At 46.8% G+C, this 116,492-nt stretch overlaps 1 protein-coding gene across 1 annotated transcript; it reads right to left on the reverse strand.

Moving 5' to 3' along the window:
* Nucleotides 1-5,820: 5,820 nt before the first annotated feature.
* On the reverse strand, nt 5,821-89,288 carry LOC146202872 (uncharacterized). Its single transcript, XM_084588414.1, has 41 exons — nt 88,937-89,288; nt 63,659-63,715; nt 63,042-63,176; nt 61,042-61,086; nt 60,357-60,419; nt 59,747-59,827; nt 59,096-59,173; nt 58,890-58,952; nt 58,431-58,508; nt 57,871-57,981; nt 57,642-57,695; nt 57,125-57,187; nt 56,815-56,913; nt 56,618-56,671; nt 55,789-55,885; nt 55,597-55,719; nt 53,139-53,315; nt 52,247-52,456; nt 50,813-50,910; nt 49,817-50,026; nt 49,128-49,296; nt 48,417-48,524; nt 47,561-47,763; nt 47,034-47,187; nt 46,555-46,668; nt 45,559-45,729; nt 44,965-45,054; nt 43,405-43,566; nt 40,156-40,341; nt 39,491-39,624; nt 36,202-36,328; nt 34,032-34,211; nt 33,020-33,070; nt 25,869-26,057; nt 24,924-25,054; nt 22,995-23,139; nt 20,641-20,868; nt 18,628-18,840; nt 17,201-17,406; nt 7,498-7,584; nt 5,821-6,755 (listed from the first exon to the last, which is right to left on the reverse strand). The coding sequence occupies exons 1-41, from the start codon at nt 89,042-89,044 to the stop codon at nt 6,492-6,494; spliced, it is 5,316 nt and encodes a 1,771-aa protein (XP_084444540.1). The 5' UTR covers nt 89,045-89,288; the 3' UTR covers nt 5,821-6,491.
* Between the last annotated feature and the right edge of the window lie 27,204 nt (nt 89,289-116,492).

The following is a 116,492-nucleotide window of genomic DNA, read 5'->3' on the forward strand; positions in this document are numbered from 1 at the left end:
TATAGTAAAATGCACTTGGCCGCCGCGACGACTTCTATCATATGACATCGCCGCTCATGCATGAAAGTAAAGCTGTCTGCAAACATGGAAAAAAGGCACCGTGGTCCATTCAGAAAGTAAAGGAGAGTAAAAGTGCAGCAAGAAATAGGGAAGGAGAAGAAACAGGCAAACATTCAGAGCACTGTGCAGCATGAAGCATGAGGCAGCGGAGGCAAGAAGTGGAGGTGCAGCGTGTGCAGTCTTGCAGCACTCGACTGCCGCGCACATTTATCATTTATTGCCTTTTAAAAGACAGAAAAAGCAAAAAGTGACGCCGTGTTCATACAAGGCTTTGGTTTTCACATAAAATCAAACTTGTTTGTATTCATAGCCACATTGTCCTCATGCTTAAGAGTACTTCCACAAGATGTAAAAAATTCTTATAACTGAAAAAAATTGCACATAGAGATGATAACAGAGAGATTGAAGGTATTTTAGAGTTTTTTTTTTTTTTTTATTTTATTAAGCAATAAGAGATGTTCAGTAAGTGCCCATTTAACTACCAGACAGCATCTTTAGGACCATGTCATCACCAAGAACTGATATAGTAAAGACCCTGATGTAGTAAAGATTTTTGCTGATCCCAGTGACTTTACTATAAAGGGATTCTACTGTATTAGTAATATGTTCAACAAGTGCTTTCCATGATAGGTTGTTAGTAATGTATATGCCAAAGTACTTATAATCAGAGACAAAAGTTAAAGGAGAGTTATTGAGAAAACAGGCACATGAAGACTGGTTAAAAATATGTGTTACTCTCATCATTTTGCACTTACCAACATTTAGTTTCATAGACCAGATGTGACACCCAGTGGAGATGTTATCAAGATCGGACTGAAGAGCAAATACATCTCAGGGGTTAGATATTTGTCGATATAATTCACAATCATCCTCGTAAAGTCTTATTTGTGAGTCAGTGGAATTGGAAAAATCGTTAATATAAGTTAGGAAGAGCAGCAGAGTACCTAGTACGGAACCTTGAGGAATGCCAGATGTTACGAGACTTACGAATGAGTCAGTCGTTAATGGTGACGTACTGGGTACGACCCTACAAAAAGCATTCAATCCACTTCATAACATTAGCATTGAGATTAAGTTTGCTAAGCTTGAAAAGTAGAAGTTGATGTGAAACAGTATCCAATGCTTTCGCAAAATTATAAAAATGCAATTCACAAATGATAATGAATCCAAAATGGAGAACAAATCATTGGTAAACGCGAGAAGTTGCGTTTTGCAGGAATGGTGTTTTCGAAAGCCGAGCTGATTGGGTGTGAAGAAACAGTTTGATTGGAGATGAGAGATTAGGCTAGAATAGATTATGTGTTTAAGTAATTTGCACAGAACTGATGTCACTAAAATTGGTCTGACCAGATTTATGCACCGGAACCATCTTTCCCACCTTCCAGTCGTCCAGTTGCGTGGCACTCTGTAGAGACTGAAAAGACGTACGACAATAGAATAGATGAGTATGCGCAAAAATAGCAGGAAAGGTTGCTGGTGCAGCATGTAAGAATGATGATGAAAAGGTGTTATTAAGCACGATACAATACTGTATATCGGGCAGAAAAATCCCTTTATTATTATTCAAGTGAACATCATTGGGTTCGCACATGCTGATGAATTTCCAAAACTTGTGAGAGTTTGAAGAAAGCAAGGAAGGAAGGAAGGAAGGAAGGGTGGTGTGGAAATAATTGTGTTTAGCAAGAAAGAGAGCACTTTTATAGTCTGCTGCACTGGATTGGTAAGCTAACCTTGCTTTGTCAGTGTCCACTTTCTTACAATGACAAAACATTTGCTTTTTCTTATTCTTATTGTTTCTTATTGTTGTCATTTACCTCACACTTCTTTATAAATTGGGGGTAGGAAATGTCGCTGTAAACTGAAAAAAAGAAACTGATGAAAAGATGCCAAATTCAAATCTCTAAATTTCGTTTAACTAGAAAAATGACCTGGCCTTTGAGTAGGAGTTACTCAGTCGGAGGAAAAAATAGAGTACACAAGGCACAGACGTGGTGAAACAGTATTAGTCATGCAGACCATATAACGTCCTCAGAGGCAAATATATGGGTCATTTTTGGAAGGAGTGGTTTCATTTCAACTCAGTATTTCTTGCAACTTTTTTATTAATGAATTTTGTTCAGCATGCTTGCTCAATGCCAAAATTCCTTGTTTGAGGAAGTCAAACCCCTGTTACAGTATATCTGCCCCTGGTTGCCCTGCCCTCTCAATAAACCCAGTGCGACAATTTAAAGCTAATATTAAAACCCTGTTTTCAAAAGCAAACTTCAATTTTTGTTTCACAGCTTCTCATTTCACTTCCTCTGCTGTTTTTTCATTGGCGATGGCCTTTCTTTCTGTAAGCGCAACTCTAAATAATACTTTTGGGCTTAATTGCTGAAAAATCAAATGATAGTGCTGACAAAAAAGGGAGGTAAACTCTGTGACCTTCATTTGCAGAGGATTATCTTGATGATGGACTGACTTTTTATGGCGCAAGGGCATCTTGCACCAAGGAGCGCCAAACAACCACACAGAGGAGTATCATATCATATTGCATTAGACAATAAGTGGGGGCAGAGAAGAAAGTCTTGTCTGTGCCACTAGTGTATTGCCATAGAAAAAAAAAAAGGAAAAGGTAATTGACTTGAAAAAAACTGAACACTAATAAGAAAAACCTAAAAAATTCAGATCTGAAGGGAACACCGAAAAACAATCGCCAAATTAACATAAAGCAACTTCAACCTCTATTTATAAACTTATTCATATTAAAACTGCACGCATATGGTTGTTCTGTTTACTCTTTGGCATGGTCTGACTTGCCAGCCTTCAGTTTAGTGTACCAGCATTAGCATGTGCGGTGCTTGGCTACTAAACCAGAGGACTGGGGTGTGAGCTTGGCTGTGGCAGCTGCGTTTTGATGCAGGCCAAATCCAAAAGGCATGCATATGCTGGGCGATATCGGTTAAAGAATCTTAGAAAGTTTAAATTATTCTGGAGCCTTCCACTACGGCTGACCCTCATTGCCCATGTGCTACTCGGGATGTTAACCTGTGCTGCAGCTGTGGTGGCTCCATATTTGCCTTCCTAGCTTCATGGCATCCTACCTTTCTGGATTCATGTTTACACTGTTGTTACATTACCATTGAAACCTATGGTGCTGGTTCACCTGTCTTTGAAGGAATTTTTGGCACCATTTCATCACCAACCATCTGTTAAAAAAAAAAAAATTCCCTTAAGTTGTTTTGCTGAATGGCTAGAGCTGCAAGCTAAAAACTGTGAAGACGAAGTTATATTAGTGCAGTGTAGGCAAGTGTGTGGTCATAATTTATTTTGCATTGACTGGAGTTTTTGTGACATGAGTACTGTTGTGATAAAAAATAAGGTCCTTGCAAGTTCATGCCAGACTAAAGTGCCTTGGATAGTTAAAACTCTTTATTATGTTTAAAAAGGCTTTTTTAGAGCCGTGATGAGTCACCCTCCTAGTCCAGCAGTCCATTGGCCTTCAGCGCAGCTTCAGCTCTGTTCACTAGCCTTCGCTGGTCTTGTGGGTCATTGCTGCACAGAATGGCCTCCCATTGCTAAAGTGCCTTGATGCCAGCAGCATCGTTCAGTGCCGAAGGCAGTCATTCAGGAGGCAGTCAGGAGGCACTATTTTGGAGCATATATTTTGCACAAACCTACGGTATGTACAAAAATATAGATTTTCCCCTAAAATAAGACCTTAGTGCCTTTGCAGCATTATTATATGTCCCTTTGGCCCATAAAGCCAAAAATGCTGCCTTCCATGACAGCATGGCAGCACAAGATTGCGTCTGTGTCTCAGAATGGCACAGGTGTCGCCACTCTGACTAACAGCACTGAAACTGAGGCACATCACGCCTAACTACATTAATGTCGCACCTGATGGTAGCACTCTTACAGTGCACGTGTGTTCAGTGTAACATGTTGCAGGCTTATTTCCTAAATAAAGTGCATTGCACTGTTGATCGGTGGTACCTGTTTAAACTGCTACTGTCACTGCAAGGGAAGGATGCAGGGTGACTCATTGACAGCAGTTCTGTTATTTGATTTGCGCAGTTCCCCATACTAGCTTTGGACACTCAAATAATAAATATATAGTTGCACTTCCCAGCCCTACTTGTTCCTTGCCAGCCATGTAATGAAAGCAACCTAGGCAGTGACTTGGATATTGCCAGTCAACAGGGACACATTTTGAGTAAACTCATTTAACTTAAGCTTACCAGTATGTCGTATGGAACGCACATGCACTGTGCTGCTCTGCACTGGAAATGTGTTGGATGGCATGCCAATATACAGTCAAAACTCGATTTAACGAAACCCGATTTAACGAAAATCTCGATTTAACGAAGGTATCCTAATTCCCCCTCAGACACCCATAGGGTTCAATGCTTTGACTAACCCGAAATAACGAAACCGATTCCGTGATTTGTCCCGATTTAACGAACCTTTTTTCGAGGATACTGCCGGCCTCAAACTGAGGCCGGCAGTATCCTGTAAATAAAATAAAATAAAGGTGAAAAAGTGTTAATTTTTGGTCTATTTTGTAGACAGCACCCCAAAATTAGAATTTTAGTAAGAATTGTTGTTGTTTCTTTTCATACGCGCTAGCGGCGCCGGTCGTGGTGTTGGCGCTACCCACTCGAAAGTAGCGCGGGGGGTCATGACGATGACCATACGGACCCCCAAAGATTGCGCTAGTTGTATGATTACCAACTTTGGCGCCAATTTGTCATTAGCTGTGTGGCTTGCCGTCCCGTCGGCGGTATTTAGGGAAGATTGTTGCGCCGCTAGCCGAACCGTCCTTTGGGTCGGTGCTACCGGCGTGAATTCGTCACGCGCGAGTGCGACGAAAAGTGAAAATGGTACGTGCTAACCGTTACGACCGCGATAAGCTGGTACGGTTTATGCGGATGCAAAATGCATTATGTTCAATGGGTGCTCAGTCGGGGACTTGACTTTACTACTTTTAAAACGAAAGTACTGTTTAAGCGGGTACGTTTTAACGAGGTTTTACTGTAATCGAATGTACTGAATTATGTGCCCAAGAAATGCCTCATTCAATTTAACGAAGTTCTCGATTTAACGAAATAATTCACGGCTCCCCTCAACTTCGTTAAATCGAGTTTTAACTGTAGTGCTGCATGCACTCACTGGGCTGTCTTCTGCTACCAGTAGTGCATGAAGATAGCAAGTGCTAGTTATACGGCAAGATCTCTTGTAGTTTCCTTGTTTATGTGCAACCTGTATTTCTGCTCATGATCTGTGCATTTAAGAGTACATAGCTATGCCGTTTCAGCAATCATTTCAGTGCTGCTTGTAATGATTTCCTGTAATAAATTTTTTTCTATTGGTACAATGAAAGCATGCTATTTGCTCTCTACTTTGCATTGCTTGTGAGCCTTATCAAGTGGCCAGTAGGCAACCAGCAGTAACTATAAATGGTACTTTCTTTGAAGTGCTGCTTGCAAGTACTACTTAATAAGTACTAGTGCTCATAAGCAGTATACCTATCACTGCTTATAAGTAGTTTTAAGAATGCATTTTAATGCACCATAAATATAGCCTAACTTGTGTATCGATTGGGAATTACTCATCATTGAGAGAAACTGTGCAAGGTGTGGATTTTAGCACCAGTGTTCTGTAGACAGCTGAAATTCTTAATGCTGTCTTTTCGATTTTCTGCACTTAATTTGGGAAGCACCAAACACTGTAGATTTGGTCCTTTAATAAGAAATGCACTTACTTGAAGCATGAGATACATTATTTGCACAGGCACTTTGAAATATTTTATTAACAAATATGCGAAGTATAGCACAAGAATCAACAACAAAAAAGTCGTTTTGAAGAAAAAGTGGTGAATGATGTCTTGAAATCATCTACTGTTAACAGCAAATTGGCAGTGTTGACATTGTCAAAGATGCACACAAAGAAGGAAGAAAAAATGTCAGCAACTCTCTAATGCCATTCCTTGATTGCTGGCATGATTTCAGCATCGAGACTGATGGCCTGCTCTCTGCTGTTCATATGCTGGCTTATATTTATATACACATTGGCTTTCTTGCACTTTTTGTCACTTCTTTACGTAACTAGTGGTGCAGCAAAGTTACGATGTGACTAGCTTCAACTTCATCTGGTGAACAGGCTTTTGCTACAACACTTAGTTCGCATTAACATGTCTTGCTGTCAGCTTAATGCATGCACACTCAGTGGCAGTTTTTATGTGTACTATAAATGCAAAAAAAAAAGGAACACAAGCTACACGAGGCCTCTAGTCATAAGTCCAGGTGAAACACAAACACATTCAACAAAACAAGTGTGCTGTGTTCTTAAAGCAGTGGCCCTCAGTCTATGCTTCACCTCTTGGCTAGAAAAAAAAAAAAAAATGCTGGTGAACAAGGCAGTGAACGTAGGAAGAAAGTTAACTATCCTGCTCAAGGGACGAAAACCTGCCGCCTGCAAACTTTACAACGAGAGACTCGTGTTCTCAAGTCGCCTGCCTTAAGCGTCTGTGGGTCTGGTGGTCTGAACATATCGTGGCGTTCGATCGTTGCCAGCCAATAGCTGTAGGCTGTGGTGTAGTAGTTGCAGCGGCCGTGGCCGTGACACTCGATGAATGGGTTAGGTCGGAAATCTTCGAGACAGGAGCCTGGTGAAACCAACGGTTGACCACTGCCTTCTGCTCCCGAGTCGGTGTTCTGGAACATTATTGAAACAGGTTTTTACATGTTCTTTTAGTGAATCTTACAGTGTATTTTGTGCCTGTGACCAAAAGGTACCTGTGGTTAACCAAATATTTTAATTGCAGAGCAGAGTGTTAGTAGGAAAGGCATGTTTTGCGAGAAACGCCTCGTATTCTAATCTTCTGTAAAGTAGTAGCAGCCGAGTAGCTGCTTCATGTCCTAGACAAAGCTGCACTGAGCTTTGCAAACTTATCGAGAATATGCCATTAGGAATGCAATGGTGCACACTAGCAGATAGCCGTATTCAGTATGTGAATTGGCTACTGTGTAATACTATTTAACAGCTGCTTGCATTGCTACATTTACATCTAAAAGAAAATTGGTTTGAGTTGTGGTGCTTGTTACTGCATGATTATTAAGTTTTCATGTCCGCTGACACTTCAGCTACATGGGATACTTCTAGGGCAGCAAGGTGCCATCAACTGTAAACCAAATGCTTTTATGCGCATAAAATATTTCATAGCTTTGTTGAGTTTGATTTACTTTCATACAGGGCATCCTGCTCAGCTGAAGCTGATGGACCGCAGAAAAAAATATTACGGCCTTTTTGTTCCAAGTAATAGTGATTAACACTGAGGCATTTCTTTGTTTGCTAACTTTGTAGTAGCATCTTTTCTTTGGCATGCATTTCGTTTGGTGTTGAGCCATATGTAACACATAGCAGCAAGGAAATGCAAGCATTGGCATGCCTTCTTACCATAAAGAAGCTGTAGCCTGACCAGATGCCGTCCCAGCCCTCAGGGCACTCTGGTACTTCCAGAGTCTGGCTGTGTATGGCTATGACCTGCACATGAGACAGTCACAAAGCATAATATCAGCTTTCATGTTCAGGTTTTGTTATATTATGCCAAAAGTGTTAATTGGGGCCAATTGCACTGAAAGCCATTTGTACCTTCATGCTTTCACAGAGAAAAATCAACTTGTTCTCCACTTTGGTATTGTTTGTGTTGCTAATTCTTGTGATACAAAGTCAGTGGAGTAAAGCAACTGTTGCTTGCTTTTAATCACTTTGTGAAAACCACATTTTACAAGTAGTTCATAGTTTAGTGGGACATTCTAGTTAATCTATTTGGGCACCTTTTCAATCACTAAGTAAACATTGCAGGATGTAGCTGCTGTGGCCACTGACTGCAGTAATTCAAAATTTATAATTTTCTTGCAAAGAATGCTTTCCGAATTAGGTATCTATAACATATAAACATAGTACGTGTTACAGGCACTTACGTTTTGTATTGTACATTGTTTCCAATTTGCATGGTACATTCAGTGCTTGCCTGTGCAAGCACCTGTGCCTGTGCAGCTTTTTAATACTAGGAAGCATTTTGGTGGCCTGCAGTTCCCTGCACATAAACTGCAATGATTTATTGCAGTCTGCAATTGTAGAATTGCCTTGGTACATCCCAGCTGTACATACCATTAGTTAATTTATTTCACTCTGGAGTTCGCATTATGTGTACTGACATAACTTTGTCGAAATTGTATAGTATGCATATTGCTGGAGTGGGCAAAATGCATGTTTTGTCACTAATAGGCTTACACAGATTTTTTAGGCAATTTTGTTCTATAGTAACTTGTTGCCCTAATCAACAACAAAAAGGAAATGCTTTGAAACATGGTTGTTTTCTGGTGGTGATAAAATCAACAGTTGTGATGTACAAATGAATTCAAAAGTAACTAGAACATTTGATTGCTGTTGTATATGGCCTAAAGGAAACATGAAGGTGGAGTGTATTGGTATTGAAGAACAGCACTGACACAAAAATGCACACCATGGCCACCTAATCCCACAAAGCGACAAGACAGCTTAAATCTCATAACTAAGTTCTGTTTACTCCTATGCCAATAGTACCACTCGGCTGGATTCAAATCTAAACATTCGCATGTGTTGTTGAAATGTGTAGTGTGGCATTGATATGTAACTGGTTGATGAATATAATATACAATTTACATGAGTCGCTTGCATTGAAACATGAATCAGGCTAGTTGTGCAGTTTAGCTTAATGTTTGTGTTCTATCAAAAGGGGTGTTCATATATTTGATTCCAGCCTTGCAGGGCATGCTAGTTGCTGGCAGTCATATTGGACATTGTTCATAAACCTGATTCCAAAATAATAAAAAATGTTTATGGTTTGTTGTTTACATAAACATGTTTTGTGCTGTCAGCCTTTTAGCACTGATTGCTACCAGGATGTGTTGCAGTGGAAACTCGCTGTTAAGTTCCTTTATGCTGGGTTTGGCCGGCTGCATTGTTATAAGCTGTTCCCTCCCATACCAACCTGTGCTATGCAAACACGGCGTTTACGTCGCAGTTGTGCCAGCATTGCCGCGCATTATGTCACATATGTCGCCTCTCCTCGCACAGTAGTCACTTCTCCATGCCGACATTTTGACAACCTACTTATCATGTGCGGGACGCCAGTTGCCAAAATAACATGGGGTAAAGCACTGCTGTGCGAAGGAACGTTCGCGACGTAATTATGCGCGGGCACGTAAACGCTGCGTTTGCATGGGTTTCTTGGGAGGGGATGCCTTAGACGATATGGCAGCCGGCCGAACCCAGGACATGGTAACCGGGGTTGTACTACAACACGTCCTGGTAGCATTCCGAGTGCGCGCGCATCGACGCACCCGACTCCGGCGCCGACAGGAGCGCCGCTAACGCCGCTACAGCGTCGCCTCTGCTCCCAAACTCGCACGTTCACACGGGCGACGGAGAGTTGCCGAGAGTGATGCCACCGTTCCAGCCGTACGCAGCGCGACAGCAACAGCAAAGTACACAGGAGCGAAAATTGAAAAAAAAAAAAAATAAAATAATAATAATAATAATAAATAAAATAAATAAACTAGTCCGAGAAGAGACGCACAAACGAAAGGCAGATGGTGTGACTGTACATGACAGGTTGTTGTTGTTGTTGTGGCTGTAGGAAGGAAAAGAAAATGCACGGGCCTTCTACTGGCTCTGTAGCTGAACCACCTCCGCTGCCTCGTGCAGACAGAAGAGAAAATAGAGAAGAAAAGGAACAGGGAGAGAAAGACGCGCGCCGCAAAAGCCGTCGTTCACCACCGAAACGGTGGCGGGTGCAATGACAGCCCACAACAGACAAAAATTATGTGGCAGGCCAGCCCCCGCCGCAAGCGGCGGTGACCTACCTGTCCCAGCCCCATCTGGGGAGTACTACACATGGCAGGTTGCGGGATGCGACCTGGTTAAATCCGGCTTGCAGTACTTCCATGCAATAAAGAAAAAAAATCCGGGGCGTGGCGCAGTTGGTAAAGCGCTGGACTTGAAGCTGGCTGGGGATCAAGGGATGGAGGTTCGATGTGGGGCGCCCGCTGGTTGGCCAACGCAGATAGTGCTGTTTCAAACGATCGAGTGACGGCTTGGAGCTGCCCTCTGCATTTTTCATAGTACTGAGGTTTGGGCGGCTCGGCCGCTTTTGTAGCTTCAGTTAAAGGGCAACTCCGGTGGTTTTTTCATCATTTTGTGTTTTTGATTGAATTACATTTCTGGGCATGTCCTGACTCCAACACAAAAAGTCTTATTTCGAAATTCCAATTCGAAGTATATTTAAAAAGAAAAAACAGCAAATCGAAACCGAAACTGCTTTCACGGACTGAAACGACGTCCTAGTTGACGAAATGGTGATGTCACACTCAGTATTAGAAAAACACTCGTACGCGTGTTGGATTGTGGAAAAAGGTATGGAAATTATGACAGGGCACATAAAATGCCTGAAATAACCAAATACAAGCCTCAAAATTTTATGATCGCGCGGGGAGTGGCCAGAAACGTGGGTGTACTGTTTGTGACGTCACAAACGCAGCGTTGCCCGCAGAAATCGTTTCAAATGAAGCCACGAAAACTGCACATTTTAAAATAGTGTTGTGCGCGAATGAACTATCGCATGGCGCCCAAATTTGGTAGGATGCGTCTGGGCGGAGAGGACACCTACGTAAAATTTTTATCAGAATATTAAAATGTCGAAAAACCTCCGGAGATGCCCTTTAAGCCCCTTATGTGAAATTTCACAGCTTAATTCCAAACGTACGTAAACGGCTACCCCCTTTAGAAGACGCTAAGTCTTGCAGTTTTCTTTTCCGCGACTATAAAACAATGTCGATGGGCGCGCGTGTGTGCAAATAATTAACTCATGCGCAGGTAGGTACTCAATATATTTGCAACTCCGCATACGGTCAGTACTTTTGCACATTTTCATAATAATGAAGAAAGCAAATGCGCCATCCCTGCAGCGCGCCAGCTCAGAAGGATTCCCTGCGTCGCTTCGCATACCAGCTAGCCATCCCGCCAAACCACCGGACTTGAAAATGAACGAAAGCAACAAATTACGAACGCGATGAAAAAAGTAGCTGCGGCTTCCTTGCACCTGATAAAACGTATTTCGCCAAGGGGAGGAGGAGACCGAACGGAATTGGCAAGGCGTCTTGTAGAATCGGTGCTTCAGCCCAGGATACTATATATCATCATCATCATCATCATCAGCTCGACTATACCCGCTGCAGGGCGAAGGCCTCTCTCATATTTCTCCAATTAACCCGTCTCTGTGCTAGCTGCATCCACTTGAACCCTCCGCCCACCTAACTTTCTGCCGCCCCCTGCTACGCTTTCCTTCCCTTGGAATCCAGTTTGTTACCCTCAGCGACCATCGGTTATCCTCTCTTCGCACTACATGTCCTGCCCATGTCCATTTCTTCTTCTTAATTTCCATTAGAATGTCGGTAACTTGAGTTATTTCTCTCACCAAATCTCCACGCTTCCTATCTCTTAATGTTACCCCTACCATTTTTCGTTCCATAGCCCTCTGGGTTGTCCTCAACTTAAGTAGAACTCTCTTGGTTAGCCTCTACGTTTCAGCCCCATAGGTGAGTACAGGCAAGATGCAACTGTTGTATACTTTCCTCTTGAGCGATACCGGTAAGCTGCTAGTCATAATCTGCGAGTGCTTGCCAAATGCGCTCCATCCCAATCTTATTCTTCTTGTTATTTCCTTTTCGTGGTCCGGATCTGCGGTTACTACCTGTCCTAAGTAGACATATTCGCCTACTACTTCCAGTATTTCGCTACCTAATGTAAACTGCTGTTCCTTCCCGAGGCTGTTGAACATTACCTTAGTCTTCTGCATATTGATTTTCAAGCCTACCTTTCTACTTTTCCTGTCTAGGTCATGAATGATTATTTGCAGTTCATCCCCCGAGTTACTTAGCAAGGCAATGTCATCAGCAAATCGCAGATTACTGAGGTATTCTCCATCTACCCTTATCCCTAACTGCTCCCATTCCAAATCTCTGAATACTTCCTCTATGCAAGCTGTGAATAGTACTGGGGAGATCGTATCTCCTTGCCTAACACCTTTCTTTATGGAAATTTTGTTACTTTTTTTATGCAGAACTATGGTTGCTGTGCAGCCACTATATATATCTTCCAGTACTTTCACGTACGGCTCGTCTACCCCTGATTTCGCAATGCCTGCATCACCGCCGAGGTTTCTACTGAGTCAAATGCTTTTTCGTAATTAATGAATGCTATGTATAAGGGCTGGTTACATTCCGAGCATTTTTCTATCACCTGGTTGATGGTATGGATATGATCGATAGTAGAGTACCGTTTCCGAAAACCTGCTTTAGCCTTTGCTTGATTGCAGTCTAAGGTTGTCCTGATTCTATTAGCGATTACCTTAGTAAATACCTTATACGTAACAGACAGTAAGCTAATAAAGCAGTGACGAAGGACGAGGTCAAGAAAGCATTAGAAACTATGAAAAGGGGGAAATCAGATGGAGAGAATCAGATAACTATAGATTTGTTGAAGGACGGGGGGGATATCGTGCTAGAAAAACTGGCCACCCTGTATACGCAGTGCCTTACGTCATCGACGGTACCATGAGAAAGGAGACGCTAAGGACCTTAAAAATTACAGACCAATCAGCTTACTATATACCAAGCTCATTTCCAAAGACTCATGAGACGACAGTGGGCAGAATTAAAAACAATAAATAGGAACGCAATGCGTACAATCACTACTTTACCAAAACTTACCCCTACCCTGTTCTTCAGGAATATGCGCAGGTCAACACACTGACAGAACGATCATTGAACAACGAGAGTCAACAAGGAATATGAAACGAAAATATGTTACCCATGACATCCTTGACCAATGCGGTGACAAGGCAGACACCAACTATGGCTGAACCCCCTCCATGGGAGTCCACGACTACATTACGAAGAATAAAACGACTAAGCTACATAGTAAAGATAAGCCGGCGTCTCGCCCTCTGGTTAATGTACTCCAAGGAACCTTTATTGCATATACAGACGCGTCGATTATAGAATATAGCGGCAGAAATCGGACCCACTTCCAGACCCACTTGTGATGAGACTTTATGCAATCCGCGATGAAATAAAGGCCATAAATAAAACAGAGTCCCTAACAGATGCCCACATCTATACCGACTCCTTAGCTGCCATAAAGCAACTGAAAAGAGTGACAAAGACACTACGTGTAACACAGGAGATCCATGCACCTAATAAAGAAACAAAAATATGCTCCCAGATACATTGGGCACAAGCTAATGCTGAAGAACGCTGAGCAAAAAAAAAAAAAAAAAAAAAAGGTTGACAACCTTGCACATAAAATTCCAAACACTAATACACCACCCACCAAGCTACCTTTTGATGCCCGCTGCGTTGTTCCCATCCTATCATTCTCAGCTGAAAAGTACCCGTGCCCTCATCCCGCCGTGCACTTAACTAGACTCGAGGAGGTATTCCTTAGAAAGATAAGGGACGGGGGTGCCCTTACCCCGTCGGTCAAGTGTCGATAGGACTCCCAAGACATAGGACCGACCACCTGTTCGGAGTGTTTTACGCCGGCTGCAGAGGTTGATGTTCGCCACTTGCTATGGACTTGTGCAATCAAGGACACGGGTTCTTCAGGAAGTAGGACTGTCGGCGACGAGGGAGAAGGATTTTCCCAAGTGGCTAATGTATAACTCTAAAAGCAAAAGTATTCTCCAGTTTCTGGTAGAAAACGGTTTGCTTGACTTTCTATAGTATGCCTTATAGCAAGCTAGCGAAAAAAAAAAAAAAAAGAATCGGCGCTCGTGCACTTCACATTCCCGCGCATCGCGCCTTTGGCTGAGCAACATGAACTCCACGAGTGCGTGCATGTGACGCACTCGTGGGTGGAGTACCACCCACCAAGCTACCGTTGTCCCCATCCTATCGTTCTCTGCTGAAAAGTACACGTGCCCTCATCCCGCCGTGCACTTAACTAGACTGGAGGAGGCCCTTACCCCTTGCCGTATAGGTTACGTAACCCAGGTGTCACGTGATTGCGCACCCAAGGAAGGCCTGCAAAACTATTCTTCCTACTAATGGTAGTGATGGTGCCCTTGTCACGACGTGCGATGACATCTGTACACGTACGCGATCAGGTTCTGTTATGAACCCAGTTTGTCGACACCTACCAAATGATTCAGCAAGCTTACGGGAAGTCTGCTTTGTCATATTCTCATGTTTCAAGGTGGTTGAGAAGGCGTTTAAGGCGAGCCGGGAAGGCAATCGATGAATCCCGCGCATCAACAGCAAAATGTGTCTCGTGTTCTCAACTTTTTGGACATCGGCCGCCTATATGAGTGTGTAGATGATAGCAGAGACTCCTATTCCAAAATTCACCGTGCACGACATCGTAAGCGACAATTTGAACACGCGGGAAGTGTGCGCCAAGCTGGTCCCCAAATTGTTGACTGACGACCACAAGAAGAACTAAAATTGAACCTCATTTTTTGGAAAGTGGCGGTGAAGAAACATGGTTATTTGAGTATGATCCTGGCACGATGCGCCGAAGTTCCGAATTGCACACCTCAGAGTCCCCTCGCCCACATAATGCAAAAATGAGCCAGTTGAGAGTGAAAACAATGCAAATTGTCTTTTTTGATGCCAACGGTGCGGTTCACAAAGAATTCGTACCCCAAGGACAGGCAACCAACGATGTCTACTACATGAATGTGCTCGAGAGATTGAGAAAAAGCATCCTCCGAGCGCTAAAGAAGATTGCCGATACAACACTGCCAGCCACACTTTATGCGTACGGGAATAAAATTCTGGCCAAGCCCAACTTGGCGACGCTTTAGATAAGCCTAATTGCCATGAAACAATAGCTAAATGTTATTTATTTTCAAAGGGTCACCATCCTGATTGAACTACAATAAGCTGAATTAACTGTAGGGAGATAATAAATCACAGAAACTTCTTGATAAGTTGCGTCATTTGAAAACCGGTCATTTCACGCGGTGGATGGCGTGTTGCTGCTCTTTCGAGTGCAGCACACGTGAAAGTGATGGCAAAGAACTATTCAAAATACCATTCGCTACTCGAGATGGGGAACGGCGGACTTTGCCTGCATAGAATATTAGGCTGGGCTGACTTCATGCCACGATTGAGAAAAAGAAGTGCGGCCAATTTGCCTTTTTAATCAAATGCGAAGTAGGTGCGTAGCACTGGTTAGGCGCGGAGGTAAGTACAAGCTGCTTCACGACGCGGCGAGCGGCTCGGAGCCGAGGTCCAGGGAGTACCGCACATGCACATCTGCTGTCCTTGAAGGCTGAGGAGTGACTGATGCGAGGGGAGAGATGCTGAAGTTTAGGACGCGCGAGCGACACACGATCTGCTCCCTCCGGAGTACCACACGCTTGTGAAACGCTCGCCCAGTGACGGCCACCCCGTCCGCAACTTACTGCAGCTCTCACTGTCTTACTCCCTCACTTGATGCATCTATGCGACCCCTCCGCCCCCTCAGAGTAAAGTCGCGTGATGCGGGCGTCGCCACTTCCCCTTCCTCCTCTTCAAGTGCAAGGAGAGACGGATGGAGAGAAAGAGAGAGAGAGAGAGAGCGGTGGCTTCTGCTGTAGCTGTGCGGCCGCTCCGCCTCCTCAATGCCGCGCAACGCGCGCGTCGCCACCTTCTCTTTCCCCACTTCAAGTTCACGAAAGGAGAGAGAGTGAGCGGCTTCGGACAGACATCGGCGAAATTCGTGATTGCCGCTAGTAGTGCTACGCACTAATAATTAGCTATGATTTAGCTTGTGGTTACACCTGGAGTTACGCGAGAGCTATCTGCATGGCTAGGCTTAGGTTCGGCTTGAAAGTAGACATCGCTTTTGCACATAGTAGTTTGCTCTATGGTTTCAGCTTTATTATGCCAATGGGGCACTTTTGGCCACTAAAGTGTGATCACGCGATAGCATAAGCTACCAGCCAACATATAAAGCCCCGCTTTAGCAGAGCCCTATGAACATGCCTGCGTGGCCTAGGGATAAGATGAATGTAATAGTTTTGGCCGGATAATTGTGATGTCACCATCCCATATGAAAGGAGAGGCCCGAGTAGGCAGCTCCTGCCAAACGTAATGTCAGGAAACCCTTCCAGTTAGTGGTTGGCAGCTACCCCCTCCCACGACTTCTTCTTGCACGGCGAAATGGCGAGGTTGTGGCTGATGTAGCTCTCGCTACAAAAAAAAAAAAAATATAGAACTCGATGTTGTTCCATCGGCCTTCGTTCATCATAAGCAGCTGAAGCTGAGGAAGCCGCCTGCCAAGTGTGAAACAGGTTCCTCGCGTTTCGCTTCCATCGAAAGGCACGCCTGGCGGACTACTGTTGCCGAATTTCTGACAAAGGTGCCTGGCATTGCGCAATGTACTCTGACGTGTGGCAGACGATGGTGTGGAGCCTGGACAGAAGAGCACTTCATTGTGGCGGGAGCGGTCTGGATCGCGCTTTACCGGTATAGTCCACAACTCAGTAACAACTAGTCGATGATTCGCTTCCGCAGCCTAGTAAAATAGTTGAGGGCCGTTCTCTCAGTATGGCCTGCGGCCGGTGAGCGACTGATGCACAGAGGCGGAAGTTGTATATGAACCTATTCCTAGGTCGTGCGCGGCGTGGCACAATGTATGACAGCTAATAACGGAAGCATTGAAGTCCAATGCCTTATTGACATTCATTCGGGAGTTTTCGGGATATAATATAACGTGGACAGATTGCGGAAAACATGCGCGCTGAAAAGCTCAAGTGAAACCTGGTGCCAGTGCTTACTCCGGAGAGCGTCTGCTATAGCTGTGTCTCGCGTAGAGGAAGCCACGTGGCCACGGCAGCCGCGGTCGAAAAGCTGGAAGAGGAGTGGCGGCATAGAGTTATGAGTGGCGGCGCAGCAAGAGAAGTAGGTGGCGCTACATTTAGTTCACTGAGGAACTTTACGTCCGTCCACTGAAACTACATGGGAGGAGAAAATATTTACCAGACGTTCACGTTTTGTTTTTTGTTTTTGTGTGTGCGTGTGTGTGTGTGTGTGTTATAAACAAAACCGAGCTATTTCTACTAACATACCTGCGTGGTGGACTCGCAGACGCTGCATCGACTTATGTATTTCTGGATGTCTCTTCCAACTATAGGGGTCATGGCCATTGGCATTGGCTCTGGGGTACTGAGCCAGTAACTGTAGTCGTTTCTTGATGCAAAGTTGCAGACGTTGTTCAGGCTGCAGAACAGGAACGGCATCGTGCTGAACCTCCGCAAGCAGCTGCCGGCACTTCCTGGAAGTCGTAAATGTTGGATTAGAAGTCTTCAACGAGGATAACCTAGCGCTCAGAAGGAAAAAAAAAAAGAAGCTCGCAGGACGGTTATATCATTGCGTAACGCAATATTCAGCGAGAGCTGCCAAGGTATTTTCACTTCGCTGTGCACTGAGGTAAAGAATTTTTAGAGCACTCTTGGGGAATTTCCGCACAAACTCGTTCTTCGACTAGCGCTCCAGACTCTCCTCAGACGGCACGTCGCAGCAGGAACCGCAGATGAATCGTGTTACATTCATCCGCTCCCACCGTACTTTTCCTCCCCTCTCTACGGTATCCGATCTGGCGGTTCTTGCGGCAGCCACCCTCCGGTGACGAATTCCTCCGTTCTCTCCGGTTTCTCCGGTTGGCCACCCTTCGGTTAGGCGCTCATACGTTCTTGCTTTACCTTCTTTCTACAGTTACCCTCCTCTCTTTCTATGACAACCACCATCCGGGCGGTTCCCGTGACAACCCCTTCCCCGCTGCACATTCTTTCTCTCTCGCCATACCCTAATTTTTCCACTGTTACCATCCAGCAGGTGGTTCGGTGACAAACCCTTCGCGAAACGCAAAGGCATTCGTGTGCTGTGCGATGTCAGTGGACATGAAAGAAGCCCAATTGGCCAAAATCATTCCGCAACCCTCCACTACGGCTCCTCTTTCTTCTTTCAATCTCCTTACACCGCGGTTCAGGTGTCCACGGAGAAGTGTGACAGTTACTGCGCCTTTCCTTTCCTACAATCCAATTTGCACTTTGCCAACCTTCGGTAGCGCATTCTTATGCTCTCACCGTATCTTTCTCCTCCCACGGTAACCATCATCCCGTGGTAGCCGGTTACCAACTACTTACAATAGCGCGAAACGCAAAGAACAAGCCTGTAAAAAGCACGTGACGGTTCACCACAAAGACTGTTTTTAAATAAGCTAAGCAGTTTCAAGCAGCGATAAGGCGGCACTGTAAGCCAGAGGTAAAGTTCTCGGTGAACCTCCTAAAACACCATAAAACTTCGCCGATCCGGCTAATAGTTCATGCTAATGTTGCGCATTTCTACAATGTTCATAACAGCGGCTGAATTAAGTCACCTGCGCTCTGCAGCTTTCTTATAATTCGGACCTTCGCAAGTGGAAGTGCTTTCTACGGCCGTGCTTTCTACCAAAGTCCTGGCCCCAAGTACTATAACAATAACTACTGCAGCTCACCCAAGTCCTGGCCGTGGGCCTTCTCGTCACCAAGTATGTAAAGGAGAGAATAGCCAGACCAGAGGTTATGGGTGCCTCTGGGGCACTCTGGAATTCGCGATGTCTGGCTATGTCGAGTGAAGAAGTAGCCTCGGGACTTGGCGGGACCGCCTGGTGGACCACGATTTCCTGGTCGTCCAGGGGTTCCAGGCTGGCCAGGATATCCTGGCAACCCTGTTTGGAAGCCAACAGCAATGTTATTTTGTTTTATGTGCGAGACCATTATACAGCATGCCTGAGGCGAAGCGAAGAAAAGAAACGTTTCGAAACTTCGCGTCAGTATTGTACTCGCCTTTCAAAACGACAGCACTAAGAATATCCATCAGGAGTGCCGAAAAAGCTTATACGTAACAGCAGTTTTGAGCGCCAATGATATCCGCCTATTAGATTTGAAAAAAAAAAAAAAAAAAAAAAAAAACATCTTCAGAGTAACAGCAACAGTTGTCCACGCTTATTGGTAACTTAATTTTTTGGCAGGGACAGGCCCTTGGAAAAGTACGTACGAATTGAATAGTAGATACAGTTGGTTAGTACATACAGATGTATGTACTACAACGCACGGACAGGATACAAGAAAACGCGCGCGCACGCATTCATTTCTGTAGGCGCATATACAGGGCGTTTTAAGTAATTTGAGACGAGGATTTAAAAAATATGGAAAATCGCAGCTGGGTAACACCAACGATATGATGTTTGCCGTCAAGTGTAGATCGTAAACAAAAATTTTGCATTCCGCTTAAACAAGATGAATTATACAACATTTTTAATGATCAGATGCTTTTGGTAAGTTGGAAGGGGGAGTCAGAAACAACCAACGCAGTTATTTTTAAAACAATGTATACTTCCTCTGGCATCTGAAGAAAGCCAGCGAAATAGAGGAGAAAAAGCTACGTGACTGCGCTCATACGTGCTACTATACTGCAGCACTGCCAGCACTCCCAACCATGCTCTGAACGGAAGAAAGGTGTGCGCGGCCGAAATTCAGTTCGAGTGGATGCACAACAATACAAATACAGGAAACGGAGGCTGCCTTGAACTACACGACTGCACTGATTTCCCTACCCCGATCCTCCTTTCCTCGGCACCAAATTTGGAAGCTTTATGGCTGCCACCGACTGACGCTCACATCACTGAAATCGCATCCGTGGTTCATTGTGTACTCACTTTCGCGACGTCATTATTATAAATTATAATAGCACGTGTTCGTAGTTGGCACAGAACTTTAGATAATGTGAACGGATACCCAGAATAAACGGGAAACAATTTCGTAACTTGTCGAAAACACATTGTGCATGTAAGAAACTCCTAGAGGAAAGGCCAGATGCTTTGGAAGCTTGCCGATTCACTGAAGGTCAATGCAGATAACTTTGTTAAGGCGATGTCCCATTACCACGAAACCCGGCGTCCGGCACGGCCGATCGTACACAGTATCAAGAGGCCGCGCAGCGCGGGGGATGGATGAGGATATGAATGAATGTGTGCAGTTCTGCAATGGGAATCAATTGGAATGATAGAACATAGAACAAACTTGACTGTCCAAATCGAAATAGACCAATAGACACTAGATTAGATTCTTGAGTCTAATGTGCTATCCTATTGAGTCCATTTGGAATAATTTGGATCCAATGCCCAATTCGATACAATTAAGAATGACTGCCAATTAAGGAAACCTTAGTTAAATCACTCCACGTGTCAGTCGGCATTATCGCACTGCCCTATTGCGCCCTTATTGCGTCTTCCAACTCTTGCGTGCGCACATTTCTCCATAGTTCTCGCACCCTTTCGTCAAGTTTCGAACCGGGAAAATCGAGGAAAAGGCACTTTATCACCTACCGCCTGCCATTTTCGCCCAGCCTGTCTTCCGCCGTCCAGGCCTACAAAAGCCTCTCGAGTCCTGTGTTACCGTAAGCATCGCATAGATAGCAAGTGACTCTACACTCTACAGCTGAGCCATCGGGTGCTGGAAAGACGTGCCTTGGAATCCCTCATCGCCCGGGAGGCCTCTGGGCCCGGGAAAGCCTGGAGGTCCCGGGAACCCTGGAAGGCCATAGTCGCCGGACTCGCCACCGATGCCTGGGAAGCCTTGTTCGCCGGGTGGGCCAGGCAGGCCGTTGGTGCCCTGGTAACCGGGATCACCTTGGATACCGATAATGCTCGTCAGGTTGCTTGGGGGCCCGCCACTGCCTTTCTGTCCTTTGGCACCTGCAGGTGGGCATGTTTCGTCATTGCTCCACTTTCACAGATATCTTACAGAAGGCATCCACAGCACATTACACTGCGGTGTGCATAGTCGCCTTCGTACTGTAACAAAAGGTTTAGCGTGTAGCTTTTGCCGTTAAGCACATGCTGTAGGCCTTTCCTTTATAGCTTAACATGACACTTGTAGCAATGCACGTTTCTACAAGTACTTTGAATCAAATAACATTTTCTCCTCATGGTATACGATTGCTTTCAGCTGCCGTGTGGTCACCTAACCACGTTAAAGGCGCCCAGCAGTTTAACACGTGTCTCTTGCTACGCAAATTCATCGAACAAAGAAAACATACCTAATTTGTATTTCCGCCGTATCCGACACTTCGAAGAGTAGCATTTGGACCTACGTCGCTTATTAAGCCTAATTAAGCTAACATAAAGATACGTCTGATGTACAGTCTTTGTAAAAAGTATAAATCCCAGGAGCCACGACTCTGAGCCACATCGTGTGGCTGATAATGCATTCCCAGTGCTCCAAATCTCATGAGGATAACAACATTTTTATCCTACACTTTTTAATGGGAAGGATTTTCATGAATGCTAAAGAACCGCCACTATATGGCTTAGAGGGCCCTTGGCACTAAACTTTGCCTGCCTCCTCTCCACCATAGGTGAGACCTTGACGAGTAGCGTTTTATTACTTTATGGGCACACGATCTTTTTCTGGTATCACAGCAGTCACAGCTACCTTACTTGGACAATATTTATTTATTATTATTTTTTTTTTTACAAAATACTACAAGCCAGTGGCGTCGCTATGGTCACAGGCGCGGCGCGGCACCTCCTCCTCCTTCACCCGCCGTCCCCGCGTTTTAAGCACTGGATCGAAACTTCCTTTGTGCATGTTCTGTAGTGATCAGACTTGCCATTCCACTGAGCAAAATGCATTACGTGCCTTTCGACGTTTAGAAAGCGTGAGGTGGATGTGTGACTCGGCCGAGGAGCGAGAAAGACAAGAGATAAATGAAAAAGGCAAAAGACTGCCGGAGAGATCCTGCCAGCGGTCCTCGGTTGGGGAAGGAGAGTGAACAGCACATACACAAAAAGAGGCGATGCTGCGGTGTGGCCGCAGACGGGTGTCGTCTAATACGTTCCTGCGCAGGGGTTTCTGATGGGTATCGGGTTAATGCAGGTTTTTCCAGGGTACACGCACGTACACAGGCCCGGTCCAACGTTCAAATGACCTGGAGTCTCCGGCATAAACTAAGGCATGTGTTTTCAAGCACTCCTCACAACAGAATAATTAGTTCTACGAGAAGATCACACTTGCCAGTGAGTGTCTCAGCGGCACTAATGCGGGCCTTGTCGCATCTTTACACAACAATTAATTTCGCTCCCCGCCCATTACTGCCCAGCTGCACCCCTCTGAGCGCTGCACCTCGGACCGCACCCCCCTCGCGACGCCACTACTACAGGCCTGAAGCAATCAGGAGAGGCGTAGATGTCAAGTAGAAAATTACAGATTCACAGCAAACATCCCAAGGCACCAAAGCCGTTGCATTGGAAGCGGCATAGTGAAAACGCGGAACTTTTACAATTGTAAAGACAAGCCTTACATCAGTGCAAAGAAAAGCTCTATGTACAGGTAAACAACCTTAAAGTACAAACAGAATAATAAAAAAGCATGATTTGTAATTAAAAACTGAATGCAGTCATTAGGTAAGTTGTTAAAATCTTATTTAGTTCCAGGGAAAAAAAAAAGTAGTTCTGGGATGAACTTGTCCTTGTAAAGAAATATGTTAAAGGCAGCGAGTGAGTACGTAGGGTATGCAGTGAGTGGCGTTAGATATGCGAGTCCAGAGGTAGTTAACACTTACGATAATCGTAATATTGCAGCTTACGGACATATAATAACTACACAAATTTAGGCATAAACTTTACTCTTGAATGGAATAGATTTTGTGGGATATCATAGCTACAAACATATAATTGGCGCGACTTTGCTTGGAGCGTATAAAGAAATATATCACGCAATAACCGATATTTCAACGAGCGGAAACTTAAAATTGCGGAAGGAGGTAAACACATATAAGATGCAACTTTACTCAATGACATGCAATGCAACGAGAACTTGCCTCTTGGGCCGTCGCGACCGGGTTTTCCTGGCGGTCCGGGAAAGCCGTCTTCACCTCTCTCGCCTTTCAAACCCGGAAAGCCAGGTAGTCCCGAATCCCCTGGCGCTCCTTTCTCTCCCTTGCTGCCTCTTTGACCATCTTGACCCTTGTGCAGAGAAATGCGCGAATATCAGCATGCATTTATGCTGGGTAAACATTTTGTATTGAAGAGCCAAACTGATCCCATCTTCCTTTTTTGCCTGTAGAGTTGAAAACCTCTCAGTTGAAGCTCGAATCTACGGCTTGTCCGTATTGTGCATAGGTGTTCAGCGCTAGATGAAACGCGAAAAACCTCACCCACTGGTTTCCCTACACGTCCCCCGTACCCCCACTTCCTCACTTGGTCTTTTTTTTTTTTATGCATCCCCTTGATTCGTGACCTTTTTTTTTTTCTTTTTTACGCTGATGACTACCAAAAATGACTAGCGCTTCTCTACTTTTAATACTAACGGAACGCGCCATTTCGCGACAGGCTTCATTGAAAGTTGCACCGAAAGGATAACCAAGCGTTAACTGACATACTGTATTTACTCGATTCTAAGCACAGCCCTTTTTTTCACACTCGCAATGCCGACAGTGAAGGGGGAACTTAGATTCGAAAAATCTTAAATACCCCTCCCTTCTCCCCATCCCCCCGTATTGTCGCGGCGATATACCTTGGCAAGGCTGTCGAGAGAAATAACATTTTATTTGGCATACCAACTTGGCACCCATATTCGGCAAATGCGATTACATTTCGCTTGAACTCCAAGCCGCGGCAGCTATAGCTCTCTCCAAACTCATTGCAACTTGCGTTACGGCTGTCAAACAGCTGCCACCAAAATAAAGCAGAGCGCGCGCACGATGCCTGCGCAACCTGTCGAGCTCCGCCGAATGGCAGCCGACTCCAGGTCTGGGTGAAAACGCGCTGGTATAGCTATCGGGGTCGCTTTCGGTCTGCTTTTTGGTGCATCGGATCGCAGCAACATTAGAAGCCGGAGATCGCGCTGTGGGAACCGCGCTACCTCGGGACTCCGACGGCTCCGGTTCGACGACTGAGTGAGCAAGTGCGCTGGCAGACGTCTCTACGCGCTCTGCGCTCTTCCCCGAAATAAAAAAAAAATAAAAAAAAAGAAGCGGTGCTTAGAATCGCATGCAAACGCTTTTAATCTCGTTTTTTTTTTTTTTTATTGCGAGCAAAGCGAGGGTGCGTAGAACCGCGAAAATGAGGTATATCGGTAACATAAATTATTTTGTTAATGTTGATTCTTGCCGTCCACATGAGACCGAACTGGCGCACGAAGCGGAGGTTATCGTTCCGCTCGTTCCAGTTTCTAGTTGAACCGTAATCCGAATTGTTGGAAAGCTGAATTCACCGCCCTGCACCCACATGCAAGTCCTGAGGTGAGGCGAATATGTGCACACTTTCCAAAGTAAGAGGCGTTATCGTTGCTTTCTACAGTCCAGAAGAAATGCAGGAACAATTAAGCCAGCAAGCGCCCTCCTATAGACCCCACTCACTATTAGGTTTAGCAGGCGGCCATTGTGGTAACTCTGTTTTGCGGAGACGCCATAACGTTGGGCGGTTCGAAACTAAAAGCGTAAAAAAAAAAAATGCTTCCGGCGAGTCGGCGCCGGTCTACCAGCGTCCTCCCTGCTCTGCGCGCCGCTCATTTGTCGGATATTTGAGACGCCGTTTGGAACGCCGTCCAACCAGAGCTCTGATTTCACCGACGTCGTACCCTGATTTGCCGTAGGCCCTCTCTCTCTTTATTTCTCCCTCCCTCATGTTGCGTTGTGCGTGCCATGGTTGCCAGGAAAGCAGCAATGACGTCACGTGAATAAGCTTTATAGGCTCCTTGACCCCACAGCTGGCGGGAAATGATATGGGAGAAAATAACATCGGCCTACCCTGGATCCTGGTATACCCGGCGGTCCAGGAATGGTAGGCCCGGCAAGGCCAGGATCTCCTCGGATTCCCTTTGCCCCAGGGATGCCGGGATAGCCTGGTAGTCCCGGAGTGCCGTCAAGGCCGGGAGAACCTGTTCCCAGAACACGGAGAGAAGTTTGTTTCTTCCACTGACGCTTCGCCGGCTGCTTTTTTTTTTTTTTTTGTATGATAAAGCCTTTTTATTTATATACTCTCTCGCTATTTCGTGTTCGCCGGTGTCGTCTTATTTAATTCATTTTGGCTGCAGACATGCGCACTTGATAATGCCGGCTTGTCGCGCATATACACCTCCAGTGAAAACAGCCTCAAAAGCAGTACGGTTCAAGCCGTTTATCATATCACCCGACGGAAGAACCAAGACTCGTCTCCGTGAGTCACTAGTTTGAGAACTACGGACTAACACCTGCATTATCTGTGATGGCTGCAGGGAGCCGCAACGTTTGTTCGCATCTCAACCGACTACCGGCGAGCTTGTTTATTGAATCATCAATAAATAACTGTAGCTAATAAATGAATAATATTGTATAACTACGCCAAGTATTTACACTGTCTGTGGCAACTTATTTGAATGCGCCGGCTTACTGGCTCCATTTCTTAATATTTAACAAGATGGTGGTCCTCCGTGGTTACTGCTCGCCCGACCCTCGATTTTTGCTGTAACGAAGCTAAACAAGAAACAGTGAGCGAGTGAAAAACGTTCATTTTCTGATATGGCGGCGCTTATGGCAATCTTCTTTCAGATGAGGTTTAATTTGTTTGGAATGACGTATAGCTGTTTCCATTTTTTTTTCTTTTTTGTCATGGCACCAACATGCGTATATGCTACTTTCTAGTGACTTTGCTTTAATCTTGCCATTCGGGTAGCTGGCAGCTGCCCGATGCGGGTGAGGAGGCATAAGCGTTACCTGGTACACCACTGAATCCCGGGTCTCCCTGTTCGCCCTTGAAGCCAATGGGGGGCACGCCGGGGTAGCCGGGTGGTCCGTCGGGTCCAGGGATGCCCGGATCTCCCGCCTCACCCTTGAGTCCAGGGATGCCCGGAAAACCCGGCGGTCCGGGAGCACCTTCTTCACCTTTTGGTCCCGGGTAGATGTCTGCGAGCGAAAGCGAGGCGTGAAGCCGAGTATTAAAGGCATCCTCTGAGTTCGCCGGGGGTCGGCGAATGGCCTTGCATCCTTCACAAGGCCCCATTTGGTCTTGATCTCCTCAAGCCTCTGAGCGGGGATAAGGATATTTAGGAGCGGAGGCTCTACCTTCCGGGCTACAAACTAGGACTTAGTCGTTTTGGGCGGTGACCTAGCTAGCCCACGTGTAGCGCTGTAACACTATATAAAAAAACAAACAAAACAATAGAGCTGCCGGGTTCGGGCTCAGTAGGCGAGCGTCTTGGAAACTGAGTCACCACAGCGGGCGCTTAAGCCTGTTATAACCGAGTTTAAGCAGGATTAAACCTTCATAATTTTTGCTTTTCGGTTACTTCGACTAGCGCCGCGATATTCATCGACATTGTTTATTGTTCGTTTATCTACCGGTACTTATCTCCCTTATTGACTTGTTTTATTTGTGTGAAGGTAAAAACAAAATTTGCAGAAATCAATAAAGAAATAAAGTATCGTTTTCTGCGTTCTGCGCGCTGTGATGTTTGTCTAGTGGGATACAGCTTAAAGCGGCCTTGGAAAGATAATCATGGTGACGCTCTAATCCAACAGATTGGTAGAAGCGGTCTTCATGTGTTTTCTAGTTAAATTCTGCGTCGACCCTGTAATTTACAATTAATTTTTAAAGATTGATTTTCGCAACCGCTTTCAACCGACTGAGGTGACACGTCTCACCGCTAGCGTTCTGAACTGCTCCTGTCCCGTTGACGTAAAGTGAGCGCGCTCGATCTCTTATTGAGCGGGTGTCACGCGCTCCTTTCGAGCCACTTGCTGAAAGCGACACGCGAGCAGAGAGCAATTCGTAGGCCCGCCGCTACGTAATGTGCGCTCGCAAGCTTTGCTATGGGCCTGGTGCGCTGCAGCTTTGGCCGAACATGTGGCGCCGTCTGGGAGGCGCCGCTGTAAAAGGCGGCTGTCTGGATCCGCAACCGTGGGTAGCGCCGACGCTGTGTTCCGATTTCTATTTGGTTCCCCGTGAGAATAAAAAAATAAACGCCGACTGAAACAAGGGCCTGTACTTAGTCATTTCGAATCTCATATCGCACCCATTGCTTTTCGTTTCGGCTGCGCATTTCCCACTTTTCTTTTTTTTTGTACAGTACTTGACGCTAGGTTTCTTTCAAGCATGCACGAGCGATCGTTTGTTTGTATCGAGCGCGCAGCACGCGAAAAACACACACACACAAAAAACAGGTCTTTTTTTTTTTTTTTTTTTTTTTTTTTACTTCTGGACCCAACTCGAGCTCTAAAAGTTGCAACAACTACTAAAAGTTGTAACCAGCTCTGGCAGGTCTTCGGACACGGCCTGTGTTGTAGAGAGCGCGGAGCCTTCCTGCCCAAACGGGAGCTTTTTTTTTTTTTTTTTTTTCTAACGACTTCCTAATGATAGTTTCCAGCTGTTCTCGGCGCTCGCTTTTGGGCAGCCTAGCCTGACGTAGAAGACGTAGAAGACGTAGAAGCACGACATGTGTCATGGGGCTACAAGACAGATAGTTGTGGAAAGCGTCTTTGGGATTGGGTAACAAATAATAACTTTTCCTGTAGAAATTCGGGTTCGGCCACTTTTATAAGAAAACACAGTCAATCTGTGTTAGATTTAACTTTTACCTCTCCCAGTCTCTTCGTTAATAATTGGTCAACACTTGATTGTGGCACCTCTAGTGACCACATACCGATTGCGTTTGAGGTTAATCACCCTGTAACTCCAGCGACTTCTCAGTTGAGGTCATTTATCAACTATAATAACTTTCAGTCAACGTTACGCTCTAATCTTGAATCATTGACTAACACGGATGAAGAACAAAAATCAAAACGCTTATGCTCGGTGATTGAGGATTGCCGTAAGAAGTCTGAGATCTTGGTACGGAGCTCAAAGGTGAATACTTCAGCTGTTTGGTGGAATGCTGATTGTTCCCGAGATTACAGACGTAGAAAGGCGGCATGGAAAAAGCTTCTCCACAACCAGTGCCCGAAAAACTGGCAGGATTACAAGTTCATTGCAGCTACATTTAAACGTACAGTTGCAAAAGCGAAGGACGAGTATGATGCAAAGCATTTTGATTTCCTCTCTAAATCAGGCAATCGAACTGCACTTTTTGGTTTTTTACGCTCGCGGAAAAAGATTCCGCAAGCACAAAATCTACATTCCTTTATTTTGACTCCCCATGAAGCAATAGACACAATTGAAAAAATTGCCAAAGGACTGGAGAAACGTTTCTCGTCTGCACTACCTTCGGGCTCGATATCTGTAATGCCAATGGAACCTGTTAATTATGATCCTCAAATTTCCGTTTCTGAGCTTACTCCAATAGTTATGAGATTACCAGCCGCTGCTCCCGGTCCTGATAAAGTAACTTCAAAAATGTTAAAAATTCTTTTTGACGAGTCACCTCAGACGTTATTAGAGCTAGTAAATTATTCCATTAAACATGCTTGGATACACCCAGAATGGAAACTTGCCAAAATAATTCCTTTACTTAAGAATAAAGGCGGTGCCTTGTCTATTGATAATATAAGAGCAATTGCATTAACATCAAACATTGTAAAATTAATTGAAAGAGTCATACTTATACGTGTTTCGGAATTCATGAATAAAGAAAATATCCTCAGTCCTTGCCAAATTGGTTTCCGTCAAAAGTGTTCCATCTGGAATGCGCATGCTGATCTCGAGAGTCGAGTTCTTCTAGCGCGGCGCCAAAAAATGCACGCTGCCTTGATAACGCTAGATATAGCCAAGGCCTATGATAGCGTTGAGCATAGCATTCTATTGCAAAAATTAAAATCTCTTCAGTTTCCACATTATTTAGTAGCCTGGATATCCGAATTCCTCCAAAACCGAGAGTTTTACTGTGCATTAAATGGCGTCCATTCTGGCAGATATAAGCAAGCCAGGGGAGTGCCGCAAGGAGCAGTCCTTTCACCAGTCCTTTTCAATATACTACTCAGCTCAATACCTGTTAATCATGACGTTCGCACTTACGTATATGCTGATGATATTGCGTTTTTTGCAACTGCATCGGATATTCAATCCCTTTATCTCCACTTGCAAACGTACCTAAACTCTATTGAGAATTGGTTGTGTGGCTCGCGTCTCACATTAAATGTCAACAAAAGCGCAGTCCTCGTATTTAATATAAAAGATTCTGTAAGTCTGTCTGTAATGTATCAGCAACAAATAATACCACAGGTTAAATCATTAAAGTATTTAGGGGTCACTTATGATGATAATCTTTCATGGCAGCCCCACATTAACCATATTGCTACGAAAGGGGCTCGGGCCGTGGGCATGTTGCGCCGAATTAGTCGTCCCAGGTCTGGAATGCGGAGAGATGTCCTTTTAATGATTTATGTTATGTATGTGCGTCCAATTTTAGAGTTCGGTTCAGTCTTGTTTTCTGGATCAGCAGCTTATAAAATTCGACCGCTTGTTCTTTTGGAGCGAGAAGCGCTTCGTTTGTGTATGGGACTTCCAAAATTTGTTGCCAACAATGTGCTCTACCTTGAAGCCCGGATTCCACCCTTGATATATAGATTACAAATTCTAACCGTTCAGACGTACTTAAGGATATATGAATCAGAGTTTCACCGATCTATGTCTATTTTTTGCTGTCAACCGACCTCCTTTTTCGGTGTCCATTGGTCTAAATTTCACACCCCGCAGGTTGTTATGGTCAAAAATTTGCTGGACCCCTTAAATGTTTCCCTTCCTAGTATTCTACCCATACAATCCATCGGTTCATCTATTAAAATTGTCTTTGACGACATATTCCCGAATAATGCTAAAAACTTATCATCCGTTATTCTAAACGGATTATTAGAAGATCATTTAAGAAGTCTTTCTGCTAGTTTAGTTGTAGCTACTGACGCATCTCAAAGTAATGAAAAGGCGGGAGTGGGTATATATTGTCCACATTTAGACTGGTCTTTTTCTGTCCGGCTTCCGGACTTCACCCCAATTTTTGAGGCGGAGTTTCTGGCGGTGGTACTCGCTCTACGTAAATTAGACTCCTCTTTTTCTAAAGTGGCAGTAATTTCCGACTCTCTATCCTTGTGTTCATCTCTCTCTTCGTCGGTGGATTCTGCAATAGTAAAAACCTTTGTCTCCCTGATCCCAAAACATTTGAAAATTGTACATATGGTATGGGTACCAGGCCACAGCAATGTGGATTTAAATGAATATGCTGACAATTTAGCAAAAGAGTCCCTTAATGGCCCCGTATTATCTATCCTTCCGGCGACCGCGTACATCACCGCAGCGAGGTTTCGAAGAAACGTTCTATTAAATATGAAAAACGGACATCTTTTAAGATCTGAGGACTACCTGCATCTAAATTATTCTTGGAATAGAAAATTATGTCATTCACGGCAACTTGAGATTTCACTAACAAGGCTGCGATGCCGCATCCCACCTTTAAATTTCTATCTTCACAGATCTGGTTTAGCAATGTCTCCCGTCTGCGCATTTTGCGGTGAACAAGAAACATTAGATCACTTTTTATTGTTTTGCCGCCGCTTTACTACGCTGAGAAAACAGTTGATGGAAAGGCCATTGCAACAGCTTGGCCTTAGTTTAAGCAGCCCGACATTGTTATCATTTGGCGCCACCATCCTTGGGCACAGTCACAGGTCTATTTTTACCGCCATGCAAAATTTTTTACTGCACTCAAATCGTTTTCCTTGCTAAATATTTAAACATCACTTGTCCTACAAATATAGTGTCAATCTCCCGTGAGTGTTACCACTTTTCATATTATATTTCACTTATTTCCCATTTTGTTTCGTTTCCTCTACCCCTCAAATTATTATTAATATATATATATATATATATATATATATATATATATATATATATATATATATATATATATATATATATATATATATATATATATATATATATATATTTCTTTTTATGCAAGTATATTAAAAAAAAAATTCTTTGCTACCCAATTCTTGGCCGATCCCCCTCTGTGGGTATGTGCCATAAGTTATTTGGACAACAACAACAACAACAACATTGCAGGAGTGCGCGCTTTCTGACTTGACACACGTTCATGGCTCCCCGCAAAGAGAAAACGTCCTTTTAAACTAACAGCTCGATCTGCTGTTGTGTTTATAGGTGTCATAATAGTTATAAAAGAAAACCGTCGGGAGGCAATCGAAAATCAAGTTTTTTTTTGCGGTTTCCTTGGAAATTATACGAGAGCGATGTGTCGCATCATTAAGTTGGCACCCGGCCTTGCAGATGCAACTGGCATCCGTGATATTGCGTGGGTTTGCCAACAACTACATACAAAAAAATTCAATTACATATGTGGTGAAGAGACGCCGAAAGGGCCGAATAAAACGTACCTCCAAGCTGACGTCGTAGAAGGCGGTTTTCATTTCGTTAGCGCATTTTCTGAAGATATCCGAGGGCCCTTCTGCACCGTGAAGTTCCCCGCGCACTCCACGCACATGCTGGCTTCGTACAGTTTCTGACCGCGCACCAAGCAGTTATTCTTAAATTAAGTCTCAACATTCCCGATCACGCGAAATCCCCCGAACAGCACGCGCTGTGGAGCTTGCTCAGCCATGGCTGTTTTTCCGCGCACTGAACCGTCACCACTTACTTCGACGCATCGAGTAGAAAATAAAAATTACGGTAGAACTGCCGAGCGCCGAAAAAGCACGTGCACGCAAGGCCCGACGCCTTAGGGTACATCTCCATATACAGCCTGCTCGCCCCGACCTATGGAAAACGTGACTTTTTTTTTTTCTTTTCTTTTTTTTTTTTTTTTTTTTTTTTTTTTTTTAAGATCCTTTCTATTGACCAACGGAGCCCAGCTCTCGGCTGTCGCTTCTGGGGTGTCTAGCATGCCGTTTACACATACACTGCCACCGAGGGGAAAAGCCAGTGCTGCGCATTGCACACTGGCTTAGTTTTTGTTTTATTTATGTCTTTCCTTTCAAAGTGCCATATTGTACGGGTTCCGAATTCCTACTTCAAAGGAAAAAAAAAACCATAGAGCCGCCAGCAGACGCGCTCGCGCGCCGACGTTGCGCTGCGCCTAAAGCGCCGGCGGCCTTCTACCAGACGGCATGAATGGGTAGCGGCTTTCTTCGCTTTGCTTTTGGCTTATTTTTCAACACACACACATGGTACATGTGTCTGTTATGTACGCGTGTGACACGAGGCAGGAAATGACCGACAAAAGTTTTCTTCTCACAAGGTTTCTGCCGAGAAGAGTAGACTTCGCGTTCACTCCGCCGCCTCTCTCCGACGAGCAGACATACCACATATGGGTGCGCCGGCGGGAGGTGGCGCTACTTGTTCCGGAGCAGTGGCGCCTCCATACCAGCGCACTAGGCCCATAGCGTTGTTTCTGGCCGCTCGGTCTCGCTTTCTCTTTCGTATGGCCCCGAAATTCCTTACGCTTAAGCGGCGATGAGAATGACATTTTCGAAGCTCTAGAAACTGATATGGAAATTAGTCACAGAGGGCTACAAGCCTCTCGGTAAATAAGGAGCCTAACGCTAGTAGTTAAAAAGTTTACTATGCCATATTTCACAACCAGCTTGCTTGTTCGCATGCCTTCACTGTATTTCAATTAACTATACATCGCTGACAATGCTGTGCCGAAGAAAGCGCTCTTTCAACTCAAAAAGCCTATTTTTAAATATTGCTGATAGTCTCAGGTAAAAATTCAGTATTTAGCGCCTTTGCCTCACAAACAAAAACATAAGTGATGAAAAATTTTTCGCGCCCCGGGAGCGAGCGAAACGTGTCGTCGATGATGTTGCCGACGCTTGCTAATTCGCACAGACAAGTTCACCAAAGCAAACATGTTGCCAAAGGCTATATATATATATATATATATATATATATATATATATATATATATATTATTTTACTATACCGAAAGCGGGTGCCCCTTCAGGTCCAGGTGGTCCAGGGTTCCCAGGGTAGCCTGAAACCGGTTGAAAAAAAAAAAAAAAAACACGCACTTGTAAATGTGCACTCCTACCACATGCGCAGTCAAACAGCAGAAGAAGAAGCCGCTGGTAATGCGCGTTTGGCCAATCTTATGCGTGAATGGATAAGCTGCGCATACATGTACTTTCACCCTTTTTTTTTAATGGCATCCTTACATCCTGAATTCCATTTTAGGGGATCCCCTGATGTAAAATTATCGATGTGGAGGAAGTAAAAAATTTACTGCACAAACAAGTGCATTCGATTGGCGAACAAACGTCATTTGCTTTCCAGCAGCATGCATGTGTCAAGACACAGTGGTGTCGCAGCTCATAGAAAAAAACTTTAAGCGCAATTACAAAGGCACTGGAAGAACCACGCGATGCAAGCTTCCTCTAGGGGAAAACTATGAAGGAAAAGAATGTCTGTTTTTTTCGACGAAGAAACTTCAAGAAACGCAGAGAGGCTAACCAGAAGGATGCTCCGATTGGTTACCCTTCATTGGGGCAAAGGGAAGGGGGAATGTAACAACGTAGGCTGTCTTTACAGTTTTCCTCCGATTCTGTCTTTGCTTTGGGCCTTAAAAAACTGTCAGTGTCATATTTTGCCAGAAATGTGCTGGATGGAATATGTACGTGACAGAATTTCTACACGAACCGAAATTACAGGTAACCTAAGAAAAACCCCACAAGGCAACCATGTTCGAAATATGCTCAGAGCGTCCTTTTTATGTTCATTTATTCAGAAGAAGTATCTGGATCGTATAGCGCGGTTAACGCATTAACTTCCAACTGCACTGGCTGCAAGGTGGGGTGCGTCTTCCAGAAACGATAGACAAAACTGCAGTATACAATATAGACGGGATCTGACGCGGGTTATGTGTGTGCATATGGGAGGTGAATGAGTGAATGACATTCGTTTATTTCCAAAGATAAAATGGCCGACGTGAAACCCACCTTTGGGTCCAGGTCGCCCCGCGGATCCCGGTGGGCCGTCGTAACCAGAATCTCCGACTTGACCCTTCAGGCCTTTCAAGCCGGGGAAGCCGTCGTCCCCAGGAGCGCCGCGCGATCCGGGGAGTCCTGGCACACCTGGTTCTCCCTTGTCTCCCTTGCTGATTTCAAACGTCGAAAGACCTGCAGAGCGCGTCTTGTTTCAAGCCCGCGATGACACGCTCCAGCGCATTGTTATCCAGACAGGCGCTTTAACAATACAATGCTGAATTACATCGCTCCACTTCCTTTTTATGTTATTTTTCTTTTATGTGCATCACTCGCGTCTGTACTTACTAAGCTCTTTTTATAGTTTGTGCTTGCCGCTACGGTTGCTCACTCTCAACGGAGCGCAATGGGCGTTGGTGTACGCGGTATTCCAGTGTCGACCCGCTCTCAGTTCATCGCAACACACAGTGTTGGCTGTTTATTTTGCTTTAAATCGGTTTTTCTTGACTCACACGATAACTGATGCGTGTGTGGCAAAACTGAAGAAGGGGTTGTGAGGCGCGTCATAGCGGAAGCGGTTTGAATTAATTTTAGCCATACACACTTGGAGCTTTTTAACGCGCACCAAAGTATCAGAACACTGGCAAACACGCATTAAGCCTTCATCGATAAGCTGTCGTCATGGCCCCGGCCACGATGGAAACTAAAGATTGCATCGGTCTTTTAAATGAACTACAGTTAATGAAACAGATCAATGATTTGCCGCTCATAGGACACAATTTTGGCCACTTCCGTAGCGAAGCTCTGCCTTGAGGCTTACGTGTTGCTATCGTATTGGCGCGAAATGACGATGATTTGGCGGTTTTATTCGGTGAACCCCCCGTAATCACGTCACCCTTCAGATTTTAATTTGGCCCAATTTGCGTAGCAGGCACTGTCGGAAAATTTTTGTTCCCATAAAGCAAGCATTGCTATGCACAACTATGCCGGATTTGCTAACCAGCGACCTTAAGCTCTCAAAAGACGGCACCTCCAGAGCCTCCATCGTAGCGGGAGTAAAGTAAGGGAGAAATATTTCAGGTGGTGGGACGAGGCGACCTGCAGCAAGCTGCACTGGGCATATCCTTTCCAGTCTTGTCAAGCTAAGCGCCCTGTGTGGGGTGTCCAAGCTAACTTTAGCCAAGGTTTAAAAAATGAAAAATTTGAGGTAGGCCAGAGAAACCACTTGTATACTTGTTGACAGACATTTGGCGCACTAGAGAGAATTGTTTGTTTTCCAATTAACTAATTAGTAATTAAGATAATTTTTACAATTTACTAACTATTGCCTTTAGACAATAAATGGATTTGCAAAGTTAGACAGCACCTTCTAAAACCCCCACTTAACTCATTTTCTATAAAGAAAGCCTCACATGTATCGTGTTTCCAAACTCTGAAGAAAGCCCGCGAAATACAAAAAATATCACGTGACTGGCGCTTTCGTGCGCCACAATCTTGCTGCTCCCAACCTGGTTTTCAGTGAATGAAATCAGCTGAGGCCTTGGCTCCACGACCGCATCGCCGCGGCAGGCCGATATGTCTGCGATGGTTTCTTCGTCCGCTTCAGGCAGTCGGCGCACGGGACGGTGCAAGTCGCAGGGAGCTCACCGCACTGGCTCCAACCATCGCCAACGTATCAGCCCACCGCTGGGACAGGGTTGTTGAGTCAAGGCTGCAGCTAATTTCGTTCACTCAAACTACGATTGAGGGCGCCACAATGGCGGTGCACAAAGGCGCTAGTCACGCGATATTTTTTAAATTTTATTCCGCAGGCTTTCTTTAGAGCTTGGAATAACGATACACGTGAGGTTTTCCTTATCGGAAATAAATGGAACGAGGGTTTCAAGAGGCGCTCTCTAACTTTGTAAATCACATTTATTGTCCAAAGGCAATATTTCATAAATTAGAAAATTATCTTAATTACTAATTAGTTAATTGCAAAAAAATATTGCCTGTGGTGCGCCAGATGGCTGGTAGCTGTGTGCAAGTGGTTTTTCTGGCATATCTCAAATGTTTCATTTTTTAATCCTTGGCTAATGTTAGCTCGGAAGCTACATACAGCGCAGCATATACAGCATATACGCTTCCAGTCGGTGGCGCAGCCATGCCGTGAAGCCTAAGTGTTTTTCTTTAAGATGGCAAATACCGGGGTATCCAGGCTCTCCTGTCGGTCCCTTGAGTCCAGGCTTGCCGTCCGGACCCGGAGACCCTGGCAGTCCCGGTGGACCAGCAGGCCCAGCGGGGCCTGGGAGTCCGTCGAAACCCGGGTCGCCCTGCATAGCGGGATTAGCTTTAGTAACAAGGCTTGATAGTAACAGTGAACGGTGTGTGCACGAAAGGCAAATGCACTTTTGTGTCGCTGTCGAGAGTACAGCTGGTCGAAGTGCGCAAGTGGACATCAGACACGCATATAGACCCCTATCAGGTTTAGCGGGCGGCAACCCTGTATTGCAGCAGCGGCCATAACGTTGCGCGGTTCGAAATTAAAAGCGCAAAAAAAAAAAAAGTTGATTTGCATGGTTAATCAAATGAGAAGTAGGTGCGTGGCGCTGCTTACGCCGCAGCACCAGAGGGCCCGGCTTCATCCACAGCAACGCCAATCAAAAGCGCAGCGCAGCCACGTCCTGAGCTCTCTGCAGACCATCTGCAGTGGTTCTTATCATCGAGCGGCGCGGAGCTAGGCTTGGAGCCGAGGTCGAAGGAGCACCCGAGGAGCAACTGACGCTAGGGGAGAGATTCCGAATTTTGAGCTTTGAGCGTGTGCGAGCGACATGCCACCATTACGCGGACTCAGTCCGGAGTAACACGCGCTTGTATACAGCCATGGCCGGTCTAGAGGAAGAGCGCGCTTCTCTCTCGCTTTCCCTCGAGACCGGTCGTGGTACAGCATTGCCCAGTGACAACCGCAAGATACACGCTAATCTCTATTGGCTGCAGCTGTGAGGCCGTTCCGCATTCTCATTGGCTAAGACGCCGACGCGGCGCAACAGTTTCGATGCCAGGGCGCAGCCATCTTAGTTTGATGGTGGCGCCTCGTATGAGCCAAATTGGAAAAGTCCGCTGCGGCTCCTCTTGAAGCCATCTTGGGCTGTGCTGTGCGTGTTGATGCTGCGGTGCGGCAGTGTAAAAATGCTGTTTCGCGGTGCTCGTGAAAGCTATCCGACACCTTGGTGCTATTTGTGCTTTGTTTGAGGGCGCCAGCAAACCGTATACCATCCGTTTGACATGGCGGCAGCTATTGGAAACAGCACTAGCGGCCGGGGTGACTACGAAGGACTGCGCTCCACTTCCGCAGTGAGGATGTATCTGTTGGATCTTTCACGATACATTATTTTAAATTGTATTTTATAATCGCAATGATAACTTATACACACAAACACACAGCGAATAAACCGTACGGGCATCTACCGAACGCGGAATGCAGATACTACGAAAGATGCTTTCCAGTTATCGCCGCATTGATTTAACGTGAAGTGTGACTCGTTTCGATATACGATCGAGCTGTCCTGCTTCAACAATGTATACTTTCAAGCTAAACCACGGTTCAAGACCAGCACATAAAATAAGTAGTGTCTAAAGCACGACCTCCTCTATACGAGGTCGTGGTCTAAAGTACCATCCGCAACCGCGGATGGTAGACTTTACCGCGGCGCAACATCGTATACCCCCGTCCCGTACGTCGTAGCAGCATCGTTTGCACGACGTATTGTTGAGAAAAACGTCGAAAAACGTGCGTTCTCAGCTGCACCATGAACGAAGACGACAAATTCGCAGCACATACAGCAGCGCTTACAAAGCGGCGCCGCCCGCTGGCGCGGCGGACGGCGGCACTCTCGTCGAGCGCTACTCCCTAGTCGTTACTAGGCCTAAATTGTTTCGCATCGAAGGCACATCCGACGGCGCAATTTGTAATTGCTCAGCGCTAGAGTAAATGGTCTCTCTGATTGCCGATCCCATTGTATCAGTAAAAGAAAGATGTAAATTTTGGTGACGCATTAGCAGCGGATCCAGCGTGCAGACGATGAGCCACGCGCCGCACCATGCGGCAATGTGTTGCTAACTTATTCGTATTGCAATTATCAATAACATGGTATGGGTCAGAAATCCGCAAGAGAGATATTTTTTTTGCTTCGTCTTATTGTTTAAGTGAAGAACAGATTTTAGCACGCTCTTCTTGCGTAGGCGGAAGAGATCCACCGTATATCGTTGGTGCGGAGGGCTTGCGGGAGGCACGGCCTGCGCGGTTCGCGTGGTTACTGCGGCGGAGGAAGTGAAATGGGCATCATATTCGTGTGTTCGTCATTGGTAGTAAGTCTATCTGGCTTACATAAAACGTTCATGGGCTAATTAAATCAGAATAGACTGGAAAGCGGTGAAGCAGAAGCATATCACAGCCGGGCTGTCGAACTCGGGCTGTCGATGCATGCTTCCCGCACAAGCTCTCGGCAATCATCTTGCGATTTATTTGATTGTTTGTGCAGTCCACGATCACGCAATGCTGTTCCGATGGCATTACCACTAAAACGGGCGCTAATAAAGGTATTTAAGCCTCTCAAACGACAATATACCGAGGTGCAAGGCCGCTTTGCTAGGCATGAAGCGTGCGAATGCACAGCCCACTCGGTACTGGCAACAATGGGCCGGCGCAAGGAATCTGGTTAGAGAATATTTTCTTCCTCTCCTGCTTGCTCTCGGTACGTGGACACCGTCTCCTTCGCCTCAAGCTCATGGGGAAAAAAAGAGAGAGAGAGAAAGCAGGCATCGGACCGCCACCCGCCACCAGCGAAATCCGTGACTGCTGCCGGAAGTGCTACGCGCTAAAAATGGTTCCGATGCGTCTGCGGCGTTCCGCGGGCCGCTGTGAAAACCTTGTAATTCGACTCCTCCCGGCTGCACGCGGCTCGATTGTCCGGCACCCGAGACGCTTTATAACGTCGTCCAACCTTACAACCAGAGCTTTGATTTCCCCGGCGACGACAAAGGCCATATGGTCTCTTTCTTTCTTTCTCTCTCTGATGCTGCGTGCCATGGTTGCCAGTAGAGCCGCAATTACGTCACGTGATTAATCTTTATACCAAAAGCAAGCAGCGGATAATTTACAAGAGACCAAAGGTATGGCGTGAGAATTAAAACTGCTGTCCTCTGTGTTGATGCGAACACTTGGAATGCTGTAATGGTGCAGAATAGAGAGGACAAGAACACGTCATGTTGGGCAGTGTTGCATTGAAAGACTTTTTGAGGTGTCGGCTACATACGATGCTCCTATTCATCCACGTGCGGTGGCTATGCGACAGTCTCAAAAAGCAGCAATTTTGGCTGATAAGTGTTTTTCGCATACAAGCTTTAATAAATTGAATTCTACTTCTGTCTGTAGTGAGAGTGATGGAAGCGAAGGAAGTGCAATGTGACAGCACATCCTGAACCAGTGTGCTTACCTTCAGGCCAGGGAATCCTGGAAGCCCTGGAAATCCGTCGGGGCCGGGAAGACCAGGGAGACCCGGGAGACCGTTCGCTCCGTCAAGTCCTGCTACGCCTGGGAAGCCTGGATCACCTTCCCGTCCAACGGGCCCTGTGCAGGGAAGCACGTTGAGAGAGCGTCGCTTAGCGGCAATTCAACGCCGCAGAAGTGCTGTGAGAAGCAAGGGTAATATTTTGCACCAAGGAAGTTGTACCGAAGATATAACCAGACGGTGTTTTATTTGTTAAGCGTACTGTGGAAAGTGGCACTCTGAAACAGCACGAAGTGTGTGAGTTGGCTATCACGGAACTGCGCGCTTAAGAACCAGGGTCGAACACCAAAGGTAACTTCAAAGTATACGGAGGCTGCAGTCAGACATAGCAGAGAGTGTGATGATCCCGGCTGTCTTACTAATTAGCAGACAAGTCATCCAGTAAGGATGCTGGCGGTAAAAAGCCACATAAGTTCTGGACAAACGTAGTTGGTTCTGAATGCGCGTGGTAGCATCACTGATTCCAACTCGGTGGTTCGGATGTCCTATAACAGTATCCAGAGTTCTATAGCAAACCTTCGAATTTATAGCACCGCTTCAAGATCACAATATTAGCAAACATCCGGATTTGATTTTTGAGTAAAACTTACCTGGAGTTCCCGGGTTGCCCTGTTCGCCCTTGATGCCGGCCAGTCCAGGGAATCCATCGTATCCCCTGGGACCCGGTTCTCCCGGTGGCCCGTCTGGTGCTCCTAGAGCTCGACCAGGCTCTCCCCGCTCTCCCTTTGTTCCAGGGAGACCAGGGAAACCGGCAGGGCCCTTCGGTCCAACCGCACCTTGCGAAAGTCGAGCAAGCATCAATATATGCGAGACATCGGCCTTGATACGCAAAGAATAATAAGCTTCTTAACAACAATTCTTAGCAACAAGATTCTTAGCATGAATAACAACGAAGCAGTATGGTTTCATAAGTGAAATATTTTTGTCACATACAGTGCTGCAAGAAAAAGCTTATTCACCGGGAGAATCAGTATTCGGACATTTCCGCTAAACAAGTAAAGCTGAGTGTTAACTTGGCGAGAGTCGACTTCGTCGAAAATAAGCAGGTCCCTCTGCGGCTGGTCGAAGCATTTTGGTGACGCTCATTTTGGGATTCTGACATGTTGTTGGCCATCTCCTTGCCCGAGATATATAGTCAAACCTCGTCACAAGAAAACAATTTTGTAACAAAACAACTGATATAAAATATTTCACCGGAAGCTCTTATAGAATCCTCTAAATTTGAAATCGCGTTTATACGAAGCAAAAGGTTCCCACAAAAGAATATACCGTACCCCAAGCGAACCCCACTAGCCTTTGCGCGCTGAGCACATCGATTTTTAACGATAAAGACCCATTCGCCCAGTTATGGACATTCGATGTGACAAAATGAAATTACCAAGCCGAACCCGCAACTGTCCAGCGCCGCACAAAATGCGGGCAAATCTTCAGCCTCAAGCCGGGGCTCGCATGAAGATTCTGTACGAACGATTGGCAGGCTTCGCCGCGAGAAATATTTGACGCCGGCGCGTACACCTTCGCCGAAATTAGGGCAACTCAGGTTCACGGACCACTAAATGATATTGTGAGAAGCGATGCGCACGGCGGCAGCGCCTCTACACATTTACTTGTCGCTCAGGTGCTGCGAGTAGGTTCGTTCCTCTGTGTAGACGCGAGTGGCACCCGTTCAATCTGGTATAGTGATTCTCCGCCGCAAGGTATATACTCTCATGCGATGCAGCCATAAAATGGCGCTGTTGTCATCAGCGCGTGCTCGTTCATCATGCGGGGAAGCCATCAAAAACGGGTACTCGCTGCGGAATCGCCACCGCTCGCCTGTTTTGTAGCGAAAGCTTAGCATAGCTAGAAGCTGAGCTATACTCTGAAAAGTTTGCGAATTTCAATTTGGTGCCTCCAAAAGTCCGCTACTGCGCATGCGCCGTTACCATGGCAACCGGCTGCGCTGAACCGCGCCGGTCTCTTCCGTCGCCACCGGGATCTTGGCAAGGCCTGTGCACCTGAGCAGCCTACGTCACGACAGGCGGATGACGATAAAGTACCGGCAAATGAAGGTGCGAGCGCGAATTTGAGTCGAGTCACATGATCTCATCTCGCCCCTTTATCCAAGCCTGTGTGCGCAGAATAAGTGGCTGATACCTTATCGCTCATCGGATTGTGGTGACGTTCGCTGACGTTAGAGAAGGTGATGCAAAGGCCTTGTTAGAATCTCGGTGGTGTCGTCTCTTCGCGGCGTGCGCGCGTGATGTTACGCTTCGCAAGGCTCATCATCATCATCGTTATCATCACACTTGATCATCGCAATGTCGCAGGCCTAGCTGCGCTAAGCCACTGCAACTGCTGCCTACCGCACAGCTCAGAATACAAGATGCGGCGTGTACGCTCGCTATACTCTATACGGCGGCGCTAAGTCTCTGATCGGCAAAGTTAAGAGTCGCTGCTAAACTACAAGGAGAAGACCATCCAACGGTGCACCAAGAACAAGTCGAAGCTTAGCGAATGTATGAAGGTGAAGTTCGACTTCAATTTGTCATCGGATCTTCACGTTCAGTCTGAACGTCCCCTTGTTACCCATTGGAAAATCGCCATTGATCTTGTGTTCCGAAGAGGGACACTCACGTCTGTACTGCGTATTCGAAATTTAGGCGGCGGAAAACTACTTTACAGACCAGCTATCGGTCTCCGTGTTTATAAAGCGTAACATTGAATAAATATGTGCTCTACACACATCGAAAAACGCGACAGTGTCTCAATTGTTTAACCGGTGCAGCTAACATATCATATAACCGAGCCCAACCAAGCCAACCCATGCCTTTAGCTACGTATATCCTGGCCTAGCTGAGGAGCTAAGCCACTGCAAAATTTTTTTAACGAAGTTCGTATTCCCTCTTCAGCGGGTGAAAAATGGGGCTAAAAATTCGAAAAACGTCTTTACCTGTTGCATACAACAGTACTGCTGAAAAGAAACCCCAAAACCGACATCGAGTGCTTGCGTGGCCGAATATGGTTTAATTATAGCTGAGATGCCAACCTTACCAAGGAGCATCCGATTCTTCTGCGGCCAGCATAGGCTTCAACGCCTATAAAACGGGTCCTGCAGGAACACTGCCGTATAAGATAGCGAATGACATATTCCAAATACCTAGCCCCATTTTCTGGGTGCCGAAGCTGGCGCGGGTCACGGTAAAAGCGGCCTAGCAGTCGCGATTTCATAGGGAGTTCCCGTTTTTGATGGCTTCCCCGAAGGAGTACGCTGGCATATAACACATTTCAGGCAGACCAAACGCCAGACAGGTTGTCCCACCTATAGCAGTAGGTAAGTACGACCAAGCGTGGACTATGGAGCCAAGGTCGGCTACGGCTATCAAGAGAAATCATGAGTTCCCTCCGGTTTTGTTATAGCGAGGTTCAGTGAGGAAAAGCCTTTCCCATTTTCACAGCTTTAAGGTGGTAACCGCAGTAACCGTGTCAAAGGAGCCTGTTTTGGGGGTCTGATACCTACTCGTACTAAACTAAACTACTCGAACTTAAGTGGCCTGCATGTTTCTCGCGCAGTACAACCTTTACCGTTTAGGCTGACATAAAGCTTAAAGCGAAATAATGCGGGATGTTTTAACCATGTTTCAGGCACTGCGCCAGTCAGCGTTAAACTTACAGAAAGCACGTGAAAGTGTCCTAAAGGAAAGGGGGAATGTAAAATTACCCGGTTCCAGTGTCCCAAGTAAGGCTCGAACAATGTTTGACCTTTAAGCATAGTCTCTTTGACGGTACTCTATTTCGTCAGACGATCACTCTTTCTGCCCTCGTGATATATGTGCACACGAACGTGTACCAGTAGTTACCTTCGAGTCCTGGAAAGCCGTCGTCGCCTCGAATGCCTCGTTGAGCCCTGTCTCCCTTTTGGCCCGGAAGACCCGGAAAGCCGAGGTCTCCGCGTTCACCCGGTAGGCCTGGTCTTCCAGGAAGCCCCGGATATCCTGGCTGTCCATCGTCGCCTCGCTCTCCTGTGATGTGTCATGTTTAACATGTTCACAACAGTGCTCTAACAAAAACTGTCGCCAACGCGGACAAAAAACTCTAGCACAGATCCAAAATTTTGTCAAGGAACCGCACTATTTTAGCTACTGATATCGGCTACGGGCGACCCATAGGAGTAGAACGACAACATAGCATGATTAACGCCGTTAATAGAACGGTGACAATCAGTGAAACGAGTACTCTTCAATGTCAGTTCCGCCAGATATTAGCGTTCTGGTAGTTCGGACACTTGAGTAAAAAGATGTGAAAGTAATTTTTTTTTTTTTTTTTTTTTTGCTTACGTACTTCTATAAATGTTCCCAGTGCTTGCGCCACGAAACTACCGTAAAAACCAATACGAAGTTCCCAATTTTATCGTGTCTATTTCCGCCTCGTATCAATGCGGATCCGAACAAATTTCAGTCTAAATTCGCATTTCCGGTCTAGCTATTATTTAGCGCTATCAGCACCAGGATTCCATCGAGAGGAGACGCCATCTAGCGACCGGTGGCTTCAGTTGAATGTTTCGATGGTTTCGGTTTCTCCATTCCACGCTGACCCCGTGGCCCTCGCGACCACGACATGACCACGGCGCTCGAAACGCAGACACGACCGGAAGCAGGTCGATAGCACCTCGCACGATGTAGGAATGATGAAGGCAGCACTCGGCATTTTGAACAGATGTTTCAAGGACCCTACAGCCGAATCGCGGACGCTTGACTAGCATTCACAGGGTCGTGCTTTCGAGAAATACGGAGTAACGAACACTTCTAGAGGCATCGAAGAAGAGTTTCTACGGAAAGATATCTCGAGCAAGAGACTCTCGGCAGTCAATACACCGGACGATGGTGATTGCGAGAATCCGAAAACACGTCCGGGGCTCAAACGCCACGCGACTGCGAGCGGCGCTACGCGAACAGGCAGCTTCGCGGCCGCCCCGCGTCCGAGCTGGAAGCGGCCTGGTTTACAACGGGAAGCCCATATGGCTTGCGCAATTGCCGGGCAGAACGTTAGCTGCTCTTCTCACGGTGCATGAAAATCTAGCGTGTCGGCGCGAGAAGGGGAACACCGGCACATGAAGGTGCGTGGCACTATTTCTGACTCCTGGCACGAAGTGGCGTTGGACGCGAAAGCGCGGAGTGCGTCCGCCTTGCGGAGCAACCGCCAAATATAGTGCATATAAATGCTTTTGTTAATCTTTCTTCGCTCGCATTATACGCATATGATAACTGTTATTTTTTTTTTTTTTTTAGTTTTCGTTATCCTAAAATTACACCGCGTATTATGCGGGTCCGTACTAATAAGCGGGTTTTTACGGTAATTCGTTAGAATACGCATGTCACATAGCTTTTCACTTGCAGATAGAACTGGAGTTATTTACGCACCTTTAATTCCTTTAAGTCCAGGGTATCCTGACTCTCCGGGCAGTCCGTCCCAGCCAGGTGGCCCAAAGTCTCCAGCTTCTCCTTTCCTGCCTGCATTAAGAGTCGTTAATATTGCAAATGACTTCTACTACACATTATTAACAGCATTTTCTTTTTTCTGTTGACCATGTGGTTTTAGACTAAACGCTCACGTACTAGCGTGTGATCACGAAATGTCATCGGATATGAACACAATTAAATCGTGGGAAGACATGGATAACAGTGTAGCACATACCTCTCATTTATCAGAGATGACTTATGTGACTATTCAAAGTGATCTTAACTATACGCACTCAGACTAGCAAGCTACACCGAGGGCCGTCTTGCACCCATCAATATACCAAAGAAATTAAAATGACAGCTTATGCTCGTCCTCGTGACCCAGCCAAGGGGGTTTCTCTTGCGAAGGCCGTTATGCGCAGCGCGGTGTCATCATTCATCAATTCATATTTCTTTTACGCTTAACCAGCGATCCTGGTTTGCATCAGAGGCGCTTAGAAAGAGAAGGTTTAGGTCATGACTGTTACACTGGAAGAAGGAGACGCGCGCACGTACCTGGCGCCCCCGGGTAACCCTCAAGACCGGGCGTTCCGGGTTGTCCCCTAGGGCCGGGCAATCCGTCGCGGCCCCGTGGCCCAGCTGCGCCCGGTTCACCGATCTCGCCCTTTGCTCCGGGCAGACCTGGGAATCCGTCAGTGCCCGGAAGACCGGGAATGCCCCTCTCTCCTGCGCACGCCGCCAGTGGAAAGCCTCGTCTCACGTATACGTACTCGTACTCGTACGAAGCAGTGATGTGGGCGAGTGCATGTTGAGCTCGTTGGTTTGCTCAAGGAGGACCCTGAAATCAAACCTCTGAGCATTTTCTTCTTTCCTTCTAAACAAAATTGAAACGCCGCTTGAAGAAGTGTGCGCATTGCACTTGAGTGGGAGTCGACTAGCGTGCCTCTCGTAGAGCCTATACGTAAATACAGCACGAACAGGCGAAGAACGGTGGTGGGATGACCATATAGCTACAGCACGTAAAAGAAAAAAGAAAACGCGCTGGCAACACATATGTTGCTAGCCTTTGTGCTACAATAAGATGCTTGATGGTCAGTACGCGGAGCCATAGTGCACACGAAAACGGGCTCAGCAAAACAAACGTGGCAATGCATTGCGGGATAGCCCGTCCGTAGTGCTTTACACATAAAGCCTAAAAATACTCAATTCAGCCAGGCAATTCAGGCAGGCAGAAACGAGATAGTGATAAAACCAGATGGGCGTCACGTTTCCTCCGCATGTATGATGCTATTATATGCTGTAAATATTAATCATGTCATGAACTTCAGTTAATCGCTTTGATCCTAATTCACCCGGCGTAGTTTCTGCCAGTGCGATGAGACGTTTCTGTCAACCAGAGTGCGCCGCGATAAGGCGTGAAAAGAGGAATCACGACTTTCAATTCCAGCAACGCCAGAGCTTCCGGGAGGCATGAATTAACGGAGGTAGTTGCCTGAAGCCTTTAAATTGCAGAATAAGCGACAGCTTCGTGCGCACAGTCTCCTGCCTCACCCTTCAGGCCGTTGTAGCCAGGCGCCCCAGCAGGACCCTGCGTTCCGATGCCGGCATCACCGGGGTCTCCCTTCACTCCCTTCGGTCCGTCGTATCCAGTGTAGCCCGGTTCACCTGCGTGCACCGATCAAATTTAGTTGGGAGCTCCGGATTAATTTCACTGTGATTAAAAAAAATAATTGCTCCTTGTGCTGCGGTACAGCTAATTGCTGCGTCTTGACGTGCTTTTTATACGTTTACAAGCATGGAAAACAATGTTTTGGGTAGGTAAGGTTAAGCTGTGCCGCAGCCATATTTGTTACCGTCGTCAACTTGGATCAACCCGAAATTCGCACTTTAGGAGGTACCATATGCCATGATTTGATAGCCAGGCTTTTCGAAACATTTTCGAAGCGCCAGTTTGGTTAGAGCCTCGGTTAAGCCATTTACGTACAGACTGTGTTGAAACGCGCCAGCAGGCGGCTTATATAGGTACTCGCCTTTCTGTCCCTTGGTTCCAGCATATCCCGGCTGCCCTGCGGGACCGGGGACACCGGGGTATCCTGGCAGGCCTTGCTCGCCTTTTGGACCCAGGATTCCCGGAAGGCCTGGAGGTCCCGTGCCTTTGCCCGTGCCAGGGCGCCCTCGTGCTCCCTGCACGTGAGGCGAGCTTAGTACTCCGGGTACATTACTTCTACTGCTCCAGCACTTGACTGCTCCGTCTACCTTCGGGCACAAGTGCACGAAAATACACGAAGGGAAGGGTTGGCCATGAGCCGCGCGTATCGCATAACGTGCATGTACGTTTTGTACCCAAGAACCTCAGTCCCTGAAAACGAGTTTCCTGATCAAGGAGGAAGAAAAATGCAAGGCGATCGGCTTTATTCAGGATTACTGCCATGATCCTAAGGATTCAAGTTGCGTGACATGCCGATGTGACACGTGCAGAGGCACGTGCTCTCGCAGAATTAAGACGAACGAAATGAGAAGCAGCGGTGAAGCCCCGCGCGCTCAGTGATTAGCACACCTTAGGTCCAGGCCTTCCATCGTATCCACGCTCTCCGATCGGTCCGTGTGCACCCCTGCGGCCGGGGAGCCCTTGGTCTCCGCCAAGGCCCGGGTAGCCCTTAAGGCCTCCCGGACCCTGGAGAGAGTAGCCCGGTGTGCCGTGGGCGCCCTTGTCTCCCTGGCGCCCAGGAAGACCATCGTAGCCGGGCGTCCCTTTATCTCCTGCGAACAAACGTCCGCATCAAACATGCTGCGCCGGCTGTGCATTGTGTGCAGCACCATGCATTCATTGCTGGCAATACTGCGTGGCGCCGAACAATACACCACGGTGAAGTGCAAGGTCGTATAGGCGCTTCGTTTCATCAGTATGGCGGCCTGTGGGGCGAGTTGGTTCATGACTTCATGACTCATGAATTCCAGCGCAAAGAAGACAGCACAAGAAAGAAAAGGACACCGAATGTCATGTTCCTTTCTTTCTTGTGTTGTCTTCTTTGCGCCGAAATATTTTTTAAGCCATTTTATCAGTATTCAACCGAAGTTGTATTTTTCGAGTTCTTCAACGTGTTTAAGGGCCCCATGACGCAGAACCTCGTTCATGGCGGTTTGAGCAGCCTATGTGAGCCACCATTCGAGGAATTTATTGAAAAAGGAAACAGGCGAATGGAGGTGCTCCCTCGAGTACACTTCCGAGATATATGTGTGTTGCAAGATTCCTCTCTATTGCATAACAGTATACGTTGGAGTACATTCGTTGCTTGCTCAACAACTAAAAGAAGAGTTCTTACGGTGAGCTAAATGTTTGCTTGATGAGAGTAACCGAGTAGAAGCGTACGAGAGGATATATCGCGGCGAATCAGGCAAAGAAGGGTGCTTGCCTTTTGGTCCCTCTCTGCCTGGCGGGCCTGGAAGACCTGTTGGACCCTTTTCTCCAGTCAGCCTAAGCATAAGGTCGTCCGGAACGTTGTACGGGAGACCAGGGTCACCTGAAAGCAACACACCGTCTTCGTTATTTTCCGTTTTTAGCCTGAGATGAACAATAAACCAGTATAAAGTTTTGATGACCTCCTCGTGCTTGGTTTATACCAAGCAGGGAGTAGGTGCCAGACAGAATTGCTGCCGTTTCCAAATCTGACTGCTTTTATCGTATGTTCTCTAAATGTTCAATTGCTTCGATTGCATTATAGCTGCCTGAATATTTTTTGACTTCTTGCCTTTAATCAGTCTGTGCGTGCTTATATTAAATGCCTTCAGCTTCTCAACGAATCGTGCCCTTGTTACGTGATTCGGCCCTTAAGTAATTTCGGATGGATCTTTTTAAGGGATTGTTACGAAATCATACTGAGACTTTCATGCTTGTTGCCCGCTTTTGTCTATCCTCGTAATCAGAAGGTAAACCATGCGAAACGCTGTATAATAATTTTAACGTTGAGTCATGCATGGACGTGCATAGTATGCGCCAGGTGTCTCTTTGCTATCGTGTTCAGAAGATGCGCGCGTGCGAGTCCACATGAATGTCACGGCCGCGCAGGTACCAGAGCGTGGCTGGAGGGGCAGTGAGCACGCGCACAGGACACGCTACAACGCACCCATGTCGCCAGGTGGTCCGGTTGAGCCCGGTTCTCCGGGCTCGCCTTCCTCTCCGTCGTCGCCCTTCTCGCCGACGTAGTTGTCTCCGGCTTCTCCCTTTCGGCCAGCCAAGCCAGGGAAGCCTTCCGCGCCATCAGCGCCCGGGTAGCCTGGGTCTCCGACGTCACCCTGTGCACGTCAGCAAGCGATTGCTCATGCAGGGATTTCCAAGTAAATAATAACAATCGCGTGTTCTCTAGCTGAAATAAAAGCACATTATGAATTATGGGTATGTGCATTATACTAATAAGTGGCAGCGCGAATAGGCACGGACTAACATACACTAAGAGGACAGGCGTTGTCCTGTTGGTGTGTGTTCGTTCGTGTCTATTCGCGCACAAGCCGAATTCAAGGCTCTATGTGCATTATTACCCTTTGCATTATGCGCTCGTATGCAAAGGGGGAATATGGAATAAGAAGCTTATTACATCTTTAATGTCTTGATACTCCACCAGAGGGATTATAACCGAAGTCATGCTCAAGAAGATCTCACAGGTTTCAAAGCGTCTTCACATTTTGCTGCATGCGTGCAAGACTACGGAGGTCCCCCTGTCCACATGCGACTGCAGCAAATGACGCGGACCTTTTAGACACAGCAACGGTGGACAGGTGTCGCGGGCGTGTGGAAAGTCACCAGCGCCGCACTTACAGTATCCCCCTTGAGGCCCACGATGCCGGGTAGGCCGTCCGGTCCAGGGTTGCCTTCTCGACCGGCCAGGCCCCTTGGTCCATAGTCCCCGGGTTCGCCCTTCTCTCCCTTAATTGAGCCCGGTGGTAGTGGACCCGGCGGGAAGATGTAGTCTCCTGGGAAACCTTTCTCGCCCTTTTGGCCGTCAATACCCTGTTCGCCGTCTCGACCCTGCGACAAAAAAGCCACCAATGACTTATCCCTTTGCACGCCACGGCGTCTGCAGTTGTGCACGCGACTTTTCAAACTTTATTTGTAAACGCTTAGAGCAATTTTCCCGAGGTCGGGAAGGCCGGTTACATTTTGAGTACCTGGTGGACATAATGGTAAGGTCATTTCGGGTCTAAAAGTAAAGGATCGCATTGCAAACAAGATGGGACGTCGCGAAGTGATGCGCTTCTCGTACGAAGTGCTGTCGGGCGCTGTAACTTTGTTCTTGTCGCTCGGTGGAATGTTTTACTTAAGGACACTATGGCTAATTTTTCACTGCGTGAAGATCTCCAGATGATGAGAAAAATAATTAGCTGGGCATAAATACATACATATTTTTAAGAATGGAGTCGCTGAGCGTGATGCCGTCGCTGAAAAAGTTAACTTCGTCGTCATTAAATTCTCAAACGACGTTGCATTTCTCTTGCCCTGCCAAGTTTTATAATTAGTCGTATAATTATTGAGCTCTAGCACGTTGCGGAATGTCCGCCTTGTTGTACAACTCATCTGCGCTGACCACACCGATGTTTCTCTCACAATTTTCGAGAAAAAAAAAAAAAACACGTTAATAAAATCACCCTGTACACGTTATAGGAACGTAACAGCAACACATCAGTACACACGGGATTCTGTTGTACAGCCTCTCTAGTGCAGTCAGAGGCAGCTGCAGGAATGCACAGGAATTGGCAAAAGGCGGCATCAAACCATCACCGCCTGCCCGTTTTGAGCCTCGCTGCCTGCCCTTACCGGTAGCCCCGAAAGGCCGGGAATGCCCGGGTAGCCTCTGTCTCCTTTCACTCCCTGCGGACCCACGTTGCCGGGGAACCCCATCGAGCCGCCAGGGCCTGCGTAGAAAGATCAAGGTTTTTTATCACTACATTACAACTAGTCTAAAACTGCCAAGAAATAAGTGGCAGATTGTGCATCGGCTGCTTGTATCTGGAACAGACACAGAGAAGGTGTTATGTGTGTAGCGCTTAGCCCTCCCCCTAATATGAATACTGAAGTTTGTGCACATTCAGGTAATTTATATAGGAAGCCGTGTAGATGACTAAAGTGCGGCTGACTGACATCGAGTGGGTGCTGAGCATGTAGCAAGCCTTTCTGAGATTCAAATGAGAACAACACAAAGGTGCGCCTACGTCTTTACTGCTAACATAAGCTTTTAATTTAACCCAAATGGCTCACCAAGCTTTTTACGGCTTAAAACCTAGCACTCTTATTACGGACGTGACTCCCGTTTTTAGCGTGAGTCGTGCTCCATTGCAGCGCTCGCTCATCGTGGCCTACCAGATTATGTCCCAGAATTAAGGTAAAAAAAATTGCTTCGTAGATTCCCGGCTTTTGACGATAGCCTGGCCGGTCACGACGGAATTTGGCGCACTTGGATCAGAAAAGTGTGTGTGTTTATCTTTTATTGTAGCGGAGACGAAAACTGACGCTAGGAAAAAAAAAAAAAAAAAATATGACACTTTGTTGCACGCCTACGTCTGTTGGTCTTGCTACGGTAGAATCCTGTCCACAGCCATGAATGAAGAAAGCGCTGAGTTGCAAGCGAGGCACTTGGAGTCCGTACTCGCAATGACCGCGATAGTCGGTCCGGTAAACAGCAAGCCTGTATCTGTGCGTGTAGTTAACGCCACCCGCGCCTGAACACCATCTGGAAAAAGACCATGCAGCCTTTCCTATTTGATAAAAACAGACCTGCATGAGACCATTTTTTTTGTTACCGCAGTAATTGCTGCATGACACTGGTAGCTAACGGTTTAGAAACCACCCAGGTGGGTAAAATAGAAGGCGAGAAAGTGTATGAGTCGGAGTTTCGACCCACGGTATGCTTTAGCTAGAAATTAGCGTCAGCGGCAAGTAGAACCACCTGATTATAGCGAAGTTATCTTCATCGTTTCATTATGTGTAAGTACACAGCACTCGTGCTGTCATGCCCTAAACGAAGAAATCGTTTGTAAAGTAAGGCAATGAAACAGCCAAACGTGTTCTTATCTGGCGGAAAAAAAAAAAAGAACAACAATGAAACGAAAGCGAAAGGTGACAGCCTAGAAACGTAGTGAAGAGAAAACAGACAAAAGACGAAGAAAAACAAATTGTGACGTTTATAGAGTGAAGTAGCACCGAATCTTCGTTTTAGAGTGCCGGCGTACAAAGCAAGTGGCAGCTGCGTACCTTGTCGGCCGTCGTCGCCTGGCTCTCCGAGCTCGCCAGGTATCCCTGGCGGACAGTAGCCGCAATCGTCACCCCTGGGTCCCGGACGACCATCCTCGCCTGGCCTGCCAGGCCGGCCCGGAAGACCCGGTTCACCTTGCGGGCCGCGCAGGCCCGGGGGACCATCGGGCCCCTGTCTTGGCACGCCGCGCCCAGGAGTGCCCTTATCACCTGAAAGATTCACGTGCCACTCGTCATGGCCTCCTCGCTTGGTTAAAGGCCCATTGTTTGCTTTTTTTTTTTCACAAGTTTTGTGCGGTGACAAGGCAAAAAAAGGGATGAGCTGGTTCGCTATCTTGCTTGTGCGGTGCTGTTATAAGGGCAAAATGTTCACAAATAACGCGCAAGTCATTGTCTTTGTTGTCTATGACTGGTCCTGTCTTAAAGAGCGTTTAAGAGGGATATGTGCTGGTTTAATCCTTTTCCAAACACTCGGATTAACGTCACAAAACTTAGAGCCATATTTTGCAACGGCCATTTTCCAATTACCCATTTGCTCCCGCTGTCTCTTTGACACCACGACTATTGTTTCCAGCTGACCGTGGCATCAGAGGCAGTGTTGACCGTAAGCAGAGCGACAGAACACTGAACCCAGAAACAAACCGCTATTGTGGATCCAAACGTAATGGGTATATTCGGCATTCTGTTCACTGCTCAAAACGAGACGAGCAAGAAGATCTGGTTGGGATGAATAACCAACTTCCTACTGCACTGATAGCCTGCCCCGCTTGCTTCTCGAGCACTTTCTACTTTAACTTTCTACTTTGACATCATTTTTTTTTTATTTTCATATTTATAACACGCACGCGGTTCGGGTGCAGTGATCACTTATGGGGATAGCTTTCATTCTTGCCTGTGGGTCCGGGGTCTCCTCGAACGCCGGGAATGCCTGGCCGTCCATCTCTTCCGGGCCGTCCGTCTTCTCCCGGTGGTCCAATTACCGTCAGACCCGGTTGACCTTGCTCTCCCGGCGGACCTTGGGAGCCTGGGACTCCCGTGGGTCCTCGAAAGCCTGGTAGTCCCGGATGACCTGTGTGGATGTGCGCAATAGCGAGCAGACATTTAATGCCACAGTGGCATTGAGACATGCAGACATGAGTTCTCTTTTGTGTAGCTCCTTACACACTGACGGCCTTCAGTATTCGGCACTGCCGAGAACATCGGTATACTATACGCGTGAAATGAAGTGGAGGGGCACCTAGCACAGGAGCGAGGCCCAGCGCCATTCCTAACTCCCTGTGGGCGAACAGTATGTGGAAACAGGTGAGAGATATAGTGGCAAGCATTTTCAGTCTTCTTAATCTTGTTATCAGCAGAATGTGTATGCGACTGTGTCATGTTAAAGAGCACACCAAGCTACGATCAGAAAGATTTTTCGCCCGTTTTCAATCGCTTAAACATGGTAGAATATGCGTCAATGAATGTCCGTCGGTGGGTAAATTTTGTGAATTCCAGCAACCGATGCAATGAAGTTGTCTTAGCTATCGGATAAATGATTGCGCAGAAACAAGCACGAAAGACGTGCAGAATTCTTACGCGTAACGTTCCCACAGGGTCAAGCTGGCGGAAAGCTCGCTTGCCTTGATGCGTAGTCGTAAGCGAAACTCTAGATTTAACCTGTGCAATTTTAACGCGATAGCATTAAAGGCCCCATTTATCGAACATGCGGCGTTGGCGTTGTGAGCGAAAAGCCACGAGCATGACGCTGCCAGGCGGTAGCTGGCAGTTGATATGGCCGAGCACTGACAGGGTTGCCTGACGTTACGTTTTGCAGGAGTTGCAATTTGGGTCTTTCCTTAAATATATATGGGAGAGTGGTATCGACACGGTGCAGTCTTTGTCTTCACTCTGCGCTGGTCGCGAGCGCGTGCCCCCTCGAGGAGAAGAAACCCAAGTTCTCCCTTTGAGTCGGGCCCTGCCAGTTTCTCTGCCGCTCTGTGCACTGTGACTTCTGTGACCTCTGTGTCTCGCGATGACTTCTGACCACTTCACGCCGTGACATCTGGTGGAGGTGCTGGGTGTAGTAACCCATGCTCCGAACACCTCCAACCAGCCGAGACTACAGTCCTCAGGGATCTCCTACCATCGAGATTACGCCTACCCATCAGGGTAGCCGACGGCTTCGAGGTCTTGAGCCCGAATTCGCGCCTCTGCAAGTTTCCCGTACTGCGAGGTCGCCACCATCTTCTCCAGCACCACCTTCGGCGACAACACAACCGCCCATAATGATGCAGGTATGCCAGGAGCCTTGTATTCACGTTATCCCTAGGCCACGCAGGCACGTTCATACGGCTTGGTTAAGGCGGGGCTTCATATGTTGAGTGGTAGCCTATACGCTATCGCGTCACACCCTTAAAGGCGGAGCTTAAGTGTTCCCCATAATTTTATTAAAAAAAAAAAACAACGTCGTGTGAATTCGCTGAAAGGAAACGAGTACTTACTACACATGCACGACTGTCACAAGGTTCTTGTGTTTCGCTGGGTCAATTCTTAGTTTAAGCAATAACTACAGGGCTGGACGACGCAGACAAAATAACTAGAATAAGAGGCAGAACAGAGCGCTAAACTAATTAATATCAGTTCATTTTGACACATTTCCGCAAAAAAAAAAAAAGAAAATGCTCTTTAGCTGCAGAGAGTGTCAAAATGAAGCGTCATCCATTAGTTCAGCGCTAGTTGTGCTTCATTTCTTGTTGCTAAATGCTACGTACCTGCCCTCAAAGCGATTCATGAAACCACAGCTACTTGTTGTAGGGCCCATGTTGTGGCACTGCTGCGGTACAGATCGAACCGAAATAACCAATGATATTATGGTAACCTCACGCACTGTGTTGACAAATATGATGCTCCTATAGCTATAAAAAACATCATGCATACATAAGCAGGATTTTCCGCTGCGGGAATCTGAAAACCACATGCCCGCATCGACAGATACAAAGGCACACCTGCACCAAGGGCTGGTTTATTGGTCACGCCTACAGGGAGCAGCCGGCAGTCGCGATACCATTTGAAGTTTGAACCGTGCATTTTTTTGTCTTTTCCGTCGAAAAAAGAAGGGGAAGGGGTTCATAATGGTTTTCTATACGTAAAGTTTCTCTCGAGCGAGGGCGGCGTCCACCCTTCAACCATTTTTAAATACACCCCTGGCCTATACCAGAATTTGTACGCATTAACGGCATCAGTGATACGGCCCCGGGGATTGTTTTCGGGTTGTCACGTTTGGACATGTTCCGCCGTGACCAAGAAGTAAAACACGATCGAGGGTTGCGCAGACACTGTGAAATTAGCAAACCCAGCAACGATTCACTAACCGTCTTCTCCTGGCTCGCCCTTGATGGCAATACCACGAGGTCCTGTCGCTCCTTGTTCACCTGGGATGCCCGGCCCACCTTGCTGGCCTCGGTAGCCCATGGACCCGACGGCACCCTTTTCGCCTGCACGAAGTCAGCGGCCAAATGTACAGGAGTGATTCGCAGCTTTGATAAGCTCGTGCAGCTGCTTACCGTCGCGGCCAGGATATCCGATATCACCAGGTACACCCTGAGGACCTCTGGGACCAGGTATCGCCTCTCCGGTCTCAATTGTTGGTCCTGGCGGGCCCTGAATTAAGACATTTCGCGTTATAGCCGAACATTTTGCGGTCCTAATGCGCTGTGTGATTTTTTTTTTGTTGAACTTTAGATTCCTATTTCACAGCTTGAGCTAGAATTGTTTTGATAAATGAACACGATTACGTTTTGAATCGGGATTTGATCTGATTCAAGGCGCCCTTAAAAGCGAGAGAACGTTCAACTCGTTTACGAATAATGACAACGGCTCGATGAAAATCGCTCCATGGTCAGGGCGTTGATAGCACACGCGCCGTGTTTAAGTTTTTTACCTTTAGAACAAGACAAATTTTGCAGCCGTTTTGTTCACAATATGTTTGACGGTTGACATAATTGTTTTACATTAGAAACATTGCCCAACACTCGCACGCTGAATCGTCGGTGCTGTAACACACGACTGGCCAGACAAGAACGATTATTTGTTCTCCGAATCATGAATGGCACTGTAATTGGTTGCAAAAAACTTTTGCTATGACCTTTAAGAAAGCGATGAGCACGCCCTGGGCTGTAACGTAAGGGACACGCCTGCGGAGGTAAAAGAGCTGCGTTGATGTCGCAATTAGCTATTATTTCCATTATTCACGCCATCGCCTATACCACACAAATTTCCTGGCGTGTTGTAATCTCTTGCGATGTGAATCAAACCTGATGATATCGAAACAAGTGATAGTTAATGTATCCCAGTCCTGGCGTCTCGTGATTCCTGGCGAGGTTTCATACTCACCTGCGGTCCCTGCTGGCCCGGGTTTCCTATTCTTCCTGGTTCTCCGGATTCTCCCTGTTAAAGACAGCAAAGCGCCACTCTTGAATATTAGACGGCCTCTGCGCAATCTAATTACGTTTAGAGGTTACACTGAAACCTTGTATTCTCACTTCAATGGAGATAAAAAGTTGCGTTTCAAAGAAAAAGGTTCCACTAACCGTGTCGCCGGGAAAACCATCTTGGCCCGTAAATCCTGGCTCTCCCTTCTGGCCTTTCTCTCCTGATGGACCTTCGAGCCCTACCTTCCCCCTCTTGCCCTACGAGCGGAAAAGGGAGGCGGTGCATTACACTCCGAATCATGGTTAGTAACGCCACACGTTGTATCACACAATGAGGCTCAAGTTTTCTCTTATGAAGATGGCAAATTACCCCGCCAGAAGTCGCATAAGTTACACCTGAAACACGGGTTTGAGCGCTGTCTCTACTTGCTGGAGCTGAATGGCGATGGAGACAGATTTCCGCACTCACCCGTGGGCCTTCTTCGCCTTGGTCTCCTTTCTGTCCTTTGAGGCCGTCGGTGCCAGGCAAGCCCTGCAACATGCGCGCGCCTGCATTACACCCTGACCTTGGAGGCGGTGTTGCAGTCTCGATACTGCTTGCAAAACGTACCGTGAAACGTAAGAATGTACCATAGAATATTCTCTGTATACCAGCAATGTCTTGTTACGCTGACAAACTTACGACCGTCATTTACGTTTACTTGCAATTGATAAGTCTCATGTCAATGCAGATTACTGTTTTACATTAATTTTTTTTTTTCGATCCAACTGTTTATCAGCTCTAAACAAGGACTGCAAAAAAAAAAAAAACAAAAACAAAAAAAAGCATAGTATTCTTTCTACACTATCGCAGAGCAAGACATTTACGCCTTTAATAGTTGTGACAATTTCCAACTAGCTACTATAAATTACAACTGAAATCACTAACTTACAACCAGGGTAACCTAAACCGACAAAAAAGTCGCCAGCATGAGCGTAAAACTCACGATTTCACCGTCGACTCCGCGCGATCCCCGCTCGCCTACGCTGCCTACGTCGCCCTGTTAAAAAAAAAAAAAGGGGGGGGGGGAGGGGGGGGGGGAGTACACATAAGGTTGCAGTACAGTGTAAGGCTGGGTTGAAGGTACACATTAGACTAAACACACAAACCCCTCCCTACACAAACATACGCCTTGAACGCCCGAAAACTTGACCGAGAATTGTCGCTGCACTCACCTTTTCACCCATTGGTCCTCTTTCACCGGGAACATGTTCGAAGGGTGGCTTCCCTTCAAGGAAGTGCGAATCACCATGCGGACCTCTATCTCCATGGGGACCTGGTTCTCCCTATAAAAAGCGCCAGAGTTTTAAAATTAATAACAAGGCGGTTTGAAACTAGCAGAGTTCTTCCATAAAATATAGAAGGGAGAAATTTTAACATGCGCAGCAGATGCGTTACGTCACGACCCCTCTAGCAAAAGTTATGTAGTGATAGTATACGCTTTCTTGAAGCCCCCTCTACGCTATTGTGCGCACCATTGCGTACAAAGCACAATAGAAAAATATAACATAGGAGAGAAAGCCGCTTATCTATTTGCGTGCTTATTTAACCGTTTTTAGCACGGATTTTACTTCACCGGCTTTCCACAACAAAGTAGCAGAAGCTGTCAGGCAAAGCTAATAGCACTCGCTTTAGTTTTGCAATAACAAAAAAAAAAAGTTCGCTTAGCATTATTCCCACATAAAACCCTCCCCCGGTCACCGTAAGTAACATTGTTTTCTTCCGGCAGGCTCACCTTAGCTCCTTTGTCACCTTGTGCTCCGTCACCCTGGACACCTTTAGGACCAGGGCCTCCTTGTGGGCCCGGCCTTCCCTAAAAAGGTAATGAGACAAGAAGAAAAAAAAATCTTTTTGCCTTTCTCACCTGCGCATCCTACCCATTACAGTAAGTATGGAAGCGACAGTTTAGACTTTTGCCGCTGCAGAAATGAGGAGTGGCGTATTCTGCACGTGTGTTCAAGGGAACGAAGACGCTTCTATGGCATCGAATCAAAATAGTGATCTGTACCACAAATCTTTCTAATTAGATAAGCTCATTTATTTTGTTATGCAGATGCCATCTTTTGGAACATGAAAAACTTGCTGAACGCAAAGGATGAGGCAGTTTTTATTATTGTTGTTGCATAACTGCGGTTAACACTGCGTTGCGTTTACCGTGGAGTTTCAAGATACAAAAGACTGCAAGATAACTCACCATTGGTCCCGTGTCTCCCCTAATACCTTTTACTCCGTGAAAGCCGGGGAACCCTGGTGCACCCTGCAACAGATGGAAAGGGTATATATAAGGGGGTGCATTTGAATGGCCAATCCATACCAAATATAACGCTTTCTTAATTTTTTTTTTGAAAGGTTTCTACAGACAAAACACTTTGACTTGGTGGTGCTTCAAATTCACCTTACCGGGGAACCCGGCCTCCCGTCATCTCCTGGCTCTCCACGAACTCCCAGAGAGTTTATACCACCGTCTCCAGGCAGACCCTATAAATGGAGGGTTATACTGTCAATGAGGCGTCACAAAGCGTACACGCGCGGTTTTGATTACTGTGACAACCACTTTGCTTTCTGAGCAGTCAACCATGTACTGCGACTGTTGACGTGTCATAAAGAAATGACGTCGTTTTATGCTGTCGCCTATTTTGGAAATAAAACTTCAAATCTCACTACCGTTTCCAAAGAAAAACACCTCCTTGCTTAGCTGACAACCAAAAATAAAATGTGCCTCAAGAAAGCTATTATATACTGTACCATAGTGTATATATTTCTTTTATTTTTACCTACCCTTTTCTTTCTCCCTATCTCTCACCTCTTTGATTTCCTCTACCTTTTCCTCGCTATCCCTTTATTTCAGCTGCCCCAGTTCAGGTGCTTCAGATATCAGATAGCAGATACCGGGACTGGCAAACATCTTTTCTTTTGTATATACAATAAATAACCACTACCACCACTACCACCACCACCACCACCACTTTCTGCGATGCTGCAACATGGACTCTTCCAGAGGCCGGCAAACGGAGGAGGCCCGCGCAGCGCGCGGCCGGCATGAGAGCGTACCTTAGGTCCGAAGTCTCCGCGTGGTCCACGGGGTCCTCGTGGACCGTAAGAGCCGGCAGGACCTTCGGGTCCTAGTGCGCCCTGCGGCAAGAAGAGCATCAACGATTTCAACAAACTTTGCTTCTCTGTACCAACACAGCACTGAAAAGAGGAGCACGACAACTAACAGAAGTGTGGCCAAACAGCTCAAGTTAATCCTTCTGTTCGGTCATGCCAAAAAGAATTCAACACTGCCTTCATGAAAAATAGTATTATGCGGGATCATTCAATTCGGAATGTTTTGCAGTGATACGGGACGACAAAGAGGGAATATACGCAGGACAGCGCTACTCCTGTGTATGCGCCCCCGTGTCGTCCTGTTGCGCTGCAAAAGATCCTGAAAACATCTCGATGAATAATTTGAAAAAAAAAAAAAAAATCCAGCTTGAGATTCTTTATAAAGAAGCAGCTATACGAGTCGGAAAAGCTCGTTTTTATGTATTTGACGAAATCAAATGCTAAAGCTACACTCATTCTTCCGTACATTCAAGCCAGTTGTTTAGCGCTCTTTCTGTTTCTTGTTAATATCAAGGAGCTTTTGAAAACTTGTGCGGTCAGTTAGTAACATTACCTTGCTTCCATTACAGCCCGGTATTCCAGGATCTCCTGGCCAACCATCGAGACCTGGTTTTCCCTGTTCGAATAAGAAAGACAAAACAATCTCAGTGTAAATCTTATTAGGGCTGCGAAGATCACGAAACATGATAACAGTTGAAGGTTGTTTCTTTTTTTCTTCTCTCTTATCATTATTATTATTTTGCTTTGTTCGAACAAGGGTGGCAACTACAATTAATCTGGTAGAGTTCATGGGTCAGCTTCGTATTGATAGCGAAACAATTTGTTTGCCTTCAACATGTTATACCAGCATATGTTCTTTAATTTGCCTTTTGATAAAGATATTTCTCCTTTTAGAAACTGCTGATTTGTGCCTGCGTAACGCTTGAATTATGGTTAATAGAAGATCCGTAGATGAAAACTGATAGGCATAACTTTAGCGCTCACCAAATCTTTGCCTGATTAAGATGTCGATTTGCCAATTACAAATGCCCAGTTCCACGTGCAGAGACGATGTATTTCCTTAGCACGAGAAAATCTTCCATCCTAAATCGGCGAAGCTTACCATCAGCCTAACCATCTCACTTTACATGAACTCTTCATGAAACATATATAGTCTAACGCTCGTTGAAGCCAGTTTTCGGAAATTAGAGTAAAATATAAAAGATGTGAGCAAAACCATTTTCGCGCACTATACTCACAGGTGCTCCCGGCCTGCCAGGAAATCCAGTTGCACCTTCATCACCCTGCAAACGACGGAAAGAGAAAAAAAAAACAAAAAAAAAAACAATATACCGTTGGCAGCCAGCCAGTAGCACTTTGCGGCGAAAAAGGTGTGAACAAGTTTTGCCGCTCATTCTGACTTCGTGAAGCATGAAAATAACAAAAAAAAAAAACGCCCGTGTTTCTGCGAAATGGTTCTGAAGCAGCGTCTGGAATGCTAACGTTACAGTGAAAGCCTTATCCTGTTCGAACAGGCCTTATTTTATGACAGTTGGAGATCTTCACCTGCTTTCAGTGGCTCGGCGCCAGTTATTTATGCTTTGATTCTTCGTCCAGGACTTCGTTTTTCGCTTGTATATTAGCCTAAATGTGGCAGGCTCGTTTAAAGAACAACTGATCAAGTTGGGCCGATCACCCCATCCCCTTATCTTCCACAGATCGCTTGTTCGCACACGCTTCCTCTTGATTTAATACATACCGTAATAATGATGAAACTGAAGCATGTTTTGCAGACGGTGCAAAAATGCTGCTGAATAACGCACCGCAAAAATTCTGCTTGTTTTCGTTTTTTCCTTTTCTTTCAATCTCACATGTTTATCTTTTTTTTTTCTTTTTAACGGATGCATCAACGGGGCACAGTAAGTTGTCGCATTTCTGTGCTGTGTTGCTGCATTAGACTCAAATGTCTAAAATTAAATACAATTACGGTTGTCATTAATATGTCAGGATCTTACGAACGCCCATTTTTCTCGCGAGCGAGAAACGCACTGCGCAGCAAGGTGCTGCGAATGAGGAAAGGTGCCTTCACTGCAAGCAGCGTGTTTATGAGATGAAGCCCAATGTGTGGGCGGTAGCCGGCCGCTGGTTTCAGGCGACTTCTCTTTGGCCACAGCTATACACGCTGTACTCTCACCACTCTAATTTTACGTGCCCCTTTCATCCCGTGCTACACCCAAAAAATATGAAAAGGTAAAAAAAAAAAAAAAGGGGGGGGGGGGGGGGGGGGCATGGAGCCCGCATCACACTTTCGACGCGTCGGAAACGCGAGCACTTTCTCGTTTTACCAAAGCTAATTATCATGCTTCCGCTGTGCTAGCATAAAACCTAGGTGGCATGCGTGAAAGGGACAAATGGTATTGCAGACTGCTATTGCACAACGCTCACTCATTGTCTGCAATGTATATTAAATGAGTACAGTATAACTCAGGTAGTATCAGGCATGAGCGACGCTCGAGCCAGCGGTCTCCCTTTCCTCCAAGCAACCACCTCATTCCCATCTCTACGATGTAAGTACGGCTAATAGCGTACATAACCTCATACTGCCATATATCTAAAGCACCCTTAATTATGCCATTCGCGACTTTAGCGAAAAGCGGCAGGCAGGAATGCTTCAGTGGGTAACATAAAGTCCTCCCCCCCCCCCTCCCAACGCCCTCCTCCCCCCCTTCCTCTTGATGCTTTATTTTATTTTATTTTTTTATTTCGGGCATCTAATTTTGCGGCTCCCGATGACGCACAGGCGTATATCAAAATAGCACGTTAAAGAACCCGATATTTCCTGAGTCCTCCACTACGGCGTCTCTCATAGCCTGAGTGGCTTTGGGACGTTAAACCCCACAAACCAACCAACCAACCTACCGTATACATCAAAATACAAAGGTCCAATTTAGGGAAGCGCCCACTTACTTCATTTCAAACCTCTGGTGTTTTCTAAAAGAAAAAAGAAAGGGCGGAGGGGGAAGGAGGGAAGTCTTAGATACAACGAGAGGAGGCTATACTCGTCAGCCGACCTTTTTTCCGGCTTTCACAGCACTGTGCGTCATTCCTGTAATATATATTAATAGCGCTATATTAAAGACCGGCCGATCTCTGTGTCTCTAGTGTGTGTTCGGAGCGCACAGCGGACAGTGAGAAGCTCAGCCTGCAAGCCTATATATGCGAACAAGCGCTTGCGCCACTAGACTCGTTACATACGCACCCGAATTCCCTTGGGTCCGATGGCACCGGTGTCCCCTGTTTGGCCGCGTTCTCCCCTGCGTCCGGGCGGTCCCAAGGGGCCCAGCGGTCCCGGAGCGCCTTCTGTGCCTGGTGAGCCCGGAAGGCCCGGGTGACCCTACGCAATGCGAAAAAGGCGTTTGCACCACAGGGCTGCGAGAATGCGCTGTAATGGTTACGGTTCACCTCAGGCTACACACCACCAAACACCTGCAGCGAAAATGAGGAAAATAATGAGACACTACAACCTGTTGGAAATCTCGTTTTTATACGAACGATAGCTGGGTTAAAAAAAAAAGAAAGAAAAGAACGAGCCATCGAAAGCCTCTGAAAATAAAGCAAAATAAAAGAAAACGTGTTGCGACAAGCCTGTCTTTCAGCTTAGAACTGGTTTAAAAAACAGAGATTGGGCTTTTGCTACCGAGGTGATTTAAAGAATATAATTATGCTTGTGCCACGCACACGCACATGTAACATGCACACTTCGTATGCAAACAGACGGGTGCTATACAAGGTCCATTAAATATCGATCGAATGGGCTCGATATGTTGTCGATAGGCTCTCTGCAACAGTATGATTTGAAAGTGTGTTTCCACTCACCGTAGCTCCTTTTTCGCCTTTGCACAAACATGGCGGGATGGAGCATCCTTTGCATGCCTGCAAAAAGAATATATGAAGCGAAATTTCGTTTAATTAACACAAGCATGTTTAATGTGTGAGCCCAAAGTGCCACAAAGAGGAAAACGTTTTTCGAACTTGAAGACAGGGTTGCGCGAACTGGTTCATCTGCTTTAATTTTCGATTTAAAAATAAATGGCAATGCAAGCTGCGGATTTTCACAATTCACGAAACACAAAACGAAGTGCTTGCGGCGTCACTAGATAGCATCAAGGGTGTATCAAAATTTCATCACCGAGTTCTTGCGCTAACATCAGCGGGCTGAATGCATTTCAGAAATGTCACCTGGCGAAAATTTTCCAGCCGGATGCTGCCTGACTCGGCGGGACGCCCGCAGTTGTCCCTTCTAAATTCATGACAGTCACTTTTTCAACGTCTCTCTATTGGCGTATACCATCGCAGACAAATCAGACGTTCTAAAGCACATTATTTTTTCCGCCCCCTCAATTGACCGATCCCACTAGCCGGTTTCACGACGCTGCCGCTTTGCATGCTGGTACACGTAGTCATCCGGCCACCCGGAGTGCCTGCGCGCCACGATTTTTAGCTCGTGTGTATGCAAGAGTTCATTGGGAAAATTCACCTGTTATGTTCCTGGGTGTTATAGCATCGATCAGCACAAGGGAGAAATGACATGCTTTATGTATAATCCATAGCTTATAGAGCTCGTTGGGTGGGAAAGCTGTCGGCGTCTTTGTCGTCGTAGTAGTAGTTGTTGGCACCGCGTGTCGGAATAATTGGGGAATGCGTAAAAAACTTGTATCATGGTAATTTGTCTTTCTAGTTATTGATGATTGATTGATTGATTGACTGATTGATGTGTGATAAGCGATCTTGCAATTCATTGAATAATTGATGAATTAATGAACTAAATCTAAAAAGAAAAAGGGTGTTCAAAGCAGTGAAAATGCCCAGAATTAAAAGGCGATGCTTGATGTTAATTATGAAAATTTACAGTGTGCAATTTATCAGTTATTTAATTGAAACAACTGAAATAATGAAAATTTGCAAGGACGGGATTCAAAGATGTCAAAATGCTCAGAATGAAAAGACAATGCTTCAGACGCTAATCAGGAAAATTCCGAATGTAATTGATCAATTCATTAAAAAAGATTAATTAGAAAAATGTTTTAAAAATGTAAAATGTTCCCAATGCAAAGCCAATGCTTGATGAGGCTAATTAAATAAATTTAGTCTATAGTTGATCATTTTGACACCTTTGAATCCCCCTTTTTAAATTCATTTTATTTTTAAATATTTCAGTTTTTAATAGATAAATTACACATAAATTACTCCTAATTAGTATCAGCAAGCATTGCCTTGCCATTGTGTGCATTTTGACCCGTTTGAAATTTTTTTTTCAATTTTTCCTTTTTCTATTATTGCACTAATAATTGATCGATTACACACTCTGATTTTTCATAATTAGCATCATCAAGTACTAGCTATTCATTAGAGCGTCTTGACTCCTTTGAATCGTACTTTTTGAACTATTGTTCTTTTTTTATAATCAGCATCATCAAGTATTAGCTATCCATTAGAGCGTCTTGACTCCTTTGATCAGCACTTTTTGAAATATTGTTCTTTTTTTAAATTCCGTGCATATTTGATTACACTCGCCATCGCCAATCACACACCAATCAATCGCCAATCAATAGGACAACAATTTGCCATGATACGACTTTTTCAGCAGCCTTCGATTAGTTCCGACACGCGGTGGCGACTACGCCGTCTGATTTTCGACCGAATGACCGCTTAAAAGAATATAAGTACCCTTAGAACGTTTGCCTTGCATGTAACAGGCAGTGCAATTTTGTGAAATAATGATGTGACAAAATTTTTTCGGTGGTGAAGTATGAGAAATGTGCGGTGAGCTCGTGTGGAGTGCAGGTTGCAGCAGTGTAGGTTCATGTGCGCGCGCTGACCACACGACTGCAACTAACATGGCGGTGGTGCAACTTCAGAAAACTGGCGCATGCGCAGATCGGTTGGTGGGATCGGTCTAGTTTCTCAAATTCACAGCACCTAGTAGCCAGCGTTTTCACGTGTCTCTGCTTATCAGAATAACTGCATTCGCCACCAAACCCGAATCGAACGGATTCCGTATAACACCCCATATTATACCGCACAACAGCCAGTTTTCCCTTTGAAGCCTTTCTCGGTACCCTCCCTTTCATTGCGTGATAGTTCTAGACCGGCGTACTCGGACGCACTTAAGTAGCAGACACCTTCTTCACAAGCGTATTCATCGGGAATTGCGGAGTTTGCATGATTTCCTTTTTTTTTTTTTTTTGCGCATACCCCGGTTGCAAACTCAGTACCTAACCAGTTCTTCTACGTAACGCCGGTTATGCTTATTCGTATTTTTTTTTTCTTATACATGAAGTGTCCAGTTTTGTTTCGTTGCTGGAATGTTTTTCGTTTCTTTCTCTCTCCTTCTGCATCTCTAGCCTATTTCTGCTGCGAGCAGAATCACTTTCGAAAGCGACTCTGAGCCTTGCGGAGGGGTTGCGCAAGTTTGGCTCAGCCGGCCGACTAAGTCGCAGCGCAGACGAGGGATCCTTTCGGTGGTTCTCGGCGGAAGTGGCCCGCGCTCCGAGCCGAGCGCGGCGGCCGACGGTTCCGCCTGCAGCGCTCCATCTTCGCGTATCGAGAGGAGCGGCGGCAGCAGTCGCTAAAGGAGACCAAGGGAGGCGGCCCCCAAGAAGGAGTTCTTTCAAGGACAGTTATCTCGAATCGGAAAGGATGCCGAGAAGGGATGGTGGGGACGAGAGGGGAGATCATCTTTCTCGTGCGCCGCCCTGTGTGTAGCCGTCTTCCGGCCTCCTCCTCACACCCCAATTAAGCGCGCGTCCTTTTTCATTGCACGCAACTTGGCCCTCTCCCGCCCCTCCTACGCCCGTTTGTTTCTCTTCTGGTGCTCCACCCTAGACCCTCGCGCGAGTAATGAAACCGCGCTGCGCCATCTCTCGTTTCTCGGTTCGTTTCTGTCCCTTGTTCTCGGTGGTAACCTCTCAGCCCTCTGCCAGTCTCCTCGCCGCCGCCCTGCGTCTGCGCAACGTCGTCCGGAGACATCTTCAGTACAACGAATTTCTCGGGCCTTTTCCGCTCTCGCATTTACGGAGCGTACCAGCCGACCGGCGGAGGAGGCTGGAAGCAGACGCCCCCCCCCCCCCCCCCTCTTTTTCTTTCCTCGGGGCTGCTACGCGCGACGAACGAGTGCGGGCAGCGCGATGAAGAGTAAGTTGTAACCGCTAGGAGCTTGCGCAGCCACAAAAGAGAGGGAAAAAAAAAAAAAAAAAAAAGAAGTATGCGCCAACATTGAAGTTTCAATAAGGAGTTGCGATCCCTGCTTAGGCGGTGAACTTGTGCACCGTGCCTCCCGAAAAAGAAAACAGAGATATTACTCCTGCCGCGCGAGTGTACGTGTACCTGTGTGGATATGTTCAATGGCATTGCTCAAATCTATCAGAGTTTCTTTTAGATTCTTTCTTTGTATGTGTGTGTGCTCCCGGCCTTTTATTCCTTTTAAGTTCAAATTTGTTAGGCCCTGCTTTCACGGGTAACGGCTACTTCAAACGTTTGTGTTTTTTCGCGTAGCTAATGTGCAGGAATATTGGATGAGTAAACTGTTGACACACAAAACCGGGGGAGCATGTTTTCGTGCTTTGGCTGCCTGTCCTTTTGTTGCATGAGAATCAGTGCGAGTCGAGCTTCGCGCACTCAGTTCGGACACAAGCGTCGTTCGTGCCAGTACCCTTCGCGGTCGCAGGTGAATCACACCTGGCTAGCACGAGCCTCGGTTCGCTCAGACGGCGATGCGGAAGTGCCGCGCGCACCATACCGCGCCCCCCTTGCAGGCTCGTCGTCATCGCGACCGGGGCGAGGACGTGCGCGGCGCTGGAAGGGAGCCAGGCTGGCGGCCGCGCCTCGGGCCAGGAGCCGCTGTCACGAGCGACACCCCCGCGCGGTTGGCTTTGCGCGCGCGTGCGGATGGCTTGAGCCTGGGCCGTGTTGTTGGTACAACGAGTGGCGACGCCGCTTCCTTCCAGCGCACGTTGTCCTCGATTGTCGAGCATCGTGAAACGACGCGGCAAACACGCACTTGTTGCGGGAGGTCACCAACACAGGCGCGTCGCAAGGTCTCGGACGCAGCTGCTGCGGCGGCGTCTGATGTACTACCCTTTGTGCCTCCTCTTCCCGTCGGTCGAGTTGTTGGCCACCACTCGTTTGCCGCCTTCCGTCGCGCCTTTAGCGGGCGAGACGAAAGCCTTAGCCCGTGTTGCCGTGGTTACCGCGAGCGTTTCTTGCGGTCAAAATCTGTTTTGCTATGGCACCGGCCGCGCTGTAAACGTCGCGGGAAAACGGCGCAAAGTGTGGGCAGACCAGCGTCCTAAAATGGAAGTGCATATCCCATCGCGAGTGTAGAACCCTTTACTAGTGCACATCGCCGATGTATGATGACTTCTTCCAAGAGTAAACGCTGCAAGAATTGACTGATTCAGCTGGACTATTTTAACATGCAGAAAGTGCGCATTTTCAAATTCCTTTCGCGTCTCTGACCATTCATCTCCTTTTTTCTCGTGTTCTCGGCTAAATATGCCAAAAAATTAAAAAAAAAAAAGAAAGCTCTTGATCCCCGGACAACAGCTTAACAAGATCATAAAGAACGATCATTTGTCCCTGACTAGGTAGTTACTAGGCACAAGGGGTGCGATACCAGCACGCTGACAGCAAGCTAATGCCTTAATGTTCGAGGCGTTTTTTGCAATAATGACATCTGATATGATCGCGACGCCCTTCCGTGAGCCGAAAATGCCAACGGCAGCTGCGAGGACGGCGTCAGGTTCGTCGGCCTGATACCCAGGCAGGGCGTGAGCTTATTCGAGGCTTCTACCTGAGTCCGGAGCGAAACAGCAGCGGCATGATTTAAGCCCGAATTCACTAGGCACACCTAGGCACTCGCACTGGGCAAGTTTAGTAAGCGCAGCCAAACAGCCAGTTCGGACTGGGAGTCATTTCGTGCCTCGCATATGTTCCGTGGGGAAAAGCGTAAGAAGCAGGGCAAATAACAAAGCTATGCCACCGCTGCCCTCTACCCATGCGTCGCTGCGCTGATATGTCATCCTTCGTCGTCTGTAGCAGTGTTGCCTCATCCTTCAGACGCTTTCGCTGTCGTTTAGCTCCACATGCCTATACACCCAGACACACCCCCCCTTCACGAAGCCTCAACGCCTGCCACGAGACATACTGCTATAATGCTCTCAACGGCAGAAAAAATAATAATAATAAAAGCTGAATATTCTAACATCCCCATATCGGCGGGCTTAGTAGAGCCCAAGTTCTCATTGCAATACACTGAACCTCCTATTTGAAAACAAAAAACAAAAAATGGTGCTTAGCTTTAGTTTTCCTGCGTAAGATCTCTATCCTGGGGAGAGGTGTGTCCCCTCTCCATACATGTTCCCTTAAGAAGAAAAAATTTTTTCGATTTATGCGAGTCAAACCGATGTGTGCATGTCACCATGGCCACTTTAACTCTGCTTCTCTTTTTATCTGCGGCACGCTTGACTCCATTGGTCAACCGAAAGCTGAACTTTCAAGTACACAGATAACTTGCTTTGAGAGGATTCCCCTTTGGTGAAGGAGGAGACAAGGGAACAAGTGAGGGAGAAGGGGGCCAGCGGTCGCGGAGAGTGGAGTCGCTGCTGGTTTGTGTCTGCGGTAGTTCCAAACCAGCGACAGCGTGTGTCAGCTCTGCAGCGCATCTCGCCCGCAAAGCACAACCAAAAGTGCGAACTGTATCCGCAAATATGCTACGGCGACCCGTTTCATTAAGACGACCGCCGCCGCGGCGCCCGCGTTCTGTGGGTGGGCGTCGTCTCGCAAACGAGCTGGCCCACGTGCAACGCTGGCGGCCAGCACTGCTGCCGCCGCCGCGAACGCCAGCGGCCGTGGGAACGCCCCTGCCGAGATGCCTTCGTCTTCGGCCCTAGATGCGCGGCGCTGCGTCATCCTCCTCGGGCCGCACGATGCGCCCTCTCGCCCCTTCGCTCATTGCGACATGCAAGTGAGGAAAGCGACACTTTGCTGCTCCAACGAAGAGTGGCCTCGAAAGCTAACGCCGCTGCTTAGCTGGGCAAGAAAGCACGCGCAGGCCATGGCCTAACTGCGTCTTCGCTTGCAGTCCGGCCGAGATAAAACGGAGTGCGACTTGCAGAACACGCGCTGGAACGCTCACGCGATGTATCCGCTTGCTTGCTCTGCGACGCGCGCGATGCAATGCGGAGGCTTCGCTCGACACAAAACTGTCGCTGGGCGCGTTGTAGAGCCAGCGTCACTGTATTGCGAAAGGCCCACTCTGCCCATCTGCTCTCATTATATTCGGCGATGAATTTCGCCAGGAGGCAACGCCCGTTTGTTCCATGCTTTCCGTCGTCCAAATTCTGAATTCGAAAGCACTTGATTTATGGAGCATTCGTCGTGATTTGATCGATATTCCTGACATCAAAAGCGTACGTTGCTCAATTCCATGCCCAAATTTTAGCAATTTCTACAAGCCTGAATAATTAGCACTTTCTCTGCGGAACTGTGTAATTAACAAGGCATTGCAGAGTCAGTATAGATAGAGAGCTGAGGATAGATGCGGGAGCGAGATAACGAAATTGCAGAAGGTATTATTTTAGAATTCGAAACACTCTCTTGTAGAAATATACTATTCGTCGTCAAGTTATACGAGATCCAGTTTTGCCGGACTCCATGGCGAGTGTTTGCCGAACAGCACTAGCGTGTGGAAGCATATATACGAAAACATGTAAGTATATGACGTGCAGCACGAAGCAGTGAGCAACGCCAAAATTTTGATTGCCATATGAAGCCAGACAACAAAGTTAAGCCCCCCCGCCCCCCCCCCCCCTTTTTTTTTTTTTTTTTTTCAGATGTGAGCGCATACAAATGACACCTCTTGGAACCGACAGACAGTTCAATCATCAATAATTCGGGTCTGCACAAATGATAAGTGGTGAGCAACAATGCGAGTCAAGCCCTAGAGAGCACTTCTGCTCTTTTACAGCAATGTTGTTCGAAATTATTTTGTAAAATAGTGAGACCCTGTGCGCGTGTGTGTGCGTGGGGGGGAGGGGGTGAGAGACAGAAAGAGAGAGACAGATAGAGCAGGTAAATGTAGGGGCTCGTTATTAGATTCAAATTTGTCAAATGTTTAGATTCCAGGGTGTTTGCTTCTAAGCCTTGCAAGTAATCCTCTTATGCTACCAATGGCATCACGGATTCCAGAACTATAGGCCCTCGTTATGGTATTGATCAGACAAGTATAGGGAAACGAGGGCCCCGTTATGACGTACCTATATATGAACATAGTCAGTAGTGAATGGAACCAAGGAAAACATAGGGAAATGTTTTTCTTTTTTTTTTTAATAATTTGTGGTGCTGATAGGAAATTAGCACTGTAATAATTTTATACCTGAAAAGTGATTAATTAAAAAGTAGAAGAAAACATAACCGTATGCCGCTGGTGGGCTGCCCGAACGGCACCCATTCTCAATGAAACAGATGGCTACAAAACACAAGGCATAGCACAGCAATCTAGCAAACTTCGCTTTCGAACGGTTGCTCGGGTCGTACCAGAAGCCGCGCTCGAAGTTTTCTGCCTCTAGCCGCTACTGGAATGCTACTTGGAACTATACTGCAGCACCAGTACACGACCATGCCATGTAGCAGCAGAATCAATTCCGCTATTTCATGTTTATATTTTTAACGAAATGTTCCTAGTTCAGCCATCGTTCACCCCCGCATCACCACTGCACTGGCCACTCAAGGTTAGAAGCTAACCCTGGAGCTTGATTCTTCTGATAGTGTTTTGTGTCAACCATGCTCATCGGCCATGGCCAACAGCAGCTGGCCGGTGCTGGCCTAGCAGCTAACGCCCGGAGGTTGCAGCGACACCACTTCTGACTTTGTGGCCTTGACTGTGGCGCACATGGCTGCGACCCAGGGGCGCCCGCAACGTCGTTGCGGGACTAATCGGCGCTGCCCGATCGTCCGCATTATCAATGGCGCGTAACCTCTGGAAGGTCATTTGCGCCACGTGGGACGAGGACAGGTCTGAAGTCTTTATCGTAGTTGGTGTCAGGCAATCGGAAAACAAGGGCTTCCCTTTTCCTCGCCGCAAGAATGCCGCGCACTGGTGGCGGAAGCAGTACAGTGCACAGCCGCTGCGGAGCTCGCTCCCCTGCCGCGCCCCTTCCCGTGTCCGAACGAACAACGGCCTGGTTCTCAGCCGGGGAGCCGGAGGAGGTCCGCCGAGCAGCTCGCGCCACGCATTGGCTGTGGCGGCGCCTGCACTGCGGCCCGCTGATGCGCGAGGGTGCCTAACGAGCCTGCAACCTGATACCGGCGGGCAGACGACGCCGGAACCCTTTGATAACCGCGAATGTCAGTCAGCTGCGCTGTCATTGAGTGTTGTCTTTTTTCTTTTTTTCGCAGATCCGTCTGTGCATACGCGAGTCTGCTCTTTGTTTTTCTTGCTGCCTGGCACCGGAGACTTCCGTATTGCGATACCCGCTTGACAAAGATGCCCAGGCGACAAGGCGAAAAACGAGCGAGGGAAAATAAATGGCGGAGCAGCTGGATACTACGCACGCCCGCTGCTCGGACGTCGCTTGCGTAATCTGGCACGCTGTCGTGGTGCGCCTGGGTGGCCTTGCGCGCCATTGGTCCCCAACAGGATAAGGGTTGTTGACGCCGAGACCGAGCACGCATTGCCGAGCCCTGGTTTGATTTGGTGCGCGTGCAAGCTGGTCTGCGCCGTTACTGTGTGTCTACCGCCGACGGATGCAGATGCGTTTTTGCTTATCTAACACGCCCACGGGCTCTTCGAGCCGGGGCTGCGACGCAGCCACCGATAACGACGGTTACCGCTAACCGCCGACTCCGAAAGAGGCGCCTTTGAGGCCGGCAGCATCCTGCACACGAGCACTGCGCATTCCAAGGCCGTCGCCTGTGCTCCATCACTTGCATGCAAGGTTAGGCACCCTGTTTACAGCCGCTCCTAGGCCTCCCCCGAACGTCCATACTTAGGCAATCTCGTCCACTCATCGCATGGCTGGAAGCCATCGAGCGCCAACTCGCTTTACATGACATCAGCGTTTGGCAGTGGTGCCGGAGGGTGGGACAATGCGCCCGTGCCTTACGCACGGACGGGGCCGTAACCCGACACCCGGCAGCCATTCTGAAGAAGGCAAGCCTATCGGCCCGGCAAAGCTAAACAGTTTCCCGAAATACGCGCTTCCTCCTCCTCATCAGGCAAAAAAATTTTGCCTCGGTCAAACTGTTTATTGTACTCGCAGACTGGGCGTATATTTTCAACGGCAGCGCGGGGAAGGAGCCCGCCCTGCGTCGAACGAGCCTGTTTGTTCAGCAGCGTCTGGAGGCTCGCCCCCGCGGGCCGCGATGGATCGGGCCCGCGTGCTTTTCTCGTCCCGTTTCCGCTCCCTCGCCCCGGGGGCAAGGCGCTCCTCCGCGCTTCGGGAAGCGCTACGGCGAGGCGTTACCGTAGCGCCGTCGCGCAATCGCGCAGGGAAATACCATGTCCCTCTTAGACAACACGGAATCAGTGCTATCGTGATGGTTCGTTCGCGGTGGGACACGCACCATCGCCATCTCGGTCCTCCAGGCGCAAACTCTTTCCTTCCACAAGCGGCCCCTCTTTCTGGCAGCGTCGCCTTTTGAAAACACCGAGTCCTCGCCACACCTGAAGTTCCATTTTCGTCGCGGCAAATGCAGCAAATGTAGCCATGAAAACTATATCCACTGAGCCTCAGCTAACATAAGCCTAAGGTTTGAAAAGCAGGCCTCTTCGCGGTGTGAACGATGAGTGTGAAAATCAAACTGAGATAAGCATATGAGCACCACGCTGCTTCTGCGCTGCGCCCAAGCTAGCGCTGTTACGGTCCGCAGGCAGCCTTTGCCTCGAGAATCTCAGTGGTATGCCGCAGTGAGGTAAGCGCGCGAGACAAAGAAACAAAAAAAAAGCATATTTTTAGAATAAGTTTACCGTTGTGAGGAAGAATTGGGCAGTTGACTTTCATTTGACTTACTGAGACTTCATATAAAAAAAAAACTTTTTTTTTATCGCCGCGCAGTTCTTAAATAAGCAATCCTAATTAAATACTTATTTGAAAATGGAAAGGAAAACTCCGTGACGCACTCGGGCAATTTTTTTTTTTTCTATTGCCCTGAAATGGACCAAGGGCGCGCGATTCCTCATATTTAGACATAACCATATCTGTTCAAGGTTAGCGCTTGAAGGAACAGTGGAGAGGAAGAGAGGTGAGGCGATCGTGGCACGCGAATGGAACTGAAAACTGAACGGAATACTGGCAACCAGGATTAAAATCAGCTATAGGCGTCTCGCATGCCTTTCCCTACATCACGGGCTCTTGTCTTGTGATCTGCGACTCTTTCGTGACATGGCTTTGGGGTATCATGAAGTCGCACATGGCGGGATAGGTGATGGACTCCATTGTATGGGTGGTCACGGGGTAGCTAAGAAAGTTTTCGCAATGTGGTAGCTATGAGCACGTGACTTGGCCGCCATCTTGAATTTGAGAGCGACGGAGAAACGGACGAGAAGTCGGCAAATGTAAGTAGCAAGAGATAACTCTATTTTCGGCCTCGTTATCGCACTTCAGTAAAGGAGGGAGAGAACGAAAGAAAAAACAATTCTAGCGAGCTGCATTTGGTTCGTTTACGCAGGCTATAGGCTTTGGAGACCTCACACAGGAGCCCACCCATGAGAGTGGTGCATGCCCAGCCAGCTACGAAGGCCGACAAGTCAGGCCTATTCTGCAATGTTGCCTTGCAGAGGGAGCCCAGCTTCTCATGTCTTCGTATCGTTGGCCCACTTGCATTGACGTATTTGCCGTCGGTTTCCCAACGCTTTTCCTGGAAACATATGCGGAGCGGGCCGCGCCATAGATACCGTCTGGACCCGAGACCGCGCACTACGCTGCTTTGACGAGTATTTCCGTACCCCAGATTCTAGCAGATGGTGCCGTCACTCGCAGAGCTTTTCGCTGATCTCGCGGAGCTCGGTATTTGTTTGTGCAAGGCCTGTGCGGCTCCCAGGCTAGCCAACGCTGCCCAAGGCTCCAGACAACAGCGGTGAGCGAAAGCGTTGGTGCTTTCGCTATGTAAGAGGCCGTTCCGTGCGTTCGCCCATGGAACGCCTCGAAGGAGGCGATGAATCTGCGCCTCCTGGAGTCCGCAAAAGAGAACCACAAGTGTCCGCTGGATCACTTACGTTGTCCGCTGCTTTCATCAACGTCATTCCAGGAGTAGCTTCTAGACGTTTACATTCACCATGTCGAACGGAAGAACAGCAGTCAAGGAATACGCTAAGCGATACGAACCACGCACTTTTATTACGTCTGCGAGTTGTAGATAACTACCAAGCCTTCAGCTAGTAACTGAAGCGTTAACTAATTCGTCTTCACTAATTTAACTCTGACTAGAAATTACTGCAGTCTAGTTGATTTCATTAGATAGGGCTTCAGTCCGTCCTCTTTTTTATTTTTATTTTTATTCTGGCTACATTTAGCTGTGACATCCGCATGCAGTATACCCGGTGTTTTAAAGAAAGGTCGTCGGTGATTTTTAAAAATTGTTCTTTTTTTTTTTTTGAGATATCAAGAAGGCTTTTACGACGTAATTGTTCCAGTGTTTACGGACATCGATAAAATGAGAAGACATTTAGTTAAGCCGCAAGATGATCAACAAATATCTGTAGGCGGCTGTTAGCAATCACCACGTCCATTTTTGAAACTAAATAGCGAGATTTTCCTGGGCGCTAGGGTCAGCAATATCTCGCTCTAAAAGACGCGCGCTTTCGAGAAAACCGCACTCCGAGCAACGCCCACAGCGCCATTGATCAATGGTTTCTGTGCCACGTGTCCTTCACGATCCCACTTGCGCTGCTGCTCGTCGCTGCTCGCTGCTCCAGGTTACGCGGAGAATATCACGCGGAACTGGTGTCACTGATTAATGGCGCTAGTTCCGCGTGATATTCTCTATTCCGCGTAACCTGGAGGAACTGGCGCCATTGGTTGATGGCGCTGGTGGCATTACTTAGGGCGCTGGTTTTGAAAGCGCGCGGCTGTTGGCTCGAGGCAGCCAAAATTTGTAGAGCTACAGCGCCGACGGAAATCGCGTTGGAAATTCTAAAACCTGATATGGCTATTACTAGCGACCAGCTACAAATCTCTGATTGAATCCAGCCGCCTTACTGCAACCCTTAAAATGTTACCTATAAGAAATCAGTTAATTAGCACTCGAGTTAACATCATTGACCTTTTTTTTTTTTCTCGATGCCCATCCAAAGCCGTAATATGATGCTGCAGAAGTCGTTTTCATATCTAAAAAAATGTTAGAAACCGGCTTGCCTGGAGCACCTCGTTCGTAGCTCTTAGTGCTTGTAGTTCTACTTAAGCGCTGAAGCCACTGCAAAGCGTCGTTAGCAGATGTCGCGTCTGCACCATGCTTCCTGCGCATCTAATACGCTCAATTTCGGTTCAGTGCGAGAAGCAAATAAGCGAAACCGCCGCAGGCGTACTCAAGAGCGCTAGCTCGAGTTTTGCAGAATCGCAGGTCCTCAATTCCAGTAACAACGTGTATACATCACGAAACAACGATTCGTTTGGTATACAATGCACCTCTCTACCACCCGCCACGGCACCCGAAGGTCGCAACCCATTACGGTTTCGAGGAGCAAAGGTCATCATGGCGAATCCCTTGCACATGTTGTGATTTAGCTCGAAAAACAATTCTGTGCGTCATATGGGATACCACTCAGAACCCTGTAACTCAAACAGGAAGTCCACAATTTTGCCGCTAATGCTGATCGTAAGTGGACACACACACACGCACACGCACACGCACACGCACACGCACACACACACACACACACACACACACACACACACACACACACACACACACACACACACACACACACACACACACACACACACACACACACACACACACACACACACACACACACGCGCGCGCGCGCGCGCGCGCGCGCACATTTCTAGGTGGAGTATGTAAGGCCGGTCGATAGTATAGCAGGTAATGCAGCGGTGGTAGGACCTCGGTCACATGGCTTTAGGGAATCATGACGTCACACATGGTGAACCAGGTGGTGCGCACTCCGTTGTATGGGTGGTCCGTGGTAGGCTAAGGGATTATTTGCAATGATGCAGCTATGATCACGCGACTTGGCCACCATCTTCAATCTGAGGGCGACGGAGAAACGGACAAGAAGCCAGCAAATGTGAGCAGCAAGAGTTAACGCTCCTAAAGCAGTTCTGAAATTCGTAACGCTTTAGGGTTTTAGAAAACAAGTTTTTCTTCGTTTCAGAAATTGATATGAGATCGTCTTGTCCGTGGCTTAATCTGCCCATTGGTACTAACAACTTGATTGCTTTGAAGAAACCCTGTAACGATAACTCCTGTAACATTACAACCAAGAAATTCATAGAAATGGTCTTTGTTTAAAATTTAAAAGCTCTGCGTGGAGCCTATAACTTTCAAATAATTGTTAAAGAGTGCTCCTGGCTGTCGCTCGCAACCAATTAGGGAAACAACTTCCCGCGCGCTCCCATCCCGACGACGTTAGTGGGCTTTCTCTTCGGACACTCCCATGTGACGCGGGCGAGGCGCCGTCGCGACTTTTCTTGATTTTTTTGCGTGCGGGGGGGAGTGTAATTTTTTATATGTTCGTTGTCAGTGAAGCTAGCATAAGAACTGTTACGTCGCGGGGAGGACTGACGGAATCTCTATTGTTCGTGTGCGTTTTCTGGCTTTAGTATATAAGTTTTCATGATCCTTGTAACTAAAACGTTCATCAGTGAGTTTCAGTCGATTAGCTGTACGATTACAAGAGTTTCGCAGTAAATTGTATTCGCCGAGGCTGAGAGTTTACTCCTGCAAAATGTTTTTTTATTATTATTTTGAAGTTCTTACTTTTAGTTTTTAAAGTGTTCGCTGGAACAGCCAGTATTTCGGATGTTTTAGGGCGCCTGCCAATAATTTTTAAAATAGGCCTTTAAGAGTATAAAGACAGCTTTTATGACACAATAGTACCATTGTTGGCCGACACAGGAAGCAAATAAAAAGGCACATCCTCAAACGAAGCCTCCGCGCTATTGCATGCAACCTATACATCAGACGACGTCGCCGCAATAGTACCAGCTACAATTCCATCACATGTCTTCAAACTCAGCGACACAAGCTGGAGATTATTCGTCTACCACACGCTTGTTTCATTCACTAATCTGAATTCACTGTTGGCTAATCAATCAATCAACCAATCACGCTATCATCCGCCCCAAATCAATCAAGCAACATTCCATATATAATATGCACTCCGTACACGTGGTTTCCATCAATTTTCTAGCCTCTTTTTCGACTCGTCTTCAAAGTAGACGCGCAGTTTTGTGATGGTGCACAAGATGGATGGATGGATGGATGGATGGATGGATGGATGGATGGATGGATGGATGGATGGATGGATGGATGGATGGATGGATGGATGGATGGATGGATGGATGGATGGATGGATGGATGGATGGATGGATGGATGGATGGATGGATGGATGGATGGATGGATGGATGGATGGATGGATGGAATATAGGAGCGTCCCCTTTGAAACGGGGTGGTAGCAGTAGCTATCATGCTCATTTTTCTCCCTATCTCTTAATTATTGATTTAGAATGGTTAACTAAACCATCTTTCTATTTATTAAATTTTGTTCCTACATTACTAACATTATGTCACTTCTCTGCTTTTAAGCCACCAATCTTCCAGTCGTTTTTTGCTAGTTTCCACCGCCGGTTTATTCACCCGGCCACTGTTATCTCTAAACCCCGACGCCTAGAACGCCGACGCCGAGGTGCCATCTACCTTGGCAATGAGTATCAGGCCGGGAGTTTCGGTGGCTGCCGCATGATGGCGCCACTCGAGTGTTTTCTCCGGCAATATTTTCACTCGTCCTTGAACGCTGTCTTCTAAAGCCGGGTACGGCGATGGCTTTTCGGCTCAATGAGCCTAATACACTTCGTGTAATTATGGCAACTGTGTGCTAGCTAACCAATCTTGGATAATCGACTTTTATTAATGCCTCGCCAAGAAGCACGCGCTTCCTCCCTCATTTCGCCTCATCTCGGGGCATATATTGTACACTCTTAATCTGATTCCACATAGGTTCCAGTTATAAGTGGAACTTTTAAAAAGTTCCGCTTATAAGTGGAACATTGAACCGGAATATATGTGGAACCAGATTAAGAGATATTACCAAATAAGCCATTAATTTACTATTATTACACTTAAGCATCTGGCTCTAATTAGACGATTATTTGTAGCTGGCTGTTAGTAAGAGCCAAATCAGTTTTTACAATTTGAAAACGCGATTACACTCGGCGCTGTGGCTCAGTGAATTTTGGCCACCTCGCGTCAAAAGACATATAGTTTCGAAAAGTCCGCGATCGCAGCAACCCATTCAAACCAATCCACTCCACGGCATAAGTTCCACGTGACCTTCTCTGCCCGCGTGCGCTGCGGTGCTCGCCGTTGCTTGTCCACTAGGGAAAGAGAAGGTCACATGACAGCTTGCACCACGGTACACCACGGATAGACGTGACTGCGGGGGGCAACGATTATATGCGCGCGGGCTTTCCGAATGCACTCGTATTGTTACAGCGCCGATAGTAATCGCGTTTTCAGAATTCTAGACCCTATATGCCCATTGGTAATGGACGCCCACAAACCTCTGATTGTAATAGATGCATAATAGATATAAATAAAAGTTACTTATCGCGAATTAGTTAACCAGTTTAATAGTTAACATTATTCAACCGTTTACTTATACCCGCCAACACTGGTATTTACGCGACAGGATAAGGACCCCGTATCTAGAAAATTCGGAGTCGTCGGCGTCACCAGCGATTGCGTCGTTCGTAGCGGACTAATCCGATAAACATACGGTGTCATCAAATTATATAGTTAGTGACAGTAATACTAAGTAATAGAGATGACATCATCAACTGATAACGTGATGCGAACGTGTCTAGATAAGAAGTTGTCCACAACGAACTGATGACGTCACAGGTACATGCGACGCGCAAACATGCCTAGAAAAGAAGTTGTAGACGTCGAAAAATCGACAAAACGCAGAACGAGTTCATAACGAAACTATGGGCACGGAAATGTTTTCGCATTTTTGCGCGTAAGGAGACTTAAGTGCACCCCTGTAATTTGGCTTGGAGGCTATTGTTGTAGTTAAGAGAGACACATGACATGATCAGGTAAGCTTGGCCACTCGTGTCCATTTCCAGGCCGCCGAGCGATGGCAAGGGGGCGCGGAAGGGTTGCAGAAAGGTGGGGAATTTTTTCAGGTACGTGGAAAGCGCAAGCAGCATTTCCGAAAATCGAGACAGTGGTGAAAGGTGCGCAACACTCGGTGATAGGGGAGCCGGGGCAGTTAGAATGCTTGCTCAGATGCCTATGCACTCTAGGTGTCTGGACGTGATGTCTCATACGTTGGCATACTCTGAAAACATTTATCTGCGTTGGTGTGCAGTGTCCGGCCTGCAGGGTGTCGTTCCTTTTGGTAATCTACGATATTTAATACTGTTGCAGCCGTGTTATTTATCAACAAGTCGGTAATACTATATTAACTGGTGTTTCAGAGTTTTGAACTGAGCGGTCGCTCACTAATAAATCAGAGCAAAAAAAAAAAAAAACAAATTCGGTAGCGTTCGATGAATGTCATTTTTGTTCACGTTAACCTGTCTGGCATTCCATTTCTAATAGAACTATATGCTGCTGATAATGAAGCTTAACCACCAGCAATAGTATCGTCCAATAAACAAATTCTCCTCCAAGGAAAACAAACGTGTGCCTGATGTTGGAACACGTATTACTAAGAAAGTCGTTTCTTTTCTGTAAGCGAAATTTAGCAAGTGTAGGAAAATGCTATTCCGAAACTTCCTGTACGTATGAGAAATTCTGTATGAGAAGAGGTCGGCAGGACGGAAGACGCATTATTGATGTCCAGGCTTAAGCGACCGCCGATCATTATCAAACTGAGCTGAAGTTGCGCAAAAAGTTAACTATTCGCTGTGAATTCACATTTTCGTCTATATAGCCTGCACTGCTTAAAATAATTGCTTAAGCGAGTACACCATGCTCATTTTAACGCGCACACTCGATGAAACATCCGGGATGATAACACAATGTCCTGATTGGTCCGCATTCAGCAAAGCGATTACCTTACAGGTGGTGACGTCATACAACAACAGTCGCTTAGTGCCGCCTAAGCAAAATACTCATGAGCAAAAGGAAAACCGGTTGTGAGGGAGTCGAACCGCTGTCCTCGGTTCTAAGCCGGGTGCACGACACCTATACGTCAGTGAGGAGGGTTCGTTCAGTGCGATAGTTTAGAGACCTTGTACACCCGCCTTATACATTAGAGTGCACATTTAGACGAAATTAAGACCTAATTAGTATCACTAATTAGCGCTACTAATTACATCTACTGGTTTACGCTAATAATTAGTACATCCAATTATTGTTAATAATCATACCATTACTTAACAACAACGCATAATGTCCGCGGCAAAGCTATAGTCGCATCAATTCTTACGGATACTTAAGCGTCCTATATATGAAAGCACACTGCTCTTTCTCTTAGATGTTATCCTCTGTTCAAATATACGATCCTGGACATGGCACGTGAGTACCGTGTCAAACTTGTATCGTAGGACTGAAGGTTGGGCGAGTTGGTACTGACTCTGACGATATTGTAACAGCCCGCAATGGACCAGTACGCAAGAGATGAGAAGAATATGACACGGCGCTGATATGCTCTTGTCTACTGTTGTGTCATGATCCATTTCGTACTGTTTCATTGTAGTCAACTCATTTCATGCTCAGCAGACGAAAGCGTCTGCTTGTAGTCTCACTTATGTCCTTCGTACCAACTACACTTTTACTACTCAGACTGAATGTTTAACACCGTTGATTTCTTTTCTTTTTTTTTTTTTTTTTTTTGCTTCCACGTATAATGTCCAACGCGTTCTTGCGTTAACGAATGCCCGATACCAATAAATTCTTTCTTAGACACCTCTCTGTGCAGAGTTTTACTTTGAGGCGGCTAGCAAAATCAGCATTCTCAAAGAAACGTTCCGAAGAGAAGTCCGCACATATTGCGCCACAGCTGCGACCCAAAGAGAGCAACCCACCATTTGCAAGACGAAAAAGCCCATATATGCACGTCTTTTTCTTTCCTCGCATATATTTTGAGGTGAATTGGATAGGCTATACGGCTTGTGCCGAGAAATGAGTTCCGAAGAACGGTCCTCTCTGCTGCTGGGCGACTCTCAAGGAAAAAGGCGAGAAACCCTACTCCATCTTTGAAACAGGAGCACGCCCTGGGCGAGACGGGGCAGCCAACAAGGCCATCGCTATCAAGTCACTCTCGTCCGGGGCCTTCTTCGCTAATATCGTGTTTCTCCCTTCGCGTGTTACGATCAGTTTGCGAGCACGAGCCAAAAAGATGATGCGCTGGAAGCCATGCTCGCGAATAACTTCTTTATTAACGGCGCAGAAGGAAAGATAACTGGCTCAGATAGCGTCCTGAACAGCCCTGTTTGACAAAGTGTTGCATATGTTTGCCTCTCTAGACAAGAAAAGAAACTCATGTGAACTTATCTCCTTACCGAGTTGCGTACAACATGTAAGGTCACAAAAGCACACAAATGTTCTTACATGAGAAACAGTAGCAGTTTTACAGATGCGTCGAAGTACTTAGGCAAACGTTTACTGCCTTACAGTAGAAAAACATTTATGCATGACGCACTATTATTGCATGGATGCAGGTCATTAGCTAAATTATAATAAACTATAATAAAGAAAGAAAGAAAGAAAGAAAGAAAGAAAGAAAGAAAGAAAGAAAGAAAGAAAGAAAGAAAGAAAGAAAGAAAGAAAGAAAGAAAGAAAGAAAGAAAGAAAGAAAGAAAGAAAGAAAATGCTTTTGTGAGCGCGCGATGTTGAACACTTTTGTGCTGCATATTGCGTGCCTCTAGTGCAATTTCATCTTCGTAATAAATAAAGAAAACACACACACACACACACACACACACACACACACACACACACACACACACACACACACACACACACACACACACACACACACACACACACACACACACACACACACACACACACACACACACACACACACACACACACACACACACACACGCACGCACGCACGCACACACACACACACACACACACGCGCGCACGCACGCACACACACACACGCACGCACGCACGCACGCACACGCACACGCACGCACGCACGCACGCACGCACGCACGCACGCACGCGCACGCACACACACACACACACACACACACACACACACACACACACACACACACACACACACACACACACACCCTTTTCCCGTCCATAGTGAATGAAGAAAGTGAGAAATTATATAAAGAATCACTGGTTGTTATGTCCATAAGTAGCCTTTCAAAAAGCGTGGTCTTCTTTGTAAGTATGCTCAGCAACAATGCCTGCGCGGGAGGCCGCAGTTTGCAATAGCCACAGCATTTTTTCTAGGGCAGAATATTAAAATGAATGTATTAAAAAATGTTTCTTCAGCGCCTATTCGGTGTGCATGGATGTACCAGTAGCATTTTTTATAACTTTTGCCTCACGATACGAAGAAATTCTTCTGTATAACAAAGACTTAAATTCATACAAAGCTCGGATGATCTAGTCTGTCTCAATCTACAGCGACCTTATATACAGTACGTGGGGAAGATAAATAGACGCATAACGATATCACACGAGAATAAACAATACACATTACAAAGCTCTTGGTTCCGAGGTTATCTCCTTTTTGTTTTTTAATTTTGCGTCCTTCAACCGTAAACTGTTTCGACAGCATGGGCAGGTGGCGGTTGAAAAACCGTTCCACGGCGTGAGACACCCTTCTGCATCTCTTGACCTCTTTCTTGCGGACTGTCCTTCCAGAGACAGTTATACTTTTATTTTCTTGCACGGCGCACCTAGGACCGAGGGGATCTATATGCATGCAAGCTCCGTAGTTTGCCACCGCCTCAGGAACCATGCAGGATCTGCCGAAAACTGCCGACTGTCTCAGCACAGAGCTCGGGTCCTCCGGAAGGAGCCAAGGTGCGGCGTTAGCAAGCCGCGGTGCCTGGCTAAGGCCACGGCCGGTGACAACCCCTGCACCAACGTTCTAAGCTAGGCTACTCGAATTGCCATGAATGGGCAACCAACCGGGCGTATCGCTTTTGCCTACGACGGCACAATCTTCGTTGCACAAGTTTCCCGAGCCCCAGCGCAGCTGTTATCTCCAACGAGTTCCAGACGAAGCCCTACCAGCATCCGAGTGCGGTGAGTGTGACCTTTCCGGCGCGGAGACGCCCGCGAGCGGCGCCAATCCCTCACGTCGTCACTTTCATACGCAGTGGCCCCGCCTATCTGTGTTCCTTTTGGCCTGATCGTCCGACGTATCTCCTTGCCGCTGTGTACAGCGTTTGACTTTCTCAAGGCGTCGTCAGCTTGCTCTTCTTTCTTCCATACAGAATCCTCCTCCCATTGGTCCGGCATGACGCAATAAGGCTTAGAGACAAGACAGCGATAAATGATTTTTTTTTTTCCTTCACTCTTTCGCCTGCCTCGCTTTCCAGTCTCACACGAGGCACGGGCTGAAGAAAGGGGACGCGTGGCTCTAGCTGCCTCGTCATCAGTCTTTCAGCCAAGCGCCACGTTCGCTCCTTGCATGGTTTCGGTTACACGAGTCGCACATTTTGTGGCGCGCTATGTGTGGCCTGGTTTTGAAGTGATAAAACAACTATGGCGTTCTGTTTCCAACATAACGATGTAGAGTGAGAGAGATGTCTTTCCCCTGCTCTCCGTAGGCTTGCATTATGCAAGATGTCGCGATAATATATCTTATAGAGAAAACGTGTATGCCACCGCGTATGTGCACCGCTCTAAAGCGTCCAAGTTCTTTTGAAACTAGTGTTTCAAAGAAGTAGTGTTTTTGAAACCACTTATTACGTCCCTTCACTCCCACGTTTGCTTTCTTTCTCATCCCCCAAAGGTCTCTTACCCTCATAGTAAGCCTGATCTGCGGAAAAACCAGCTTTACAATATAAGCAGGTTCTCGACTTTGGTTGCTTTCCCGTTTGTGGAAACTGAACTGCGTTTGAAACTTTCCACGTCAAATTTTTTCACCCGGAAATTCCTCCAACGACACATAGTTAATAGCATATTCCATGATGAAACCGTGGGAACTGAGCAACAGGCGTTTAATATGCGAGTATCGCTGACGACGCTGACGTCTTCTAATCATAAGTCAAATTTTTAATGCTGATTAAAAAAAAATATAGCGAATGGCAGTTTAACGGGTAACATTCATTAATGAACCTGGCTTTATAGCCAATGAATACGATAGGTGGCGCCTCCTAGCTCGAAAGCGTGCAGAATAAATAGTTTCGGTATTGACAGGCATGGAATCGGCTGAAGTTACTTGTTCCTTAGTGAGTGAGGACATTCTGCGTAATCTCCAAGTGTCAGAAATTTCCCCATAGGCTTCTTCACTACATCTTTTTTTCATGGGGGGAGCGAGGTTCACGTGCAGCAGCAGAGTGCAATATAGACATCTGAGTGTTCAAGGTGACCATGGTTTCATAAACTGTTGTTGAAAAAGGTCGCCTTTTAAATTTACGTTGTTACGTCTTAGGATAACCCACTCGTTGTGAGCCTATATCAAGCAGTTCATGACACGCAATGCTTGTATGGCTGCGCGTCTACTGGCAACATCTGTAAATGCACAACCACAGAAGGCAGCTCCTCAAGTAGCCAAGCCCTGGGCAGACAACAGGCACTCCAGCAACGACATTGTACGAGGTGATTATTACACAATGCTTCGCAACTCTAACTATACGCTTCCCAACTGGACACTCAGTAAGCTTCATTGCACACGACGTGGTTGCATTTTCGTTTCATACAAGGCGTGCACTAGAACGGACCTTAATAAGAACGCCGGCTTGCATGGGAGCAGCGGCTGCTTCTATTAGGCTTTCTTCCAACTTGAATATTTCGCAATCTCATATCCCTCTTTCACGCCGCATCACGAAAGCCATTCCTCATGACCGCTTTTGCTTCATACCGGAACGCGTGTCAAAACCCGGCGCACTCTATTAGCCGAGAAAAGCGTTAGTATGATTGTCAGGGATTACTGGCCACGTAAAAGAGCATGCATGTCAATTTGCTTATATCCGATGTCGCGCCGGCACGGCAGCTAAAAATCAGCAAAGTAAATTTTCGAACTTGGTGCGAAGTTACGCGGAATTGCGAGCGGAAATCATAGAATTGCATTTACATATGTGCTTGTCTGGTGACAGCGATTGCCTTTTACTACGAAAGTAAAAAAGAAGAAAGACTCAGAATGTTATAAAAATTTGTGCTTGAGAGTGAGAGCACATGGAATTTGACCTCTACGGATATGGTCTTTCACCGACCTCTTTCTCGGAAGCAGATTCGTAGAGAGAACAAAAAAATCCAGTGAGAGCTAGCTTTGGTTACTAAGTCTCAAACAGATCGCCAAAGGTGTCCATAGCTCTTGCTCAGCGTCATCATCCTCTTATCTTATTCCTTCTCTTTTCCCCCTCCTCCGTGCTAAGTAGCTCCTCAGAACTCGATGCATCAGGCCCATTTCCTTAGCCTTTATTGAAAGGAATATATGTCTGTCTCTTCCAGTAAAAAGTAAATTATGCTTTCCCAACGAATAGCAATGAGTGCTCTTGGGGGCACAAGAGCTACCCAGAACGAACAAGCAATAAGTTAAATTATATTATTGCTCTCCTTTTTTTTTTGTATTTTTATAGTACATGTCTAAATATTACACCGCGGATGAACATGAATCCATCGCAATGTTCAAACTACCCGTATGCAGTTTTCAATGTTGAAGGCTGCACGCAGTGAAGAGAGGCACCATTATGTAGCATCGAGGGTGTGGTCGTGCCTTCCCACCCCTTGCACCCGCTTCTACCGACACTGGGGAGACAGCGTTCGAATGGTGCCATGAAGCGGCCGTCCGGGCCATATGCGAGAGCACGCGCAGCCACACACCACTTGCAAGAAAAGAACAAGCAAAAAGCGTCTTTGGCACGTTCGCAATATAAAGTGAGAGTAGGAGAGTGGACTGCGTAGGCTTGTCCCCAAGGAAATCTAGGCGTAGTACAAACCATATATATTCCTCCTTCCGTGTTGGTTGCCGACAAGCCGTAATGCACTTTGTCTTCGAAACAGTTGTGGGCACTATCGGATGCTTTTTTTTTTTTCCTGCCCTCGAGTAGCAGCGAGTCTTCGCTTTCGTTTTGTGGCTCTCAAGGTCTTATGTGGGAAGCGAGACAGCACTCGTAGTTTATACCCCATGAGTGGTGCAGCAGTCTAGCAAAGCGTCGGTGATACCTCCCACGCATATTAGTTAAGCGATCCAACGTTCTTAAATGCGGACTGGAGATCTATTTTTAATTGCGGTTCACTCCAACATTCTGATTAGAGGTTATCTAATACTAAAAAGTAACTCGGGAATCGACTTTTTTCTTTTTTTTCTTTTTTTTTTTCCAGTTTCAAGCACTGCCACAACGTAATGCCCTGTTACGCCTTTTACAAGATAAAGCCTTGTAAGCTTTACGTCCACTTTCCGCGGCTCGAAAGGCGTCACAAGTGAACTCGCCATCGTGCGGCGAGTGTAGAGATGTCTTCGGTACGTTTCATCTTTTTGTGGTAATATTACATAAGATACACGCGCATTGCTAGTTACGTAGGCGGTCTCAATTTAAACTAGTATTGCATTACTATGAAGCTCCCGTTCGCTTTAGGTAAGCCGTTAGGTCTTAATTGCACTGCGCATTATGGCTGCAGTGCACTGCACACAGCATGCTGCCTCCGTGGAAAAAAAAAATAAACACAGAAAGAAGAATTACAGGCACTTGATGGGTCTACCCTTAATTCGCCAGGGAAGCAATGCAGAGGGAGAAAGACTATGACAGTCTACTGGGCCTGCACAGTTTTCTATACATTTTTTGAAGACGACCTTCTGTTGAATTTAAAATTTATGCCATGTTTTCTTATTTTAATGAGCGTGCAATGTTTGCACAGCATAGAAGTTCTAAAGAGTTCAAGAGAAACAGTGCAAGCTCAGCAGCAAAGAAAAGTGGACACAATAAAGTTTTTTACTTCGTACGAAAGCAACCTCGAAGTATGTTATTGTGTACAAAACCAGAACAAAAAAAAAAAAAAAAACAAACAATAAAACACGCCAATATAACTCAATGAGTCATTGCCAAAAACGACATCATGAGAAGAAAAGCTTCAGCCCGAGAAGCGGACCAATTCTTGGCTTTGCTGACACGCGCAACGGAGCATGTTTTATTGCATTATTTCTTGCGGCCAAAGTGGCCACGTTGAAAGTGAATTATATACAACGTAAGCCTTTCGCGACGCGCACACTACGGTCGTGAAGACAACCCCCTTCTTAATTTTTTTTTTTTCTTTAGTGTCCCACCGCAGCCTCAAACCGGAAGTTAGGATCCCACTGCCTCTTCCAATATGGCGGCCGCGTGGCGACGCCGAACCCAGCGCGTTTCCCCGCTGATCGCGTGCGCACGCCTGGGCACCTCTCCTCCTCCCCCGCGAGGAGCGCAGCTGCGCGCCACGGCAGAGGCGCAGCCGAGAAGAGCGCTGCGCCGCAGGACAGCATCTCGTGCGCGTCGCGGGAAAAACAACACTAGGTGAATGCAACGAAATAGCTTTTGGCACGACTCGCACGTGGCGACGCGTGCGAGTGGTGCATCGCAAGCGCAAACTGGACGAGAGAGCGCCTGGAGAATAAGTTTAAAGCAATGAAATGATCAGTCGCCGCCGGCCGGACTGCGTGGCCCGAACAGCGAGAAAGATGCGGCAGGTTCCGTAGCGTGACGGCAGCAGGAGAGGCCTTAAGAAAAATGCGGCGCTGGCACCGCTTTTTTCTTGGCGTCAAGCGGAGGCAGGAGTGGACTCACCGCAGCGTCGACGCCGGTCGGCAGGTGGAGCAGTGCGAGCAGGAGCAGGCCGAGCGCGGTCAGCAGCAACGGCGGCGCGCCTTTGTCCCGGCCGGGGGACATCGGCATGGTTTCGCGCGCTCACTGGTCTTGTCCCCTCCCCCGTGCGCTGGCCCTACGCTTTTTTACTGGCGACTGAGGGCTGTTCTGCGCGTCGTGTCTGTGTCTTAGCAGCGGCGCACTCCTGGCGCTGCTGGCAGCCCCGCAGAGAGACAAGCTACTCTCGCTGCTGCTGCCAGCCCAGTCGGCGACGGGCCACCATGCTCCGCCGGCGAGAGAGTGCTTCTTCCGCTCCCCGCAGCACGTGGGTTGCGCCGGGGTATCCGCCCTCTCGGGCCTCACCGCAGAGCGCTCCGTCCGCCGCTGCCGCGCACTACTTTTCCGAGGGCGGGCGCCCAAAGGCAGGTCCAACAGCTGGCCCCCATGAGCGTAACGTCCGTCCGGCGTCTTCGGTTTCTCGGCGCTTTTGCTTCTATCTTACTTTCTCGAGCGATCCCCCCTCCCCCCCCCCCTTTCTGCAACCCCCGAGCCTCTTTCAAACTGCGTTTTTATTCCTAACTTGGTTCACTTTTGCTTCACTTTGCTTATTCCAGGAGGCCACCCTCGCCCGTCTTGTGTAGCGGCGGCCAGTGTAGACTTTCAAAGGGAGCCCACGGCCGGGAGTGCCGCTAACCCTTAGCGGGCCCCGGAGTAGTTTCATTGAGAAACGGTTCCTTATCCGCGTCTGGACTGGCCTTGAATTACGGTGTGTGGGAAGCAACGGGCCGCTTGTCGTACTTGCGGCATTCAAGGCTCCGGACAGATAAAAAAAGCGCGTCATCGCTTTTTTTTTTTTTTTTTCTCTCGTCTCTGCGGCTATCCTGTAACACGGCATCGTCGCGCGATCTCGGGGTGCGGCGGATCCGGCTAGTTTAGATCGAGACTGAAAGGAGAAGAAAAAAAAAAAACTCGAAAACCGTTACCCAGCAGTAATTTGCCCTTGACAGCTAAGCTTGAAGCCGTTAACGCCTGCGAAAGAAACCTGACCAGCCCTGTTTTTTTTTATTTGTTTATTGATGGATGGAAGACCGAAATGAATTCAAGGACAGGCAAGGTAGATGCCCCGGCAAACGTCGTGCGTCTGACCCGACGGCAGGTACCGATCGAACGCCCCAATGTAAAACTTAACGCTTAGAAAACGCAAAAATGGTAATCGAATAACACATTGACAGTGCTCATCCTTGAAGTAACACCATACAGTGCTGCTGCATCAGTGTCTTACGAGAACCTTGGAAGGAGTGCAATTTGGAGCAGGCGCGTTATAGCTTAAGTAATTATATATAACTATTAGGCTTCAGTTTTGCACCATAAAGGGCTTGACAGAAGCATGTAGTAACTAGGCGTAAGACGTTGCAAGGGCCCCACGCTTGCAAAACCTCCCACGACCGAAGATGGAATCCAGATGCACTCGGAGCTGGCGCGACGGCGCACGACAAGCGCCATTTGCTTCCTGTCTGCATTATTTATTGCTAATGGCTCTTCCGAGTAAGCTCGGGTTCCAGCATGCCTCGATTCGCTTATCCTTCTCGTAAGCGAGCATAGCTAGAGTGATAGTCAAATAACTTTGCTTGCGACTATTGGCAAGAAAAGCAAAACGCAAGAAAAAAGTGCTTCGTCAACTTAAGCATTTATGGTCATCTCCACCAAAACTTTCACCACGAATACCTAGGACAGTAGCGGTTAAAAATAATGAGGCAGGTAAATTAAAGCGAAAAATGACTTGCAAGGTCAAATTAAAAGCTCATTGACGACATACTAATATACCTATAGGAGGTATGAACCTATCGCCGATTAGCCTTCGCGTTGCATATCCTGTCTTTGTCCATTTCATAATCAAGGAGATGAAATTGGCATGAGCAGGAAGTGCAATACGAGGGTAAAACGGCGGATGTTCGTTAAGGGTACCGGACGGGACTCCAAGAGAAGTCATGCATATCAGGGGGCGGCAAAAAGTTAGGTGGGTGGGTGAGATTGGGAATATTTTGGGGATCATGGTGGATGCAGCTGACACAGGACCGGATTAGACGAAGGGATATGGGGGCGAATCATGTCCTTCAGTAATTATAGTCAGGCTGATGATGATGACTGCGATTATGGTGGTGATATATTGCAGTTAAGCAGGAAAATCTCCGCAAGGACAGGCTATTCCTGAGGGTGGATCGAACACACCCTTCTGCTGGAGTTTCGTCATCATTCGTCTGTTCACTTGTGATTGCGTTCTCTACCGCTGTACTTGTGCTAATAACGATCAGTCATTGTTGCAGGACGTATTGAACTTGATCCAGAATTGGTACTCAGCCCATCTTGTGACGTTAAATTAAACATAATGTATGTATGTACACGTGTTCCACAACCAATAACCTACGCTATATATACGCTAAAGACAACCGCACTATCTCAAGTTGAATATTATATATATATATATATATATATATATATATATATATATATATATATATATATATATATATATATATATATATATATATAGGTGTCTAGAAATAGAAATAACAAGCAATCTAAACTTATTAATGCGCACCATGTCGCTTACTACTAGCGTTTCTAAATCAATTAGATTCATCGAACGATCACTCGAATTTTCTCCGCCCTCGCAATCGCATATCAAACATACATCCGCATGAAACTTGAATATGCATCAACTACTTGGAATCCCCATCAAAAGTACTTAAACCAGACGTTAGAGGTCATTCAAAATCGAGCTTCTCGATTTTGAATGCTCCCCACCTCCCCCCTTTGTAATGTCCACCAGGGGCCATCAAGATACAGCGAGTCTGATACGAGATCCTTTCTCCTGCCCACTCGCAGTGCCACCAACTCCGTGCCATGCCGTGCAACTCGGACCAGCTGCCAGAGGCACTCTCGGGATTTTGCGCTCACAAAGTCGACAAACTCCGACGCCAGATTTCCTGCAGAACTAGGCGTATGTCGATGTCATGTGAATAAATGCATTTTAGTGCGAAAGCATTAGAAGTGCCCTGAAGGCGAAAATTATCCGCCGTGTGTCGGAAACCTCTGCTTCCATCCACGGTCGACAGATGGCAAAATGGAGAAATGTCTATTTTTTTCCTCTAGCATGAGAGGCACACAAGGCTCTGATGTAATGAAAGATTCGGGTATAACGAAAGTCATTAAAGTGCTCTTCATTAATACTTCATAGGCGGAGTCGAAAAGGCGTATACTTTCTCATTTGCTCCGTATCAATCGAATTGGCTGCTCCAAATTTATTTCATATTACCCTTAATGAAACCGGGGGTCATTTTAACGCGATAGCGTCTCAAAGGTTTCGCATTCTTCGAGTATGAGTCGGCGTTGTGAGAGAAAATTCCCGGGCGTGCCTCTGGCAGGTTGCAGTTGGCAGGTGTCATGGCATGGACTCGGGGGACTCGGGGCATAAGTATAACTCGGGGGATGAACTGCAAATAATGATTGATGACCTAGACAGGAAAAGTAGAAAGGTATATAGGCCTAAAAATCAATATGCAGAAGACTAAGGTAATGTTCAACAGCCTCGGGAAGGAACAGCAGTTTACGTTAGGTAGCGAAGCACTGAAAGTAGTAGGCGAATATGTCTACTTAGGACAGGTAGTAACCGCAGATCCGGACCATGAAAAGGAAATAACTAGGAGAATAAGTTTGGAATGGAGCGCATTTGGCAAACACTCACAGATTATGACTGGATATACTGGTATCGCTCAAGAGGAAAGTATACAACAGTTGCATCTTACCTGTACTTACCTATGGGGCTGAAACGTGGAGGCTAGCCAAGAGGGTTCTACTTAAGTTGAGGGCCACCCAGAGGACTATGGAACGAAAAATGGTAAGGGTAACATTAAGAGATAGGAAGGGTGCAGAGTGGGTCAGAGAAATAACTCAAGTTGCCGACATTCTGGAAATTAAGAAGAAGAAATGGGCATGGGCAGGACAGGTAGTGCGAAGAGAGGATAACCGATGGTCGCTTAGGGTAACAAACTGGATTCCAAGGGAAGGAAAGCGTAGCAGGGGGCGGCAGAAAGTTAGGTTGGCGGATTAGGTTAAGAAGTTCGCAGGGGTCAAGTGGATGCAGCTAGCACAGAACCGGGTTAATTGGAGAAATATGGGAGAGGCCTTCGCACTGCAGTGGGTATAGTCAGGCTGCTGCTGCTGCTGCTGCTGCCGATGATGATGATGGCATGGACACTTATTAGTCGGCGGACTGTTTGACGTCACGAGGCCACAAGATCTAGCCGAGCTGCCAACTCATGTCGCTCCTTTCAGATGGGAGGACACGGCGCTAGAAGTTGTGAGGGTGAGATGGAACAGGACCTACCAGGATCCAGAGTCAGACGCGTTGTTCTTAGGTCACATACGCATGTTCTACGGCTTAGTTAAAGCTGTATTAGGTGGGCTTTCGCATAATGAGGTTGCTTTCGACTGTATGGTAATAAGTATGTGTGAGATAACAAGTATATGAGCCGTCCCATACCCTCAATGGCGGAGGTTTGGTGTCCCGCCAGTTTTCTTTTTGTCCCACTTTTTTTGCAGCGGCTGTTGTGCTCAGGGGACATTTATTTTACGCATTTTTTTTTGTGTGTGTGTGTGGCGCTCATTGATGTGCGAGTTTGGGAGTGCGTGTTAGAAGTGTTGTTTCGCTCTTCCTAATTCATGAGCCATGGGCCATAATTTATACAAAATGTTTACGTGAGAACTATCGCAAAGGGCTAAATGCAAAGAAAAAGAAACGTTTTTTTTTTCTTTCTTTTTTTTTTAAGGAAGCGTAGCAGCGAGGGCAGTACGACAAATCTCCCAGGAGGATACACAGGAACACCATTAACGCATTCATTTTGCCTGGCTGGTGCGCAGACTCCGAACGATTTTTTTTTCTTTCTAGCGCTTATGAAAGACAAGGGACAAGAAAGACGACTGATACGCCCTTGCGTTCGTCGTGTCTCTTCTCCTTCTTGTTCCCTAACCGTCTTTTATAAGCGCTTGAAAAATACATAATCGGGAGGCCACAATTTCTCGACCGCCTCAGGGCGTGCTGGTAAGTGCCCACAACTTGGCACCTGTAAGGTAGCACCATGGATCCTTAAACAAGTCAGAGCCTAAGTTCAGTGAAGCCGTTCTAAACCTATAATCTGTCACTCCGACCTGTATGTATGCTCCAGTGGATCCAATGCAGGCTTAAAAAAAAAAGAAAAAAAAAAGAAGTTGGTCCAATGCCTTCTCCCGCACGGACATTCATCATCATCATCATCATCATCTGTCTGACTACGACCCACTCTGCAGAGCAAAGCTCTCTTTCCCATATACACCCAATTATACCCAGTCCTGTGCAAGCTGCATACACTTGAGCCCCGTAATCTTCTTAATCTGATCTGCCCACAAAACTTTCTACTGCCCCCGGCTACGTTGACCCTCTCTTGGAATCCAGTCAATTGCTGTTAGCGGTCATCGGAATTGTTTTGCCTTCGCATTACGTACAACCTGTCGTTGGCAGGGATGCTGATGTTAAGTTTGTATAATATTTGTCTGCCTGTGGGTTTGGCAGCAAGGCGTATGTATTGGGCTTGAAGGTGCGCTTCACTTAATTCGTGTATTATATTGTGTGCGCAAGCAGTTTCTCGTTTCATGTGTTCCCTGGTAGATTCAGAGCCATTCTTGTCGCTTGCCGAATCATGGCGTCCAGCAGCTAAGCCTAAGATAAGGGGTCGCGTAGATGATACGACTAACTGTGATTATGCGGAGAGTATCAGCTTCTCGGAGTCCGTGCGCCTTCCCCGTCACTCGTCTTATTAGTTGCGCGGTTGCGACGAGGGTTTGCTTCAGCCTTTTTAAGTGTCTCTTTGTTCTTCCCATCGTTCTGCAGATCTAGTATACGTAGCGTGTTCACACGAGGGACGCGTATACCCTAGATGTGCATCTCAATGTTCGTGTGCTAGACCCCACCTTTCGTCGGCAGGATTAGGAGCTCCGATTTCTCTGGAGAACATGACCGATGGCATGTGTGATAGTAGCTATTGTGTTCGCTGCGATTTTTAAGGTATTTTCGATTTGTCCCTGAAAGTGGGGAATAGCTTCTAATCTGTGGGCAAGGGGAATAAGCGGTATATTAAATAGGAAGGGAGATAGAACTGAGCGCGTTCCTACGCGGGCCAGCGTGTAGGGCTGTGTGTGGATGTTGTCGGCGGGCAGCGTAGCTGTTCGGTTTTGTAAAAAGGCCTTTACGTATCCGTGTACCTTGGTACCTACGTTGAGTTCCGCCAGTTCTCGTAGAATGGCCGTGTGTTTGACGTTATCGGAAGCTTTTGTTGAGGTCAATGGCTAGAATTGCCTTCGTGTGTGCTGACGCGCTCGGGTCGAGTACGTCAATAGTTATCTGTAGTATATGGTATTCTGAGTGGACACCCGATGTCGAAAGCCTAGCATAGTATGTGGGTACTGTGAAGTTTCGTCTATGTATGCTTTAAGACGTGCTGTATCCAACTTTCGCATCTCTCCGATTCCGCGTATCATATCCCCAATCATCCATAAAGGTCACCTGACCGCATACGCATACAACCCTCGCACTGGCACTGGCCGCAGCACCGGTGGCCTGGACATGCATTCCACACAAAATCCAGTAGATCTGCGACAACAGTCCTTTAACACCCATCATCATCAGATTCCATCAGCTTCACTGGTAGCCCGTTCTCAGAACCCCCTGATAATCTTAGAACTAATCGGCATTATATCCATGTAATCGAATCTGTTCTTTAACTTCCTCCTTCTTTGGCTTACGCACTCGACCAGGACTCTCAGGAAGCCCTCAGGGTTTTACATCATGGAACCCTTCAGTTAAAGTTTCGACCAGCCGCTAGGTGATACACTCATGAAATTGCGACCAGACCCTGTAACGCTTCGGTGGATTCCTGGCCTAATTAATGGGGGTGACAGGTCAAGCCTACCGACGTTGGACGAGGGGGTGGTCGTCATCGTCAAGAAGGCCATGAAACTACACTAAACACGCATGCGATCACATCGAGGTAATCTTACACCGCCGAACCCTTCCTTAATATCCGTGAGGCTCGCGTATACCGCAGAATTCAGATCAAATTATTCCTTACTCTAGCTATGCTCTGCCAATAAAAGCTTGTGCAACACAGCCACTGCCCTTTCACATACGCCAGCACTGAACACTGTCTCTACTCGTGCCCTGTGCCATCACCTCCCTCCAACATCCAACTACCTGGCCCACCTGGTTGGTGGACCCCGACGAGAAACTGCAGCGAGCCATGGTTCACCTGACCGTTGATATGACAGGCGACTAAATTAAGGCTGCCAGTACAGTGTTTTCCTCCTCCTTACCCATCAGTAGACGTGTGACAGAGTGATACATGTAACTGAATATGTATGATGTAGTACATACTCTGTTTGGCTACGGTATTATTGCCCTTGATGGCACCGTACCTGATGCAAATCTACTCATAAGGCATTCACAAACTGTGCCCACAATGACTCGGAGGCGACAGCGGTGCCACTGTGCAAATAACTGCAACGTTCACGATCACCTGTACGCTCTGTAAAAGCTGCAGCGACCGTCTGTTCATCAACATGTCAGTTGATATTCCTGCGGCGTTTGTATGGCTGGCTTACAGGCCAAAGCACCGACGTCTATGCTTCACTGGCCAGAACAGTTGTTCAGCTCCTTTGTCGTTTAAGGAGCTGTGTTAAATACAGGGTAGCATTTAGCAATGAACCACGCGCAACGTTTTATTTGGGTTTAGCGTCCTGAAATTAAAGGCGCCGGATTAATATTGACCCCCTGGATTTATTTAACAAGCAACAAGTTCTGCGGCCCTCCCCCTGCCCTGCAAATGCCCGTTCAGCAGGAGAACTTGAAATGTTAAAATACGCTTGAAAAGAATGTTGGAGAATCGGACGTGTGTTTCCAAAACAACAGAGCAGCATGAGCTCTTTATGGAGACAAGTTTGGACATCCGACTGACGCTTCTTTCACGTTGCGCAAATCAGTAGGGCTGTCTGTTCGTAGAGAGATCATTCTTGTGGTAATATTGATACGTAGCAAGAAGTTTAGCTTAAGAACACAACGGCTGATGACTTGTGTGAATGTTCTGGAAAGCGCCAACCTTCTCGTAGCACCAACTACCGTTGCTGCAGCTTCATCTTCCTTCTGTGTCACTGTTGCTGATCGTTGTCTTCTTCAACGTCCAGCGACGCAGGGCATATATGTCACATTAGCCCCCCCCCCCCCCCCCCCCCCCCCCCCCCCCCACGAAATGTGCACTAGGTCGAACTACTGCAGGTGTAGTACAGCTTCATTCGGGCGACATGAACAATCTCGGTGGGTGGCATAGCGGACTGTTGCGGCGGATGCGCAGGAGTGACCTCGTATGTCACAGGAGTGACTGGCCGTAAAACACGGTAGGGACCTGCGTAGCGTGGCAAGAGCTTCTCACACAGCCCAACTTTAGCAGCGGGAGTCCAGAGCAAGACGAGAGAGCCCGGAGAGTAGTGGACATCCCGGTGACGAGAATCATGGCACCGTTTTTCAGAATTTTGGGAGGAAGAAAGTCGGCGGCGAGCAATAACACGGGCGGCGTCAGCTCAAGATATATGGCATCACGAACATAGGAACTGTCATTAACGGTGGGAGGCAGTACGCTGTCAAACGGAAGGGGAGGGTCGCGGCCGCATAGACGATAGAAGGTGAGTAGCCCATTGTGCTGTGACGAGAGGAATTGTACGCGAACGTTACCAACGGCAAAGTAATATCCCAGTCACGGTGATCATCCGAAACATACATTGACAACATGTCCGTGAGCGTGCGGTTGAGGCGTTCGGTGAGGCCGTTCGTGTGTGGATGATAAGCGGGTGGTGAAATAGTGCTTAATGAAGCAGTACCGAAGAATTTCTTCGACTACTCGAGCAAGAAAGCAACGGCCCAGTCAGTGAGCAGCTGGCGTGGAGCACCATGGAGCCGGATGACGTCGTGGAGAAGAAACGCAGCCACCTCAGTTGCACAGCTGGTGGGTATCGCTCGGGTGACAGCGTAGCGCGTAGTATAATTCGTGGCCACCGCAATCCATTTATTCCCCGACGCAAAGTGGGAAAGGCCCGAGGAGATCAAGGCCAACTCGGGAAAACGGGTCTACTGGGATGTCGATCGACTGCAGGGATCCAGCAGGCATAACCGAGGGCTTCTTGCGTCGTGGTCAAAACAAGCCACGTAACGACGAACAGAGCGATAGAGGCCTGGCCAAAAGAAGCGGCAAGGGACGCTGTCGTACGTACGAGATACGCCAAGATGGCCCACAGTGGGTGTGTCGTGCAGCTGCTGAAGAACGGTGGCCAAACAAGTAAAGGTGAAAATTTGTAATGGCGCACACGAGGGCTAAACACTCACGTTCTGTGATTGCGTAATTCAGTTCAGCCTCAGAAAGGAGGCGACCGGAATGAGCAATGACGCGAGTGCGACCCATCTCCTCTTGGGCGAGTATGGCACCAATACCGTGACCACTGGCGTCGGTGCGTACCTTCGTTGGTGCCGAAGGATTGAAGTGCGCCAGGATGGGCAGGTTGATGAGCGCTGCAATGAGCGCAGGAAAGGCTTGAGATGGTTCTTGGTCCCAGCAAAATGGAGCGTCGTTCTTCAGAAGATTGGTGAGTGGACGAGCCGTCTCCGCAAAGTTGGGGACAAACCGCCAAAAATAGGAGCAAAGGCCAAGAAACCTACCCACGTCACTGGTACAGCGGGGTTTAGGAAATGCACTTACAGCACGTATTTTGTCTAGGTCAGGTTGAACGCCACGGCCGTCGACCACATGACCGAGCACTTTGAGTTCACGTCGGCCGAAGCTACACTTCTTCGAGTTCAGTTGAAGGCCAGCTCTTCGGAAGACTCCAAGAATGGCATCAAGGCGGTGAAGATGGCTCTCGGAGGTCGAAGAAAAGACAATGACGTCATCGAGATAACATAAGCGCGTCGTCCATTTGAAACCGCGCAAAAGAGAGTCCGTCATGCGCTCGAATGTTGCGGGCGCATTACGCAGGCCAAAAGGCATCACCTTGAATTGGTACAGGCCATCTGGCGTGACGAAGGCGGTATCCTCTTTGTCCCGTTCATCGACAGCGATCTGCCAATAACCGGAACGAAGATCAATCGAAGAAAAATAGCTGGCACCGTGCAAGCAGTCGAGGGCATCATCTATCTCGGGGTGCGGGTAAACGTCCTTCTTTGTAATTTTGTTGAGGTGTCGGCAATCGACGCAGAACCTCCAAGTATTGTCCTTTTTAACAAGCAGTGACGCCCGGTGGCTGCTAGACGGCTCTATAATGTTTCTTGCCAACATCTTGTCCACTTCATCTTGTATGACGAGACGTTCAGAAATGGCGACTCGGTAAGCTCGTCTGTGAATTGGGCTGGCGTCTTCGGTATCGATGCGATGAGTGACGAGTGACGTTTGACCCAAAATTCGGTCACCAAAATAAAAAAAAATCACTGTGCGAAGTCAGAAGGCTCGTAAGCGCTTTAGCACGATCAGGGCGCAAGTCAGGGCCTCCGGAGGTGTGGACGGTGCAGGTCGTGTCGACTCTCCAGCAATAGGGTCAGGTAAAAGAGCAGCCACATTAAACTCGGAGAATGGGTCAGTTCGGTGAGAGAAATGCCCTCAGGAAGAACTTGCAGAAAAGAGCTGAAGTTCATGGCTGGAATACAAGTAGTGTTATTCGCCATTATATTGTGAGAAAGAACGATGCCACGCTGAAGAGTTACATACAACGTTGTCGCCATCCAGAACGGAGGGAAAAGGGGACATGAGCACATACACTGCGGCTTCTGGTGGTAGGCGAGTAAATGTAGTGGAGCGGAGACGGAGCGTTGAAGTTTCAGAAGCTTTGTTGTCAGGACAGAGCGGCAGGTCTAGATGAATCAGTCCAGAGGAACAGTCAATGAGAGCGGAGTGCGCCGTTAAAAAGTCGAGTCCTAATATAACGTCTTGAGGGCAACGGGTGAGAACTGTAATTAACAAAGGGATGTGGCGGTCGGCAATGGTAATCCTTACAGTCAACATACCATACACAGTAGCTGTGTTGCCATCAGCAACACGAACGGTACATGATGTAGCGGGTGTGTGGACTTTTTTGAGGCGTCGGCGGAGTGAGGAGCTGAGAACAGAAATGTGGGCACAGGTGTCAATAAGGGCAGAAACTGTGACTCCGTCCACAAGAATATCAATCAGGTTACGTCTGGGTGCGGAGGTCAGTACCGAGTTGGCAGTCCGGGTCGATAGTGCAGCGTCACTCCCGGGCGCTGCACTCGCTATAGTTTCCCGAGTAGGCGCGTGTGATGGGGAGAAGCTGCGACGAGGTAACGGTAAACGGGATCGACTGGAACGATCTGCAGGCTCATCGAGGCTCATCCGGTTGAGGAACAAATTGTCCATCATATATGGGCGGCGCGGGGCTGCTCTGGTTGGGCAGGGAAGCGCCGAGGTCCATAGTTGTATCGTTGTCTTCTTCAACGTCCAGTGACGCAGGGCATATATGTCACAATATTGTTTTTCCCAAGGGTCAACACTGAGGATGTCGATCAAGGGTTTACTTGTGAGCTGTACGCCAAAATGGATGTTTCGCTGAATCTACATTTGTGAAAAATTCGTTGTCCGGGGGGTTTTCTTCTAAGCCATGTAATGGAGCTTCTTGGCCATTTTGGAACTCCTGGCCGTCGCAGCTGGCAGCTGTTTCACTAGAAGGCAGACCTAGTATGTGAAGTTTTTTTTTTTTTTTTTTTGTGGTCGTTTCCTCATAACGTCTGGTTAAGATGTAAATATCTTGTATAAAAGGTTTGCTCGGGAATTTTGGCAGTGTATTGTAGTGTCTCCTTTGAATTTTAGCATCCATCTCTCCGAAGGTGTCAGTGCTATGATAAATTGCAAGAACTGGTCGCTAATGATTCATAAAATTGGAGAGAGCCAATACAAACAATCAGGCCAGGCTCACTGTGGCGACACTGGCGAGGCTTTTTTGCCTGAAACATGATGGTCGAGGGTGGTTAACCTGCTGCTCAGTTCCTGGCTGCTCTATATACGTCAAAACTGGGATCTTTCTTCGCTGTAGATTAAAAAGTGATTTCAAGCAGCAAGAAGTGACATTCGTTACTAATGATAAAAAACGTTTGCAGAATCTCGTCGGCTGACAACATTTAAAGGTTCGGGCATATCCACTGAGAAAACGAAGCCTTGCGGAGATAGTCTGGTCTATGTGGGCTTAATATGCCGATGGTACTGTTGTATTGTTTCTAGGGCCTCCTCAACATTTCGTAGTTTTAGATGAGTAGTGAAGGAAATTATTGGTGAAAACGGCCATCACATAACCTCGACATGTCCGGAAATTGTTGCTTTTCAATTTTAATAGTTTCCTATATTTCTTTTTTTATACCATTGGATGTTTACCGGTGTTTTCGGTTAAAATTGGAAAGTACATGACCTATAGTCACATGGTATCACACCTGCAGCGCCAATTGCGCAGGTTAGCGCAGAGAACCACTTCCTTGCCGTTATGCGGTTTCCTTGGGAACCGTGATCGTAGTGCAGCACCGTGCTCCTGCTCATTTTGGCACTGCGGAGCTCAATGAAAATCAATTATCTTTCAATCAATTATTTCTTTCCGTTCAATCCAAATTTCTTTGACGCTTAGTGACGCACCCTATGATGCGCACAGTATCAATAAGGTCGCATAACCTTGTTCCAGTATGCCTGAAAGACTGCGACAAAATTACATTTTTGTCCTTATGATATTACCTTCCAGACATTTTCGACTGCATGTTAGTGGACCACGTATGGCACCCTCTAAGATCTGTATAACTTCAGGATGAAGACAGCCTTATCCTCGCTGATCAAAATATTTGAGCCTTTATGGGGGCCGTGAGTACTAGGAGGAAAATTAATTTCGTCGCTGTCGCTGTATGTATCCTGAAACAGATGTGAAGCTAATGTGGAAATATAGTGGGCCACTTACGGCACCCCTGAATGCTTGGCCGTCTTGAAGGGAGAGAACAAGGTTCCCTGCACTTTACATAGGCATACAGTTTGGAAGGTGCCATATACTCTCCACTAGAGAGCTCAAAAGCAGGGCCACGTGGATTAAAGACTTTTGGCCACAGCCAAACTGCAGGCCTGAAGGCTATCCTACGATGAAGTAAACCAGCTGCAAATGAAATTTCGTTACCGTGCTCTGTTATGCGACAAATAAATGTTTTTTTTTTTTTTTGTCTTTACACTTCCCTTTAAGCCCGCTTATCATGCTTCACTTATTAGAGAAAAAAAAGTGTTTTCAGCTTTTTTTAATCTTTTCTTGTATATTAATCTAGTGTCTTATCTTGTCTATGTCCTGTATATTATTACCGTCATGCGACTTACTTTATAAGAAACATTTTTTACAGCAAACGGACGATAGCGCACAAGACGCTGGTGGTGACATCAATTTTGAGAAGCAAAGCGCACTATGGTCGTTAATTAACCTGGTATGGCTTGGGAGTAAAACAACGTATTTTTTAGGTTGGTTACTTTTAGCTTGTTTTCTTATATAACTTCTAAGGAAACCGAATCCATCTTCCCCGAGGTCTCTAGCAGAGGCGCTAGTGATTCTGCAGCTTAATCTCTCCTAGCTGCTATATTAAGAACTGGGCCTGCTACTGCTAGCGACTGAACACAGTTTTTTTTTTCTTTTTTTTTTTTTTTTCAGCAGCTCAAAGTGACAGTGCGAGAGAGCGGACAGGTCAACACAGAACTTGTAGATTTCAGGGCAAGTGTAGTGAAATGGATAGCATTTACTCATCCCCTACTATTTGAGGTTGTTGCTAGACTTCCGGGTAAGGAAATAATATACCCTCGACGCGCTTTTGAAAGCAATAATAAAGAATGTTGAGCCCAGTCTGACAAGATATTTATATAACAGCGACCGTGCCTTTGACTTCGTCCTTGTTTAATCACTGAACACAAGAAGAAGAAAAAAAAAATGTGTGTAAAGGGCAAGGTATCCGGAAACCGTGGTTATAAGGTCGACATCGCAAGAAACGATGCAGATCAAATTGTAAATGAAGACAGCCCACCCATTTACTTTGGAAAAGCGCCTTTTCCTACGCGGAGTTGTCTTTGAGCACATTTTTTTACGTGTCGTACATGTCGCTTACATGACAATTTTTTTTTTGCATAAGTCATATATAATCTGATCTTCCCTCGGGTGGCTTTCAGTTTTCGGTTATTTATCGGGGGGAAAAAAAATGTTCCTCATTCGTTTTTGACGCAATGGCGCTAAAGGGCACGTTACGCATAAAATGCGGGCTCGACGTCGATGTCGGCGTCGGTGTTTTGAACGAAAAATCGCGGGCATTCATGGTGCTGGCAGGTGACAGCTGGCAGTTGACATGGTCGAGCACTGTTTCTTCTATGACTTGTGAGACTTAATGAGACCACATGATATTAGAAAGTTGGGAGGAGCAACCAACTCAGGTTGCTTATTTGAGGTGGGAAGGTGGAATAACAATCAACCTTGCAGTGCTCTTGGATGCCCAGTCAGGCAGGCTACTTCTTCCACGCATGCAGATACGTTCATGCGGCTTCGTTAAAGCGGACATTACATTATGTCGGGTGGTCGTTGAAGCTATCGCGCCGTAGTGTTAAAGGTGGAGCTGAAGCGTTCCCCATAATTATTATGACACTGTTAACTACTCAGTGCCATAAAAAGGGGAAACTTTAATAATTAAAAGAAATACTTTGTGATTAATTGAAATATGCAATTATTCCTGTGAATATTGTTGCGCAAATAATACACAGTTGTTGTTGTTGTTTTTTTTCTCTCGTGAGCTGTGCGTGATTGTAAATCTTCATACCCGGCATTGTTAATAAAAACAGCGCGAACAGGAAGACACAAGACAAGATAAAAGGAAGCTACATGACAAGCGCTGGCTCACAACTCAGCCTCGGCTTTTACTCCAAGGCCCAGAAGAAAAAAAAAATGGAGTAAAAGCTGAGGCTGAGTTGTGAGTCAGCGCTTGTCATGTAGCTTCCTTTTATCTTGTCTTGTGTCTTCCTGTTCGCGCTGTTTTGAATAACAATGGATGTTTACCAACTCTCCCAACAAAGTATCTTGGTTAGACCTGGTAGTCGCCCAGTCCATTATCGACTGATTTATTGAACTTGCTGGTAAATCTCTACTGTCAACCACGAGGAAATGATGCCATCATTAATGCTTCTTTCTTTTGCTTTCTATCTATAATGCGAATCTGTGATAATTTCAACACGGGAATGACGGTATCTTTTGCTTTTTTTATATGTATTTCATGTACAGGTGCGGAGATAAGTAAACGGAGCGCGCTTTTCCATTCAAATTAAAATCACGCTTTCTGCACTGGAGATAAGCAAACAATATTTGTCCAAGTGAAAGGGCACTGGCCTCTACTACCAGTTCCCACATACCGCGATTGCCAGTTTCAATTATGCAACGCGTGAAAAATGGTAGAAGTAAAAAGCGTGCTCCGTTTACTTTTGTCCGCACCGGTACTTGCCTCTATTTTCTTTTTTTTTATAATAGTTTGCGGTTATAGCGTTCTGTACATATGTGTGGACGCTCGTATAAGTAAATGTCTATGAGTTATTGTAACCAACTCCGGTAAGAACTCTTGATGAGATTGGCAGTATTTCAAAATGAATGATTGATTAATGTCTAAAAGTTAAAACTGATCTAAAGTAAACCTGGTTTTGAACGAGGTAAAATAAAGTCATCCCGATGATCCACATAATTAGTTCTACAGGCACCTAAATAGCTCCTGAGTCTACAATTACGTCACGTTAGCGCATATGTAGTGTATAGTTTCGAGACGAACACCTCCGTGGTGGCTCCGTACGTGGTTAGGGCACTCGACTGTTGAGACCGGGGACGCGGGTTCGATTCCGGCCGCGGTGGCTGGGTTTGGATGGAGGCGAAACTCAAGCCACCCGTGCACTGTGCGAGGTCAGTGCAGGCTATATGGATAAATAACCCCGAGTGGTAGAAATTACTGCAGCCCTCCACTACGCGCCTCTCTCGTATAGCCGATGTCGCTTTGAAGCATTCTCTCATATGCGACATATACGATATACCACTTTAGAGACGTAGTCACCGATAGCAGCGTTGATCTTCCACACAATGCAAGTGCACACACATAGTTCACAAGACTGATCCACGAAGAAAATTTCTTTTCGATTATGGCATCTGATTAATGCGTTTTACCCACGCGCCGGTAGCATTTGTTGTGTTGTGCCGGCATCCGTTGGGAAACGCGACATTAAATGTTTTCATCATCATCACCATCGATATTCTCACCCTTCTTTTTTCATCAATGCAACCAACTTGGGTTGATGTAATCCAGCCAATCAAATGCGTCGAGGGGTCATGTGATGCACAATTATGAAGTGCGCTCGGATGCACCCGTTGCGCCTCACGAATCTATTTTCGTTTGTTCTGATCTCCTGCTCTTCCTTTTGCTACTGCTTCTTTGCAACGCTTTCACTCTGCGCTGACCTCATGATCTGGTTCTTCATCTTCAAAGCGTTTTTACTCTCATGTTTTTTCCTCGCATCCTCCTACAGGTCATGCCAAAGCCGATAGTTTCGGACATGTGTTTCATAGCTGTGCTGTAAAACGTGCAAAAAAAACACACTGTCCGTGGCCACTGCTTGACATATACCGTATGTAATTAGCAAGGCCACTGCATACAAGAAAGCCCATAAGAGACATAGAAACGCTTCTGTCTTGGGAAGCACGTCCATGCAGCCCAGACCCAACTATTGTTATCGATGTTTTTAAGGCCTATCTAAAGGCCGAGCTGCTTCTGATCACGGCGATCAAATGCAATGAGACTGCGCCATGGAAGCGTCGCAGCCGTAACACTATAATGCGGTTGGAAAATGTTCATTACATTGTGTAAGAAGGGAGGCCCTTGCTCAGTGATCTCTCTAGATGGATGTGGACCGCATGGGGTGCAGCTTTGAGGAAGGTGCTGCGAAGAAATGCGGGTGGTCTCTATTGTCGTGTAATTTTGCGGGGAGAACATATTGTTACGTGGCGGCAAGCGATGACAACAGGAGAACAGAGGACAGAGATGATGTTCGATGGTCGTGAGATGACGTTTAATGAATATGTGAGCGGGCCTAGCGCGCGCGCTCCTGCCCACGCCACTGCCCTCTTCTTCCTCCTTCGTCCGTAACATGAGCCAGGGCCACCGAGTGATCGTCCCGATCGTAGACGAGGATGTTTACCGATTATGATTCCATGGCATGATGATGGGCGTGTCTGGATGCATGAAGAAGAGGAAGAAGTAAGTATAGAATGGCTTGCCGGTACGATGTCTGATGCGTGGGTGATCCGCCTCCCTTAGAGCTGTCAACCATCCGTCACCAGAGTCCATGGGACCGATGGCTCGAGGTCACGTCGGGCAGCTTGGGCGGGGGTTGCGTGTTCGTGTCCATCGGTTCCTTCGGGTCATTTTGGTCTTTCGGGTCCTTCGCCTCGGTTCTGATTGGTCTGCCTGTTCTCCTTGTCTTCAGGTCCGTGCTGGGGGCTGGGCTGTGGTAGTTGGTCAGGCCTGGGCTTGAAGGGCTGGGGCGAAGCTGCTCGGCGAGGTCCCTGGGCCCTCGGTTGATGGTCCAGGCTTACAGATGGCGTCGATGCTCCAAGGCGAGGATGGGGATGACGGACGTGCGCCGCACCTCCAACCAAATGTTACGTGGTGGCAAGCGATGACAACAGGAGAACAGAGGAGAGAGAGAAGATTCTCGATGGTCGTGAGATGCCGTTTAATGAATCTGTGAGCGGGCCTAGCGCGCGCGCTCCTGCCAACGCCACTGCCCTTTCTTCCTCCTTCGTCCGTAACAATACGTATATTGCATCTTATCGCCGAGGAGGACTTCGCGGTTTTCATCTTGCAGTGTCGCGTGCGATAAACCGAGTTTTCACCGGCTCAAACAATGCTCTCGTTTCTTACCAGTTTGTCGCCCTTTTTAATGATGAGTACTTTGTCGGCTTTTGCTCGCTTTTGCCAAGCTTCATTATAAACAGTTCGCCGAAATAGCCCGTGTACTAAAACAACTTCAAAAAAGATGTTCCTTTTACCTGGGCACTTCCGTAAATGGAAGCCTTTTTCTTGCCGGTCACGTTGTTGACTACCTTAATAATGTCAGCTTATTGTCATTCATAGGCACCTATAATAAATGAATGCATCCTTACCAATATTTTTTGTCCACTTGTGGTGCACTGTATCGTGCACCCCAGTGCACACTCCAATGGACCAGCGTTGTGGCGGTGCACCAGTGCCTCCGTTTGAGCGTCCTCAAGAAACTCATCACCTTCCCGTAACTAGCCACGTTGGAGTGTCGCGCATACACTACCAAAATGCTTGGCTATTTCTTTGGGCACAGTTTTTCTGCCCCTTCGCAGCGTGTTGCCTTCTGCGATGTGTGCCAGCAGACGAAAAAGCCATTAGTAGAGGCTATCAACTCCTTGACAAGAGGCCAAAATGTTCGATTCTCAGTCATATTGAAATACTCGTTATGCATCGATAGTGTTTCTATAAGTTACTTGAAGGTGAGTGTAGCTTTCGTATCCATCCTCGCGAAAGTTAGGAATGCCACGGATGCTACACCAAGCAGCTGTACTATTCGGCTTAGAAGCAAGGCTCTCGAGCGTTGTACTTTTGACTAAGGTGTGCATCTGAGCCAACCTCAATCATTATTAACACGTTGCTGCCTTGTTCGTCTATAGCTCTTCTCCCCATGGAATCACTGTCTTATCGCCCTTTCATCTGTTGTATATATGCAGGGGTCTATTAATATCTCTAGTTGACCCTCCTGCGCTCCATTCATGTGGCCAACAGACACCTTACATTGCCATTTTACGCGTTTATATCACAGCCGATTTCTCCCGCCTTAATCAAATACACATGGGATTGCCCTTTCACGAGGCAACCTCGAGCTCCCAGCTTGTCATTATTTTCAAAAACTTCGTTTTCCATGTCATGTTTTACCGAAATATTCCTCACGTGGTGCACAGCGAGCGCCACAGCTCAGCAGGGCACCGGAATATGATCACGAAAAGGTCACCTGCCACATCCTGTTCTGTTCCGTTCAGGCCTAAACGGGGCAGAATCGAATTCATGTACACTCACCCGTTGATGAACTTAAGTGTATGAGAAATGATTAATTAACAGGTTACCATGCAATCATCGAACTTTTGCTGCTTTTTGTGACGGATACGATGGGATAACTTTACAGTGTATTTAAATCCCCTCTAGCTTGGGATATCACCTGTGCGGCGCATACTCATGCCTATACTGACCTTTTCGCCGCCTATAATAACCTGGTTAATCCCCGCCGCTGTCTATCTCACAAATGAGCCACATCTTCTCCGTGTGTTTCGGTTGGACCACAGATTTACCAAGGCTCGCAGTCATCTTTCTCTTAACAGTCGATAATGAATATTCCTAGCTTTACCTTCAGTCAGCAGATCAATCTTTTTTTTTTTTTTTTTTTTTTTTTTTTAATGTCGCTCTGCGTGCAAACTAAGACTACGAGTGGCGGGGAAGTTAACAGGGAAAAGAGCGTAGAGCGCTTCTGTTACAAAAAAAAAAAAAAAAAAAAAACAGCGACAGATTTGTTTACAGCCCAATCGTACTGTGAAAGTGACCATGTACCTGCTCCCATATGACTTGACCGTTAGAGGGTAAGCATTTCTTCTTCCAGCTTGACCGCAGCCATCTACATGTGCAGTGCCAGGGCTTTGCAAGCGCTTCTTTAAGAACGTGCTGCCCATCTCCTTGATCGGGTTCTCAAGAGTGGTGATTTCAACATAACTGAAAACGCATGAGGCACCATGGAGACACCTTGTAAAGCAGGAGTATGGAGTCTCACAGCGCACACGAGTAATGGCAGGCAATTTTTCATTAGTGCGATTTTTTGCAGAGGGAGGAATTTGTAGCAGCTTTGCATGACTCTGTATACCAACCGAATGGAAGTTGCCATTCATGTGGGTGACGCATTATTGTTCAATGACTGCCAACGAGACACATGCCGGCCAGGCTTGAGGAAACCTTTGAGACTTTCCCGTATCACCCTTTTCGTGGTAGATTAATAGACCCAGCTTTTTTTTTTTTTTTTCTGTTGCATACTTTCGCAACGCTCCTCGTCCTGTTTACTTCCATGCTACTTGCATTTTTAGCGCGTTAGCTTTATTGTTATCATTCCTGAAGCTCAAATGGCGCCGGGATTGGACCTCTAACGAAGGAATGCCGTCGATATAGTCACGTATGCCATCGCCGTGGCAGGGGTGCCTCCCTGGGCGCGTCGCCATGTGGGCAAAAATATTGATATCCAGCCTATTCAACTATATAAGGCGAACGTAATGGCGACCATCTAATTTCGTCTGGGCCAATTCCGAATTTGGCCAGAGCCAGCCCCAAAATTTTACTACGGCCAATTTAGACCAAAATCGATGTCCTGCCTAATTCGACTATGATCGACACGATGGGAACCTCCAAATTTGGCCCAAGCCACCCCCAAAATTTGACCTCGGCCGATTTGGACCAAAGCCGACGTCCCGCTTAATTCGACTATGGCGATTGATTGATTGATTGATTGATTGATTGATTGATTGATTGATTGATTGATTGATTGATTGATTGATTGATTGCAAAAGCTTTATTTGCCACCAGAAAAAGCCGATCACCCCCACCCCCGGCACGCAGGCCTGGGAGACAGGGCCGCCGCGTTAAAGGCTGGCTGGCAGACCTTGACCTATAGCAGCCTCCTCCACTAGGTGAAGGTGGCTGCTAATAGGACCAGGACAACCTTAGAATTTAATCAAGCAAAAGATCAAGCTGGAGTTCGGGAAGGGTACTCTACCATCGGTCATATATCCACACTATCAGCCAGGTGATAGATAAGTAAGATAGATAAGTAACCAACTGTATTCCAAGGGAAGAAAAGCGTATCAGGGGGCGGCAGAAAATTAGGTGGGTGGATGAAATTAAGAAGTTCGCAGGTGTCAAGTGGATGCAGCTTGCACAGGACTTGGTTATTTGGAGGAAAACGGGAGAGGCCTTCGCCCTGCAAATAGTCCGGCTGATGATGATGACTAGGTGGACGATGTTCCACATGGAGCTCACAGCAAGTTCTCCCAGTTCTATCTGCTATATTTTGTCCCACCCAGAGAGGGTGTGGGCATTCCCATATTATGTGGTCGATTGCGAACATGATGACGACCTCCAGGTATGACTTGAGCCACCCCATATTTGACATCGGCCAATTTGGGATAAAATCGTGCTAAATCGTGTGTACAAATTTTCATTATTAAACAATTTACGCTACCATGCAATCCAGGCATCTTTCAGCATTGCTACGCAACGCAGATGTTCAGGTTCGCCAGCGTCGAACCAGGGCTGAATTCTTATTTACATACGTTTGAACGCAGTGTGGCCTAAATAAACGATTGATGTGCGCCAAAAAGCTTCTGCGCCGGAATGAGAATATAGCTTGGGAAAATTAACCATTGCGAGATGACAGAAGCGACCAGTGAAATTTATTGAACAGGATACGAATTTCTGTGAATGTTCACGAAACTAGCCTCCAGAATACTGTTTTGAGGCGACATACGCAAAGTCTCATGTGCAACAAGACGGCGTAGAGAAACAAGCTTCTTCATTTACTTCTGCGAACTGTTTCATCATCGTTCTCTCACTCCTGCTAACGATATACGTATTTTACTGAACCTTTTTTTTTTCTTTTGACATTCAGGATGCAAAAATAAAATTCGCAAATGAACTACTAAAAGAATAAACTAAAGGGGCCATCAGTCTGATGTTTAGCCAGACAGCGGAGGTCGCACGCAGTAAAGTGGAGCATCGCTTTTGCCCTCCATGACTGCTGATAATGGCGCCAAACGATGGCTTGCTCTAAACTGCGCAGCGCCTTTCACGCTGTGTCCACTGCCACTCAACTCTGCACAACGCTAGGGGGTCTCCAGTGTTTACCATTTTGTAGCAGCGCAGCACTAGGTTCACGGGAACAAGGTGCGAGGTCGCACATTAGCAGATTGCCGGCACGTTTCACCGGCGAGCGGTCGCCTGTCCGGCGTTCCGGATTATTCTGTGGGCACCTGTACAGTCTTGGACAACAGTTTGCAGTATGAGGCTATGTAGACAAAAAGAGAAGACTGTTGCGCTGCTTCGCTACCCAGCTGGCTAGCATCCGTTCAAGCAGGTGGAGCATGCCGTTCCCGATGTTCACAAAGGCGTCTTTCTCTATATGCTTGCATGCTTACTTGCAGAACCCAATGTCTAAAGTCGATGGAGCAATTTGGCTATGCCCACATATAGGCGCATGTGACTGCATTCGCTTCCATTTTTTCAGTTCAGTTCAGGCGTTCAGTCGCGTCCTACTCTTCGTGACCCTATGGACCATGTCACGCCACGCTTTCCGGTCTCTCACTGTCTTCTTAACATCACATAGCTTCATCTGCAATGCCTCGAGAATGCCATCTAACCATCGCGTTCGCTGCCTATCCCTTCTCCGGCGACCCTCAACCTTTCCCAACATCAAATCTTTCTCCAGCGACTCCTCTCTTCTCATCAGATGACCAAAGTAGCTGAGCTTTAACTTTAAAATTTGACCCTCCAATGAGCAGTCAGGGTTTATGGTCGACAATATCGACTCAGCCTGGCTCAAATGTGTTCAGACATTGATAGCTCTTCATAGCCATAAAAAAAAAAAAAAATCCACATGAGCATTTCAACGGGGTGGCGCATAAAGTTACTCTATTGAGATTTGTGACCAAGATAATTACACTCAGTGGCCACTATTGATCTGGAGTAGTTTAGTCCTTGTTCCAAGGCTTGCTGTCACGCTTTTAACAAACGTAACAAAATCTCTCTCTCTCTCTCTCTCTCTCTCTCTCTCTAAGCTTCTGAACTCTCCATATTCAAAGAAAACGGTCGGCTGTGACAATAGACTGTACAGTTCGTCACATTAATTTTGTCGTGTTATTCCGACGAGTCGCATAATCCAGCAGATCTACTGCCTGTAGGTGTCTTGCGAGCGTCATGTAGCGACCTGCCGCATGGAATAAGAGAACCCGGTGTTAAGAAGTAAAACGAGGAGGTGGAGGCAGATCTTATTTCTCAACATTCATGCAGCACAGTGCACGCTGGATGGGGAACATCACTGTTCTTTGGGCCGTAAGTTAGTTTAATGTAATTTAATTACGTTCATTACTTGTATTACTAGTACTACTTGCGTTAGACATCGTTTCTGAAGTCAGCATGAGAAGTTCCCACTAATACCTGTTCAAAACCTACGTTTTTTGTTTTTTTTTTCTTTTTGAAACGTCGGTGGTTGCTCGAAAATTATTCAACAAATGCTCGTTTGAGCACAAAAAGTCGATAACAGCTTAGTCTCGTCGGGTTGCAGTGAGCTTTTTCTGGCGCCTCATTGTCACTCTCTTAAAGTCGCAATCAATATGGAGTTCCGCATCCGAGGCTGTACAACAGCTCCAAGCAGTTGTCCAGCACGCGCGCGGAGCGAAGCGAGACGCGTCCCGAAGGCGCGCAACGAGTCTCCGCCCTGTTCCTCCGTGGCGGCAGGCTTTCCCTCGACGCAGAGCCCGAGCTCTTTCTGGCACGCGTCTCCATGGCTGGCGACCTCGAGAGACGCCCACATCGGGGCCGGTGATTATGCCAGGGACGCTATCATGAGCTGAGCTAAGCACGAAGAACACGGCACTCAACGACGATAAGCGACACACTAACACACGGAGAACTCTCAAATTGCCCAGCAAGGCGCGATAGAGGCCAGGTTTAGTTTCTGACGAAAAGGCGCTCAGAGTCATTCGACCTGATTCAAGGCGCGTTACATCTTGCCTTGTGTGGCCATGGAGAGCTGATGGTCGATTAGCTGCTGCAAACCTTGGCATCTCGTAGAGAGGAGCTACGACAAAGAAGTCACAGCGCTGAGTCATGTGCACTTTTGCGAGGGCATCAGCACAGAGAGTTTCATAATTCCATTTATCGGAGCTGGGGTCGAAAGCCATCGAGATCGCAACTGCCCTCGACCATGTAACGCAACGTCTAAGCTGTAGTTAACGCGAAGTTTCTAACCTTGAGCGGCCAGGCCATTAACCTCCGGTATCCGCTTTGATCAGCGATCGATACGTATAAGCGGCTCAGTCTCTTTTCCATGCCACGAAGTGTTCAGTGACACCAGCGTGACCTAACAGCGGTCGTAGTTTGTCCGCTGAATGTTTACATGCCCCGTGGAAATAATCAAAACTAGTTGCATTTTCATTTTACGCGTAGCGTATACAGCCCGTTCGTTCGAAAAGGCGTCGTCGTCGTCGTAACTTAGAACTGAGAAAAACGTGTCGAAAAAAAAGAAAAAGAAAACGCGTGCCTGATTTCTTAGCGAAATTACGGCGCAAACGTTTCTTTTGCAACATAGAGGGTGGTATGATAGCATTTCGGACTAGCATCTACCTGCTAATTAATTTCGAGGCTAGTTTGCAGTACGGATTCGCGAACCGACGGCTTATGTATAGCTCCACTTGTACGCCGCTCATTGTAAGTGTAGGAGTCCGTCGATTAGTGAGACAGCCTTTCTTTTCCCAGAAGCCAAGCCAACTAAATTCGTTTAGCACTTTGTCAAATTATGCAGTCTCTCAATTCTAAAAATTTGAAGAATGAAAATGCGTTCTGTTTAAGGCTATAGCATCTACCCTTAAGGCGAAGCCTCCTCCTGTTCTTTTTTTTTTCTTTTTTTTTATGCCAAGCGTATGCAGCTCGTTCAGTCGAAAAGCCATCGCCGTAACCCAAATTGAGAAAAAAAACGATAACGCAGGGAGTTCAGCAGTAGGGTGGTGTCGTGCCTTTTCGCTTCTCATTTATACCATCCATCTTCTAGTCAAGTTGAAGGAGACTATTTTGCGATAGGGGTTCGAATCGACGAAATGTGCACCTTTTATATAGGCGTAGGCGCCTACCGAGAATTGCCATACTGCGACTTCCTTTCCCCAAAAACCAAACTGAACCAAAAATACCTATATAAATGTCTTCGCGGAATGACAAGGGGAGGTTTAGAGAATCTAGAAAGCTATAATGCGCCTTCCTTTACCCCAAAGAACAACATAAACAATAAAGATGTAAAAGTATTTGCGGAATAAAACAGCAGTGTTAATGGCGCTTCGTGTACTCATAAGGCGCAGCTTGAGCGTCCCTCTAAGTTTTTTTTTTTTTTTTTTTTTTTTTTTTTTTTTTTTTTTTTTTTTTTTTTTTTACATGCTTGTGGTAGTAGTATTTAAAGAGCAGTATTTCGCAAAAATCCCGCGTCACGATCTTGCGGGGCATCCACGTGTTTTGCAGTAATGCATCAAATCAGGCTGCCCTCATATTTTGCGCCCACAACGATCAATCAAATTAGCAGAACCAAGCGTTCGCTGCGTTTGTTGATCCTTTCTTTTTCACACATGAAATAGGTTCGCGCAAAATTAAATTCCACCTGTTCTACATTAATACCCCTGTCACACGGACAGTTTCGATCCTCATTAAACTCGATCTGCATTCAACTCAGCGCAGATCGAGGTTGTCACTCGCCAACTTTCAAGGACTTCAAGCTGCTGCTTCCTCAATCGATCTCGAGATTTCAAGCACACTCGAAAGCGGCCATCGACACGCTCGTCATCAGCAAGCTCTAAAATTCGAAAACAAAAAAAAAATGCGATAGAACCGCGAATAACAACAAATAAATGTATTAAAAGGCGTGATAGAACATTTTTAAAACATCGTTAGACATTCGTAGAGCATTAAGCTTGTTTATATTAAGCTAATTTTATAACCTCTAAACCACGGTCCACCGCTTGTAAAATATGCAGTCGCATCGACGCAGAAACTGTGGAGCGAAAGAGAAACTGCAGCTACCTGAGGCGCCAAAAGCGAAATGCTGCTGTGTACTCTGAAATCCCGCAAGCATTACCCCCAATCTCGCGTTCCTTTTTGAGACTCATTGCGACTGACGGCAGACGACAGCAGACGACAGACCACCGTGCTTTAGCTATCGGCAGAAGAGCGTCACCTAGCACACACGAAGGAAATTTCTCAACGCTCATTGAAAACGCCCGTGTAGCACCGGATGCTTCAATCCTTCTTGAAAGCCTCAATTCAGATCTAGTTCAGTGAGGATCGGAAGTGCTCGTGTGACAGAGGTATAAGTTACAGCGACTTCAGAGGTGCAAGTGAAAACAAACCTGCTTGCCAGTTAAGAACAATAAAGACAAATATACGGTTAAATAATCGAGTAATTAAATAATTATTTGGTTGATATATATTTGGTTCATTATTTGTTTATTACTTAATTTCTCGCGGAATATTAATTAACCATTTGATTGATTGATTGATTTCTTCAAACGTCCGGTTCATGCTTTTTACTTTTTTTTAATTACAACACGTGGTCGGAGTGGACAACTTTTTTCCTGTCGAAATACGTCAGCGAGGAGAAAAGAGGAGCAATTCAGCCGCACCATCGCACTCCATCCCATTTTAGGAATTTGCCGAAATATGCCCATATCATGGCTGCGCTTACGTAGTCGTTCGCATCCAAACTGTTTAGTCTGGCCTGTAGAATACTGCACCCAGCAGCCGTCCGCCTTTGCTCCTGATCTAAACATTCATCAGGCGCCTCACCTTGGTGACGCAGAGGCGGCCGCCCGTTTTGGCAACAGTGGCTGCTGCAGGATGTGGGCGCGCAGTGGTCTGCAGTGCTTCCAGAAGCCGCGTTCGCCCGCTCGTCGATCACAGCGATGAAAAGACTCGCACAGTTACAACAATGCCCAAGACAAATAGACAGTCTTCGCTCCTCACCAAGTAGTAAACCCTGCGCCCAATGCAATATTTATAAATCACAAAAAGGAAGAAAGGCCCAAAGTTAAGCTTCAAAAAAGCTTGTTACTATACAAGCCTGCATGTCTCAACCGACTGCCGAGACTAATGGGCGAAGTTACACAAAGTCTGAAATACTGCAAGAGCAGGAAGTGAGTAGAGAGTGCCACATAAAGAAAAATGGGGAGGGGGGGGGGGGTTCTAAGTCTAATAAGAGTTCCGGTCTGACGACTGTTTGCGCAGCCTGGCATATTTAACAAAGCATAATGTGTAAAAAGCGAACTCACCATTTGTGTCGCACTTGTTTTAGCTCTGAGCAGTTGGAAAGCGTCGTATGCTGGTGCACCCTATAGCTCCTATGCGACAACTTGCATTTTTTTGTCTTCGTTGTCAGCAAACCGCAACTTCCTTCCTTACAGCTCGGAATGTAGAAGACGACGGTGGCTCTTTCTGCAGTTGGCAAAATTCGCATCGTTGCGAAAGTGCCGTACGCATCTCTGTTTCGCTCACACCTATATTTTAAACGCAATT

The sequence above is a fragment of the Amblyomma maculatum genome, chromosome 1, assembly GCF_055883805.1.
Source record: "Amblyomma maculatum isolate TAMU_Amacu chromosome 1, ASM5588380v1, whole genome shotgun sequence".
Lineage (NCBI taxonomy): Eukaryota > Metazoa > Arthropoda > Arachnida > Ixodida > Ixodidae > Amblyomma > Amblyomma maculatum.

Excerpts from the sequence above, each read along its gene's own strand:
- LOC146202872 (XM_084588414.1), bottom strand. The coding sequence starts at position 89,044 with ATGCCGATGTCCCCCGGCCGGGACAAAGGCGCGCCGCCGTTGCTGCTG. Across the intron at positions 57,696-57,870 it reads GAGGACCAATGGGTGAAAAG|GGCGACGTAGGCAGCGTAGG; the intron begins GTGAGTGCAGCG and ends TTTTTTTAACAG. Across the intron at positions 33,071-34,031 it reads GGGGCGACCTGGACCCAAAG|GCTACCCTGGGAACCCTGGA; the intron begins GTGGGTTTCACG and ends AACCGGTTTCAG.